At 44.9% G+C, this 139,189-nt stretch overlaps 9 protein-coding genes and 1 pseudogene across 11 annotated transcripts; 5 read left to right on the top strand and 5 right to left on the bottom strand.

The window, feature by feature from the left end:
- Positions 1–5,080: 5,080 nt before the first annotated feature.
- Positions 5,081–14,097, bottom strand: Cd14 (CD14 molecule). The gene is made up of 3 exons (XM_051163988.1): positions 13,973–14,097; positions 12,283–12,352; positions 5,081–6,714 (listed from the first exon to the last, which is right to left on the bottom strand). Exons 1-3 carry the CDS (start codon positions 14,095–14,097, stop codon positions 5,602–5,604), a joined length of 1,308 nt encoding a protein of 435 aa, XP_051019945.1. The 3' UTR covers positions 5,081–5,601.
- An 800-nt stretch (positions 14,098–14,897) lies between these two features.
- On the top strand, positions 14,898–22,483 carry Tmco6 (transmembrane and coiled-coil domains 6). Its single transcript, XM_051163074.1, has 12 exons — positions 14,898–15,055; positions 15,186–15,298; positions 17,540–17,655; positions 17,755–17,938; positions 18,163–18,267; positions 18,427–18,512; positions 18,822–18,938; positions 19,147–19,258; positions 19,354–19,540; positions 21,105–21,199; positions 21,552–21,719; positions 21,977–22,483. The coding sequence occupies exons 1-12, from the start codon at positions 14,971–14,973 to the stop codon at positions 22,088–22,090; spliced, it is 1,482 nt and encodes a 493-aa protein (XP_051019031.1). The 5' UTR covers positions 14,898–14,970; the 3' UTR covers positions 22,091–22,483.
- On the bottom strand, positions 22,348–23,688 carry Ndufa2 (NADH:ubiquinone oxidoreductase subunit A2). Its single transcript, XM_051163073.1, has 3 exons — positions 23,524–23,688; positions 23,293–23,399; positions 22,348–22,561 (listed from the first exon to the last, which is right to left on the bottom strand). Exons 1-3 carry the CDS (start codon positions 23,622–23,624, stop codon positions 22,470–22,472), a joined length of 300 nt encoding a protein of 99 aa, XP_051019030.1. The 5' UTR covers positions 23,625–23,688; the 3' UTR covers positions 22,348–22,469.
- Positions 23,689–23,733: 45 nt separating this feature from the next.
- Ik (IK cytokine) lies at positions 23,734–38,463 on the top strand. The gene is made up of 20 exons (XM_051163071.1): positions 23,734–23,885; positions 24,727–24,793; positions 27,067–27,159; positions 28,009–28,068; positions 28,547–28,714; positions 28,880–28,994; positions 29,257–29,327; positions 29,434–29,480; positions 31,409–31,572; positions 32,380–32,488; positions 33,493–33,532; positions 33,658–33,883; positions 34,125–34,143; positions 35,038–35,116; positions 36,249–36,329; positions 36,515–36,572; positions 37,373–37,461; positions 37,658–37,766; positions 38,109–38,143; positions 38,232–38,463. Exons 1-20 carry the CDS (start codon positions 23,870–23,872, stop codon positions 38,257–38,259), a joined length of 1,674 nt encoding a protein of 557 aa, XP_051019028.1. The 5' UTR covers positions 23,734–23,869; the 3' UTR covers positions 38,260–38,463.
- Positions 38,464–41,272: 2,809 nt separating this feature from the next.
- On the top strand, positions 41,273–45,065 carry Wdr55 (WD repeat domain 55). Its single transcript, XM_051163552.1, has 7 exons — positions 41,273–41,510; positions 43,507–43,607; positions 43,704–43,791; positions 43,885–44,064; positions 44,199–44,298; positions 44,392–44,561; positions 44,632–45,065. Exons 1-7 carry the CDS (start codon positions 41,317–41,319, stop codon positions 44,954–44,956), a joined length of 1,158 nt encoding a protein of 385 aa, XP_051019509.1. The 5' UTR covers positions 41,273–41,316; the 3' UTR covers positions 44,957–45,065.
- A 391-nt stretch (positions 45,066–45,456) lies between these two features.
- Positions 45,457–48,192, bottom strand: Dnd1 (DND microRNA-mediated repression inhibitor 1). 2 transcript variants are annotated; one of them, XM_051163587.1, is made up of 4 exons: positions 47,929–48,192; positions 47,642–47,759; positions 46,821–47,282; positions 45,457–46,089 (listed from the first exon to the last, which is right to left on the bottom strand). In XM_051163587.1, the coding sequence occupies exons 1-4, from the start codon at positions 47,950–47,952 to the stop codon at positions 45,635–45,637; spliced, it is 1,059 nt and encodes a 352-aa protein (XP_051019544.1). In that variant the 5' UTR covers positions 47,953–48,192; the 3' UTR covers positions 45,457–45,634. The 2 variants fall into 2 exon arrangements, with proteins under 2 accessions (XP_051019544.1, XP_051019543.1); XM_051163586.1 differs by lacking the exon at positions 47,929–48,192 and having other exon boundaries at positions 47,642–47,835.
- A 366-nt stretch (positions 48,193–48,558) lies between these two features.
- On the bottom strand, positions 48,559–62,389 carry Hars1 (histidyl-tRNA synthetase 1). Its single transcript, XM_051163106.1, has 13 exons — positions 62,222–62,389; positions 61,913–62,002; positions 58,151–58,270; positions 55,713–55,808; positions 54,579–54,704; positions 53,555–53,662; positions 53,304–53,402; positions 52,992–53,085; positions 52,625–52,752; positions 52,289–52,531; positions 50,360–50,476; positions 49,184–49,330; positions 48,559–48,972 (listed from the first exon to the last, which is right to left on the bottom strand). Exons 1-13 carry the CDS (start codon positions 62,309–62,311, stop codon positions 48,901–48,903), a joined length of 1,530 nt encoding a protein of 509 aa, XP_051019063.1. The 5' UTR covers positions 62,312–62,389; the 3' UTR covers positions 48,559–48,900.
- A 73-nt stretch (positions 62,390–62,462) lies between these two features.
- Positions 62,463–70,946, top strand: LOC127204180 (histidine--tRNA ligase, mitochondrial). Of its 2 annotated transcripts, XM_051163107.1 has the most exons (13): positions 62,463–62,715; positions 64,707–64,781; positions 64,998–65,117; positions 65,231–65,326; positions 66,567–66,692; positions 66,951–67,058; positions 67,218–67,316; positions 67,623–67,716; positions 68,224–68,351; positions 68,439–68,681; positions 69,580–69,696; positions 69,895–70,041; positions 70,716–70,946. In XM_051163107.1, the coding sequence occupies exons 1-13, from the start codon at positions 62,608–62,610 to the stop codon at positions 70,773–70,775; spliced, it is 1,521 nt and encodes a 506-aa protein (XP_051019064.1). In that variant the 5' UTR covers positions 62,463–62,607; the 3' UTR covers positions 70,776–70,946. The 2 variants fall into 2 exon arrangements, with proteins under 2 accessions (XP_051019064.1, XP_051019066.1); XM_051163109.1 differs by lacking the exons at positions 62,463–62,715; positions 64,707–64,781; positions 64,998–65,117; positions 65,231–65,326; positions 66,567–66,692 and adding an exon at positions 66,022–66,513.
- A 3,035-nt stretch (positions 70,947–73,981) lies between these two features.
- Positions 73,982–80,212, top strand: Zmat2 (zinc finger matrin-type 2). Its single transcript, XM_051163283.1, has 6 exons — positions 73,982–74,085; positions 74,425–74,518; positions 75,640–75,763; positions 77,117–77,190; positions 77,617–77,762; positions 78,972–80,212. The coding sequence occupies exons 1-6, from the start codon at positions 74,068–74,070 to the stop codon at positions 79,113–79,115; spliced, it is 600 nt and encodes a 199-aa protein (XP_051019240.1). The 5' UTR covers positions 73,982–74,067; the 3' UTR covers positions 79,116–80,212.
- Positions 80,213–130,866: 50,654 nt separating this feature from the next.
- LOC127204320 (eukaryotic translation initiation factor 5-like) lies at positions 130,867–132,281 on the bottom strand (annotated as a pseudogene).
- Between the last annotated feature and the right edge of the window lie 6,908 nt (positions 132,282–139,189).

Below are 139,189 nucleotides of genomic sequence, written 5' to 3' on the forward strand. Positions count from 1 at the left end.
TCCCAGCACTCAGGAGGCAGAGGCAGGCGGATCGCTGTGAGTTCCAGGCCAGCCTGGTCTACAAAGTGAGTCCAGGATGGCCAAGGCTACACAGAGAAACCCTGTCTCGAAAAACCAAAAAAAAAAAAAAAAAAAAGTGAATTTGTTTCAGAGCAACACTTCTAGAAGTTGAGAAAAAGACCTAGGGTGTGCTTAGCTTCAGATCCAAACAAGCAAAAGAAGAAGCTAGAAGGGAACAGATTTTGGCTCAGAAGATCCTATGACCACATTTCACCCTTCAGCAGAAAAAAAGCCATTCCGCATCAGACATCTGACCACAAAGTACCATGTGGAACCCTCACTTCTCTTAATTCTGTCCTATTCCTTTCTTCACTTCCTTCCGTCTCTCTGAGAGTGCATTGCTCAGCCTTGCTCTATCAGGTCAAATTTCTCAATCTTGGATCTTCTGTGGGATGCCTTGTACTTCTCATTTCAGCCTTATATGACTGAATTTTCTCTCTAGCCTGCTGGGTGCTGTGTAGAAGCACATGTGCGCGTGCCATATATCTTAACACTGGAAGCAGAACACAGAATTAGTCTCCAGCCTCTCTAATCTCCAAAGTCAGATGGGAAAGATTCTTTCAATTTATGTGGAACATCTGTGCTATTTGGTATGGTTTTCCTTATCTATCTTCCTGAAAGCAATACCCAGCCCTAAGCCCATCCTCATTCAATCAATCTTCCAGGAAAGGGTGGAGCGCTTGGTGGTATTCATATAGACAATGGGGTTCATATAGGCACCACTTTGAGGGCATCAGAGCTATGGATAAGGGTGACTCCTAGTCTCATTGAGCTTTGTTTATCATAGCTCCTTGGCCACTTTGTTTCCCCCATTGATGCAGGAGCTAGCTCTCAGTTCAGTGTTGGGGATGATAGGCCATATGACCAGTGTTCAGCCATCTTGTCCAAGTCTGCACTTTTAAGTCTCTGTCTTTCCCAGAGCTTACATTTCACCAGAAACTAGCTGACCCTGTTGTGAATCAGCAGCTAAAGACAGATAGGGATGGAGCGACCCTGTTGTGAGTCAGCAGTTAGACTAAAGCTAGATGAAGACAAAGCAAGATACCCTGTGTGGCAGGACACTATGACCCTGCCTGGAACTCCCTATGTTTTGAGGAAAACCCGCAACTGCGTTGCTATAGCGATATGCTTCCCTGCCTTCTGAATTATAAAAGCTGCTTCCTGACTAATAAAGTTGAGAGTTTGATCAATCAGACTTGCTCTCCTTCTTTGTGTCTTGCATTCTCAACAGGTGACCTCCCTCCCGAGTTTTAGTCAAACCCTGCAGGTCGGGTCAACTGGCACCCAATCAAACACTTAAAAATACCCATGAAAGGCTCACCCAGGAACATCCTTCACCATGCATTGTTTGCGCTTAATTTCTTGACTTTGGATGCCCATGGCAAGTCTGCTGCTGATTGCCTTTGACATCCTGGAACCAATACTGACTATGCCAAAGTCAGGTGAAAAGATCCCCTTACTCACAAATGGAATGGACCAGACCCAGCCCTTATCTGGGGAAGAGGTTCTGTATGCATATATGATACCAAGGAGGGAGCAGCCAGATTGCTGCCAGAGAGGCTGGTCAAACACATCGATACTCAGGAGAGAGAAACCATTATAAGTACCTTGATTCTGGTTGTGCTTTGGCCAACAGTCCCTCGGGACCTTGTAAAAACAAATTCTGCAACCCCAACATTATTAAATTTACCAAAATGTCTTGTTCACTGTATGTTGGGGATGCCCACAGACAGTAGATCAGGACCTCCCTGTCCTCCTCAAAAAGACATCTTGACAAGCCAATCTGGCCCTAGGAGGATCAGGCCAATGCTTCCCACCTCTGGTTAATGCCTGCTCCCTCTGGGGACCAATGCTCACCATACATAGTGGATCCATCTGCCTCCTCTTTTAATTTTAAAAGAGAGAGGAGTTCATAGTGAGGGAAAACTGCACAGAGAAAACTGCAACTGGCTCACATGTTTTACAGTAAAACTCGATGTTGGGGAGCAAGAGAGAGGGCTCAGTGGTTAAGAGCACTGGCTGCTCTTCAGAGATCCTGAGTTCAATTCCCAGCAACTACAGGATGGCTGCTAACCGTCTATAATGAGATCTGATGCCCTCTTCTGTCTGATGCCCTCTTCTGTTTTTACAGGCATATATGCAAATAGAACACTCATATACATAAATAAATAAACCTTAAAAATAGATGCTGGAAGCTGGGCAAGGTGGCGCACGTCTTTAATTCCAGCACTCTGGAGGCAGAAGCAGGCGGATCATTGCAAGTTTGAGGCCAGCCTGGTCTACAAAGAGAGTTCAGGACAGCCAAGGCTACACAGAGAGACCCTGTCTCGAAAACCAGAAAAAAAAAAAAAAAAGATGTCAGAGGGCTCAGAGTGGTGGTGGCACATGCCTTTACGCCCAAGCACACAGGAGGCAGAGGCAGGCAGATTGCTGTGAGTTCGAGGCCAGCCTGGTTTACAAAGAGAGCCCAGGACAGCTAGGGCTATTACACAGAGAAAGCCTGTCTTGAAAAACAAAAACAATATGGGGCTGGAGAGATGGCTCAGAGGTTAAGAGCACTGGCTGTTCTTCTAGAGGTCCTGAGTTCAATTCCCAGCAACCACATGGTGGCTCACAACCATCTATAATAAGATCAGGTGCCCTCTTCTGGCGTGCAGTCACACACGTGCAGGCAGCACACTGTATACATAATAAATACATCTTTAAGAAAAACAAAACATGATCTCATATATTTTAGGTTCACTATGTAACCAAAGATGACCTTGAACTTTTTGTCCTTTCACCTCCATCTCTGAGTGCTGGGATAATAGGGTTTACGTGGCCCTAGTGCAGCACGACATGGAATGGATACTTACATGAATAAATGATCTTTAGCTCCTTCTAACCAGGGGGCTTTGCCTGTCTGCTTCCAGGTTCTGAGCCTTGAAACAGTGGCCATGTTTTGCCTGGGATTAGTTTTCTGAAGAAGTGGTGGTCGTCATGCCATAAGACTCAGATTAAATGTTTCATTTTCTGCAATTCCTTCCAAGATAGAGTTTGGTTCTTCCCTCTCCTTGAATTACAACTTTCTTTTATGTTTGCCGGTCTAACTGGAGTGGGGGTTATACAGAAGCATACATAGTATGTGTTTTTGTATACTGGTGAAGTGTAAGCAAACTATTCAAATGCAAGAAACTGTCTTGAGATGGTAAGGCATGAACTTTTATCCTGTTTGCAAAAATGCAAGTCAGCTTGGAAGGGTCATCCTCACATTTGTAACCAGAACAAGAGCCCACTGGTTTGAAGACATACCATCTCACCTGTTATCAATGCTCAAATCCCCCCCCCAACCCCCCCCGCCCCACTGTTGGGTGAGGGTTTGACCTGGTGAAAGTCAGAGAAGTTTTTTCTTTCTTTTCTTTTTTTTCTTCTGGGGGCAGGGGGGAAAGGGAGGATTCGGCTGTCCTGAACTTACTTTGTAGACCAGGCTGGCTTCGAACTCACAGAGATCCACCTACTTCTGCCTCCCGAGGTCAGAGAATTACATGGACATGGAATTACAAAAGTCAAAGCTTCTGTAGGTCAGGAGGCATCTCTGTCCCTCCTTTCTGGGGTATAGGAGAGAGAGAAACAGTATAAGAAGATGGCTGAGAGGGCGAGAGGGCTGTACATGGTGGTGCACGCCTTTAATCCCAGCATTTGGGAGCAGAGGCAGGAGGATCTCTTTGAGTTCAAGGCCAGTCAGGTGTACAAATCACGTCCAGGATACCTAAGGCTACACCGAGAAATTCTGTCTTGGAAGAAAAAAAGAAAGAAAGAGAAAAGAAAAGAAAGAAGAAAAGAAAGCCGGGCTTGGTGGCGCACGCCTTCAATCTCAGTACTCGGGAGGCAGAGGCAGGCGGATCGCTGTGAGTTCGAGGCCAGCCTGGTCTACAAAGCAAGTCCAGGGCAGCCAAGGCTACACAGAGAAACCCTGTCTCCAAAAACCAAAAAAAAAAAAAAAAAAAAAAAAAAGAAGAAGAAGAAGAAGAAGAAGAAGAAGAAGAAGAAGAAGAAGAAAAGAAAATGACTGGGGTTTTTATCACCTTTGGCTTTTGAAAGTTGGAGATTGAACCACCCTTTCACAGGGGTTACCTAAGACTATCGGAAAACACAGATATTTACCTCAAAATTCATAACAGTAGCAAAATCACAGCTATGAAGTAGCAACAAAAATAATGTCATGGTTGGGTTGGGGTCACAACACGAAGAACCGCGCTAAAGGGTCACAGCATCAGGAAGGTTGAGACAGGCTGGTTCAGAGGATCCATCAGAGTCCATGACCATCATGGTAGGGAAAGTGGCAGCTGGCACAGTATGATAGATGAGGGCACAAGGCAGAGAGCTAGCTGGGAATGGTCTGAGCTTTTGAACCCTCAAAGCCCACCCACCCTGTGATACACCTCCTCTACCAAGGCCACACCTCCTAATTCTTTCCCCAGTTTCACCAGCCTGGGATCAAGTATTTAAAGGTATATGAGCCTGTGGGGGGCCTGTTCTCCTTCAAACGACCACAGTTACCATTCAACTACCCTTGAACCCCAGTGCAGGTATCTGTTCTGGAAGCCTTGTGTGCAGCCATTATCTTCCACAGCTCTAGCCTGAGAACACTTCTCTGCCCCTTCCAGCCCTCAAGTTCTTTTCTTGGGGACAGGTAGGCTTTCTTGGGAATTGGAGAAAGTCTAAGAATGAATTCCTCAACCGGCACTGAGCAGGAAGCGTCACAGATGGACTCAAGGCACATCCCTTTAACCAGAGCACTCAGGAGGCAGCCGCAAGCAGATCTTTGTGAGTTCGAGGTCGGCCAGGCCTACATAGCCAGACTCGGTCTCAACGAACAAACAAAGAAACAGCCCAAACCAACAAGCAGATTGTTATTTTAGAACTCTTTATTTTGGGAGCACCTTTGTGTGCATTACACATATGCGAGCACACGCCTGTGTCGCAGCACGTGCGTGGAGAACAGGTGGACAAGTTTCAGGAGCATGTTTTTTTCCTTCTATGTGAATCCTGAGGATCAAAATCAGGTGTCAAGCTTGGTAGCTTTTACCCATTGAGCCATTTTGACTGTCTTCCTTCACGTCGTTGTTTAAGATTTTAATAAATGAGGCTAGAGAGATGGCACAGCCTGTTAATAGCACTGGCTACTCTTCCAAAGGTCCTGAGTTCAAGTCCCAGCAGCCACATAGCAGTTCACAATGTCTATAATAGGATCCGATGCCCTCTCTCTGGAGTACAGATGTGCATGATGACAGAGGACTCATATACAGAAATAAATACATCTTTGCCGGGATGTGGTGGCCCACGGCTTTAATCCCAGCATTCAGGAGGCAGAGGCAGGTGGATCTCTGTGAGTTCAAGGCCAGCCTGGTCTACAAAGAGAGTTCCAGGACAGCCAGGGATACACAGAGAAACTCTGTCTCAAAAAACAAACAAACAAAAGATTTTAATAAATGTAAGGCAGAGGATTCGTTGGTCAAGAAACCAGGACAATGTAAACGTCCCTTTTCTCTCTCTTAGGCATTAGACAAAGAGGCGAGCTACTCGGAGCACTGCCAGAGTTCCAGAGATACCCACTGCTAGGGATGAGCACGTTTGGGCTGTGGCTATGCCAGAGTTGTACGCCTCCGAGTGGGATTCAGTGTCCAAAAAGGGATTTCCTTTAAACGACAGGTTACCCACCTCGGGCAGCTCATCTGGCCTAGGTTTCCTATCCAGTCTGTTGTAACTGAGATCCAGCACGCTGAGCTTGGCTGGCAACCCCTTAGGTACTTGCTTCAGCTCAGTGAAAGACAGATTAAGCGAGTTTAGCTTCCTAGGCCAGTCACATCTCTGAGCGCCTGCAGTCTCCCTCAGTGAATTGTGACTAAGGTCCAGTTCTTGCAGCTGCATGCTTGCTAAGGTAGCTAGCGCAGAGCACACGCCGCTGGGCGTCTCCATCCCCGCGTTGCGCAGCGCTAAAACTTGGAGTGCCGGAAACTTGTGCGGACAGAGAGCGGAGCTCAGTCCTCTCTCGCCCAGTTCGGGGTTATCAGACAAGTCTAAGGTGACAAGGCCCGGAAAGATGCGTACCTGTTCACAGGAAAAGTTGAGTGTGTGTGCGTGGGCAATATGCAGTACCTTGAGTCCAGGCTTTAGCCACTGTTGCAGTTCTGCGAGCCAGGTATCCCTTGTAGCCCACGACACGTTGCGGAGGCTCAAGGTGTTGAGATCGGGTCCCGAGGATTCCACAAGCGGCGGCAGCGCTGTGCCAGTTACCTCGAGGTTTTCAAGAATCAGTTCCTGGAGGCCGGAATACCCAAGCACACGCAGGACTCCGAATAGAATCGGAGCAGGAACCCGCGCGGCCCGCACGGTAAGCCGCTGCCAGGGCAGAGCCCCGACAACATCAGCGTACTGCCCTAGGCTTGCTTCCGTGTCCACACGCTTCAGAAAGTGTTCCAGGCTACGGCCGCCCCCGTAGAACTCTACGTCCACCGCCCCGGTACACAGGAAAGCGCTGGACCAATCCGGCGCCGGACCCGAGAAGTCGCAGGCGCAGCGGATGCCGTCCTCATCCAGCTCGCAGGGCTCTGGGGTGGCGGGAGAGGCATGCACCAGTGGCAGCAGCAGCAGCAACAAGCAGACCACATGCTCCTGAGGAGACAGCAGGGGTCAGGGAGACTCCAACCAGTCCCTGAGATTCCTCGGGGTGGCCCCAGTTCCATCCCAAGACCATCTGACTCACCATGGTCGGTAGATTCGGAGCGTTTCAACAGCCTAGACCCTCTCAGAAAAAAAGGCTTCAGTTTCTTTGCTGTACAGCCGTTCTCTGGTTTCCAGGTTCCACACGCTTATTTGACCAATTTGGCAGCCCCTGTGAGTTTATGTAATCCTGGGGTGTCACCCTGTCCCCTCCTCTGTGAACTCTAGTCGCTTCCCCACTTCTCTTCCTCCTAACAGCCCTACTCACTTCTAGTAAATATTGCACTGAAGTATTTTGCAGGGAGGGACCAAAGCAGGAAGAATTCTTCATGGCATTGGGGCATTTTGTGCCAGAGGAATGACCTAAGCGCCTCGAGTTTGTCTGGTACATACAGGAAAAGGATGAGCCATACCGATGCCTTAGATCAGTGCTCTGTTGCCAAATCCCGGGGTTTGAGCTCCATTTCCCCGTAGTCTTAGTTACTAGCAAGTTCCCACTATGCAAACCCAAGCCCTTGGTTTTCCTCTTCAAGAGTATTGTGAACTTATCTATTTATCGCGAATTGTGACCTTTAAAAAAAAAAATCTATGGTTCCAGAGGAGAATAAAGCTCAAGACTGAGAATTAGTGTAAGAGCAATCCTCCCATCTCCCCATCTTATTCCCTTGTTTAATAATTTGGTCTCTTCCCACCCTCTCTCCTCCTTCTTGCCCATGTTCTTTCACTCTAGTAGCCCAATCTGGCCAGGAACTCACTGTGGCGTAGCTGGCCTTGAACTCATGATTTTCCTCCTGCCTTTGCCTCCCAAATGCTAGGATGACAGGCAGGAGACACCATGTCCAGCTGTTTAATAATTTTCTTGAAAAAGCTAGCTAGGCTAGCGGGGCACGCCTTTAATCCCAGCGTTTAAGAAGCAGAGGCAGGTGGATCTCTGTGAGTTCAAGGCCAGCCTGGTCCACAAAGAGAGTTGCAGAACAGCCAGGACTATATCGAGAGACCTTGTTTCATAAAGGAAACAAAGCAAAATGTGTTATTTGATAGCGATACACTGACCAAATCACACTGTCATGTACGTTTCTAAAATTGTGAGGCAAGATCTATTTGTTATTGTTGTTGTTGTTGTTGTTATTTTGAGAGGGTTTCACTATATAGCCCAGGCTGCTCTGGAACTCACTATGTAGACCAAGCTAGCCTAGAACTCACAGAGATCCATCTGCCTCCACCTACTGGGATTAAAAGCATGTGTCACTCTGCCCAACTACAGCAAAGTGTTTCCTAAAGCAGTAAGACACCTCAGATATTCTCACTTTTTTCTCATCTTGACCAAGAAATTCAAAGTGCCTTTGAAAATCTGTCTTTGTTAGATGTTGTTTCTTTTTCTGAACCCAGTTAGGACCTTACATGATTCTGGGCATTGACAGAGGTATTTAGGCTGTTAAGACACCAAAGAAAACTAGCCCCAGCTGTTAAGCCTCCAACCCCCATACAGACTCCCTGTGACACAGACTAGGAGGAACATCTTCCTCTTACTGTCCGTCTTGAGGATGCTGCAGCCCTTCTTGGTAGGTAAGTTTTTTAGTAAATGCTTTAGGTGGCTCATCCAAGCATTTGGTGCTTATTTCTTTGGAAACCCACCGACCCCAGTCTCTAAAGTCTGAAGGCATTTCCTTGTGAGGACTCCCTTGCAACTAACTGCTCTTTGTGTGTGTGGGGGGGTAACCCCAGCTTCCAATTTGGCCTAAAAGAAGCATTTTCCATTTACAATTTGCTTTCCTGTTTTCCCTCCCAAGAACAATTCCAGTGAACTTGGAAGTGAGGGCTGGACTATGTTGAATGAGAATTAACTAGTATATCACTTGTAATAATAGAGGAAAAGAAACAAGCGTCCCATGGGTAGAAGACTGCAACCATACAATTATAACAGCCCTCACAGGTTTGTATCCCTTTTCGGGAAAGTCCCATTTGGGAACTCTGTGTGTGTGTGTGTGTGTGTGTGTGTTAGGAGGTGCATGCTCTTATTCATATAGAAGTTGACACTACTGTCTTTATCCATCACTCGAATCCTTATTTATTTACTTTATTTTTGTATTTATTCTCTCATATATTACATCCCGACTGCTGTACCCTCCTTCTCTTTCCAGCTCCTCCTCTCTGCACTCCCCTCCCCCGCCACTTTCTTATTTTAGACAAGGCCTTTCAGAGATCCCCCTGCCTCTGCCTCCTGGGTCCTGGGATTACAGGGACGTGCCACATTTTCACAGACATGTTAATTGATGAATAGCTGTATGCCTGCTCTTTATCCAAACAAGGAAACGTCGGACCATACAGCCCATTGTGTACCCTGTTGAGCGTTCCCTATATTCCGAGTCATGCCCCAGATCCAGGCGAGGTCACTGTGACATCCCTGAGACCTCTGGTAAGTCCAGCTGACTATACACATAATTAAGAGATAGCATGGGTGGTGGCACACGCCTTTGGTCCCAGCACTGGGGAGGCAGAGGCAGGCAGATCTCTGTGAGTTCGAGGCCAGCCTGGTCTATAGAGCAAGTTCCAGGACAGCCAGGGCAACACAAAAACCCTGTCTCTGTCTCAAAAAACCAAAAAAAAAAAAAAAAAGAAAAAGAAAAAAAAAAAAGAAAAGAAAAGAAAAAGAAAAAGAAAAAGAAAGAAAGAAAAGAGCTAGCATGGAATCCTATCGCTGCTGCTGAGGTTGCGAGACCTGGGCTAATTTCTTGAGCTCATGTATCAGGATTCCTTTCTCTCCCTCGTCCTCCCTCCCTCCCTCCCTTCTTCTGTTATAGGATCTTTGACCCCATTGTGATCCCTGGCATTGTGAATTGTGAAAACTTGTCTTTTGTTTGGTGTGGTTGATGCCTAGCGCACACCTTTAATCCAAAAGCTCTCTGTACACAGGATTTAATAAAGTTAACCTTAGGTCAAGAGGTGGAACAAGAAACCAGCTGACAGGGATTAAAGAGTAGGGGGGACTTTGAGTTGAGGGGTTTAAAACTGCATGTAGAAGTAGAAGGGGTCTTTGATGTTCTAGTCCTTGGTGCTTCTTTGGGCTTGGGGTTTTAGCTTGGCTCTTAGCTCTCTAGCTCTTGAGCTCCTCGGCTGCTTGGCCTTTGAATTTTTGAGCTTTGAGCTAGCGAACCTTTGTCCTTGGTTGGTTTGGGGTTTTTGTTGTTGTTGTTTTTTTTTGCCGTTCCTCCTGGGCTGTCAGCTGAGCTAGTGAGCCTTTTTTGGCCTTTTCCACCTAAATGTGAGCTGAGTAGGAAGGTCAGCTGGGTGCTTTCTCTGCCTCTCTGAGCTAGCAGGTTTCACTACAGCATCTGGCTCCTGAGTCTTTATTGGTAAAATGGAATGATCAGGGGTTTTCAATCTCTTTCTCTCTCTCTCTCTCTCTCTCTCTCTCTCTCTCTCTCTCTCTGTGTGTGTGTGTGTGTGTCTGTCTGTCTGTCTCTGTCTCTCTCTCTCTGTGTGTCTGTCTCTGTCTGTCTGTCTGTCTGTCTGTGTCTCTCTGTATACACATGTGTGCATGTGAAGGCCAGAGGTTGATGTCCAGTGTCATCATCATCATCTTCTTCCTTCTTCCTCCTCCACCTTCTTTTTGGTTTTTTTGAGACAGGGTTTTTCTATTTAGCCTTGGCTGTCCTGGACTCACTTAAAAAAAAAAGATTTATTTATTTATTGTGTACACAGTATTCTGCTTGCATGTACACCTGCACATCAGAATAGGGCACCAGATCTTATTATAGATGATTGTGAGCCAACATGTTGTTGCTGGGAATTGAACTCAGGACCTTTGGAAGAGCAGCCAGTGCTCTTAGCCTCTGAGCCATCTCTCCAGCCCCTGGACTCACTTTGTAAACCAGGCTGGCCTCAAACTCAGAGATCCTCCTAAGTGCCGGGATTAAAGGCATGGGCCGCCACACCCAGCCAGTGTCTTTTTCTGTTGCACTCCATTTTATTTGTGTAAATCAAGGTCTCTCACTGAACCTGGATCTCACTATTTTGGCAATGTTGGCTGGCCCTGAGATCTTCCTGTCTCTGCCTCATTCCAAGAGCTGGGGACACCAGAGTTCCACTTGTCTTACTAACTCCAGTGATGAGGCTCCAAACTCAGGTCCTCACATGCTTGCAAAATAGTTATCCTCCGAGCTGTCTCCCTAACCAGACTCCTACTTTAAAAGCCAAGAGGATGGTAGTGCAGGGTGTGGAGCTGGTTCTTGCAGAGTTACTGGTGTTGTCAGACAGATGGATGCAGAAGGCAGTTTGGGCAGTGGTAACTGTCTGGATGGACACATCAGGCAGGACATAGCTTTGTCAGGGACCTCATCTCATCCTCTCCACCAGGAGTTAGATATGGGGTTAAGAGGCTGACTTGGGGCCAGCAAGTGGTAAAGTGCTTGCCACAAAAGCCTAACATCTGAGTTCAATGACCAGAACCTACATACATAAAAGTATAAGGAGAGAACCAACTCCGTGGCCTTGCCCTTGTGCCTTCACACATGTACAGTGGCCTCTCTCCCATCGATTCAGAGGAAAGGGAGGCGCTGCCACTGCTGCAAGCTTGTTGCGAGAGGAAGGGGTCCAGACACTGGCTCAACCAACATAGGATGTTGTTACGTAACAGGTGCTCAATAAATGACTGTCCCAGGGCTGGAAGGATATTGGGTTTGGAGACACGGTAGTAACTGTAATCTGTAGTAACTGATTGTTTTGTGGCAATCACTGCAGACTCCATTGGCTGACTCCAAGGGGTAGAACTAAATTCAGGGGAAGGAAGTTGATGTGAATAACAATTTGTGGAGAGATGCCTATAGCTAAAAGCATTTGCTGTCAACCTGGTGAGTTGGTTCACTGTACCTAGATGGCAGCTCAAAACCACTTACTACTCCAGGTCCGGGGTGTGTGTGGGGGGAACTAGCGCCCTCTTCTGGTTTCTGTGGGCAATAGACTCACAAGTGGTGTATGCACACATGGCCAAAACGTACACATAAAATAAAATAAAATTTATTTTTAAAGATTTATTTTAAGCCAGGCGTGGTGGTGCACACCTTTAATCCTAGCACTTGGGAGGCAGAGGCAGGTGGATCGCTGTTAGTTCAAGGCCAGCCTGATCTACAAAGTGAGTCCAGGACAGCCAGGGCTACACAGAGAAATGCTGTCTCGAAAAACCAAAAAATTAAAAATTTAAAAAAATAAATAAAAATAAAATAAAAGATTTATTTAAAAATTTTTTGATGATTCCTTTTCATTTTTTATGCGCATTGGTGTTTTGCTTGAATGTATGTCTGTGTGAGGGTGTCAAAGCCCCTGGAAATGGAGTTACAGACAGTTGTGAACTGCCATGTTGGTGCTGGGAATTGAACCAGGATCCTCTGGAGGAGCAGCCAGTGCTCTTAACCTCTGAGCCATCTTTCCAGCCCCAAATACATTAAAAACAAAAACAAACCAAAAGTTTGCTGTCTTCATTTGCATTGTTCCTGGACTTGGGATCATAAAAAGGATAGTTACTTGGTGCAACATCCTCAGGAAGAAGAACAAGGAAGATACAGTGACCCCCTCGCCGGCTGTCTTCAGGATGCTGAGGTGAGGTTGAAGTTTACACAGAGGATGTGCATTGGGCGGCTCCCCAGTTAAGTGGTCCTGCCTATCACTCTCTGGGCCCCAATCTCCCCAGGACGTTGTGTGACAAGCCTTCAGCACTGTGTGACATCACTTCTTCTGGAGGACAAAGTCCTCCTCTGGCCAGCACCAGGATTTATTTAGCCCCTCCCCCCTTTTCTTTTTCCTTTTTCTTTTCCCAGCAGAAAATTCTTGCAACTTTCCCCTGGATGGCAAATTCCCCCATCTGCCCAGCGTGAGGAGAGAGAAGCCACGTGTTTGGCTTCAAGCTTTCTCTTTTCCCACCACGAGATTCCTGGGGGGAAATTCCAGTTTCTTAGAGTCTGTTATTTCAATAGTCTGACATTCAAAATAAGAGAAACACAAGTGTGTCTTCCAAGAGCTCCATTCCAGGTTACCTGTAGCACTTTGCCTAAACGGTCACTTCCTAACACGTAGAAGCACCAAAGAAAATCCTCATGTCACCGAATACTCATTCTCTTGGATCGGGGAAAGAAGTGTGAGAGAAAACCATTGACTGGATTAGATTATGACCCAGTGACAGCCATGAAAGGGACAGCATAAAGGAAAAAAACACAAGAAAGCAGGTGACATCACAACAGAATGGGTTTAATCTGAGAAAACCCGCGGAAGAGAAGTCTCTAGATGCGGGAGACCTGGCTTTGCTGACCCGAATTGACAAGGCGTAGGTATAGGGCAGAGCAGAAGGAAAGTAGCACCAGATGCCCTGGATCTCGAGAGTCCCGAGAAGAACCAGAAAGACTCAAAACCGCTGTCAATGCAAGAGGCGTCTTGAGTATTCCAGCTCCAGCTGGACGGTGCAGACATCAAATCAAGAGTATCAGGAAGCGACCCCCGGCCGTTGATCTGGAGACCTTTTATAAGTTCCTTTCTTTCCCAAGGCCCCTCAAGCGGGGGTGGGGAATCCTAGTTCGGCAATCATCTATTGGTTGAGTAACATGAGGGAGTCTAATGTCCAAAAGGTGCCAGGCTACAGAAAAGGGCGTCAAGACCACCCGTGGCTTAATTTTCTTTGTTGTTCACCACTTTGCCCAGGGAAGTGTCTGTTTTCCTATCTCCCGTGGAGGGCAGATCAGTTGCTAGGTAACGGTATCTCTGACGGGGCTCTTCCTGGCAGCTCAAAATTCCTTATCTTTTAAATTTTCCTTTTCCTACCTTTTAAGTCTGTTTCTTCAAAGAACTTCGTGACCCTTAGGCGCCAAGGCGATTTGTGGTTCTGGCAGCCCTTGGTTTTAACAGTGGTTTGTTAGGGAACTGTATTTTGTTAGCCCGGGAGGGAATGCACTCCCCGGTTTGGGTTTGCCTATACCGGGGTTTAGCCAATAAAAAAAAAATCTTTTAGTCCTCTCATTCTCTCGGAAGGCATGGGAATGGGCATGTCTTAGGTTTCTATGCTGTGATAAAACACTATGACCCCAAAGCAACTTGGGGGAGAAAAGAGTTTATTTCATCTTACACTCCCAGGTAACGGCAGTCTATCCCTGAGGGAAGTCAAGACAGGAACTGAAGTAGAGGCCATGGAGGGGTGCTGTTTCCTGGCTCGCTCCTCATGACTTACTCAGGGGGTTGTCTTGTAGCATCCAGGGCCACCATCCCAGGGATGGCACCATCTATAGTGAGTTGGGTCCTTCGGCCTAGAGAAGGCACCACCGACTCTTCCACAGGCCGATCTGTTGTGGGCATTTCCTCTGTGGCTAGGCACTGCCAGAGCTCCTTAGAAAGGGTAGGGTGAGTGGCAAGAATCTAGCAAAAATAAGTTATAAATTACTGTGGTTTCTGGACATTGTCACCATTTAACCAAAATGTAGGGACTTTACAAAACGGTGTGCCTAGGCACACGCCTTTAAACACATCTTTATTAAATAAAAAGATTTATTTTTTATTCAAACCCCCACCCCCTCAGAGTTCTTTATTGTGTAGCTCTGGCTGGCCTAGACCTCGCTGTGTGCCATGGTAACCTCAAACTCACGGAAATACGTCTGCTTTTACTTCCTCAGTATTGGAATTAAAGGCATGTGCCACCACCCTACCCAGCAAGATTTATTTTTATGGTTATGTCTAGTGTGCCTGCATGCGTTTTTGTGCATTATATGCATGCAGGAACTGGAGTTACAAGTACTTAGTTGTGAGCTGCCTAAGGCGAGTGCTGAAAATCGGACCCAGGCCCTCTGGAAGAGTAGTAAATGCTCTTAAAGCCTCAAGCCCTTAATGGAATATTATGCTTCAAGCATTTAGGAAGCGGAAGCCGAGTAACTGGTGAAACGGGCTGTTAGACTGAGCGTGGAGGACACGGAAGTAAGTCGTGTTTGTTGAGCAGATGGTGACACCCAAGGTCCAAGGTCCAGATCTCTCTCTTTTTTTTTTTTTTTAGCCCGAGCGCCTAGACATCAAAGGCCATCCAGGAGCTGGGGAATTGCGTCTTGACCACGCCCTCACACGGAGCCCCGCCCCTCACCCCTGGTGTTGGCCTTTGGCTTCTGTTCAGCGCCTGCGCAGTTCGAGCCTTCCCGGGCGGCGTTGTTGCTCCTGAGCCTTGCGGTTTCCTTTGGCTGCAGGATGTGGAACCGGCGGCAGGGCCGTCTCAGGACGCTGGCGTGCGGGGTGGAGGAGCTGCGGCGCCGCCGGCGGGAGCGGGAGGCAGGTGCGAACGAACGAGGAAGTCCGGGAATGCGAATGTGGCGGTCGGGAGTAGGGAGAGGAGATCCCTGGCTCTGAGCCGAGCGTGTGCCTCCTAGCTTCCCCTCCTTACTGAGCCGTTCCTCTGCCCCCAGCCCTCCGGAAGGCGCGGAGGGAGCAGCAGTTGGTCAGCAAGAGGCTGCTAAGGGAAGATGCTCCGGAAGAAGCTGGAGGCCAGAGTGCGGTTGTGCTTCTTGGGGAAGCCGAGGTGAGGGGGCAGGGCAACCCAAATCTGAATGCCAGCATCTAGCCTGTACAAGTCAGTGCCTCTCTTCCTTACATCAGCCTATCATCAATCAAGTCTTTGCCTTTTGTTTTTATTTCTGGAGTTAGCCGGGCGCGTGGTGGCGCACCGCTTTAATCCCAGCACTCCGGGAGGCAGAGGCAGGTGGATCCTGTGAGTTTTGAGGCCAGCCTGGTCTACAAAGCGAGTCCAGGACAGACAAGGCTACACAGAGAAACCCTGTCTCAAAAAACAAAACAAAACAAAAAACCAGAAAACCCAAAAAAGACAGAAACCAAAATCCTTCCGTTGACTGCAACTGACGTATCAGTGACTCTACCCAACCACAGAGTAAATTCATTCCTGAAACATACAGGCTGCTTTTCTCTTTTACTTTTACAAAGACTTATACTACATCTAAAGTTTGTTTTCTTAGTCTCACAAACTAGCAATTCTCCTGCCTCAGTTCAGGTACTAGAATTACTAGTATGCACCATCATATCCAGCATTTCAACTAGACTTAACTGGACCCCGTCTTGTCATTGTGTGAACTCAGGAGCAGTCTGCAGCCCTTTAGAGAGTTTGCCTAGAATGCTTCAGGCCTTAGATTGAGGCCTCCGATGTGAGTGGATGGGGCCAGGAGGCAGGTGTGGCGTTTTACCCGTAATCCCAGCGCTTAGCCAATTTGGGGTATATAACAAGACCTTGTTAAAAAGAAATAAATAAAAAACCCCAGACACTTGCACAATATCTGGAATAAAGCTGTTTATTCTTTTTGTTGTTTGTTTTGTATGACAGAGTCTCTTGTATCCCAGGCTGTACTCAAACTGCAGCTGAGGGTGACCTTGGACTTTGAGTCTCTTCCACATCCTAAGTGCTGGGTTTATAGTTGGTCATCACCACACTGGTTTATGGGGGTGCTGGGAACCTAACCCAGGAATTTGAGTGAGCTAAGCACACCAACTGCGCTCCATCTCTAGCCCAGACTTACTGAATGAATAAATGAAAGTGTCTGTACACTCAGTAGGCGTTTTTTTAATCTCTTAGTAGTGCCTGTGCTTGCAGAGCAGTTGCTGATAGGCAGTGATGCTTATTCATTGTGCGCTCCCTTTATGCTAGGGCACTGAACATTGAGGCACACAAAGACTGGCAGGGTAGGGTTCAAAGTGCTCAAAAACCAATAAGGGAAACAGATTTCCTACCATTTTTATCAGAGGAGGAAACATGAGGCACAAGAAAAACTCAAGTTTGTTGGAGGAAGCCAGAAGGTGCTAACTTGCCTGAGGGAGGCCATGAAGAGCAGACATCTGAAAGACACGGGAGTCTGGAGTGTATCACAAGCAGAGGCCATCGTTCTGCAGACGCTGGAAGCACTAAGACCTGTTATTGCAGGTGGTGCTGGAGTGGAGTCTGCATGGGAGGAGAGCTGGAGGGAGCGAGGTTTTGCCAGGTGGAGAGGTTTCATAGTCTTGAATCTTTAACATTATTCTGCAAATAGCCCTGTAAGGAGGCAGAGTAGAGATCATTCTTATTTTTGCAGATGATGAAACAGGTTCAGATTCTTTGGAAGTCTGTGGTAGGGCTGGTAGGTGCTAGGATCCCCTGCCTCTCTAACCTGCCGAAAAGATGGTGCTTAGGGGCTGGAGAGATGGCTCAGAGGTTAAGAGCACTGGCAGTTCTTCCAAAGGTCCTGAGTTCAATTCCAAGCAACCACATGGTGGTTCATAACCATTTGTAATGAGATCTGGTACCCTCTGAATACTGTATAAGTAATGAATAAATAAATATTAAAAAAAAAAAAAAGATGGTGCTTAACAGCCATATTAGTTTGTTGTTTTGTTATAGTGTCTCTGTGTAGCTCCAGCTGTCCCAGAACTCACTATGTAAGCCAGGCTGGCCTCAAGTTTGTTTGTTTGTTTGTTTTTTATGCTATAGAAGAATTTATTAAATGGGCATGGAGAGAGGAAATGGGGATGGGTACCCCAGAGAGAGAGAGAGAGAGAAACAGACATATAAACAGAGACAGAGGAAGAGAGTGGAAAGAGCGCGGGCCTCAAGTTTGACAAGAGCTGCTTGCCTTTGCTGAGATTACAGCTTGTGCCACCAGGCCAGGCCATACTGTTACCGCTAACAAATTCTTAGTATGTAGTGATACTGAAGATGTCACAGGTGAAGTCCGAGCTTCGTGGCACTCGTATGTCATCCTTGCCCTGTTCTGGGACTCAGGTGCAGCAGCTCCTTCGGCTAGCCCAGCGGGGAGCAGATGAAGCGGAGAGGGAGAAGGCTCTGGTCAGCCTCCGCAGAGGCTTGCAGCACCTGGAGACACAGCAAACCTTCATCAGGTCAGTGTGGGTGGTGCGGGTGGTTGGCTGGGGCTTTCCAGGGACAGAGTGGAGGGGACAGACCATGGGCTTAGCAGGGTTCTGATGTCATTCTTGTAGGCTGGAGGGGAGCATGCGGACCCTTGTAGGGCTCCTGACCAGCAGCCGGGCCCTGCTGCAGCTGGAGGCGGCTCGGTGCCTACATGAGCTCTCTCATTCTGAGCAGTCTGCAGTTGCGGAGGCCTGCCTGCCAGCTACTTCCTATCTCCTCACCTACCTCTCTGGTCACAGCTCAGACTTCATAGTAAGGCCTGCTCCTTTTAACCTTGCTCTGGGCTTAGACTTCATGTATGCCTTTGGGGCCAGCTTGAGCTGGCAGGTATAGGGAAAAAATTTTTAAAAGTGCCCATATGCATTGTCACTCCTTTCTTGTGAGCTTCAAGGACAAGGGACATGCCATCGTCCTCCTCCTATCCCTGGTTTGGTGTGAGATGAGCCCAGCCCAGTGCTTTTGTTGCCTGCTCTCAGGAGCTGTGCCTGTATACACTGGGGAACCTTATCGTGGAGAGCGAGGCTGTGAGAAAGCAGCTCCTGCCTCAGGGAATCGTCCCAGCCTTGGCTGCCTGCATCCAGGTGAGCGCGTCCTTGGTCTCCCCAGCAAGCCTCCTCTGGCTTCTCTCCACATGCTCCACTGGCTTTGCAAGGTAGCTCCAACCCATGTCGAAGAGTTGAACGTCTTCTGGATCCTTCTGACCCATTTTCCAGTCAGATCCCTACCCTGTCTGTTTCTAGTCCCCCCACGTGGCTGTGCTGGAAGCCCTTGGATATGCCTTGTCCCAGCTGCTGCAAGCTAAGGAAGCTCCAGAAAATATCATTCCGTGAGTAAAATGATGTCTTCAGATGCCCAGCCATGGTTGACTCTCTTGGTAGTGTAGCCCATGGGTGCTTCAAGAGAGGGTTTCTCTTGCAGTCATCCTGGCTGTCCTGGACTAGACCAGGCTAGCCTCTGCCTCCTGAGTGTTGGGATTAAAGGTGTGCGCCATGACACCCAGCTTGATTTCCACATTTTGAACTCCCTGTAACTGGCTAGGGAGAACTTGGGGTTTGGATAGTTTTTCACTCTAAGTGTTTGAGAGGAGCCACTAGTATTTCCATGGTTCCTGCTCACAGTCTGCTTCTGCTGGCAGCTCTATTCTGGACTCCAGTCTTCCCCAGCACATGTTACGACTGATGCAACCAGGCCCGAAGCTGAATCTTGGGGTTGCTATGGAGTTTGCCTGGTGCCTTCACTACATCATTTGCAGGTAACAGGCCAATTGGGAAAATGTCTTTCTTGGAGCTCCCTATGTATGACTTAAATCTTTGGACTGAATTTAGTTTCTGGAATTGGTTTGGTGAGTTTTCATCCCTCTGTGGTGCTTTCTTTTGCTTAGGAAACCCACAGACCTAGGTTGGTTTGTAGCTTAAACGTACGACTGACTTGACAGTGACTGCTTGCTTCCTGTTATCCAGCCAGGTCAACAATGCTGCGCTTCTCAGCCATGGGGCTCTGCCCACCTTGACACTGCTGCTGCTGGACTTGGCTGGGGCTGTCCAGAGAATGGATGATATGGGACTAGAGCTGGTAAGGGGAAAGAGTCTGCGGGGCTTTCCGGACGCTCTGCCCTTCTGTATCTGCGGCCTTGCTCTCCTCACACTACCCTCGACTTGTCTTTGCAGCTTGCATGCCCCGTGCTTCGGTGTCTAAGCAACCTGTTAGCAGAGGTGCCAGTGGAGGCTCTGGGAGAGCAGCTGGTGCTGAGAGCCGAGCGGGTTGTGGCAGCCTTGTTCATCCTTCTCCAGTTCGGTCTTCAGAAACAGCCCACCTTGCTGCCTGAGGGTCTCTGGCTCCTCAACAACCTCACTGGTGTGTATTATGGTCTTTTCTGCCCAGGCCTAGGCTTTTATTGTCATTAAAATATTTATTAAGATTAAAGGAGGGGAGCGGTTTGTTAGGAAACAAAGTACAGATTGGAGGGAAAGGCAGAGAATAGGGGCAGGGGCGGGGGCTGATTCAGATATTAAAGGAGGGGCTCACACCTTTTGTTTACCCTATCAGTGAAGGTCACTTACCTCATAACCATCCTGCAGGGGTCCTTGGTTGAAGACCAACCCACGGTTGTCAGGCAGTCTTCTCCTCCCTTCAGGACAGGATTCAAAGCGATCTCAGGGATCCCTACCTCTTGCTCAGGGTTACCCACCCTACACCTCTTCCTGTCTTTCTTTCTTTCTTTCTTTTTTGGTTTTTCGAGACAAGGTTTCTCTGTGTAGCCTTGGCTGTCCTGGAACTCACTCTGAACACCAGGCTGGTCTCGAACTCACAGCGATCCGCCTGCCTCTGCCTCCCGAGTGCTGGGATTAAAGGCATGCGCCACCACGCCTGGCTCCTCTTCCTGTCTTTCAACCTTAACTTGTTTCTCACCAAAGATACCTAGTAAATAAATTTAAAAAGCTCCATTAAAGCGTCAGTCAGAAAAATTTTCCAGAGCTGGAGAGATGGCTCAGCAGTTAAGAGCACTGACTGTTCTTCCAAAGAACCTGGGTTCAATTCCCAGCACCCACATGGCAGCTCACAACTTGTCTGTAAATCCAAGATCTGACACCCTCACACAGACATACATGCAGGCAAAACACCAATGCATATACAATAAAAATAAATTATAAAAAAAGAAAAGGAAAATCTTCCAGATGAAGTGCACTTCTTGCAGACCCACCTGACCAAGGGCCTCATCTTCTGACCTAGTCATTCCGAAAATTTTGGGGCAGGTGGCCACCCTAGGCTTCAAGTTCCCACAACTAGGAGACTGAAAAATGCAGTAAGAGCTCCCCCATGTGGACACACAGTTTAACTTCCTAGGATGCTGAATACTGAGTGCCATGCATCTACATGCTACAAACACACTTTCTTTCATAGCATCTTTAGCTTCTTGGTAGCCAGACCTCAGAGCTTGAAGTTACTGGAGACAGGAAGTAGAAATAAACTTTTCCAGTTGTCCTGGGAGAAGAATCAAGGGCAGGTATGGGTACCTTGGGAAGAGATCCTGTCCCCTTCAAGCCTTACCAGAGATCTGGGAATGCTGGGTCCTCAAAGCTGTAGCTAAGGAAGACTTTCATATTCTTATCCCCCTAGGGGTTCAATTTGTGGTCAGGAGCCTCATGGAATAGGAGTGTAGGGGAATTGAGACTGAAGGAAGATGCCAAAGTATTCTTGCACATGCTCCAGGGACAAGTTGGAAGCTATCAGAGTGGATACTGTTTCTTGTCCTTGAAGGCCCATCTGCCTCCCATTGGGATAGTAACAGTGCTTGCTTCAGATGGAGCAGAATCTGGACCTCTAAACAGAGGGTAGTTCTCTTCCTGGCCTAGGCTGTAGTGACTGGAGGGTGGCAGTTCAGAACTAACGGTACTCTGTATGACATTTCCCTTCTCAGCAAACAGTCCTGCTTTTTGTACCTCCTTGCTCTCTCTGGATCTGATTGAGCCCCTCTTGCAGCTGTTGCCACTATCAAATGTGGTAAGCATGCTGGTATGTATTGGTATCAAAAACTGTGAACTCATGAACTGCTCGTCAAAGCAAATAGGAAGAGGCATGGGCTGTCTTAAGTACCCTTAACTGAGAGCTGGGAGGTGGCGTGGTTTGGTTTCAGAGCTAGTACAGTCTATGTCTTTAAGCTAGACTATTGCTTACGGCCCTTGGGCAAACCAACAAACTACTGGAAGCTTCAATCACTTCCCTTATAAATGGGTAATATCTCAGAGGCGGTTGTGGGGACTACATAGAAAAGAGCCTGTTAACAGTGGGCGGGCACACAGGCAGTCTGGCTTATACTGCCATAACTCTTGGGTTTTCATCCTTGGGGGTGTGTCTATGTCTGCAGGTGCTTACCGTTCTGTGCAACGTGGTAGAGAAGGGCCCAGCTTACTGCCAGCGGCTATGGCCAGGGCCTTTGCTCTCCTGCTTGCTCAACACACTGGCTCTCTCTGACACTGAAGTAGTAGGCCAGAGCCTGGAACTGCTACAGCTGCTGTTCCTGTACCAGCCAGAGGTGGGTTTGGTTTCCAGTCCCTTGCCCAGAAGCCACTGATTTCACCGTGGCATTTTGGCACTGACAACCGCATTTCACCCACTGCAGCACCCTTCTCTTCTAGTCCCTACCTGTGTTTGTTTCTCTGGGCAAACACCGCCAACGAAGGTCAGAACCTGCATCTTGTTAGGACTGTACTACCTAAGGAAGTGGGCTGGCCCATGGAGCTACAGGATTTGGGTTTTAGGGTCTAATTGTTGGTCCGTTTCTATCCTCAGGCTGCCCAGGCCTTCCTGCAGCTGTCAGGACTGCAGGCCCTAGAAAAGCATCAGGAGGAAACCCAGCTCCAGGACAGGATACACGCTCTCCAGAAGACAGCCATTCATGGATGACGACGTGGCTGCTTGCTGTCACCCCCTGGCCCTATTCATCCTAGCGTCCCCTATTTTGTTTTAGAAGCTGGTGGCTTCTGTGTACCTGAGTGTGTGGTCTTGTACTTGAGATCAGTCTTATTTCATCCTCGTAAGCAAGTTGGTTAATGACATGTGACGCCACAGCTGGTGGTTTTGGATGAGAAATAAAATTATATTTTTATATCAACCTGCTTTTCCTCAGTGTTTGCACGCTAAGAGGGAGAAGGTAATGAGGAGGAGGGCATTCCGAAGCAGCACTGCACAGCGTAGGCTTTATAAGGAACACAGAGCACCTTTCCCACAGTCTTCAGTCCAGCAGGTCCTGCGCTCTTGCTCAGAGTCCTCGGTGGAGTCCCTTTCAGGCTTTGCCACTTAGCACGTTCTCCAGGGCTCTCCTTACCTCATCAGCACTCAGATTGTTCAGAGACACACTCTTCTCTTGGCCAAAAGCTGAGGAAAGGTGATGGAAGTGAATATCCCGCATAATGGGGGCCACAGAATTATAAAGGGTCTCTTTCAAGGTTGTTAGGCTAAGACAGGAGAGGGGCACAGCTCACTGAACATGGTGGCTCATGCGTAAACAGCCAGTTCCAGGCTGGCTGCGGCAACAGAGCGCCTTTTAAAAAAGTGGTTTTGCAGAGCTTAGTATTAGCCTAGTGAATCTATTCAGGAATCCCTTGTCCTGTTGGAATTTTGTATGGGAAGAAAGGTGTCTGAGCGATGCATTAAAGTCACTGGAGGCATTAACTACTAGGCTGGGGGTCTAGCCTTGGCTGACCACTCTTTGGCCAGCAGTAGTCCACTCTGAACTGCAAAAATTCCTAGGTCTTACCCAAAACCCAGCCAGGCCCCCACATACACGTTCTCAGGAATACAAGAATAAAAAGCACCGGGCGTGGTGGTGGACGCCTTTAATCACAGCACCCCGGAGGCAGAGGCAGGTGGATCCATGTGAGTTCAAGGGCAGCCTGCTTTACAAAGCGAGCGAAGGCTACCCTGTTTGGAAAAAACCAATCACTCAAATAAATAAATAAATAAAAGATCACACAACTAAGTAAATGAGGATTTCTTTATCAGCGCCAGTACGAGTTTTGCTCCCCCAGCCCCGTTTCCCCAAGACGTGGGGAGGCCCCATCTTTTCTCTAACCCGTATTCTGCGACCTCCGGCGGCCAGAACTTACCATAGCGGGCCCATAGCTTGGGCTGCACCTCCGAACATTCGCGGATTAGAATAGGCAGGCTGGGGTGCGCCTTCTTCAGCTCCACATAACGCTGCTGGATGAAATCCCTGCAGGGGCGGAGAGACCCGCCGCTTACGCGCTGAAGGACCGACCTCGCCCCCGCCCCCACGAAGGTCAAGGTCATAACTCCAGCTCCCGAAGGCCACTCGCCTCCCCCACGCTACGCCTCACCTCACACCCTGGCTGCCCGGCGAACGCTGGCATAAATGAACGCGAATTTCTCGTAGCCCCAGCTTCGCGCCGATCGCTCGGCTGGCAGCGGCGGCCGCCATCTTCCCGACCAATAGCTGACCCTCTAAATCTCCGCCATAGATTGGATGACGCAGGGAGGGGCGGGATAAATCTTAGCCAATGACATGAGACCTTTGCAGCGGCTGTAGTGACGCGGAGGAAGCCGGAAGGCTCGGGACGCAAAGTAAGGTGGCAAGTTTTCGTGGTGCACTGTGGGAAGAAGGTTGCCGCCGCTGTTTTCTAGAGGCCGTTTCGCGGTTGCGGGCGTTGAGAGACCGCCGCCAAGATGCCAGAACGAGATAGTAAGGCTCGAGTCAACTACTCTTTCTTGCCCGCGCATTTGGAGACACTAGGCGCGTTTTGCGTTTGTGTTTGTCGAATCGAAGCCAGGTGTTGTGTGATGGTTTGGAGCCTGGAACCATTTGGTCCTCCGGAGAGGCCCAGCCGACCGAGCTGCCCCTAAATTTTGTTTGTTAGTCGAGGATCGGCGTTTAGAATTTTTGAGGCAGCCCTACCTCTCTACTCCGTCCTTAATGAACCGTGGCTTGTGCCTCTCTTTGGGGGACTTGGTTTGTTTATTTGACGCGGGAGGGGAGGGGCTCTCTACGCTCTCAGGCAAACCTCAAAGTCCTGAGTAGTTGGGACTGCCGGATGCTGAGCCGTTTCACGTAGCACTTCAGAAGCGATCTTTAGAAATTTTGTTGTTTCTCTACTTCTTTCAGGAAAACCCGTCTTTATAACCCCCGCCCCCAAGTGAGATGGGATCTCGAACCCAGGCGGGTTTTGAACTCATCTTTCTGTCTCCACTGCTCATAGTCTGGGATGACAGGCTTGTGCCGCCACAAACAGCTCTTTTGCCCGTTTCTTTTTGAGATAGTCTGGATGTGTAGCCCACACTAGCCTGGAACTCTCTCAGCGGTCTTGCAGCCTCAATCTCCCCAGTGCTGGGATTGCAGGTTCGGGGCACCACCCTCAGCTTCTGACAATACAGCTTCGTGTAGTCCTCTTATTTCAGCGCTTATTGCATAATCGCTGCCCCTCTTGGCTACTCGGTTGTTCATTTTTATAATCGCCAGGTTTTGCACGGAAGCTCACACATTACACAAGTGACTAATTTAATGTCGGTTTTTTTTTCCCTCCAAGGTGAGCCCTTCTCTAACCCTTTGGCCCCAGATGGCCACGATGTGGATGATCCTCATTCCTTCCACCAGTGAGTATTTCGTCCTTGGACTTTGGAATGAGTTGAGCAACGAGCAAGGGGGGGTGATAGAGACGGTGAAAGAACCCTGCATATTTTGTTGGTAAGAATGGTCAAAAAGTTCATAGAAGACGGTCTATTGAGAGGAAACCGTTAACCTATGCCAACATGCCGAGCTTATCTTACCAACATAATGTAGCTATGCATAATTTTGTAAGTTATATAAAATGATTACTTTGGAGTCAGTTTTTTTAGTAAAGTTGTAGTTATGGACTAAATAGAGGAAGAAGTTTGGACCATTTAGCCCTTTATATCTGTGAACCTTAAGTGAATCAGAAACTCTACCTACGAGTATGAGAAGTGATGGCAGGAGGAGGCTAGTGTTTTCTATTGCTTTGTTACATGTGTAGGAATTTTTCCTGGTGAAAGTTAAGCATTAGAAATGACAGGAAGAGCCGGGTGTGGTGGTGCAAGCCTTTAATCCCAGCACTCGGGAGGCAGAGGCAGGCGGATCGCTGTGAGTTCCAGGCCAGCCTGGTCTACAAAGTGAGTCCAGGACAGCCAAGGCTACACAGAGAAAACCCTGTCTTGAAAAAAAAAAAAAAAAAAAAAAAAAAAAAAAAAAAAAAAAAAAAAAAAAAAAAAAAAGGAAATGACAGGAAGATAGTCTTTTGTAAAATTTCACAAATTTAATCACTTTGGTTTTTTTGTTTGTTTTTTGTTTTTTTGTTTTTTTTTGAGACAGGGTTTCTCTGTGTAATAGCCCCTGGCTGACCTGGACTCATTTAATAGACCAGGCTGGCCTCGCACTCACAGCGATCTGCCTGCCTCTGCTGACCAAATGCTGGGATTAAAGGTGTGGGCCACCATGCCTGGCTAAATTTAATCACTTTTATATTATTACTTTGTGTGGCTGGGTGCACATATAGAGGTCAGAGGACAACCTTGGGGTCAGGTCTCCATCGTCCACTGTATTTTGAGATAGTTTCTTTTGTTCGCTGCTGGGAGCCGGGTTGGTAGCCTGCAAGCTTCTGGTGTTCCTGTGTTCCTGCCTCCCTCTCCTGATAAGGGTTATGCGGGATTATAGACAGTTATATTGCTGTGTCCAGCCTTCTGTGGACTCCGGAGGCCAGAACTCAGGTGGTTAGGCTTGCACGGCAAGACTTTACCCGCTTAGCTCTCTCCCAGCCTCTCTTCTTTGGAGATAGGGCCAGACTGGCATGGAGTTCGTGGCATTCCTCCTCCTTCAACCCTCCCGAGTGCTGAGATTGCAGGCATGGACTATTGTATCTTACTTCTTTTTACATTTTTAATTTTTCTATTTACTTATTTATTTGAGGCAGGCTTTGCTCTGATCATCCTCCTGTCTCAGCCTCTGGAGTGCTGGGATTATAGGCATCTGTTCCCACATTCTAGCCTAACAACCCCTGCCCCCATATTCTCATGTTACCCCCCCCCCCCCGTAATGCTGAGGATTGAACCTAGGGTCTTACACATGGGTTAGGCTCGTGCCCTTTAAGGGCAAGGCTTGCTTCAAATAGCAATTCTCCTGCCTCAGTGCTTTCAGCTTTTGTCACCATATGTACCGCGATAGCCTTCAAATCCCATTTTTGACCAAGCGTGGTCCTTGGTTGTATTATGCCCAATTTCAGTAAAGAACTAAGTTGGCCTCCTCCACCCAGCATGCCTGCCACTGTATGAGCATATCCACATTCCAAAATTTCACTCATATTTGATTCAATAAAACTTCTAAGCCAGGCATGATGGCACACACTTTAAATTTCAGCACTCAGGAGGCAGAGGCAGGTGGAGCTCTGTGAGTTCAATGCCAGCCTGGTCTACAAAGTGAGTCTGGGAAAGCCAAGGCTACACAGAGAAACCCTGTCTCAACAAAACCAAAAAAAGAAAAAAAATTTAACAAAAACAAAAACAAACGTCTGAGCCAGGTGGTGGTAGCACACGCCTTTAATCCCAGCACCTATGAGGCAGAGGCAGGCAGATCTCTTGAGTTGGAGACCAGCCTGGTCTACAGAGTGAGTTCCAGGATGGCCAGGGCTACATAGAGAAACCCTGTCTTTACAAAAAAACAAAAAACAAAACCCAAAAGAACGCCACCCCCCCCAAACATTGTAGTAGTTAACACTAATGTGTTGAAAGTGGCATGTCTGCTTTCATTTACATTTCTCTTGTTTTAGTAAAATTACTTATTTTACAGGCTTCTGTTTCCTATTGGCTACTAATATTAACTGGGTTTTTTTTTTTTTTTTTTTTGCAATTTCTTATAGATCAAAACTTACTAATGAAGACTTCAGGAAACTTCTTATGACCCCAAGAGCTGCGCCTACTTCTGCACCACCTTCGAAGTCACGTCACCATGAGTAAGTCCTTTTCATTCCTCTGTGCCCATTCCTGTGTGACCTTCTCGAAGCCCAGACTTTGTTTAAAGCCTCTGCTTCTGATTATTTTTCTCTATAAAGTTATGACTGGGATGCTCTGGGTTCTTATTGTTCCTTCGTGAGTCATTGCTGGTTCAGATGGACAGATTTCCGGGCCTGTCATTCCTGTAGACTCATACTCTACAACAGGTTTTTTGTTTGTTCGGTTGGTTGGTTTTGGTTTTTCAAGACAGAATTTCTCTGTGTAGCCCTGTCTGTCCTGGACTCGCTTTGTAGACTAGGCTGGCCTCAAACTCAGAGCGATCCGCCTGCTTCTGTCTCCAGAGTGCTGGGATTGAAGGCGTGCGCCACCACTGCCTTTTTTTTTTTTTTTTTTTTTTTTTTTTTGGTGATGTCTAATATTAATGTCATTAGATATTTATGATGCTTTTCAAAACTTGAGAGATACAGATACTGATAACATTATGACTGCCTGATTAACACTGTTTTTTGTGTTGTTTTTCCTTTTTTTTCCCCCCTCTCTTCACTTTTATTTAAGAAAGATCTGATTATGTAATCATGGCTAGCCTGGCGCTCACTATAGAGACAAGGTTAGCTTTACAGAGGTTATCTGAGTGCTGAGCTCAAAGCTGTGTGTCATAACTGGCTGCTTTTCTTTTTTTTTTTTTTTTTTAAGACATTGTCTAGACTTGACTGAAATTTACCATGTGGTCCAGGCTGGCCTTGAACTTAATGATCCTATTATCTCAGCCTCTGATTGTCCTCAGTGCCTTGTGGGTTTTAAGGGCTGAGGCATTGTTTTACTACCACTGCGTTTCTCGTGTCTTGTAGGATGCCAAGAGAATACAACGAGGATGAAGATCCAGCCGCACGGAGGAGGAAAAAGAAAAGGTGAAGGCATGGGGGTAGTGATTGCTCTGGAAGGGGAATTCCGCTGTGGGCAGTGGACTGGGGGAGCTCTGTAGTAACAGATGGGGTTTCCCTACTGTGAACATACATTTATGAAGGGGCAGGTGGTAGTAGTTAAAAAAAAAAAACTGAGTTAGAAGGAACTGAATTTCTGATGTTGATGATGACAATCAAGGGTTCACTGGTGCTGGCCGTGGTGTTGAAGGCCTTTGATCCCAGCACTTGTGGGGCAGAGACAAGCTGATCTCTATGAGTTCGAGGACAGCCTGGTCTAAAAAATGAGTTTCAGGCCAGCTAGGACTATTACACAGAGAAAACCCTATCTTGACTGTCAGTTCTATCAAACCTACATTGTTTTCACCATAGAGAGCGACGTGAAGATATGGGGAAATAGGAACTCTTGTGTTGACCTTGAGATTGGAGCTACTAGGCCTTACATCCTCCTTTTCTTTGGACACAGTTACTATGCCAAGCTTCGCCAACAAGAAATTGAGAGAGAGCGAGAACTTGCGGAGAAATACCGGGACCGTGCCAAGGAACGGAGAGATGGCGTGAACAAAGATTATGAAGAAACTGAACTGATTAGTACCACAGCCAACTATAGGGCTGTGGGCCCCACAGCTGAGGCGTGAGTACTGGGGGATCCTAAGGCCTGTTGTCATCCTGTCAGAGACATATTCACACTACAGATGTCTCTTACAGTTTAACCTACTCTGGAGCGTACCCTTAATACATTTCGGAAGGAATTTGTTGTTCATAAGGAACGTTTCGTTATGGCTTTTTCATTACTCAGGGACAAGTCAGCTGCAGAGAAGAGACGACAGCTGATTCAGGAGTCCAAGTTCTTGGGTGGTGATATGGAACACACCCATTTGGTGAAAGGGTTGGATTTCGCTCTGCTTCAAAAGGTGAGTTCTGTTTAAAGAGGTGGAGAGGGGTGCTAGTGTTGCGTGCTCATGTTTGGGCCTTTGTGAGGTGAAAGGCGCATGATCGTCCAGACCATTAGCTTGGCAGAAGAGCTATAGGTGGCCTGCCTCTAGACGTTAGGCTACTCTTTTCTGTTAGTCTGAATTCCTCGGGGGGGGGGGGGGGTGTCTTCCTGTGTCACCCTGGTGTGGCTAAGGGCCCAGATCCCTCAGTTCCCTCTTTGTACACTCCTGTATTTATTAGGTACGTGCTGAGATTGCCAGCAAAGAGAAAGAGGAAGAGGAACTCATGGAAAAGCCCCAAAAGGAAACCAAGTGAGTGAACAGCAGGGAGGGCGTGGCAGTCAGGACGACGACACCTAAGGTGGAACACATTTTAGTGTCCCCTCCCCAACCTTTTTTTTTCTATTTCTATTTTCAGGAAAGATGAGGATCCTGAAAACAAAATTGAATTTAAAACACGTCTTGGTGAGTAGTTTCTGTAGTAGTGATTGCATTTTAGGTGGATTATAAGGAATTGTTTTGTTTTTTCCAGACAGGGTTTCTCTTTGTAGCCCTGGCTGTCCTGGAACTCTTTTGTAGATAGACCAAGCTTGTCTCAAACTCACAGAGATCTGTCTGTCTCTGCCTCCCAAGTGCTGGGCTTAAATATGCACCACCACCACCATGTGGCATAAATATATTTAAACATTTTTTTATTTTGATTTTATTAATTTATTCAGATTACAACTCAATTGTTATCCCATCACTTGAATCCTCCCATTCCTCCCTCCCTCCCGCTTTCACCCTATTCCCCTCCCCTAGGTCTATGACTGAGGGGGACCTCCTCCCCTACTATATGGTCATAGGCTATCAAGTCTCATCTTGGTAGCCTGCTTAGTCTTTCTTTGAGTGCCATCAGGCCTCCCCACCAAGGGGAGGTGATCAAATATGGGGCACCAGAGTTCATGTCAGAGTCAGTCCCCGCTCTCCACATAGGCATAAATATTTTTATAGGATTCAGAATGGATGGACTTATTTAGTTATTTTCCATGTCATTTATGTCTCCTCAGTTAGACCAGAAGCCTTTTCAGGCCTTTAATATGTATGCATCAAAGAAGGTAGCATGGCTTGGAAGTGATGGGGCATCCTTGTAGTCCTAGAATTCACATGGCTGAGGCGGGAAGACTGCTAGTTAAAAGGCATTGGGTACATAGCAACAAGTCCTGCTTCAAAAAGCTCAAAATAACTGGTAGTTTGGTGGTGCATACTGATAAATCCCAGAATTTGGCAGAATAAGGAAGAGTTGGGCCAGCCTGGATGGCACAGTGATTCTCCCATCTCAAGTAAATAGTGAGTGGATGATAGTAACTAAATAAAACCAGGTAATTTTTAAAAAGGTGAACATAAAATAACAAAAATGTAAAGGTCAGTAGCAGCTGGGTGTGTTGGTGCACGCCTTTAATCCCAGCACTCGAGGGACAGAGGCAGGTGGATCTCTGTGAGGCCAGCCTGGTCTACAGAGAGAGTCCAGCACAGCCAGGGCTCTGTGTAACAGAGAAACCCTGTCTCGAAAAACCAAAAGAGAAAAAGAAAAAGAAAAAAGAAGGCTGGTAGCATGGAGGACTAGAGAGATAATTCAGTTGGTAAAGTGGTTTTTGTTTTTTGTTTTTGTTTTTTTTTTTTTTTCAAGCAAAGGCAGGAGGACCTGAATTGATTCCAGAACCCGTGTATAAAAGCTGGGTATGGAGCCACTCTTGTAATTTCAGTGCTGGCGGTCTGGGGACAAGTGGGTTCCTAGGTCTTGCTTGCTAGCTTGCTTAGCCATCTTTTGAGCCAATAAGATAACTTGTTGGCTTCTACGTTTACACATGTACACGCCAGCCTGGTCTCCAAAATGAGTCCTCTGCCTCTGGAATGCTGAGATTAAAGGCAGGCGCCACTATCACCCTCCCCTCCCTTTTTTTTGAGACATGGTTGCACTATGTAGCTCTGGCTCTTACTCACTATGTAGACAAGGCTGGTCTCGAACTCTGCCTCCTGAATGCTGGGATTAAAGGCTTGTGCTACTATTTCTGGCTTAGCTTTGTATTCCTTTTTGCTCATTGATTTTGTGTGTGTGTGTGTGTGTGTGTGTGTGTGTTTTGAGATGGGACTTGCTCTGTAGACCAGGCTGTTCTGAAACTCACAGGGATCCACCTGCCTCTGCCTCCTGAGTACTGGAATTAAAGCTGTGTCCAGCAGTTTTAGTATTCTTACTCAATAAAAGTGATAATGCTCATCTCACAGGGCAGGGTTGTTTTGAAGATGTGATGTTGCAGAGCACAAATAGCACCTGGCCTGCTGCCCAGCCCAGAGCAGGTGAATAATAAATAACTTCTTACACTGACTGTTTGCTAATCTTTCCCTTTGTGTAGGCCGAAATGTGTACCGCATGCTTTTCAAGAGTAAATCATATGAGCGAAATGAGCTGTTCTTGCCAGGACGGATGGCCTATGTGGTAGACCTGGATGACGAGTATGCAGACACGGACATCCCCACCACTCTTATCCGCAGCAAGGCTGACTGCCCCACCATGGAGGTCAGTGACCAAGTTCTAAGAGCCTGCCATATAAACTTCAAATCTGCCTCCTTGTCCTGCTCCTCATGTACCATTTCCTTATGTTTTGTTTTTTTAAATCTCCTCAGTCTCTGTTGAATACATTCATCTGCACCAGCCATCATCTTGTCTAAACCACGATTTCTTACTGGAGCTATTAAGAGACTTATTATTTTTTCCATTCAAAGTCCAGTGTGTTTTGTTTGGAGACTAGGTTTCTCTGTGTAGCCCTGGCTATCCTGGAACTTGCTCTGTAGACAACACTGGCCTCCAACTCACAGATCCGTCTGCCTCTGCCTCTTGAGTGCTGGGATTAAAGGTGTGTGCCACCACTGCCAGGCATTAATGCAAATTTTTGTTTTACTACCCTGTAAAAGTTTTCTGTGGTTTCTTCTTAGGGTTCAGAGTATAAAGTGTGTGAGCCCCTGCAACATTTGGACTTTGTAGCCTTTTTTCAGCATGTCTCCCTATTTATTCTCTAGCTTTCCTGGCTTTCTTCAATGTTTTGTTTTGTCTCATATTTGTGTATATAAGCACTCTGTTTGCATGTATGACCTCATGACAGAAGAGAGCATCAGATTTCATTCCTGGTGTTTGTGAGCCACCATGTGGTTGCTGGGAATTGAACTCAGGACCTCTGGATGAGCAGCCATGCTCTTAACCACTTGATTATGAGTCATCTACCTAGCTAACAACTGTATATAACTTGTCCTTGAAATTAAGTGAATGGATAATAGATGGTGAGATTTGTGCTAAGAGAGATATTATTCTTGCTTCTTGGGTTTCCAGGCCCAGACGACACTGACTACAAATGACATTGTTATCAGCAAGCTCACCCAGATTTTGTCATACCTGAGGCAGGGTACCCGGAACAAGAAGCTCAAGAAGAAGGATAAAGGTACCTGATGGGAAGGGAAGGGCACCTTACTCTGGCCGGGGCATTTGGTGGTGAAATAAGGTTCTTGAAGCCTCTGTCTTGTAGATGTGGGATGGCTTTTAGATAGCAGAGGAAAATGATGAAGTGGACACTGGGGCAAAACAGCATGTCCAAATTCTGCTTGACCCACTCACTTGGGTTGAAGTATCAAGGAGAGTGGGAAGTTTTTATTCGGTCTAAACAGTAGATGGTTAAAAAGGCACTGAGGCACCTGAAGAGGCTCAGCAGTAAAGAGCATGCAGCCTTGATTCCCAATACTCAGTGTGCTCACAACCATCTGTAAGTCCAGTTCCAGGGCACCCAGCACCATCTTCTTGCCTTCGGCTATACTAGGCACATTTGTGATGCACGGACATACATAAAGGCAAAACACCCATATCCCTACAATTTGTTATTTTGGTTTTTTTGTTTGTTTGTTTGTTTGTTTAGACAGGGTCTTTCTATGAAGCCTTGACTGCCCTGAAATTTGGTATTTTTACCAGGCTGGCCCTGAACCCATAGAGATCTGTCTGCCTCTGTGTCTCAAGTGCTGGGACTAAAGGCATGCACCAACCATGCTTCACTGTTTGTTGTTTTTGTTTGTTTGTTTTTGGTTTTTCTAGACAGTGTCTCTCTGTGTAGCCTTGGCTGTCCTGGATTCGCTTTGTAGACCAGGCTGGCCTGGAACTTACAGCGAGCCACCTGCCTCTGCCTCTCGAGTGCTGTGTTTGCTTTTTAATATATAAAATTTTTAAAAAAATATAAAATGTAGCTGGGCATGGTGGCATATGCCACCCAGCACTCAGAGGCAGAGGCAGGCAGATCCCTGTGAGTTTGAGACCAACCTGGTCTACAAATCCAGTCTAGGACAGCCAAGGCTACATAGAGAAACCCTGTCTCGAAAAACAAAAAACAAAACAAAACAAAACAACCCAAAAAAACCCCAAACAACTTAAAATGTGCTGAGAGTTGCTCTTTACAAACAGGAAAACTGGAAGAAAAGAAACCTCCTGAGGCTGACATGAAGTATGTATTCCAGCCCCATGTATCTGTGAGCAAGATATTTCTGTTTCTTGTCTTTGGCCTTTTTGGAAAATTGGCCAGCATGGGCATGTATGAGTTTAGCAACTAGTGATACCTGTTTTTCTCAGCATTTTTGAAGACATTGGGGATTATGTTCCCTCCACAACCAAGACACCTCGGGACAAAGAACGGGAGAGATACCGGGAGCGGGAACGTGACCGAGAACGGGACAGAGACAGGGAGCGAGACCGGGAGCGAGACCGGGAAAGGGAGAGAGAGCGAGACCGGGAGCGGGAACGAGAAGAGGAAAAGAAAAGGCACAGCTACTTTGAGAAGCCAAAAGTGGATGATGAGGTGAGCTGTGTGCCCTTTATAGCAGGCTGTGAAGACTGTCCCTAGAAATGCCCTTCTAGGCAGGTACAGGACCCTCTCCTCAGTAGCCTTGTGGTCTCATAGTAATAACTGGCCAGCTAACCTATGGTGGGAGCCATCTTGGAAATGGGGAGAAATGGGTTAGGGAATCAATTCAGGCTTGAGGGGAGAGAGTGGAGATTCCTCTTAGTGGTCCTCACTTCAGTTTTTGTTTCCTTTTCAGCCCATGGATGTTGACAAAGGTGGGTTGTATCTACAGCTTCTTGCATTGCTCTCACAGTCCTGCTCTCCTTGCAGAACCCCACTTCTCTAAGCTGATGAAGGTGGCATTTAGGGGACTGCCTGGTTTTGGACCCTCAAGAACCATGTCTTAATTTATGGACTAGGTGGACACATTTGCTCATGTAATTCCTTCAGTTCTGGGGGTTTGAGGTGAGGCTGAGGTTGAGCATACAGTGTTCTAGATATCCTGTTAACCAGAGAAGCTCATTAGTTGGAGTTTGGTTAAAATCTATAGAGAAAAGGAGTCCTTTACCTTAAAAATATGTATTAAGGACTGGAGAGACGGCTCAGAGGTTAAGGGCACTGACTACTCCAGAGGTCCTGAGTTCAATTCCCAGCAACTACATGGTGGCTCACAACCAGCTATAATGTTATCTGATGCCCTCTTCTGGCCTGTAGGTGTACATGGAGGCAAAGCACTGAATACGAGATAATAAATAAATAAATAAATAAATATTTTTAAAAAATGTTTTAATTAGCAAGATGTTGTATTCACCTGTAATCTCAGCATTCTGGAGCTGAGGCAAGATCAGAAGTTCAAGGCCAACCTAAACTCCATAGTTATAGGTCAGCCTGCCTCAAATGCAAACAACAACAAAACCCCAGAACTACCACATTTATTTATTTGAGGTGTGTGTGTTAGGACATACCCATGGAAGTTTAAAATTAACCTTCAGGAGTTGGTCTCTCCTTCCACTATCATGATTCTGGAATTAAACTGAAGTTGTTGGGCTTGGTAGCAAGGGATCTCAGCTGCTAGCTATCTTGTGAATTCCATAAAAACATCTTTAAAGCTGGAATGAGGTTAGTGGGAGGAGTCAATATCATTTAAGGAGAGTTGTCTTTTCTTCCAGGACCTGGATCTGCCAAAGAGTTGATCAAATCCATCAATGAAAAATTTGCTGGGTCTGCTGGTTGGGAAGGCACTGAATCATATCCTTTATTTACGTTTTTGGGGGATTTTAATTATCTTTCCTTATTTATATTGAGACAACATCTCTCTGGATAGCTTAGGCTGGCCTATAACTTGAGATTCTCCTGCCTCTGTCTTTTGAGATTATGACATGCACTCCTGTGCCTGGCTGCTCCTGGGTTATAGAGCCATTTTCTTTTTATCCAATTCCAGTTGTTTTTCAGTTTCCTTTTACTTGTCTTTGCTCTCTTTCTTTTATGCTGTGTTTTAGCTAGGATGGAATCAGGCTTTGTGGGGCTGAAGAGATAGCTCAGTGGTTAAAAACATTGGCTGCCAAGCTGGATGTGGTGGCGCATGCCTTTAATCCCAGCACTTGGCAGGCAGAGGCAGGTGGATCACTGAGAGTTCGAAGCCAGCCTGGTCTACAGAGCTACTCCATGACAGCCAAGGCTAACACAGAGAGACCCTGTCTCGAAAAACCAAACCAACCACCAACCAACCAAACAAACAAAACACTGGCTGTGGGGTTGGAGAGATGGCTCAGTGGTTAAGAGCAATGCCTGCTCTTCCAAAGCAGTCGGCTTCAATTCCCAACACCCACATGGCAGCTCATAACTGTCTGTAATTCTAAGATCTGACACCCTCACACCAATGCACATAAATTAAAAATTAAATACAATATTTAAAACAAAAAACAAAAAACACTGTCTGCTGTTCCAGAGGTCCTGAGCTCAATTCCCAGCAACCACATGGTGGATTACAACCATCTATAATGAGGCCTGATTCCCTCTTCTGGTGTGCATGAAAGCAGAGCACTCATATACATAAATAAATAAATCTTTTTAAAAAGTTAAAAAAAAAAAATCAGACTTTGTATCAACCAAAGAACCAGTTCAGATGTTCAGCTGGCTTCTGAAATGTTCATGTTGAAGCCTCTGGTCCCTCTTGGCTGAATCTTTTCTGTAAGTGATGGATCGCCCACCCTCACCACCCCCAGACAGGGTTTCTCTATGTAGCTGTCCTGGCCTCACTCTGTAGACCAGGCTGGCCTCAAACTCACAGAGATCCACCTTCCCCTGCCTCCTGAGTGCTGGGATTTAAGGCGTGCGCCACCACGACTGGCTCTGGAGACTTTTCTTTAACATAGCATATGTTGAAGAAGCCAGAAGACAAGAAGCAGCTGGGTGATTTCTTTGGCATGTCCAACAGTTATGCAGAATGCTATCCAGCCACGTAAGTGAGATCCTAGTTAAGGGAGATTGGGATGATGGGTGATGAGGTGTAAATTTGACCTGTTGGGGGCGCCCTTTCTACTTGGGTAACTTCTGTTTAGTTCTGAGATGTTTATCAGGTGGGTTTCTAAATAAAATATAGTAATATTGATCTAATGCATCTATTCAACTGCTGTTTCTCTTTAGGATGGATGACATGGCTGTAGATAGTGATGAAGAGGTAGATTATAGCAAAATGGACCAGGTATGAAGTTAAAAGGGTGTTTAAGGATGTCGGGGACCTTTGATCAGTAATTTTTAAATTTTTGTTTAATATTTATTTAGTGTGTGTCATAGCATGAGTGTGGAGGTCAGGGGACATTGCAGGAATCAGTTCTGTCCCGTAGTGATTGGTTTAAAACATGGGTTTTTTGTTGTTGTTTTGTTTTGCTTTTGAAACGGTATCTTGTAGCCAGGTTGGACATGTAGCTGAGGATGACTTTGCCTGATCCTCTTGCCTCCACTCTCTGGTCCTGAGATTATAGGTGACAGGTGTACACTACTATGCCCAAATAAAAGAAATTTTATTTTTCACTGCTAGCAATTGAACCACAGAACCTTTGCATGCTAGGCAAGTGATGTACCACTGAGTGCATCTCAGGCTCAGAGAAACTTGTTTTCTGCTGTCTTAGGGATCAAACTGGGGCCTTCATACATTGCTCTCCTGCTGAGCCACATACCCAAGAACATGGTTTAATCTCGGAGCTTTGTTTAATTTTACCTCTGCCATTTGCTAGTTTGTGACCTTGTCTTGTTCTTTACTTGTTTACAACTGCCTTTGCTTCTACACCAGGAAAATAGAAATCTACTTCTCACTTTAGAATTTTTGTTAGATGAGGGTATATGTTTAGTATTCAGAGTAATGTGTACACAGTATGTACATAGGAAACATTATTAGAGTGAGATTTATTACTGGTGGATTATTATTATCTGGAATTGTGGGTGTATGGTATTTAGAGAAAATTTCCTTTCCACTGATAGCCCTGCCCTGTTGCTCTATTGCAGGGTAACAAGAAGGGCCCCTTAGGCCGCTGGGACTTTGATACTCAGGAGGAATACAGCGAGTATATGAACAACAAGGAGGCTTTGCCCAAGTGAGTAAATACGAGCAGAGAATAAGGATGTGGCATTTGGTGAACTAGGCAAAATGAGCCAGGGCTGGGTTAGAGGTACACTGTAGTCTAGCTGTGATGTTTCCAGGTAGGTACTTTGCCCACAGATCCCTTTAAGAAAACCTTCCTACTGCTATGAAACCTCTAATGCATTTTTACCCACAATGGCCCTTTTCAGGGCTGCATTCCAGTATGGTATCAAGATGTCTGAAGGACGGAAAACCAGACGCTTCAAAGAAACCAATGATAAGGCAGAGCTTGATCGCCAGTGGAAGAAAATAAGTGCGGTTAGTGTGCTCCTTCCTTCCTTTCTCTCTCTCTCCTTTTTTTTAGATGGTTTTGCTGTGTAGCCTTGGCTGTCCTGAACTCTGTAGACCAGGCTAGCTAGCCTCGACTCAGAGGTCCGCCTGCCTCTACCTCCCCAGTGCTGGGATTAAAACAGTACATCACCACTCAGCATAGTGGGCTCTTTCTTAGGTGGGAGGGTTGCAGTTGAGAAGAGAAATTTATTGACAGATCTAGGATGAGGCAGGCGGGCAGCCATGGAAATTGAGAGAGGTCACCTTTGAGCTTTAGGTGGACTTAGATAGCCAGCGGCATGCTTATGAACTACTGCTGTTCTTTCACAGATCATCGAGAAGAGGAAGAAGATGGAAGCTGATGGGTGAGCAGCATTGCTTTTTCTCCTTGGGGCTGGTGAACATTGTTCAGTGTACTGATCTTATGCTGATCTGTTTCTCTTTTGATTTCAGGGTTGAAGTGAAAAGACCAAAGTACTGATCTCTAGTTCCAACCATCATCACATTGGCTGTTCTTAGTTGGTTGGTTGTACAATTCCTTGAAAAGTTGCAAACTGTTTTTGTTTGTGAATGTTTATAAATGTTTATTGTGTAACTCTTTATAGATCTGCCTCCCAAGTGCTAAGATCAATGGCAGTGCAGTGACATTTCCAGCATGTTCCATTAAAATTAGTTAAGCCTCCTGTCTTCTTTTCTGTGTTGGACATTCCTTCTTGAGGGTCCCAGGAGGAAGAAGGCTAGTAGTTCCTGAGGTGTCTGCATGTTAGGTCTCAGCCTGTTAACATATCAAAGCTGACACTGGCCTCCAGGTTCTCCCAGCATACCTCAGGCCCTACCTGTTATAAGGTCCTCCCAGCTGGCATACTCCACCCCTACCCCAGACTTCTTCAGACAATTCTCTGGGGTGGGCTTTCCCGTCCCTCAGTTTCTCTATGTCTGTATAATCTTCCATTTTGGTTGCACACCTGTTTTGGCCTCTTGGTTACTGCTCCAGGTTGCCTTCAGTCCCTCTTCTTCCCTCACATTCCCCCTCCTCACATGGCTCAATTTAGTGTCCCGTTCAGTCTGGATCCTTCCAGATGCCTCTGATGATGCTCTCCCTCATATCTACATTAAGCCACCACAGAATCTAGGAGTAGTCATGTCCTTGACTTCTTTCTTTTTTTTTTTTTTCTTCATTCAATGAAATAGTCTGTTTTTCCTGCACAAATTCTAGGTTTCTAGACAGTCTTTACTAGGCCAGCTTCAAGGGGAGAAGGGAAGAAAGTCACTGATGGGCAAGAGAGGTGTCAAGTTGAATGGTCAAACTTACTGGTCCTGTCTGGCAGGATTCTAGTCCAGAGTAGAGATTCTCTAGGGACTAAAATCCTCCTGATGGCTTGTCAAGGCTGCATAGGACTGAGCTCTTCGTGAAGTTGTATTAATAAACATCATTTGTGGAAACAAAAGCCTTTCATGAATTTAAGCCTTTAGGGGAACATTTGTAGTGTTACATTCAACCCAAGACCCTGGCTAAAGAACTAAAGGGTGTGCTGAGGCAAAAACTGGTATATCTTGTGGCACACACCTTTAATCCCAGCACTGAGGAGGCAGAGCAGGCGGATCTCTGAGTTCAAGGCCAGCCTGGTCTACAAAGTGAGGCCAGGACAGCCAGGACTGTTACACAGAGACCCTGTCTCGAAAAACCAAAATGAATAAATAAATAAAAATAAAGGTTTTGGTGTCCTTCACTCTGAGAAGCTTGTCGAGGCCCCGGGTGGGCCTGCCACAGCACCTTTTTGCCCTTTGCCAGCACTTTGGCTTGATGTACATTAGATATTTATTAGGGTCTCTACTTTCTCTGGCTGAACATTGAGCCTAAGATCTGTGGTCTCACTAGGTCCAAGAGAAGCTAGAATGTCGCTAAGCTTAACTATTGACTTTGATCATTTCCATCTTGATAGGAAAAGGCATTTTTGTTTTGGTGGCATGGCACATTAAACTCAGCTCTGCATACTAGACAAGCACTCTACCACTAAGCTAAAGCCCCAGCTGTGGGCAAGGGCTTTTTGAGTGTTTCCCAAAGTGCTTACGAGGTAAAATATGGGCTGTCTTTGACAGTACCTAGGACAGCTTTAAAAAAAAATGATGCCTTGGTCTTATGGCTGTAGGCCACAGTTCTAATTAGGAAAAAGATCACAGAGACATTCATATGGATACTTAGAGTCAACAAAAGCAAGATCTGAGGGTTGACTGCAAAATTAATATTTCTACAAGTACTCTAACCCTTTAATCCCTCTACAGATAGATTATTTATGCTCTTCGAAACCCTTACCCTCACCTCATACTCACTTTTTATTTTCCTTTTTAGGCAGGTTCTAACTATATTAGGCTGGCCTGCAATTCTCAAAAGAGCCACCTACCCTCCCTTCCCCTCCAAATAAAGGGGTGTGCCACCATGCCCGACTCACTTCACTTTTTAAGTTTTAGGTTTCAGCACATGCCTTAGAAGGCCTAGTTGCACAGGTCCTTTTCAGCCAGCCACAGGGACTGTCCCACCATGCAAAACACTCTGGTTATTGGAACCTCTGATAACAAGAATGCTCAGAACATCAACTGTCATGCTTGTTTTCCTGGTGGCCTAAGGACATGCCCACCACAGGTCAGGGGTTAAACTGTACAGATGTTCACTGTCTCTCTGGAGGCCAAGAAGATGTTGGCGTGGGCAGCAGTTTGGACATGTGTGCAGGCTGCCTCCTTTTACTGACCCCTGTGTTAACTTAGGCATGTGTGGGCTCTTGCCCCTTTTTGTGCAGCATGCCTGCTGCTAGCCTCGGTCTTAGGGTTCACCAAGTCACGAATAACTGGGATCCCTCTATCCTGTCTGTTAGGATAGGACTGAGTGGAGAGAAGAATTTAGGGTGTCCCTAAATACGTGAAGTGGCTTAAGAGGGAGGGCAGACCTTGAAGGCCACACAGTCCAGCTACCCCTAGCACAGGTCACAGTGGGCCAGGTAACATGGGTCTGGGGTTGGGGGAGAAGGGACATGGCGGAGCTGCTAAGGCGGCAGTAGAGCAAACTTCAGGATTGGAGTTTAATCCCTGTAACCTACGTAAAACCGGAAGGAGAGAAGCAACTCCATAATGCTATTCTCTGACACGGAAAAAAACTGGCTGGGGGGGCGGGGGGGGGGGGGGGGGGGTGGGGGGCTTGGGTCCTCTGAAAACACACCCATACTTTCTGCTGTGCTTTTCTTCCTCAGTGATTTTTTTCTCTTAGCCTTTGTCTTTCAAACAAACAAAACAAAACAACAACAAAAACAAACCTTTTATAAAATGCAACTAGGCTACATTTAAAAAATGAAGACGGAGGAGTTAGTGAGTTAGTGAGTCTTAGAGGACGCAGCACGCGGCGCTCGCCCCACCCACACCAGCTGCAGCAGTCCCGCCTCTTCTGACGTCCTCCCCAGTTCACTTCCGATCCCGCCTGCTCTGGGAAGCAACTACTTAGCCCACGCCCCCTGCAAAGTCGGTTCCCCGGCGCGCGTGGATCCATCCTATGGACCGCACGTGTGAGGAGAGTCCCGTAGAGGACTCAAGCAATGAAGAGGACGAGCTTGACTCCACGAAGGCAGCACCCCGGATCCATGATACCCCAGAAGACATCGTGTTGGAAGCGCCAGCCAGTGGCCTGGCGTTCCACCCGACCAGAGACCTGTTGGCAGCTGGGGACGTGGACGGGGACGTGTTTGTGTGAGTAGGTTGTAGGGCAGGGGGTCTTAAAACTCCTCTGGAGTGGGTGCGGATAGGGAGTGTGGCGGGAAGACATTTTATGAGACGCAGGCGGCCCGACTTGTTCAGCAATATTCAGCAAGTGTGCTTATGAGGCCTCAGATTGATTCCACATCCCTCGCTATCTTTTTGTTTTTGTTTTTGGTTTTTTTGAGACAGGGTTTCTCTGTGTAGCCTTGGCCATCCTGGACTCACTTTGTAGACCAGACTGTCCTCGAACTCACAGCGATCCGCCTGCCTCTGCCTCCCGAGTGCTGGGATTAAAGGCGTGAGCCACCACGCCCGGCTCTTTTTTTTTTTTTTTTAAGGCAGGGTATCCTGTTGATCCTGGAGCTCGATGATCCTTGAAGCTGTTAACTAGCTAGCTAGTTTGCCTCCTAAGTGCTGGGATTAGAGTTGGCTACCAGACCTACCCAGCAAGCACGTTAAACACTGAACCATCATTTCCCCAGCCCTCCCCACCTCTATTCTGTTCCAATTTGTCAGGAGAGTGACATTGGTCAGAATATACAGTAATTAACTGTCTTTCTCTAGCTTCTGTGGACACTGCCTGGTTTTCACTTTTCAACTTCTGGGACTGGATTTCTGTCAGTAGTTACTTTCCTTTGAAACAGCATCTCACTGTAGCCCTTTGAGTAGGCTCAAAGGGTCCTCTGGCTTCAGTCTTAGATTCCCCCCCCCCCCTTTGGTTTTTTGAGACAGGGTTTCTTGGTCTGTAGACTAGGCTGACCGCCTCTGCCTCCTGAGTGCTGGGATTAAAGGCGTGGACCACCACCACCCAGCTTGGTCTCAGAATTCTTAAGCCTATAGGCACCAATCAATACACTGAGCTTGCCATCAGCTTATCAAGTTTTTGGGGGGGTGGCCCTCACAGTGGTCCAGACCCAATTTTTCCTCAGGCTCAGGCTTTTGAGAATGGGGAAGAGGATGGGGTGTGATGGTTTGTACTGTAATCACAGCATTCAGAACGATGAGACAAAAGGATGGCAGGTTCCAGGCTAACCTGGACAGTAGTGTTGCACATTTTTAATCCCAGTACTTAGGAGGCCTTGGTTCCAGGACAGCCAGGGCTACACAGAGAAACCCTGTCTCGAAAAGCAACAAAACAAAACAAAAAAAGAATTATTGCCAGGCGTGGTGGCACATGCCTTTAATCCCAGCACTCAGGAAGCAGAGGCAGGCGGATCGCTGTGAGTTCAAGGCCAATCTGGTCTACATAATGAGTCCAGGACAGCCAAGGCTACACAGAGAAACCCTGTCTCGAAAAACCAACCAACCAATCAATCAATCAAACAAAAAAAACAAAAAAACAACAACAAAAAGAAAACAAGTTCCAGGCTAACCTAGGCTATAAAGTGAGATCTTTTCACAACCCAATCCATTCTCCCAAAATAGTCCTATATAGATCTAAATTTGAAGCTAATCTAAAATAATAAATGAGCCAGTTGGTGGTGGCACACACCTTAATTCCAGCGCTTGGGAGGCAGAAGCAGGTGGCTCTGTGAGTTCGAGGCCAGCCTGGTCTACAAAGCAAATTCTAGGACACCCAGGGCTACACAGAGAGCCCCTATTTTGGGGAGGAAAAAAAAAAAAAGCTGGGTGTGATGGTGCACGCCTTTAATCCCAGTAGGTGGATCTCTTGTGAGTTGGAGGCCAACCTGGTCTACAAAGAGAGTGCCAGGACAGCCAGGGCTATTTCACAGAGAAACCCTGTCTTGGAAAAACTAAAAAAAAAAAAAAAAAAAAAGGAAAGAAAAAGAAAAAGAAAAAAAAAAGCAACGTATTTACCCAGCGTGTCGGAGTCTTGGGTTCAGTCTCCAGTACTACAAAGAAAGAAAATGGGTAACCAGAATAGTGTGTCTGCTCTTTGGTCTCAGGAGGTTGGTCTTTGTGGTCCAGGCGTCCATGTGTTTCAGGCGTGGTATGGGGTCATTCACTCTTGCTTCCTTTCCCTCAGCTTTTCCTACTCTTGTCAGGAGGGAGAAACCAAAGAACTCTGGTCCTCAGGACACCACCTCAAGTCCTGCCGAGCTGTCCTCTTCTCAGAGGATGGGCAGAGTGAGTACTGGGGGAAGGCAGCAGCCAGCCAGCCAGCCGTGTGGTAGAGGGGAAGAGGACAGTGAGCAGTTCCATAACCCGCCCCTTTCCCCCTAGAACTTGTTACTGTCTCTAAGGACAAAGCAATCCACATATTAGATGTCGAACAGGGACAGCTGGAAAGACGGATTTCCAAGGCTCACGGGTAAGGGAAACCAACTAGGGATAGGTGCACCTGGTGAGGGGTTAAGGGCTGCAGCCCCTACTCCAACGAATTCACGCTCTCCGTTGTCTCCAGTGCTCCCATTAACAGCCTGCTGCTCGTGGACGAGAATGTCCTCGTGACTGGGGATGACACGGGTGGCATCCGGCTGTGGGACCAGCGTAAGGAGGGCCCTTTAATGGATATGCGGCAGCATGAGGAGTACATCGCTGACATGGCTCTGGACCCAGCCAAAAAGCTGCTGCTCACAGCCAGGTACAACCCTAGACCCGACTCCCTGCTCAGTTCCTCCCTCTGCGCCTGACGGTGACTAGGCACCCACTCTGTAGTATAGTCTTCCTAACATGGAGCTTCCGTCCCATCCCGTCTTGTCTGCTCATTCTCTACAGTGGAGATGGCTGCCTCGGGGTCTTCAACATCAGGAGACGCCGGTTTGAGTTACTCTCAGAGCCTCAGTCGGGCGATCTAACCTCCGTCACCCTCATGAAAGTACAGCTGGGTATGATGGGATGGGGGGTACCTATGCCAGGGGTCTTATGGTGAAGTGGCCCCACAAACATGGTTTGCCCTGTTACCGTGCAGTATGGGAAGAAGGTGGCCTGTGGATCCAGTGAAGGTACCATCTACCTCTTCAACTGGAATGGTTTTGGGGCTACCAGTGACCGCTTTGCCCTGAGAGCGGAGTCCATCGACTGTATGGTTCCAGTCACCGAGAGTCTGCTGTGCACTGGGTCCACAGATGGAATCATCAGGTGAGGCGGCCAGAGAGCATGGGATGTCCGAAACCAAGCTGGCCGGTACCTAACACTCTTCTCTGTCCAGGGCTGTGAACATCCTGCCAAACCGAGTGGTAGGCACCGTGGGCCAGCATGCTGGGGAGCCTGTGGAGGAGCTAGCCCTATCCCATTGTGGCCGCTTTTTGGCCAGTAGTGGCCACGACCAACGCCTCAAGTTTTGGGACATGGCTCAGCTTCGGACTGTGGTTGTGAATGACTACCGGCGACGCAAGAAAAAAGGGGGGCCCCTTCGTGCCCTGAGCAGTAAGGCCTGGAGCACTGATGACTTCTTTGCGGGGTTGAGAGAAGATGGAGAAGATGCCAAGGCGCCAGAGGAGGCGGTGAAGGAGAGCGATGATGACAGTGACTGAAGGCATGAGCACAGGACAAGGAGCGTATTTTCTGGGACAGAATCCCTAAAGAGAAAAAAATTTTTTTGATGCTGTAGATTGAACCTACTACGTTGAACACAATAAGCTTAGTTCTGCTACTGAGTCACACCTCAAGTCCCCAAACAGGGATTTTCAGTACTCTATTCTTGTACCATGTATTCAAAGTCTGGAAGTGGGAAAAGCATTTGCTTACCCAACCATTGTAAAAATAAACTCCACCATGGCAAGACAGCACAGACACGTGTGTATACCAACCAGGCTTTTAATATAAATAAAACTAGTATAGAAAAAACAAACCATATAAGCACAAACCGGTGACAAGTGGGGCCCTTTGGTTCAGCTAGCTTTCCAAATAATAACAAAGATTCATCTCGAAAGCTCTTGTACGGGTATGGTGAATATTTGTCAAGCAGGGAATTGAGTAAGGGTACTAGCTCAGAGGTCAGGGCAGACCCTAGGCTCAGTGGGGGGAGGGCAAGGTTCCTCACAGCTGAAGTAGCACTGAGGTGTGACAGAGTCCTGTCCCAGCAGGGAAACATGTCACCAGGCCCCTGTCCCTCTAGGGTCAAGTTGTGGCTGCCCAGGCCTGCTGGGCTGGGGATTGGTACAGGCTCATCCTACCCATTTAGGGTGCCTGTAGCAAGAACGGGAGGGGGGTCACTGCTTAACCATAGTACCTGCCTCAGCCCCAGGAGACCACAAGCGGGTCCTAGACTCACTCAGTGTCTCCAACAGCTGTGCAGACACAGCATCCTTGGCCACCTCATGCCCATCCTGCCAATCAGAAGCCAGCACAACCCAAATGAGGCCACTGAAAGGCACTGGGTGCCCGGGGATCACAACCTGGTACCAAAAGCGATGCCAGCCAGCGGGCCCTGTTGCTAAACACTTGGTAAGGAACACTGGGCTGCCCAGCTTCATTCGCTGGCACAGCAGCTGCAGAGCAGCCCGAGCCCCTTGGGACCCTAGCTTGTCCCTGGTCTGGGTTAGCTGGCTGCCCTCTGGCTGTAGGAACCGCAGCGAGGGACCTGCAAGCTGTTGGCGGAAGTGGTGTTTCAGGTCTGGCTTGAGCCACTCCACAGCCACCTGTTCTCCACAGAGGCGGGACTGCCCTGCAAGAAAAAGGCGAGAGACAAGGGCAGATCTAATTAAGCATTGGAACCAAGTACTTAGGAGCCACCAGACTGACTTCTTTGACGCGACTTGCCACAGGCCAAATTTAATGCCTCTCCACTTCTGGGTGGTGTGACAGCTTTCCTAGGCTTCATTGTATTTACCTGTAAAGGGGCTGTGATAACACATACCTTGTAATTGTTGGGGGGGGGGGGCGGAGCAGTTGACAGGCTTTATTTACCTACTAGCCATCCCAACAGCCAACCTTTCTCAGTCAAGGAAACCTGACACCCAGATTAGCACTGCTTGATCCCAAGGAAGCAGGCACTGCTACTACCTAGGTAAACAGGCTCAGTTGGACTCTTGTAAAACTCCAAGATTTAATTCTGAGGATTAAAACAGTGGTTGTGGTGGTGCATGTCTTTAACTCCAGCTCTGGAGAAGCAGAGGCAGGTGGATCTCTGTTGAGTTTGACACCAGCCTGCCCTACAAGGCCAGTTCCAGGTCAGCCAGGGCTACACAGAAAAATCCTGTCTGGAAAAACAAAACCAATAGCCTACAACGTATGGGAAGGATTCAGATAAGTGGTGGCTTAAATTTAGGTAAGTAGTGGTTGTAGCACTACTGAGTGGGCAGTAAGTAGTTCAGGACTACTTACTGTCTGACTATGCGATTTGGGGAAATGTTGGTAAGTAACCAGCCGCCCTCCCGCAGCTCTCACCCCTCCTACCTTCTACCAGGGCCTTTTTGGCCATGGCAGCAGCTCGATGCGTGCTGAACTTGAGCAGCGCAATCTGAGAGGGCGCAGAACGGGGGCTAGGTAGCAGCAGTGTCTCTTGCAGGCAGGGAGCCAAAGGTTGCAGGGCTAGCAGTAGCGCACGGCGGTTCAGGCTCGCAGGCAGCCCATCCACCGTCAGCTCGCACTTCTCGGTGCTTCGGCACACCAGGAGCTGGCAAGAAGGCCGCAGCTGGTGGTTGTGCAGCGTAGCAATGGCAGCTTGGGCGCCGCGCCGTGAGCTGTAGCGCGCATAGGCAAAGCCACGGTTTAGGCCACTGAAGGTCATCATCAGTCGGAACTCATAGAGGCGCCCCACGCGCTGGAAGAGTGGGATCAGCTGGTGCTCGTACACATCTTGCGGTAGCCGTCCGATAAACACCTCGGACCCTGAAGGTGGCGGGCTGCCCACCCAGCCTGGAGGGAGAGGATATGGAGGAGTACTGTTGTCCACAGGGATGATTCTATTTCTAAGCTCCAGGAAAAACCTGGGGTGAGGGGGAGTTCATTTGGAAATACTGACACACACACACACACACACATGGCTCTCCGGTCGTTAGCAAAATTAGGCAACTGGACTAAGTTAACTAGACTGGCACTGAGGAGGTGTACCACCCTCCACGAGGAGATTGGAAGGGAAGCCAGACAAATAGCCGCATCCAGTAGAGTATGTCAGGTAGTTTGGGTTTTCTGACTTTGGATGCTTGGGATAGTGCCTTTCCACAGAGAGTGGCCGAGCCTGGAGTACTGCCACAGAGGGTTGGGGCTAACCATACCTGGGGGCGGCCCGCCATACTTCCTTTGCCCGTTGACCTGCACCAGGCGGATGCCAGTCTCCCTTACCCACGCCTCCAGGGCTGCCTTGTTCTCTGGATTCACCCTCTCACACCATTGCTGGGGGAAAAGAGGTAGGTTGGAATGGAGCATCCCTGGCCCGTCCCACTTCGCAAGAGGTGTTGCGGGGTGGGGGGCGGGGGTGGGGGCAGCGTAGGGGGGGGCGACACCGAAACTGCCCCCTTCTGCAGGCAGGGCCCAAGGACTCCTCAGGCTTTCGTTTGCTTACCTCACACTCCCGTTTAGACTGCATAACTCTCTCCCAAGACTGCCAGAACCCTCTTTAGAACTTCCGTGGATTTCTGCCTCTGGAAGATTCCCTGCCCTCCACGCCCCCTCAAACTCTCATTGGCTCTGAGTGTGACCCCGCCTCTCGATGAGGCATGCATTGCCCGTGCGCGAGCCCTTGGAAATCTCGAACTTCTCCAAGGAGCGTGGGTGGGAGGAGCTCCATCCCTCGAGGGGCGGGGGCGGGAGCTGAGTTCTGGGGAGGGTGGACGCTGGACGCAAGAACCTTACTGGGCCAGATGGTGGTGGTGCCTTTAATCCCAGCAATTGGGAGGCTGAAGCAGGTGGATCTCTGTGAGTTCAAGGCCAGCCTGGTCTACAGAGCGAGTTCCAGGACAGCCAAGGCTACACAGAGAAACCCTGTCTCGAAGGGGAAAAAGAAAAGAAAAACAAAAAAAAAAAACCAAAAAAAAAAAACCCAAAAAAAAACCTTACAGGGCATTTTTCACATTTTAGAAGAACCAGTGGGATTGTAAAGGCTTCCTCCCTTTCACACCAGCCACTAAAGTGGGTTCAATGGTTAAGGGCCCGAGGAAGAAAGTAGCACTAGGCATTATGGACACAGACAGGCTTTCGTGTTAGTAGTAAGAGACATTTATTGGACTGCTAATCTGCTGTGTGGCTCTGCAGTGACGCCATCAGGTCCATACAGGAGTTTAGGAGGCAGAGACTTGGTTAATTCCATCTATACTGCTCCTACTTATCCCTGACAAGGAAAAGGGTAGTACCTGGCAATTTTCTTTTTGGCCAGTGATTATCAATAATAAGGTAATAATAAAAACAAAAAAGCCTCTGTTCTGACCGCCCTTCAGTCTTCTGCTGGGTCAGAAACATGCAGGCTGTTTAAATACATATGTAGTTTTGCCTTAGTTCAAACGAGACCAATCCTGTTTCCTCTCCTAGTGCACTGGGCTCAGCAGATGGAGAGGGGCTGAGCTGCTCTTCTTCTGATCTCCTCCACAAGGTCTTCTCTTCTGACATCCACCTGGCCAGGACGCAGGAAGAAGGTATGAGCTCACGGGGACATGTACCCAAATGGACAACCCAGGGAAGATAGTGCCCCTAGGAAGACATGTGCGCGTGGACTGTGGAGATCTTAAATGCCATGAACACAGTTACACCTAAGGCCTCAGGCAGGCCCGGGCCAGCCAGCATCTGCTGCCCTTGTCTTCCGTCCTCCCTGCTGGCTTCCTTACCTCTTCTCTGCTCGTCACCGAGCGCAGCTTGATGACCCCATCCTTGAGCTCCTGCTCTCCAATGATGGCCACCAGTGGGATGCCTGCTTCCTCGCAGTACTGCAGCTGGTTCAGTAACTTTGGGTTCTTCTTGTAGAGCAGCTCAGCCTGCCAATGACCAAGGAGGAAAACAAAGGCTTCTGTTGTCCTCAGGGACAGACTCTCTGGGTGGGGTTGAGGGCACCTTGTTCCCCAGCTCTGAAAAATACTTTTTATTTCTACAAATCATTGAATTTTGTTCAGAATACTTCAAAATGAGCTATAAAGCAGAATCTCAATAACAATGTATATATGCTATTGGTATTGGTAAGAATAAAAAGGCTGGCTGGGCGGCGGTGGCGCATGCCTTTAATCCAGCACTCAGGAGGCAGAGGCAGGTGGATCTCTGTGAGTTCGAGGCCAGCCTGGTCTACAAAGCGAGTTCCAGGACAGCCAAGGCTACACAGAGAGACCCTGTCTTGAAATCTTGAAAAACAACAAAAAACAAACAAACAAACAAAAAGAACAACTGGGAGAATATAATTGACAAAGGCCCCTCATCCCCTCATTCTAGCAATCCTTTCGTTTTGTGTTTTTGTTTTTGAGACAGGTTTCTCTTGTAGTCCTGGCTGCCCTGGACTCACTTTGTAGACCAGGCTGGCCTTGAACTCACAGTGATCCGCCTGTCTCTGCCTCCAAAGTGCTGGGATTAAAGGTGTGTGCCCCCACGCTTGGCCAAGCGATCCTTTTTATGCTCTTCTTTATATGTATTTACCTCCTGACTGCAGTTTCCCCTCCCTCCTCTCTTCCCAGTCCCCATCTTCCCCATCCACTCCTATTTCTCTTCAGAAAAGGGCAGGCCTCCCACGGATATCAACCAGCCCTGGCATGTCAAGTTGCAGTAAGACTAGGCACCTCCTCTTCTATGAAGGCTGGCCATGGCATCCCAGTAGGAGGAAAGGGTCCCAAAGGCAGGCAGTAGCCTGCTCCCACCGTTAGGAGTCCCCAAGAAGGCCAAGCCACACAACTGTAACATATGAGGTATCTTGTTCTTTGCTCCATTCTAAGAGGCAATGGGAAAAGGCACTACGTAAGCTTCGATTAGTTTGTTCCTAGTACTCCCAAATTTGCTGCCACCCTGGGGATCCCCTCCTGTACCTTGATCCCAGCATCCCATAACTCTGAGACAAGCTTCAGTCTCTCCTCCAGCAGCTTCTTCTGTGCAGATGCCACAAGTACCTGTGTCTCTGTGGTCCGTACCTTTTCCTCTGATGCCTAGGGAGAGGCAGGTAGGAGTCAGAGTTTGGCTAAGCAACCAAGGAGCAAGCAGGGAAGGCTGTGGTTAGAATCCTGAGAGACTAGGTCCAACTGTGTGAGCTCGCCTAGGGAAGGGTACCAGCCTTCTGAACTGCCAGCTGGACATACAAATAATTCCTAGAAGGTATAAGAAATGGCCTGACTTTTGTGACTTTTCAGAATAAATGATGGATAGAAAGCTGGGTGGGATACTGTATATATCTATAATTCCAATCCTTGGGAGGTGGAGACGGAAGGAACAGGTGTTTAAGGCTAGCCTTGAATATATGAGTGTGAGGCTAATATGGCTCAAAAACAAAATGAAAAGACAACCAAACAAAAAAGTACAACAAAAACCCAAGAAAACAAATAAGGGGAACTGGAGAGATGGCTCAGCAGTTAAGAGCACTGACTGCTTTTCTAGAGGACCGGAGTGTGGTTTCCAGCACCCACATGGTAGATTATAGCCTTCTGTAATTCCAGTCTCAGGGGATCTGATGCCATCTTCTGGCCTCTGTGGGCACCAGGCACAGATATACATGTAGGCGTAGCACCCAGATTCATAAAATAAAAAAAGAAAACTCCGGAACAAAACACCAAAACGCGACAACAAAAAAGTATAACTATCCCAGGGTGGCAGTACTGTAAAGTTAAAATTCCTTCCCTTCACAAGGTTAGGGGCCACAGTACTGTGAGACCACCTTAAACCACCATTGCTATTTAATCTTCACCTTCTACCCTCCTATCTGTGAGCCTAGGTATGTATGGATGCAGGGACAAAGAAGCACATTGCTACTGCTCCTCAGCTTCTTCTGAAAAAACGATTTTCAAAGCTATACCCTAAGATGCCCACTAGAATAGTGACCTCAAATGGGAGACATGGGTGGTGTCATCCTAGAGAGGAGACAGCAACAGTGGGAACACTGCTACAGCATTCCTGGAATCAAATGCGGTGGGCTGTTTAAGAGTACCAGCAACCAGGTCTTGAGGATCCCGAGGCGTTTCCTTCGTGTTGCTCTAGGTCCAGGGCAGGCAGAGCTGCCACCTGAGCAAGCCCAGATGCTCAGACATGTTTTCCACTGTTAACAGTACAACTTAGGAGTTTTGACTATCTGGATTCACACTGACTCTACTACTTACAAGTTTCATGACCTTGAGCAAATTATCCTGCTCTTGAGCATTTAGCTCCCTTATCGGAAAAACAAAAACAATAAAGCAGCTACTCTCAGTGGATCTGTGTCTAATGCGTGAAATGCACCAAACACTGTGCCTGGCACATGGCAGGCCAATGTTAAGTACTCTGCCCCAAGGAAGAGGTGTATCCTGGATATACCAGCTTAGATTTGTGATAGCTCTGATCCAGTGGAGAAAGAACCAACATTCACAAAATAATCTTAGAAGCCAGGCCTGATGGCTCAACCTAAGCCAGCTAGTCAGAGGCTGAGCCAGGAGATTTCAGGGCCTACTTAGGCTACACACGGAGTTCAAAGTCACCCTGGGCAACTTAGGGAGACCCTGTCTCAAAATAAGTGAAAAAGGGCACAGTGGTAAGAGTGCTTGCTTAGCACGCACAAGGCCCAAGTTCAGTTTCCAGTGCCATAAAACACACATCTGTCAAACACACACACAAAACTGGCCCACAAGGGAGTGAGACTCTGAAGGCCTTCAATCACCTCTTCTGCATTTCTCAGAGATGCTCCCTATCCAAAGCAGCACGGGCTCCTAAGAGAGCAAAGGGAGCCTGGGTGCCATCACCCGTCCTTCTGTGCTCTACCCAACCCCAAGACTTACCTCTAGTCTTTGCTCTACAATGGAGAAGATCCGCTCCACTCCAACACTGAGCCCGACGCATGGCACCTTGCGCCCTTTGGGGTCAAACATGCCCACTAGTCCATCGTAGCGCCCTCCGGCAGCTACACTGCCCACACCCAGCGGCTCTTCCCCAGCCTGGGTCGGCGCTTGCAGCAGCACTGCCTCATAGATAACCCCGGTATAGTAGTCCAGCCCTCGAGCAAGGCTCAGGTCGAAGGAGATCTGTGGAGGCAGAGTCATGGTCAGTACCAGATGGGGATCCTGGACCCCAAGCCACAGAGGACAGCTGCGGCGCCCATCTCCAACCGGACTTACCTTGTCATCAATGCCAAACAGGGTTAGATATTCAAACAACAGCTTTAGGTCTCCCAAGCCCTCCAAGGCCTGTTTGTTTTGGGAGAGTTTAGGATCCTGGAGCAACTGCTCCACCAGAGACACCCCACCTGAGGAAACAAATGTGTAGGCCAGATGGACAAGAAAAAAAAAAATAGTAGGGCTTCCTTTTGTCTGGGCTGCAGGTACTCTTACACTTACACACACACACACACACACACACACACACACACACACACACACACACACCAGTTACATGTACAACACACTTCCTTCACCAACACACGCACATCCATGTTGCATCTTTAGAGCTTAGGGCAGTGACGTGGCTGCTGGGTTCTTTCCTCACCATGCTGCTGGACATAGTCCCCGATGCGATCGGCCACTTCGGGTGCAAGGCCCTTTTCCCCCACCATCTCGTTCTTCACTTCCTCCCAGGATACCTGTGCAGACAGCAGCGGTCAGAGGCCAGACACAGCTTCCCTAGCACAGAGCAAGTGTGGACCCTTCTCGGAGCAATCTGAGAGCAAAGGTGCCCTGCAACCTACATGCCGGGGCCAGTTCTCCCCCAGTAGGCGGAGAGCCAACTGCTTCCTCCTCCTAAACTTTCCATAGCTCAAAACAGAATTGGATTTAGGAAGTCCGGTGTTGGGGTTGTTACCTTGTCTAGTTTGTCCACCGAGGAGCAGATGGTACGGAACTTGCTATCAGGAACACCACAGACGGCAAACATCCCATCTAGGATGCGCCTGTCATTTACCTGTGAGGAGCAAGGTATGGAGAAGAAGGAGTCTGTTAATTTTGCACAACACCTGGAGTTTCTATCACCGGCTACTGACCCCTCTGCACAAGGACTTCTCCCTGGGAGAGGCCAGGCCCCACCTTGCCCTCCCAGTCCCATTCAGCTCTGACCTTGACCAGGAAGTTGCCTATCTGAAGTGAACTCAGGATTTCGCACATGATCTTTAAGCATTCTGCGTCAGGAATCATGGGGTCGAATTGGCCAGCAATGTCAAAATCCTGTAGCGAAAGAGAGAGAGAGAGAGAGAGAGAGAGAGAGAGAGAGAGAGAGAGAGAGAGAGAGACATGTGATGGACTCCTGAAATCTCCGCTGTCTGCATCCAAGCACAGGCCTTCCCCTTCATGTTCCATCTCATCAACTCTCAGGCTCTCACCAGTCCTGCTGTCTTATGCAGCTGTTCTTCATCATCTACTTCTTTTTTTTTTTTTTTTTTTTTTTTTTTGGCTTTTCGAGACAGGGTTTCTCTGTGTAGCCTTGGCTGTCCTGGACTCACTTTGTAGACCAGGCTGGCCTCGAACTCACAGTGATCCGCCTGCCTCTGCCTCCCGAGTGCTGGGATTAAAGGCGTGCGCCACCACGCCCAGCTCATCATCTACTTCTTCATCTTCCTCAGCTTCTACTGTTGTGTGGAAAGTTCCCAGCCTTAGTCAGTGTGTCTCTGTGTCTGCCTGTCTGTCTGTGTGACAACACTAGGTACTGAACCTAGGGCTTCAAGCATGTGAGGAAATCACTTTACCCTTGAGCTACAGCCCAAGCCTTTCCCACCTTAATTTCTTGCTGTTTTTTCCATCTGTCAGAAGTCTAGAAGACTTGATAACAACACACACTGAGCTTCCCCATGCGCTGCTGTGACTGTAATACTGTGCTTAATACGAAGAGCCTGCAGTGAGCTGCAGCTCAGTGGTACAACAACTGCCTACCATCCTAGTGTGTACCAAACACCTCCCCAGCCCAGTCCTACCAAACCAGGCCCCCGAACTCCATGCTTGATAGCTTGTCTCATTCTTCATCTCCACTAAGCCACTATGAAGTCTACATGAAAATATCACAGACCATCTGGTTTGCTCAGGATACCCTAGCCCCTCAGTAGGTCCCTGAGTTACCCACCCCATCCCATGGTTTTCCACCACTCACACACTGATAGAATTCACGGTAACGGCCTCGGGTCATAGCTGGGTTGTCCCGGCGATACACCTTTGCTATGTGGTAGCGTTTAATGTTGGTCAGTTTATTCATTGCCAGATACCTAGCAAAAGGGACCTGAAAGCACAGCGTTAAGGAAAAAGGGCCTCTTGTGGCTGCCAGAAGTTATCATTACCCACAGAAGCTGCGGTCTAGCCCTGCTTGTGTAGATAAAGCCGCTACTTGTAAGAGTAACAGCACTTCTGACGGTCAGGAAGAACTATGTAATCGTAAAAGGCTGAGGAAGCAGGAAAGGATGAAGGCTCTTTCCTCTGGTACTGTCCCCCCTGCACTATGCTGACCGGGGAGAGAAGGGGACTTGGCAGATAAGACACAGCTTCCAGAAAAGGGCCGGAAGTGGAATCCCTAACCCGGACGATTCTCAGATTGGCTGGTGGTTTGAATGAAACTGGGCCCCCTAGGCTTGTGTATTTGCATGCTTAGCCCCCAGTTGATGAACTGCTTGGAAGGATTGGGCGTGTGGCCTTGTTGGAGGTGTGTCTCTGGGAGTGGACTTTGAAGTTTCAAAAGTCCGCCCTGGGCCCAGTGTCTTTCCCTCTGTTTGCTGCTCTTTGTGGAGCAGGATGTAAAGCTCTCACTATTTCTCCAGCACCACACCTGCCTTTGTGCTGCCATGCTCCCCGGTGTGATGGTAATAGCTAACTCTCTAAACTACAAGCAAGCCATCAGTGGAATGTTTTCTGTATAAGAGTTGCCTTGGTCATGATGTCTCTTCACAGCAACAGACACTTGAAGATAAAGGATATATTGGTCAATTTAAAAACAAAAACAAAAATAAAAACAACTCTGTCTGCTAGGAAGGCAGGGGAGAGCTATTAAGCCAGGATACTGTTGTAAAACTGGGAACAGGTCCCTGACAGAAAGTCCCTGACAGAAAGCTGGAGATTTCTAAGGCTATATTCTGCTTGGCCGAAGTCCTTTATCTTGGTTTAGAGAAATAATTCCTTTAATTGCAAACGGCTTCACATTTAATCTTATCGGTGTCTGCTGTCCCTAAACCCAAGTTCAACCCCCCGTCAGTGCCAATTCACCCAAAGTCTTAAGAACCCAAGTTTAGAAAGATACAGTGAGGTCATAGCGAAGGGACAGCAGCTCCCCACCCTGATCCTTCAGGTCATAGATAAGCTTTGAGTCTTCTCCGTACTTTCCAGTCAGCGTTTCCTGGAGAAACCAAGAAGAAATACGATCACAACAATAAATTACATTTTTTTTTTGGACATAGGTTTTCCTATGTATAGCTGGCTGGCCGTGAGCTTTCAGAGATCTGCCTTCCTCTACCTCCTGAATGCTGGGATTAAAGGCTTGGGCCTGGTCATCATCACCTGACCCATCATCATCATCATCATCATCATTGTCGTCATCGTCAACTTATTATAAGGTGCTAGGGACTGTACCTAGGCTTTGTACTTGGTGGGCAATCACTCTGTCACTAAGCTCCCGGCCCTTAAAAGACCATTATAGGGGCTGAAGAAATGGCTCAATGGTTAAGAGCACTGGCTGCTCTTCAGAAGTCCTGAGTTCAAATCCCAGCAACCACAGGATAACTCACAATACTGGGATCTGATGCCCTCTCCTGGCATGCAGGCACACATGCAAATAGTGCACTCATATGCATACATAAATAAACCTTTAAAAAAGAGACCATTATAAACACAAAAACTTGCTGCTCTCACATGACTAATCTCAACTTGTCTATAGTTTTATAGTTCTTCTGCTTTTATCTTAATGCTTAAAAGTTTGATGTGGTTACAATAAAAACGTAGAAACAGGTGCGCCTTTAACCCCAGTACTCAGAAGGCAGAGGCTGGCGGAGCTCTGTGAGTTCGAGGTCTACATAGAGACCCTGGCTCAAAAAGACAAAACAAAGCTAAAAGGGAAGAACAACTCTGTGTTCATAGTCTGCCTATTTTTTCTCTATTTTGTGGCAGCACTAAAATTTTTTTTTTTCCTTCTTTTGATTTTGAGACAGGGTTTCTCTGTGTAGCCCTGGCTGTCCCAAAACTCACTCTGTAGACCAGGCTGGCCTCAGATTCAGAGATCCACCTGCCTCTGCCTCCTGAGGGATCCAAGGTGTGCGCCACCAGGCCCGACTAAAGTCTTACTTTTAAATTACTCTCTTTTCCAATCACTTACTTATATTGCGTGTGTTCACGTGCTATGGCACTTGTAAGGTCAGTGGATGACTTGCGAGAGTCTATGAGAGTTGGCTCCCCCACTCTGTGAGTTTTTAGGGTTACATTCAGGTCATCCGGCTTGGTAGTAAATGTCTTGTTTCTATTTTTAATTAGGATTTTATTTTTATTTTATGTGTACTGGTGTTTCACCTGCAAATATGTCTGTGTGAGGGTGTCAGATCCCCTGAAACTGGAGTTACAGACAATTGTAAGCTGCCATATGAATGCTGGGAATTGAACCCAGGTCCTCTTACTGCTGAGCCATCTTTCCAGCCCTAGCAGTTAAATATCTTTACCCACTGAGCCATCTCAGTCAGTCCTAAGGTATTATTATTTTTAAAAATATATATATACATATATAAAAATATTTATGTGTATGAATGTCTTGTCTGCGTGTTTGTATGTTTATCATGTGCATGCCTGGTGCCTGTGCAGGTCAAAAAGAGTGCTGGGTCCCTAGACCTAGAGTTGAGAGCCACCACATGGATGTTGGGAACTGAACCCAGATCCTTACACAAGCAACAGTGTTCTAACTGCTGGGCCAGCTCTCCAGCCCCACTAAAGTAGTCTGTGCTGCTCTTGCAGAAGACCTAAGCTGAACGGGCAGCAGGCATGTCTGTCAGCTCACAACCTCCTGTAACTCCAGCTCCATGGGCATCCTGTACTCATACCTACCCATTCACACACAGCACACAAACATAAATCTAACCCCGCCCCCAATTAAAAAGTAATAAATACAAAAGATGAATAATTTTCCAGTGAGACTAGCGCTAGGAAGGCAGAAGCGCACGGCCGGTGGTTCAAGGCCAGCCTGGGTTGTAATGAGACTATCTCAGAACAGCAGCATGAAGCTTTGCACTTATCTGTTTGCCAACACCGTCCTATTGGATGTTGGTGCTCTTCTAATTAAAACGCATTCTCAAAATATGTCAACAGGCATATCTGCGCACACAGCTTTCTGGTTTTGAGTAGTTTTCTTGAAGATAACCTTGCAGGAATGCACTCACAGATGCCTTTATAACGTCTGAGGTCTGAACAATGTCAGAAAGCAAAATAGACCGTCTTGGGGTGTTACTGCAGTCCATGCCTTCTAGGTGTCTTCAACTGGTTATAATACATATATCCCTCGGACCGAAATGGCCAAGACTTAAAAATCTCTGGTGTGTGGACTCATAACATTTATATTCTGCTGGTGTCACAACTAAACTCTGTCTGCTCAGTTAACACGTTACAATTCTTACTTGAGTAACCGCAGGCTTCTTTATCATCCTCATCGGTAGTCACAAGCCCGTGGCTCCACTGTGCACTTTCTCCTCACCCATTTCTCACCTTTAACTCGAACACAGGCGTGTCAATCACTTCTGCTCCGTGGCGTTTGAAGCAGTGGACGATGACATCAAATACCTTCTCCCGAACTGCCATCTGCCGGGGACTGTAGTCTCTTGTGCCCTTAGAAGTCAAAATCAAAACTCAGGGATGACATTTAAAACAGACAACAGTAAACTCTAGAACTATCCAAAGTCTAGCTTGGCAACAAGTGACACAAATGAGACTGCAAATGTGGGTTTTCCTACAGGCCACTGGGTGGGAGGACAACTCAGAAGAGCCCCTGTCAACCCCAAGACTCACAGAATGCAGAGCCATTTTCCTCAACACAAGTTTTCTGAAAACTCAGAAATAACAATATTTCCTTGTATAGCAGAGAACACCTCCCTGACAAGCATATTATCAATTCAGAGTGGCTCAACTTGAATTCTAAAGCTTATGTATAATTTTTCAACATAATTTTCTTTCAAATTCTATCCAACAACATTATTTCTGATAAAAAGCTCTCACAAAGCTGGGCGTGGTGGCGCTTGGAAAGCAGAGGCGGGTGGATCACCGAGTTCAAGGCCAGCCTGGTTGGTAACAGTGAGACCCTTTCTCAAGAAGGAAAAGAAGTTCCAGGACAGGTCTGGCAGACAGATTGTATAGCTAAATTATAGGCTGTCAAGAAGTCAAGTCAGGCTAGGTGTGGTGGCACACGCCTTTAATCCCCGCACTCGGGAGGCAGACGCAGATGGATCTCTGTGAGTTTGAGGCCAGCCTGATTTACAAAGTGAATCCAGGACAGCCAAGGCTACACAGAGAAACCCTGTCTCGGAAAAAAAAAAAAAAAAGTTTACCACATTCTGGATTCAGTCATCAACATCACTGACGTGTCATCTAACCTGTTCTCCACTTCGTATTTCTCCACCTTAGTCTGAAGGCCTGATTAGATTCAGATTCCCCTGACAAGAACTCACAGGTGGTGCTGTGTACTTCTTATTGCATCACAGCAGCAGGAACGCAGTATCTGCTTCATCTGCTTTAGTGACAGTAAAACTGATCATTGCATTTAGGTGAGGAGGGACTGGTCTATCAAAAACCCCTAGTAAAATTTCTGCCCGATTCAATACTTTGAGCAACCATTGGTTATTATTTCTTTAATGCCATGTGTGTGGGTGCCCTTGGAGATGGGCTGGGATTACAGGCAGTTGTGGGCTGCTATATGTGGGTGCTGACCTACTGAGAACCCATTCAGCAATTCTAGAAAAACAAGCACCCTTAATACTGAGCCATCTCTCCAGGCCCCATTTCTTTGAGTTTTTTTTTTTTTTTTCCTCCTCCTTTTCTTTTCTTTTTTGAGACAGTTTCTCTGTGTAGCCCTGGCTGTCCTGGACTCACTTTGTAGACCAGGCTGGTCTTGAACTCACAGACATTCGTCTGCCTCTGCCTCCCCAGTGCTGGAATTACAGGTGTGAGCCACCATGCCCGGCTCCTTTCTTTGAGATTTTAAACTTCTCTGGAAACTTTGAAGAATTGTGAAGGATGGGTGTGGTGGCACTTGTCTATAATTCCAGCACTTGTTAGGTGGAAGCCCGAGGATCAGAATTTCAAAGCGACTCTGCTATACAGCAATGCTGAGGCTGTCCAGGACTGGTATTTTTGTTTTTGCTTTGGTTTTTAAAAACTGTGTAGACAGACACAGCTTAATTAATTTGGCTTAAAGAATTAACCTCAACACAGAAGAATTAATGATACTATCTGTCTGTCTCGACCCCACCCCTTGCCTTTTGGAGACAAGGCTTTATACTATCTTACTATGCAGTCCTTGTTGGCCTGGAACTTGTACACCAGACTGTCCTGACTTTACTTCCTAGCACCCACCCAGGCAGCTCACAACTGCCTATAACTCCAGCTGCCCTCCAAGGAGACATACACAAACACACGCGCGCGCGCGCAGTATACAGCTACACAGACATATACACATAAATAAAAATAAAAGAAACCTTTAAAAAAAATCCTCAAAGAATTGAGTCAAAAAAAAAAAAAAAAAAAAAAAAAAAAAAAAGAATTGAGTCCTAACATTGAGGAGGTAGATGCAGATGGATCTCTAAGAGTTCAAGGCCAGCCTGGACTACACAGACTTCCAGGACAGCCAGGGCTACATAGATACCCAGTCTCAAAAAAAAAAAAAAAAAACCCAAAAAACCACACACACACACACACACACACACACACACGTACACGCGCGCGTGCGCGTGTGCACACACAAACCAAGCAAACCAAAATCTCAAAGAAACCCAAATCCTAATTGCTGTTGTAGAAAATAGGGAATATTTAATAATAAGATTGGTTCCTTTTCACTTAAACCCAATGATCTGTTTGTGGCTTTTTGCTTTGTTTTGTTTTTAGAGAAAGGGTTTCTCTGTGTAGCCTTGGCTGTCCTGGACTTGCTTTGTAGACTGAGATCTGCTTGCCTCTGCCTCCCTGAGGGCTGGTATTATGGGCCATGTGACACCACACCCAGCCTTCCTGTTTTTAACATCACTAAAACTCACAAAGGTCTGTCTGTCTTTCCTTCCCCAGTACTAGAATTAAAGATGTGCACCACCACACATGGCTTCTCTCATCTTTGACAATCAACAATACACGTTAATTTCCAGGCACCTGGTCTTAGCTACTGGCAAATAAACTTCATGAATTAACTTATAAAAGTTGTTGCAGAGTACAGGAGAGCTCAGCAGCTAAGAACCCTCGGTGCTCCTTCCAGAGGGACATCAGTTCAATTTCCAGCACCTTGGCTCACAGCTGTTGGTTGCTCCAGCTCTAGGGACCCTGACATTCTCTCCTGGCCTCTGCAAGGTCACATACTCACTTACACACACACACACCGCAACAAGAATTAAAAGCCAGTACAATAACAGAGCTATGTGTGACGTAGGGCCAAGGGAACCCAACGAGGTTGTAGAGCTGTTTATAGAAGTTACAGAACAGTGTCTGAACTGAAGTCCAGAGGCTGAGCTAAGCATCTCTAACTTTGTTTGGTTCTACTTGTGCAGGTCTTCTAGTTTCTAGGAAGAATCAAAGCTCTCTGCTTCAGGGTTTCCATACTTTACTGACAGTCTTTCCCTGGCTATCTCCTACCCACTTGGGTGGTCTATCATTTGCTCAGCCTGGCTTCTCAGATTCCTCAGCTCCCTGTTATGTTTCCCAGAGCATCTCTTTGAGTTTCTTTATTACTTTATACATTGTGTGTGTGTGTGTGTGTTTATGTGAATATGTGGGTGCCTATTGAGGCCAGAGGCATTGGAACCCCCTGGAGCTGCAATTACAGACAGGTGTGAGCCACTTGATGTGGGTGCAGGGAAACTAACTGGGATCCTCTGCATGGTCTTAACTGCTGGGCCATCTCTCCAGCCGTAACTTTCTTCACACTGCCAGTCATATCTTGTAATTGCACATCCCTGCGTGGGATTATTTGTCCTAAGTTTCTGGCTCCGTGGAATGTGAGCATCACAAAGGCAGGCATCCAGTATGCTGCATCCAATACACAATGCCACACACGTAGACTTACTCAATGCATATGTAATGAATGAAAGGAGTAGCAGTTAGCATACCGACTCCCCTGAGCAGCCTCGATTCTGTCACCACTCGGCCATTAGCGAATGACTCAGGTTGAGTTCAATCCAGCCCAGTGCCTACACCAACTACTGCAATATTCCCAATATTGCAACTATTTGCAATATTTCCGATTGTGGATCAGGGCCTCTCACAGGAATAGTTTACCTTGGGGGTTTTGAGCACAAACTTCGGTTTGCCTTCATCTTGGCCCAGCTGTGCCTTCAGTTTTAGGAGTTTCGACACCTCCTCCTCAATCTGTGGAGGGGAAAACGCCGCTGGGTTATCCATCTGTCACTCCTCTCTCTTTGGCCTAGCCTCGCTTATCTCGGGACCCACCCTGGCTACCTACCCCCTTCTTCAGCCCCATTCACTCTACCAGCCCAGTTTCTTTATCCACATCCCTGTCCTCCAGCCAGACCACCCTCTATGTTCCTCTGGTTTTATCGGGCCCCTCTCCTTCCATCTGAGTCGCACCTGCTCAGCGGAGGCTTTCTGCTGCTTCAGGCCCCTCACATGCTCTCCCTGGAGTCGCACCAGTTCCTCCAGAGCAGCGCGATCTGCCATCCTGGCGGCCAACCGGAACTGACTGCTGTCTAAACCTGCCTTGGTGCACTCAGCTTAGGTTCGGATGACTTCCGGCTATCGAGTCACCAGCTTTAGTGCCTAGAGCGTCCCTGGTGAGAGGTTGGGGGAAACACTTCCGGGTGAAGGAGCGTGAGACATTCGGAGTTCAAGCTCCACTCCTCCGGACAAACTCTGACCTCAGGTGTTTCTAGCTCTTCGTAGCCTTCCTGAAATTGGGCGGGCTTGGATCCCAGGCCCTTGGCTCCTGTTCCAGAAAGCCGGCGTCCTGCTGCACGATGCCCCACCTGGGGCCTCTGCACCGTGGGGTCTGGGCTGCGCTGCTCCGCCAGCTCCTGCGACCTCCCCGCGCTGTGTGCATCCGAGCGGTCGGTTGTCACAGCCAGGTGAGCCACCTGAGCCGGCCCCGCCGTTCTAGGTGGAGCCTCCTGGCCTGAGAGCGTTGACTCGCAGTCTATATTGTATTAATACAATTTGGTTTTTAATTTAAAAAAAAAGTTTATTTCCTTTATGTGTATAGGTATTTTGCCTGCGCGATTGCGTGCCCTGCGTACGCGCCTGGTGCCGCCAGAAGCCAGAAGAGGGCGTAGGAGCCCTTGAGCCTGGAGTTGTGGGCGGCGGTGAGCCACATTTATGGGTGCTGGGGATGGGACCCAGATCCTCTCAAAGAAAAATCTCTCCAGCCGTGCATTTGGTTTTTATTGATTAGCCACTTTGTACCCGCATTGAACTAAGTGTTTTGGATGCTTTTATCATTTTATTATTGGAGCACTCTGAGCGATTGAGGCTTTTATCTCCACAGGGTTAAATGACTCCTAGGGATACATTGCAACCCGGTATTATAATGAGATTTTCTCTCAATCGTCTGAAATTCTTGAACATGTGAGAATTTGAGCCAAATCTGTATAGACAGTCTCCCCAAACCATAAATGAGCTGAGTTTATACCCATTAAGAGAATTAACCCTAAAACTGAGCTCAGAGAAACATTTTCAGAGATAGTTGCATTTTGGAATTAGAATAAGGGATGGGGAATTGAGCTCAGACTTCTCTTTGGGGAGAGACTCTGCAAAGTATGGAGTTACCACCATTTGTATTTCTGGAAGGGCATAAAATCTGTGGGTCTTTAGGTCCGATTCTTTTTTTTTTTTTTTTTTTTAAATAGAAGTACACTTATCTAGTAATTAATGTGTGTGAGTGCTGGTGTGCCACGGCACGTATCTGCTCTTTGCTTCACCTTGTGCGGTCTGGGGGTTGAACTGATTCGGTCGCGGTAAGTGGCCAGCACCTGCAGCCACCAGCCATCTCACTATCACTAACGCAGTGACTGTTACTAAGGGAAGCAGACGCCATGTGTCATCATGCTCAACAGGGCTCAGATCTTCAGTTCGTTTTCAGTCACAGCATTTCACTGGTCTGTTCCCACCCCCGTAGTTCAACCAGGAAATTTATTCCTGTCATTTCATAGGTTTTATAGTGTATGTGTGTAAATGAGTCAGAGGACAAATTGTGGGAATTGGTTTTCTCTTCCAAACATGTAAGTGGGTCTCAGGGACCCAATTCAGCTGGCCAGACTTGGTGGATACTCACAGGGCCATCTTGTCGGCCCAGACTTGTTCCTTTTCTTAGGCTGTTTCGGTTTTTATGTTTCATTTACCTTGTCTCCAGGTTTGATAAATTACTGTATGTGTGTATGTAATGTATTTTTGAGTTGGAGGTCTCACTGTGTAGCCTTGGCTATCCTGGAGGCCGTTTATGTAGGCCATGCTGGCCTTAAACTCATAGTGATCTGCCCCCCACCCCCCTGCCCCCCCCCACTGGGATTAAAGGCATGCAGCACCTTTTTTTGCTATTTGACTAAGAACTGAGAACTGGAGTTCTTCTTGTTTATTTGTTTGAGACAAGGTCTCACTCTATAGCTCTGGCCATCCTGTAACTCATTATGTGGGAAAGCTGGCCTTGAACTCGCAGAGATCCTTCTGTTTCTGCCTCCCAAGTGCTGGGGTTACATGTGTGTGCTACCGTGTCCTGCTGAAAACTATAGAGTTTCAATCCCTACTTCTAGAAGCTTAGTGGTGGCAGTTGTGGCCTTCGTGTCTTTGTTATTCGTAGTGCATCAACTTTTTCAGACGTTTAAGTGAAGAAGCTTACGTAGTAAATAGACGGAACGTCATGTATGTTATGGGTATAATTGGAAATTCAACCTGACTTACTGAGGGTGGAAGGAGACCAGGGAAGACAAAATGGGGTCCAGGAAACTTTTTTTTTTTTTCACATGGCGTCAAAGGTCTTTTCAGGGTGGTGGCCCATGGGGTCAAAGATGTCACAGGTCTGGCCAGGGTCCAGAGAAGGCACATCTCATATTCCTTTTTCTGCCAGGTTGCAGAGGCAGTGCTAACATCCCAAGTGAAAACACATCAAGAGAAACCGAATTTTATCATCAAGGTTCCCAAGGTAACACCCTTTGCCCACTCTGTGTCAGAACACGGTGCAGGCAAGCCCACTGTCTTTGCCTCTTCCGTTTAAACCTTTTTTTTTTTTTTAATTTTAATTTTAATTTAATTTTTTAAATGGAGCTCAAATTAGTTTCAAACCTTAGATTATGGACACGACTTACCTTTTAGTATTAAATGGTCTAGATTTTTTATTTTGGCTGCTTTTGTTTTCCAGGGCACCAGGGATTTAAGTCCTCAACAGATGGTCGTGAGGGAGAAAATTCTTGATAAGATTATCAGCTGCTTCAAACGTCATGGGGCACAGGCGTTGGATACGCCAGCATTTGAGCTAACAGTAAGGACCGAAGGGCCCGAGAGCCCCATTGTCAGCTGCCTCCAGGGTCCCACTGGGCTTGTGCTTTGCAGCCAGAGCTCTGAACTGCGGCTCTCTCTGTCGGACCCTTGCAGGAGATGCTCACCGAGAAATATGAAGACAGCTGCGGCCTCATGTATGACTTGAAGGATCAGGGGGGAGAGTTGCTGTCTCTCCGCTATGACCTGACTGTATCCTTCTCAGTGCTGCAGCCTGACCGCTTTCCCCCCACACCCAAAACGCTTTCTCTGGCAGAAGGAGTAGAGGGACTTTGACAGCATCTTTCATGCCAGTTTTTCCCAGAAGGCAATACTGCCAACAGAACCCAACCTGTCATTTAACTTCACCGCGTGTGAGAATCTCTCCAGGAAGTCTGCAGAAACGCAGATTACTGACCCTAGCTCCAGAGATCCTAAAGTCTGTAACTGAAGCGATGGTTATAAGTGTACATGCATAGAAGAGAAAATTAGTTATTATGTGCGTATAGATGGTGTTTATGTGGACATGTGTGTGAAGATCAGAGGACAACTTTGTGGAGTCATTTCTATCCTAACTGCTATATGGATTCGGGGAGAGAACTCAGATTGCCAGATTTGGGGTTTTTTTTTGTTTTTGTTTTTTTGTCTTTTTTTTTTTTTCCCCCTGAGACAGAGTTTCTCTGTAACCTTGGCTGCACTGGACTCACTTTGTAGATCCAGCTGGCTTCGAACTCACAGAGATCTGCCTGCCTCTGCCTCCCTGAGTGCTGGGATTACAAGTGTGCGCACCTGCACCTGGCCTAGGTCGCCAGCCTTGTGCAGCAAGCCCCTTTCCCTGCTCTACCATCTTATACCTACTAAAGAAGCAGTTCTCAACCTCTGCCTCCCGACTCTCCAAGATTCGCATCTCAGATGTGCCATATATCAGATATTTACTTTATGATTTGTAACAGTAGCAAAATTACAGTTATGAAGTAGCAATGAAAATAATTTTATGGTTTGGGGTCACCACAGCATGAGCGACTGTATTAAAGGGTGGCAACCTTAGGATGGTTGAGAACCACTGAACATTTTAAGACAGACTCCTGGGAAGTATGCATGTGGTTTTTGGCCTGTTTCAGAAAGAGGGCTTTAAATTGTAGGCAAATTCAGTTCTGAAGCCCGGCTGCCTTTTAGCTGGGCAGTGGTGTGAATAGGGGGTTATGGACCAGGCCTAAGTTTCTTGGGTCATTCCTGTCTCTTTTTTCTGGTCAACTTTCAGTTTAAGTGACGTGCCTTCTTTAACACCGAGCACTGCTGGGCTTCAGAGCCAGTGGCAAACAAGCCTGGCAAGGCCTTTGTTTTCATCCTGTAATGTGAGGATGGTTCCTAGGAACCCAGCTCTCCCTCCTGTGCGGATGGTGGGTCTAAACATTGCGCCCAGTGTCTTTCTTCCTCAACCTGTTCCTGTAAGGTCCCGTTTGCTCGCTATCTGGCCATGAATAAGTTGAAGAAGATGAAACGATACCAAGTTGGGAAGGTCTGGCGGCGAGAGAGCCCAGCCGTAGTCCAGGGCCGTTACCGGGAGTTCTGCCAGTGTGTAAGTGGCCCAGCTGGGACAGCTTAGTTTAGTAACAGTTAAGTTGGGGATTAGCTAAGCAGTGTAAGGTTGTTTTTCTCCCTTTTTGTTTGTTTTTTGAGACAGGGTCTCTTTATGTGATCCTGCCTGTTCCAGAACTCACTATATAGACCAGGCTGGCCTCAAACTCACTGATAATCCACCCGCCTCTGCCTCCTGAGTACTGGGATTAAAGGTGTGCACCACCATGCATAGCTTTCTTCTTATTTTTTTCTCTAGGATTTTGACATTGCTGGTGAGTTTGACCCTATGATCCCTGATGCAGAATGTTTGAAGATCGTGTGTGAAATCCTAAGTGGATTGCAACTGGGGGACTTTTTCATTAAGGTGAGGCCAGCCTTGTACATAGTAAGGGAGCAGTTTGGATTGGGGCCTGTGGAATCGTCTTTGTATTGCTTTTATGGGTCAAGAGATTTAGAACGGCCATTGCTTTGAGGGAAAGGGCATTGACTGACAGGGCGTAGGCTAATTACATGGAGTTCACAGGTAAATGACCGGCGGCTTGTAGACGGGATGTTTGCCGTCTGCGGTGTCCCTGAGAGCAAGTTCCGTACCATCTGCTCCTCAATGGACAAACTGGACAAGGTAACAAAGAAAACATGTTTTAAATAGGCCCCGTGTGGGAGCCATGTCATGGGGGGGAAGAGTAAGGAGGCCATGGCTGGAAGTGGCTATTCATGAAAAAGAAAAAAGGTTAAAGAGACATTTTTAAGCAAGGTCTGAGTTATGCCATGCAGTGGGGGTTGTGGCTGCATTTCCTGAGTTGTCTCTGGCTGCACTGGATCTACTGTTAGTCCCTTCCGCTGTCCATACCAAAGGAAAATGAGATGTCTTGTTTCAGTTAGCGGCAGATGGACTTGGGGCTGAGCTAATGTTTGGGTCTTAATGCAGATGTCTTGGGAAGATGTGAAACATGAGATGGTGGCAAAGAAAGGCCTAGCTCCTGAGGTGGCTGATCGAGTTGGGGACTTTGTCCAGTGTCATGGTAAGAACCAGGGTTTTCAGAGCCATGACAGAACAGGCCGAGGGGGATGTGTGTTCAGCCTCTGCCTCTGGGTCACCTCCAGAGTCTGGCTGGCCTGGATAAAGTTTCCCTTTTATATATGGTAACTACTTTCTGTCTTCTTGGCAAAGGCAGAAGCAGAGAGGAGCATCTTGGCCGTGAGACCAAGATTGGTCTTTTTAAAGAAGATGAGAAAGACTGGCTATAGCAGATACATTCTGGCTGTGGTGGCCATGGTTTTAATCTCAGAACTCAGGAGACACGGGAAGGTAGATCTTTGTGAGTTCTAGGCCAACCTGGTCTACAAAGTGAGTTCCAGGATGGCCAGGGCAATGTGGAGAGAACCTGTCTAAAACCAAAACCAAAACCAATGAACCAAACAACCAAAAACCCAAAACACCAGCAGCAGCAGCAACAACAAAGCCTAGACAAATTTGAATGAAACATATCTGGGTCAGTAATACGGGTTTTGCCCGCTTTTCTTCCCAGGGGGCTTGTCCCTGGTAGAGGAGATGTTCCAGGATCCCAGACTGTCCCAAAGCCCCCTGGCCCTGCAGGGTCTAGGGGACCTGAAGCTGCTCTTTGAATACCTGACTTTATTTGGAATTGCTGAAAAGGTAGGCGGGGCTGGGATTGGACCTCTTGCTGAGCTCTTCGGCTTCCCAGTGTCTGGTCTGAGACTAACTGCAGCTTTTCCTTTATAGATCTCCTTCGACCTGAGTCTGGCCCGGGGCCTAGACTATTACACAGGGGTGATCTATGAAGCGGTGCTGCCGCCGTCTCCAGCTCAGGCTGCAAAGGAGACGCTGAATGTGGGTAGTGTGGCCGCTGGAGGGCGCTATGACAGGCTGGTAGCCCAGTTTGATCCCAATGGCCATAACGTGCCTTGTGTGGGGTTGAGCATTGGAGTAGAGAGGATCTTCCACCTTGTGGAGCAGAAGATGAAGGTAGGTCCCAGGGAGAGGTGAAGTGGCCTTGAAAACTAATAACTAGTGTGTCTGGAGGTGCATGTGGGCTCCCTCTTCCCCTCCCCTTCTCCCCCTCCCCTTCTCCCCCTTTTTTTCCTTAATGATCTATTTGCTTTTTGGAATTGCTAGTGCAAAGGAAATACTTTTTTTTTTCTTTTTTAAAAAAAGAATTATTCCTTCTTTGTATGTGTATGAATGCTTTGCTTGAATGCATACCTGTGCAGTGGAGGTCAGAAGTAGGGAAATCAGCTATGGGTGGTTGAGAGCTGCCATCTTGGTGCTAAGAGCTAAACTTGGTTCTGAAAGAACAAGTACTCTGAATTGCTGAGCCCCTGCAGCCCTTCCATCTCTCTATTTTCCTCCTCCTCCTCTTCTTCTTTTTTTTTTCCCCCTGGTTTTTCAAGACAGTTTCTTGGTGTAACAGCCCTGGCTGTCCTGGACTTGCTTTGTAGACCAGGCTGGTCTCAAACTCACAGCAATCCACCTGCCTCTGCCTCCTGAGTGCTGGGCCTCCTTCTTTTTCTTCCTCTTCTTCTTCTTTTTAAAAATGTAAGTTCTTTATTTTTAAAAAAATTATTTATTTATTTATTTATTACATATACAATGTTCTGCCTGCACTCCAGAAGAGGGCACCAGATCTCATTATAGATGGTTATGAGCCACTATGTGGTTGCTGGGGATTGAACTCAGGACCTCTGGAAGAGCAGACAATGTTCTTAACCGCTGAGCCCAGCCCAGCCACCTCCTTCTTAAAAGAATATTCTAAAATGGGATTTCTTTCTGAGCTCCGGTGGGCCTTGGCCGCATGAGTGCTGGGATTTCAGTTGCGAGGGCTACCCTTGGCTGTCGTTTTAGCTTCTTCTCTCTGTTTTATCAGCTTTCTGGTGAGAGGATTCGAACCACAGAGACACAAGTGTTTGTGGCCACACCCCAGAAGAACTTTCTTGGCGAGCGCCTGAAGCTAATTGCAGAGCTATGGGATGCTGGGATCAAGGTATTGTGGTGTTGATGTGTGCGTGGACATGATGGCCACGGCTCAGTTTTGCCCTATGCCTACAGTGGTGTTCAGGACATTTTAGCTTACCCTAGAGGGCTAGCTATTTATTTCTGTCTCCCTTGGAAATGTCTGTTCTTGGCCACTTCCATGCTGGCATCGCTTTTCAGTCTCCTGCTCTCTGTTTATCCTTTTCAGGCAGAGATGCTATATAAAAACAACCCTAAGCTGTTAACCCAGCTGCACTACTGTGAGAAAGCAGACATTCCTCTCATGGTCATTATTGGTGAGCAAGAACAGAGTGAAGGCGTCCTCAAGCTCCGGTCAGTGGCCAGCAGAGAAGAAGTGAGTGGGAGCTGGCAGAATGCAGAGGTCTAAATGCTCCACCCCCACCTCTTAAAAGACAGGGTCTAGCCATATAACCAGACTGGCCTGGGACTGTGTCAGGCAGAGTGGCCTTGAACTCATGAGCTTCCTGCTTCAACTTCTCAAGTGCTGTGGTATAACAGGCCTAGCCTGTCACCCTCAGACCCCAGACTCTTTTAAGAGCTGTGTTCTCAGCCAGGCGTGGTGGCTCACACCTTTAATCCCAGCACTCGGGAGGTGGAGGGAGGCGGATCTGTGAGTTTGAGGATATCCTGGTCTTCAAAATTGAGTCCAGGATAGCCAGTACTGTTACACAGAGAGACCCTGTCTTGAAAAACCAAAAAAAAAAAAAGTGTTCTCTGAGGAAATGAATTTAAAAAGATTTCTTTTAAGTTAGTGCGCACACGTGTTTGTGTGTGTGTGTGTGTGTGTGTGTGTGTAAAATGCTCGCGCAGGTGCATACTGTACACATATTCCATCTGTCTGTGTGTATGTCAACTGGCAAGAGTCAGTAGTCAGTTCTTTCTTTCCACCATATGGGTCCCAGGTGTAAATAGTAAGAGTGGATATGCACAGTGAAGACTTTGGAAAAACTGGCTGAGATGCTAGTATCATTTTCTATTTTGTCACACAAGGATTCTTTTATGTTTTAGGTGACCATTAATCGAGAAAATCTTGTGGCTGAAATTCAGAAGCGACTGTCAGAGTGTTGATTGTTGCCTGATTTCCATCGGCCGAGTTCTGGTGGACTTTACAACAGTTGGCCAGCATGGACGTTGTACGAGTGCCTTGTGCCTCTGTCTGCCCTGGATACAGAGTTAGAGAAGGTCCTGAGGACTTGTGGGTTAGAGTTAGCAGCTGCTCTGCTGGAGTGCACATGGCTGTCATGCTGCAAGGCTCCAGCTGCAAGGCAGATCTGAAGGGCCTCTGAAATCTGTCAAGAGATGTTAAGATGGTTGCTATGAGCAAGGCTCTAGAAGACTTGCCTCAGGCTAAGACTCTGAACCGCTGACGACATGAGAAGCTTCCCTTTCAACTCGCTTGGGAACCAGATTCTGGAGAATTTGTCTACATCAGACTATGGGATCTCTGTGGAGTATTAAAAAGACAGCAGGAATAGACAGAGAACAGAGATGATGTCCCAAGGACCCGGCAGCATGTCTTGATTCTTCAGTTAACAGTGGGAAGATGGGGCCATTTAATTCTGAACATTGAACTTAATGGATGATACATTAGCCATTTGGGCTTTTGAGATTTTGGACACCATTACCTTGGCCACAGTAATTTTTCTGGATTACTCCATACCCTGCACTGGAGGTTGTCCTAGAAGTGGTCATAAAGTGTGTTACATTTCAAAAATATACTAGTAGGCTGGAGAGAGAGCTCACTGGTTAAGGGCGCAAAGTGCTTTTGCAGAGAACCTGAGTTCAGTTCTCAGCACCTACAGTGGGGTGATTACAACTACCTGTAACTCCAGTACCAGGGCATCTGAGGCCCTCTGGGCTCCACAGACACCTGCACTTAATGTGCACATATGCACAGACACATACATGATTAAGTGTGCATATATATATATATATTCACACACACACATATATGTGTATATATATATATATATACACATATATGTGTGTGTGTGTATATATATATATATATATTTTTTTTTTTTAGTTTTTCGAGACAGGGTTTCTCTGCTGTCCTCCCAAACTCACAGCAATTGCCTGCCTCTGCCTCCCAAGTGCTGGGATTAAAGGCATGTGCCACCATGCCCGGCTAAGAATAAAATAATTTTTAAAAGTAAGTGTGCTTTGAGTAATTTGTTACCAAAGGATTAATTTTGCATAGACCTTAGGAAATGTTTTAAGTATATACTGGAGAACTCAGTGAGCCACAAGCAACCTTCCTGGGATGATGCCTCTGTATCCAGTGAAGGGAACACCTAGAATTCCTTGTCTTCTTTCTTCTGCCAGCTAGGAGGTGCATGCTGCTAAAAAAAAATCAGCATTAGGTCAGGTGAGACGACCCAGCAGGTGGGGACCGTGACCTGAATTATATCTCTGGGTTCCACATGGTAGAAAAGGAAACAGACCAGCACTTGGGAGGCAGAGGCAGGCGTATCGCTGTGAGTTCGAGGCCAGCCTGGTCTACAAAGTGAGTCCAGGATGGCCAAGGCTACACAGAGAAACCCTGTCTCGAAAAACCAAAAAAAAAGAAAAAAAAAAAAAAAAAAAAAAAAAAAAAAGAAAAGAAAAGGGAAACAGATTCTCTGGGGTTGTCCTCTGGCCTGTACGCACTTGTGGTGACTTGTGAGTCCTAGGCCAACCATGGCTTCATAGTGAAACCCTGAATAAAGATAAATAAAAAAAATAAGCCTTGGGTTTACATGAGACCCTTTCTCAATAAAACAGAAAAATCTTTGCCTCCTGGCACACACCTTTAATCCTAGCAGTGGAGTGGTGGGGTAGAGTCAGGCAAATCTCTTGACTTTGAGGTCAGCTGGACAAAAAAAGATTAAAACACTACAGAACACTGGAAAGAGGATGTTCTGACGAGGTTAGAGGGGAAAGATGCAGGGGAGTTTGGGGAAAGCCTCAAAGAGGGATGTCTTTCTTTATTGGGAACACAGATGGGCAGAGGTTCTGTGACTCTGATAATATATTGAAACTCTATAAAGGAGAGTTTCAGGCCGGGCATGGTGGCGAATGCCTTTAATCCCAGCACTCCAGAGCCAGAGGCAGGTGTATTGTTCTAAGTTCAAGGCTAGCCTGGTCTATAACGTGAGTCCAGGACAGCCAAGGCTGCACAGAGAGGGAGGGAGGGAGGGGGAGAGAGAGAGAGAGAGAGAGAGAGAGAGAGAGAGGGAGGGGGGGGAGGGAGGGAGGAGGAGGGAGAGAGAGGGAGAGAGAGAGAGAGAGAGAGAGAGAGATCGCGAGAGAGAGAGAGAGAGGGAGAGAGAGAGAGAGAGAGAGAGAGAGTGTGTTTCAGGGTTTCAGGCCAGGCCAGCCAGGGCCAAATAGTGAGATCTTGTCTGAAAAGATGCCACACCTATAATCCTAGCGCTTGGAAAGTGGAGTCGCACAGGAGTTTAAAGTCATCCTCTGCGTCATTGTGGCCTGGGTTACAAGAGCCTGACTCAAGCGCTACCCTCGCCCACAATCAGCGTATTTTAAAGACTTGTCAGAGTGCTTAGCGCTTCATTCTGGGGTGCTGGCTGATGGCGGCTTCAAGATTAAATTGTACTGTATAAATGGAACGAGTTTCAATGTTCTCCAGACGTGAAAGTGAGTTTAACCAAAGGGCAGCACTGTTGTTTCAAGGGGCAAAAATCTAAATGTAAAAGTGTTTTCCTTCTGTCCATAATTCAGAGCCACACTCATCGTGCGTGCTTGTGAACGGGACCCCCAGGACAGTAGTGAAATACGGTTTATGAGGCAGAGGGCGTAGCTCAATTAGTAGAGTGCTTGGTGGCATGAACCAAGTCTTGGGTTCGATTTTCAGCGCCACGTGAACGGGGTGCGGTGGAACATGCCCCTAAATCCAGCACTTGGGAAGTGGACGCAGGAGAATCAGAAGTTCAAGACTAGCCTTGACTACATAGCCAGTTAAAAAAGAGTCCAGTCTTGGCTATCTGAGAACTTGTCTTCAACAACAACAAAAAAGTTTATAAATCCTGAAAATTCAGGTAAAGTTAGATCATGAGACACTGTTTCTGAAACTCCAATTCTTTGTAAAATAGAAGAGTTGAGCTATTCTAGGGCTTGTTTTTAAAGCCATTGAGAAAAACGTTGACTGGTGCCCTTACTTCCGTGTTGCTTCACACTCCCTTTGCGCCTGCGCCATCTCCTTGGAGTCGAGGGCGGGGCCAACAGGAGTGCCTTAGAATCGCTCCAGTCCTTAACGCAGTTAGAATGCGAGACTCGAACCTTATTGGAGCGTTATCTTGCCTTATGGCTCCAGGGCGCGTTTTACGGCATTTTACGGCTTTCCATTCACTTCGCTGTGAAGATGGCGTCGGGCAGCGGGGTAGGTGTTTGTGTGAAGAGGTTTGAGGGGGTCTGGGGTGGTTTTTCAGAGCTAAATAGAGACAGGCTGTGAGACTTGACTGACTTCGTGACACCTCTTCGCGATGTGAGGGTCCAGGTTCGAGAACTCCCCCGTAAGGCCTTGGCGCAGGGACAGTGGAACCTCGGAAGTCTCTCGGGTTGGGGTCCCGAGTACACCAGACCCCTGGGTGTTCGTGAGAGACTTCTCTTTCGAAAGGTCCTGGGGCCGCCTCGGTGGCGGTTAGGCGGTTCCTTTAGTTTCTGCAGGGGAGCAGGAACAGCGACGCATCTTGAGCACTTTCTCCCCCCCCCCCCACAGACAAAAAACTTGGACTTTCGCCGAAAGTGGGACAAAGATGAATACGAGAAGCTCGCGGAGAAGAGACTCACAGAAGAGAGAGAAAAGAAGGATGGTGGGTGCTGGCTTCATGAAGGGCTAAGGGGATGGTAGACTGGAGGCGGTGGCTCCAGAAGGAATGCCTCAGCAACGGGATAGATCACTTGCCAGTTAGCGAGCGGGTGAGGGCAAGGAGGCAAAAAGGCTAAAGCGTTGTCCCCTCCTTTTATGCGAGCTGCCCCCAGGTGTGGCCCATACTGAGGATGTGTTTTCCTTATATTAAATGACCCAGTCCAAATAAAACAAACAAACTCCACAAACAAGTGTGCCCAGCTGCTTGGGTCTTAGTTGATTTCCAGATGTGGTCGACTTGACAACCGATCTTAGCCGTCACACTGCATGAAAACATGGAACACAATGCTCCTGAGTGTGAGTGCCCTCTTTTGAAAGGGTAACTTCTAGCAAAACCTCAGAACACCCACCTCAGTTCAGCTGAACAACACATGAGAAACACTGTTGTTTAAATTTGCTGGCTTGAAAGTGCAGCAAAGATCTCGAGAGTTGACATTACCGTGGCGAGTCTGAGAGCAGCGTGTTTCACACAGTGACCAGGCCAATTGTCTGCACAATTCGAGGCTAATTGGAGTCTTTTCTAGCCTCTCTTAGCTGCTACATAAAGTACCTGTTATGTCCCTTCCTTGAGGAATTAAAAAAAAAAAAAATGAGTAGTCATCTGAATTTGGGGGCTCATATGTTTTTTGTGTTTTTTTTTGTTTTTGTTTTTGTTTTTTTAAGATTTATTTATTTATTATACTGTGTTTTGCCTACATTTGTGCCTGCATGCCGGAGGAAGCCACCAGCTCTCATTATAGATGGCTGTGAGCCACCATGTGGTTGCTGGGAATTGAACTCAGGACCTTTGGAGGAGCAGCCAATGCTCTTAACCTCTGAGCCATCTCTCCAGCCCCCAATTTTTTTCCCTTTATGGCTAAGAAACTGTAATACTCACTAGCCATCAGTGGCACGCGCCTTTAATCCCAGCGCTCAGGAGGCAGCGTCAGGCAGATCTCTGTGAGTTCCAGGACAACCAGGGCCGCACAGAGAAACCCTGTCTTGAAAACAAAGCAAAACAAACGAAAAACAAAACAAAAAGGAAGAAACTGAGTGCTGAAGGGATCTTCTCTCTCACTCTTTCAGGAAAGCCGGTGCAGCCAGTCAAGCGGGAGCTTCTGCGGCACAGGGATTACAAGGTGGACTTGGAGTCCAAACTTGGGAAGACAATCGTTATTACCAAGACGACCCCACAGTCTGAGATGGGAGGGTGAGTAGCTTTTTGTCCGTCTGTCATACCAAGACTGCCCTAATAAACCATTTATTTTGGGCTTAGGATGTGTTGAGGAGAAACCTGGGCCTAGGGGTGGAAACCTTAGTGACCATAACTCCATTCTTTTATTTTTCTTTGCCCGCTAAAGTCTGAGGTCAAGTCAGTCCTATTTCTAGGAGGGGTTCTGTGGGGTTCTCCTGTTGCTTCCTTGCTACCTTCAGAAGGGCTGTATATTGTGGTGGATGACATAAAGGCTCTGAGGGTCTTAGAGGTGGAGCTGTTAACTATAGTTACTGTGCGTGAAGACTGCGACCTGTAGAAGAGTTCCACAGAGCTCGTCACCCTTTGGCCACCATCCCTTCAAGTCTGTCAGGTCAGAACATATCAGGAGAATCCTACAGATAGCAGTGAAGTCATTTCTGCAGATTCTTTAGTAAACCCACCGCTGTGATGCCTTTGTTGTGTAAATGAACAAGTTAAATAGTCAGTGTCATAAAGTAATACTAGCTTATAGATTCTGTGGGCGAGGAACTGAGGGCGGGTTACCCTGGAGGTTCTGGATCAGGGTCTCCAGTGAGGTTGCAGTTGTGGAATTGACTAACTTTGCATTCAGTGGGGGCTTAAATACAGTCAGAAGATGCTCTTCCAGGCCCTCTCATGCCTGTGGTTTGGAGACTGAAGTTCAACCTGTGGGCCTGTTTGTAAGGTTGTTCCCAATAAAGCATAAGGAGACTGGTTTCCCCAAAGCAAGTCGTCTTCACAAAGGCAGAAGCCACGCTTTAAGATAATATGATCATGGAAATGGTATACCACCTCTTCTGACACACGATGTTTGTCACACAGAACACTTTGGCACAGATTGGGAGGAGGCTACCGAGGGTAGGAAGACAAGGAAGGTCAGCTTGCTAGGAGGATGGAGAATGTCTTAAAGGACGTGATGAAAAGAAAATGCCCTGAAAACGATGCTGGAAGCCAGGTGAAATAGTTCATGCCTGGAATACCAGTACTTGAGAGGCTGAAGCAGGCGATTGCTGCAAGTTTAAGGCCTTCTTGGGCTACCAGGTGAGAGAGGTCCTCTCACAAAAGGTCACAAAAGGAAGAAAAATTAAAAAGAAAAAAAAAGGCAAGGCCAGGCCTGAGACACACATCTGTAATTTTAACACGGCAGAAAGTTGGGATGAGCTCTGCAAGTCTGAGGCCAGCTTGGTCTACATGAGTTCCAGGCAGTACTGTCTTAATTAACAAAACACACTTCATAGACGGTTACCTCAAAATGCAGGTTTCTTCACTGAAAACAGTAGGATCCTTAAAAACCATATTGACCCATGTGTGTCTCTTCCCATTTGTCAGCTACTACTGCAATGTCTGTGACTGTGTGGTGAAGGATTCCATCAACTTCCTGGATCACATTAATGGAAAGAAACGTAAGGCTTGGAGGTAGTTCAGGACTGGAGCTGGGCTTGGGCTTTAAAGGTGTGGTGGAGGGCAAGGGCTGGGGAGTGGTTTTCTTGGGCTCTCTGTGTGTGTGCTGATGAGTATCGCTGGGCGTGTGACTGCCTGTGCACGAGCACAGAGGCCAGAGGAGGCTGGCTGATTTTGTTAGTAATCTGCCTGGTAAATGCAGTTGAAAGCTACCTGCTCATTATGTGGGACTGCTGCTTCTGAGAGCAGGTGAGGCCAACGGCTTGTCTTTTAGCCATAGTTATTACTATTGTGTAGTTTACTATGAAAAGGTCAAACAAACAACACCCCCTCAAAAAAAAAAAAAAAAAAAAAAAGCCAAGCCCAGGCTTTTGGAAGGACTGAGGATGCTGGGGTGACTGGCTGTCTTCACTGCTAACCTCACCCAGATCAGCGAAACCTGGGCATGTCTATGCGCGTGGAGCGGTCCACTCTGGATCAAGTAAAGAAACGTTTTGAAGTCAACAAGAAGAAGATGGAAGAGAAGCAGAAAGACTATGATTTTGAGGAAAGGATGAAGGAGCTCAGAGAAGAGGTGAGGCTCTCCTAACCCTGCTCCCAGCCTTGCGTTTTCACCTTATGAACTGAAGATGGGCCCCTTCCTCTTCTCACTCCAATCCCCAGTTTTGATCCTTCATTTCTGTGTAGTAGGGAATTCTTATTCGAGACCCATTAGAAATGGCTCAAAACCTGGCCATTTCTCTTTGGCTTTTTAGATCAGATCTCTTGGGGGCAGTTATCCTTTCATTTGGTTTGTTTTTTAGACAGTTTTGTTTTAGATTACTTTTAGGCTCATCACAAAATGAAGAAAGTTCAAAACTTTTCCATTTCCATTTTTCCCCCCAAGACAGGGTTTCTCTATGTAGCCTTGGCTGTCCTAACTCCCTTTGCAGACCAGGCTGGCCAATCTGGCCTTGATCTCACAGTGATCCGCCTGCCTCTGTCTCCTGGGTGCTGGGATTAATTAAAGGCATGTGTCACCTCGCCCAGCTTCCATTGCCATCTTATTCCTATGCATGCACATGTAGCTTCCCCTATACTTTTTATTCCTTTCTAAACTGTCAGAGAGATTAACTAAATACAACTAGTCCCTTGTTGGCCAATGTATCCAATGTATCCAAGTTTTCTTCCACTTATTTGCATGAATTTTGGGCCAGTTAAATAACCTCTGTGAACCTCATTCCCTGTTCTGCAGATCTTAGGGTAACACACAGCACTGAGGACAGATCTTAGCGTATGTTCCACGTCCTGGATGTTGTGTGGTTACAACAACAGATGACCTAGGGTTTATGATTAAGAACTCTAGAGACGGGCCGGGCATGGTGGCGCACGCCTTTAATCCCAGCACTTGGGAGGCAGAGGCAGATGGATCACTGTGAGTTCGAGGCCAGCCTGGTCTACAAAATGAGTCTAGGACAGCCAAAGCTATCACAGAAACCTTGTCTCGAAAAACCAAACCAAACCAAAACAAAACAAAACAAAAAAAACCCAAGAACTCCAGAGACTTACCGACTCTTCTTATCCCTTAAAGTCTTTTCTTACAACCTTTCCCCAACTGCCATCCTGGGAATCAGTTTCAGGGCCTCGCTCATGCTGGACAAGTGCTTGATGACTGACGTTCAGTCTTTACTGTGGCTTTTATTCATGCTTAAAGATGGGGACGCATCCTGAAGCTTACATATCTCATTCAACAACACCGGCTCTAGAGACAACTGATTCTAACTTTCATCCCCTTACCCTACAGGAGGAAAAGGCTAAAGCATACAAGAAAGAGAAACAGAAGGAGAAGAAAAGGAGGGCCGAGGAGGACTTGACATTTGAGGAGGATGATGAGATGGCAGCTGTGATGGGTTTCTCTGGCTTTGGTTCCACCAAGAAGAGTTACTGAAGCACTAGAGCTCTTTGGCCTGACTTTGACCTATGCTGGACTTAACTTTGAGTGTGTGTTGAGGTGGGGGTGGGGGTGTCATTTCTTTTTTGAGTACTGGAGAAAGTCTTTCAGAGTGTTAATGGGCAGGGCGAGAGGGTGGGTGTTTGTGGTTTCCCTCTACATTTCGAGAGGGCACAGGATGTAGAGGTGATGCTGTGGCGTTATTCCTTCAGCCTCAGTATATTACCAGAGTCACAGAGCCTCTGCCCATCTGTGTCCCCAATAAAGAAAGACCTCCCGCTTAGAGGCTGCTTTCCCCAAATCCCCCTGCATCTTCCCTCTTCATCTACCCAACCTCTTGTCTGAACATCCTCCTCTTTCCTATGTTTGTATTGTTTTAACCTTTACTCTTGTTCAGCTTGCAACAGAAGGGTTATCTGGGTCTCCAGTGTGCAGGTGCTGGCATGTCCTTGGCCAGCTCTTCCATCTCACCCAGCGGTTCTCTACCCACTTGTGCATGCATGTGATTTCTGCCTGGGCCAATGTGTGTGTGGGTATGTGTGCATGATATGTCACAAAGAGGGGACCTGAGCTAGAATCTCAGAGCAGTGCTGCCCTGAGGCCTAATGTTCTCAGTTTCCTTGGTGCATGTAACAGGAAATTAAATGGGATGAGTGTTTGGTGTGGCTTGTGTCTGCTGAGTTTCTAACCTTGTTTCTTCTCTTTCACTTCATTGAGGATTTCTGTTTTTGTCTTCCTTGGGAACAGGTTCTTGGAAGAATCTGTTTGATGCAAAAAAGAAAACAGCAAAACAAAACAGCCCTAAAACCAAACAAGCTCACTCTGGGAGACCACAGTTCTCATGCACTGTTCAACATACACAATAAATGACAGTGACTAGGCCTGTTTCACATTCGCTGGGAACATTTCCATCTTGTTTCCTGTTCCCATGCGTTCCTACACCAAGGGTTTCCACACAGAGCCTTTCTCTTTCATGTGAACCCCCTTCCTGCCTTACAGGTTTCCTTAGTGTGAGTTTTTTCCCTTTGCGGATAGGATCTGTGCCCTTGGGAGTCCGAACAAAAAACATTTAGCGCCCTGTAGCTTTAGCACCCTTTGATGTTCCCGGAAGAGCTCAGGGTTAAATGAGCTCTGCAGTTGGATGGGCACTGGGTTGCTCTGTCTTGGCACTGTTGATGGTGAGCTAGGTAAGTTTTGGATTGGGCTTCACTTGGTTGGCCCTGAACCCAGAAACCTGCCTGCCTCAGCTTCTGCAGTGCTGGGATTAAAGGTGTGTGCCTCCATGCCTGGCCAGGCCTGTGCTAAGGGGTTGTTCTGTGCACTGTCGCATGTTGAGCAGTGTCCCTGGCCTCCACCCAGTAGGTGTCAGGAGCACTCCCATCCATTTGTGACAACTAAAAATGTCTTTGTCCCCTCCGGAATGGGTAAATAGCTCTGCCTTTGAAAAGGACTAGGAAACACTTCCCCACTGTGGTGTAATGTGAACCACACAACATAAACTAGTTAAAAACAAACCCCTCCCAAACATTGAGAACTGCATCACATACCGTGCCTTGACTAAGGAATTCAAGGGCTAGACGGGAATGAGACGAGGTCATGTAAACAGGTGAAACTCCCTTTGCTGGCTCTATACTCTGAATAAAGGGTCCATTTGACAAGACTGCCACAGTGACGTTTCTTCTCTGACCCATGTAGTTCCTTACTTTATGTAGCATCTGGAACAATGGATTCTACAAAGCACTGTACCCCACGCTTTGGGTTTGTGTGTAGCATTTCCTTGTTGATAAGTGTGCTTCTTGCTTAATGAATTCTCATATGGGATTTGGCCAGTGCTGCATAAATATGTCCATCTATATGTTGGCTCAATGCCTGGCTTGGAAGTTGAAGTACAGTGTTGAACATGTTGATACACACCAGAAGCCGGGTGTGGTGGCGCAGGCCTTTAATCCCAGCACTCAGGAGACAGAGGCAGGAGGGTTGCCAAAAGATCACAACCCATCTGGTCTGTGTAGCAAGAACTTAGTATGAAGGAAACCTCACAGAGTTGCAGGCTAACTGTAGGTACGTTCATGTGTGCTTTCCTCAGCAGGACTGCTTACGCTACGAGTCCTAGAGAGGTTACCACCCTTGCTGAGAGCAATCAAGGCAGATAGGACAAGGTTTCAGTGAGAGGAGATTGTAACAGCGTTCACACCTGGGAAGTCACCCATTCAACTCAGTATTTTCTCTCTAGTATAGTGAGATCATCTCTGCCATTTCTGTTGTAATCACGTGTTCCAGGTTCTGCGAGCCTGGGGACTAGTAAGTGGTGACCTGGCTAGGTTCTATGGGTGTGGTGCTAGGTGGTGGCTTGGAAGGTGGAGACAGTGGGATGGGGAATTTAGAAAACAATCCCAGATAGCTCAGGAATCTCTGGAAGAGAAGTTTGTAATCCAGGGAAGCTTTGTGCTTTAGTTGAATGTACCTGTCCATTTATTTACTCATTGAGTGCTCAGAAGATAAACTTCGTTTTGTTTGAGACAAAATCTTATGATCTGCCCCTCCCCTCAGTCTCCAATGTATTTTGGGATTACAGGCATGCACAACTATGCCTGTTAATTAGCGTAAAAATTAATTAGCACCTTCTAGAGCAAAGTGTCGAGATCCACAGGTAGGGAATTTACCCTCTGATCAATCGCTCCTTAAAATACCCAGGAGACAAGAGTGGTGATGCATGTATTAAATCCCATGACTTGGGAGGCAGAGGCAACAAATCTCTGAATCTGAGGCCAGTCTAGTCTACATAGTTCCAGGCCAGCCAAGCAAGGCTACATAGTGAGACCCTGTCTCAAATGGAATGAAAAGTGGCCCTGGCTTCTCACAGAAGGCCTAGGGCGGCCTTAGACTCACTTTTGTGTCCAAGAATGGCCCTGAATCCCGTTCTTCCATCTCCACGTCCTCTAAGGGTTGGCATAATAGACATTTTCTACCCTGTTGGCTGTAAGGACCTATCTTTAAAAACCCTTGTGGCCCTGGGAATATAGCTCCGTTGGTAAAGTGCTTTGCCTAGCGTGTACAAAATTCTAGGTTCGGTCCCTGGCAACTCCCACAAGCGGATGTGTTGGGCACACTGTCATCTTGGCGGGTCAGAAACTCAAGGTCATGCTCAGCTATATAGCAAGTTCCAGGCCCGGGTTATATGAGACCCTGTCTATGGACCCAAATGATTCTGGTAGTGTGCATAGCCTTCTTGAGGCTTGGATTTGATTCCAGCCCTAGAAAGGCAGAAACAGGTGTGGTTGGGGAGGTTAAGGCTAGAGGATTTTAGTTTTGAGAGCCAACCTGGGTTATAGAATGAGACCTTGTCTCCAAAACAAGTCATACACAGATGGCGTTCTTCTGTATACATCAATACACATAAAGGAATGTTTAAAACCAGTGCATTTCCGGCAACCGTTACAATGGAGGTGAGTTAGGATTACACCACAGGAAAGCTCTCCAAGACTTAGTTTTGTTTTTGTTTGAGACAGGGTCTCATGTAGCCAATCTCTGCCTTTCACCTTCCAAATACAGTATCCAAGACAGCAACCTAAATAAAAAGAATACCCGATAAACATTCATAGCAAAACATCAAAAGTCCTATATTGTGTGTAAGTGAGTCCACCCTGAAATACGGTGGCTGACCGGAGAGACAGGAATGTTAAGGCAACTTAGTTGACTTCAGTATATAAATGGCATAAGAGTTGACCAGGTATTTGGAATTATATAGTGACAGGACATTAGCAAAATACATACGGGAGTGCCACTTTAAGGTGTGAAGTTAAAAACAAAACCAAACACACACACAGATGCACAGTCCCAAAGTATGTTTGAAATAAGAGTTAACATTTTGCTAAAGTTTCCACTTCCTTGGGTGGATGAGACCGTGACTGAAAAGCTTAAGATAACTCAGTGACGAGGATGGTTGTTGGGTGAGCGAGGAGCTGGCGTGGGTTAGTGGTGAGGGTGACTGCTGCCCGATAGGAAAGGACGGAGGTTATACCCGGACTACACTAGGAAAGCGCTCCGCATTCGGGGAGCACAGAAGTCTGCGCAGGCGCTGTGGGTACCGGAAGTGGCCGAAACGGAATCCGATTGGTCAATATCATATACAGCTTTCTAGTATCTGGATGACGTACGTTTCTTTCACAGTCATGTAAATATATCCAGGAAGCAACGTTCGGACTGGCTTTAGCTCAGCGGTTACTTCGGCAACATTTCTGCACATCTGGCCGCTTGCAAATACCGTAAGTGGCTGGTTCGAGACCCGCGGGCGCTCTCTAGTCCTTTTGCTGCTGCGGAACTTTGGCTACTTTTCCACGTTAAAAACAAAACAAAACAAAACAAAACACCAGAATTTCTTGAATAAATACTGAGATCGTTGAGTCCAGAAAATAATGGGGCGAGGGCGACGGATTTAACAACAGTACTTAACTTTTAAAATTAGAGTATTTAGTAGTATTTTTGTTTCAATAGGGTTTTGGGTAGTTTGTTTTGTTTGTTTTTCGGCACAGGGCTTCTTTGTAGACCAGGCTGGCCTCCAACTCAGAGATCCGTCTGCCCCTGCCTCCGGAGTGCTGGGATTAAAGGTGCGCACCACACCACCAAGCTTTTATCTTTTATGTCATTTTCCCCCTTGAAATGTGGAGGGGTTTTTTATTTAATTAAAAAAAATTAAAAATAATTTATTTTTACTTTTTATTGATGTCTATGTGATTGTGTGAAATGTATATCACATGTGGACCGTCTTGGGGTGCTGGGAACGGCACTCAGTTTTTCAATTTAATTGATTTTCTAAAATGCTCCTCCGAGTTGACCATTACAGATGAGTTTGAGTAAGACCTTTCCAGTGTGCAGGCACAAGTTTTATTTCCAGAAATTTTTCTGATCTCCCCCCATCCCCAGACATGGTTTTCCTGTGTAGCCTTGACTGGCCTGGACTCACTTTGTAGGCCAGGGTGGCCTTGAACACCCAGAGATCCACTGTGATCTCTGCCTCTGTCTCCTGAGTGCTGGGATTAAAGGCGTGCGGCAGGCTTTTGTTCCTCTTCTTTAATGATACGTTTTCTCCAACGTCTTGTGATTTCAGCCAACTCCATTCTTGTCCTTTTAGTTTTTTGTCAACTTCTGAGTTATATTTCTGGTTAAATAGTCTCTCCCCCTGCCCCCCTCTTGTTTTTTCGTACACTTCATTAAGTGATATTTAAGGTTATTTAATTTAGATTGGAATATTCTACTCAAGTTTTCCTATTTTATGTTTTTTTTTTTAAAGAAGGCGACTGATATAAATTCTTAATTTTCTTCATGTATGCAATGCCTGCTATTTTCTGTGCATTTTGAATGTTTTGTTTTCTTGTTTTAGCAGTTGCCAAAGAAGGTAATCAGATTTCTGAGTTAAGAGGTGCCCTCTAGTGTCCCTAGAGCAGAATACACCTATTTGATAGGACAGAGGTCGGATTCTGGACTGATTCTGGACTGGGAGACTTCTCCGTGTGCTTTCTTCCTTCTCACAAAATCAAGCCCTCACGGTACACACCTCTTCACAGTACCTCTTTCCTAAGGAAGGGATCGCTTCCCAGACTGCCATTTCTCGTTTCAAGCCCTTTCAGGACAACCTTTCAGCTTTCTCCGTTCCTTTCATTCGCAGGTCTCAGCCCCACGGTCAGAATTTCTCCGCGGCAGTTTTTCTGATGGTGTTCTCACCTGCCTTGCATCATTGATGGCCCCTGATGCATTCTAGCCTATCGTGTGCTGTTTTGGTCTCTTTTCTGTAGCGTGGCTCTGTAACTGTGTTTGCTGGTTTGGAAGGATATTTACCGGCATGTTTGTAAAACTAGGTGCAAATCGTCTCTGCCTTTAACTTATGCCATTGCCGTAGGTGGGTACTTGTTTGTGAGTGCTTGCAGGTGCCTCCAGTCGTCAGAGTTACAGGCAGCAGCTGCCTAAACTGTGTGGAGTGCTTGCTCTTAACCGTGGAGCCATTCCCCAGCCCCAACGTGCATGGTTTTATTTGCTCGCTTGAGCGCATGGTTTTATTTGCTCGCTTGAGCGCATGGTTTTAGAATGTGGCTGAAATGTGAAAGATTCAAATTCAGAAGGCTGAAGTAATTCTCTGGACACTGGGGAGCCAGCACCTTTTTTTTTTTTTTTTTTTCATTTCATTTATTTTTTCATTAATAATTAATTAATTAACTTTATATCCTGATTGGAATCTCCCTTTGCTCCTCTCCTCCCAGTCCCTCCCTCTCACTTCCCTTCTCCCCACGCCCCCTCCCTTTTTCCACAGAGACCACGGGAGACCTCCCATGGATATCGACTGGCCTTGGCATATTAAGTTGTAGTGGGACTGGGCACATCTTCTTCTCCTGAGGTTAGACAAGGCCTCTCAGTTAGGGAATAGAGATTCCAAGGCAGGCAACAAAGTCAGAGTCAGCCCCTAACAGCTCCTGTTGCCAGGGTTCCCACATGAGGACCAAGCTGTAACATCCCCTACATTTGTGCAGAGGGCCCAGGTCCATCCCATGTGTGCTCTCCAGTTGGTGGTCCCGTCTCTCTGAGGTTAGTTGACTCTCTGGGTCTTCTAATCCTCCCTTCCCCTCTCCCATAAGATTCCCCGAGCTCTACCCAATGTTTGGCTGTGGGTCTCTGTGTCTGTTTTCATCAGCTGCTAGGTGAAGCCTCTCAGATGACAGTTATGCTAGCTTCCTGTCTGAAAGTATAGCAGAATATTATTAGGAGTGTCAGGGGTTGGCTCGCTCTCATGGCATGCAAGTCAAGTTGGTCCAGTCATTAATTAGCCATTACCTCACTTTCGGCAAAATAGACAAAGTCTGTTGGGCAGGCAGACTTATCTTGGCAGAAACCCACCATCCCTGGGCTGAGCATGAATGAGCCACTGAATGAGGGATACAGGGTGGAATTCACTGGAAACGGGTGCTCATTCATCTGTGGGCTGTCATTGTATGATTGGAAGCCAGGAATGCCAGCTTACTGGAAGTAAGATAGGAGGATTTCTAACATCAGCCCACAACCGCGGGTAGACATGTGCTTGGGAATTAGCAGTTATAATGGCACACATGAGTAAGAACAGAGTGTATGGCCTTGTCTCAGGCCCTTCAAGGGACACTTGTTGGGTTGGAGTCACAAGGGCCTTGAGATTTCCTCCAGGTAACTGGGGTTGTCTGCTGAGGTTGCTTCTGCCATCTCTGACTCCTCTGTGGTCTTCCTCCTCATGGTCTGGCATCTGGAACCATGGGCTGGTGGTCACCATTCTCTCCTTCACTCAGGGATAGATTCTGAAGAGCCGTCTGGAGCCATTCCATCATTTCCCTTGGAGAAGATGTATGGTTTTATGGCCCCACCAGGACCCCAAACTGGCTTGTCTGTTCCTTCTGGAAAAACACATGCAAACCCTCGTCCCATGGTTAGGAGGGGGACAGGACCCTCCCATGCATTGTCCATAGGATCCCACCAGTAGACTAATGGTAAAGGGGTGATCCTGGGAAGCATTGCACCCCAGTGTTTATAGGCAGGATACAGACTTTAATGCTTACACCTCCCTTCCGTCCCACCTGCCCTAGATAGGAAGGAAAAGAGGTTTATGGGAACAGGAGAAGTAGACCTTTTTAGACTTAGTTCCTTGGAACAATTCCACTTTTTGTCCTCAGCACTCCAGCAGACCTGTTAAACAGCAAACCAGCAATTCAGCAAAGGTGACTGCAACCACAGTAGTGGGATTTGGGAGCAGCGGCTGGAACCTGGAGCCTCAAAAGTGTTCTCTGGAGCAGTTCTCTCTAGGAGCATCTCGAAGTGGAGGGATGAACAGCCAAACAATAGAAAATGATGTAGAGACCAAAAAGCCAAAAAGCCAAAAAAAAAAAAAAAAAAAAAAGTCAAGCCCTGCTTTTGGGGCTCATATATGTATATCCTCTCAGAGTCCACACTAGGATGTTTTTATTTTATTTATTTTTTATTTTATTTTATTTTATTTTTTCACACTAGGATGTTTATCAGTTGGCAAAGACCACGCCCCCACAAGAGGCAGTTCCACTTCTAGTGGACAAACATCACCTGTTGTCTCACAAGTCTGTTTGTAGTGGAAAAACACCACACACCCTTAAGTCTGTTTTACATCCCACACTTGGGATAAAAACATCCACTACATATAAACAAGAGGCTGGGCTTTTTGGTGTTGGCATGGCCTTCCTCTGATGATGTTCCAGAAGAAGCTCTCCTTCTCCAAGCTGTCTCAAAAACCCTTGAACTGATTGTCCCTCCCTTCTACTTCTTGTGTGTCTCTTTGGCCATCCTCTTGACTTTCTCTTACTCTCTATGGTTTTTTTTTTCTCCCTATGTTCACTCCATGTCAACTGGTTGCTTGCTCTGACTCTTGACCTATGGTTGATTTTATTTAATCCTGTCTCAGATTAAAGGTGAGTGCTAGGGCTGAGCTGCACTGTCATAGACATGAGGATAAGTCATAGAGGCTTTGCTTGAAAAAGTTTCAGAGACCTTTGACCATCCAGCATGATCTCTAGACATCCAGAGCAGCTGTTGAGGCTTTGCTTGACAAAGTTCCAAAGATCTCCAGCTGATCACTACTGCTCCTAAATATTATGTATGGTCCAGGTGTAATGTTGTTTAGAAACCTGCTATTTCTCCTAAAATTGTTTTTCCTCTTTATTTCTCAGCCCTAAGGAAAATAATACAGAGAAAAAATTTTCCCACAGAGAATGTTGAAAGAAGGCATCTGGCCAAAGGCTTGAGACAATGATAAAGTTTTTGCTCTGACTGTGAGCACCCACGCAGAAACTGCATGAAAGAAAGTTAAGACCTGGACATAATAGTACCTGGCTAGACACTGTTACCTGTAGAAATGTTCCCTTAGAATCTGCTTTGAGAGCAATAGAAGGTGGTCTTGGAACATCATGCTTTACAGATATTTTACAATAGAGGACCCCTTGGCAGTTAGCCTAGGCACTGGTTTGGGACTTGGAAGTAGGTCAAAGTTTTTCTTTAGAGAACATTTAGCTCAAGCTATGTTGCTATGACCATCTTGTAAACACATTGGCTTTAGCCCTGGGAAATTTATGATAAAACTTTCCCATATATTGCTTCAAAAATAACAATCAGGTCATACTTACCATTGCTTGAAAATTGATTGATTTTTGTTGGTTACAGAACTTTTGTATTTTCTTGTTACGCTGTTGATTTTTGATTGCCCAAGTGATTGTAAAGATGAAAAAAAAAATCATGATGTAATCTGTAATGAAAAAAAAATTGAAATTTATTTCAACAAAATGCTGTGGTTTGCCCACGGAGAGGAGGACAAGCAAGTAACAGACATGAACAAGTATGCTAGAGTGAGATGGGCAACAGCAAGAGAGATAGAGAGATGGGGAACAAGCAAGAAGAAAATTAGAAAGATGGGCAGCAGCAAGCAAGGAGCTAGAAAGATGGGCAACAGCAAGAAGAGAGTTAGAAAGATGGGCAACAGCAGGAAAGTAGTTAGATAGAACAGCAAGCTAGCAAGTGAGCAAAGAGGAAGGAGTCAGACAGACAGTAAGCGAGACAGAGACAGAGATAGATAGAGCCAGAAGAAAGTTTTCCTGGGCTTTAAAACCTTCAGCTTGTACCGCATATGCCTGAGTCTCTTTTTCCTCCATTCCTCAACCTCTCCTCAACAACTGGTTCCTCTAACTAGTTGTTCAACCAATGGTTGGCTTCTGCTAAGAGGCTGTTCACTGCCTGCTCAATTCTCCTTACTACGGATCCACCTCTCTTTTCTTCTTTTTGCCGTTCCTGGAGCTGGTCTTGGGGAGTGGCACTGCACAACAACTAGAAATGGGGTTTTCCAGTAAACAACACAATCTTGGGGTTCAGTTTGTGACCAAATATCCTGCAACACAGCTTTGATTTTAATTATTCCCTGATGTCTGCTCCTCTTGGTTGCTTTTTTTTCTCTTTGTTCTGGAGCTTTCAAGTGTGGTGTTAAGTTGGTAGTATGGGATTGATCCAATTTCTTTGTGAAGGCACTTAGTTATATGAACTTTCCTCTTAGCACTGCTTTCATTGTGTCCCATAAGTTTGAGTATGTTGTGCATTCATTTTCACTGACTTCTAGAATGTCTTTAATTTCTTTATTTCTTCCTTGACCCAGTGGTCATTGAGTAGAGAGTTGTTTAGTTTCCATGAGTGTGTAGGCTTTCTGTTGTTGTTGAAGTTCAGCTTAAATTCATGGTGGTCTGATAAGATAGGAGGGTTATTTTAAGTTTCTTGTACCTGTTGAGACTTGCTTTGTGACTGAGTATATGGTCATTTTGGAGACAGTTCCATGAGATGCTGAGAAGAGGGTATCGTCTTTTGTGTTTGGTGAAAAGTTCTGTAGATATCTGTTAGGTCCATTTGATCTATGACTTCTGTTAGTTTCATTATTTCTCTGCTTAGTTTCTGTCTCAAACTGTCTCCTGGTGAGAGGGGGATGTTGAAGTCCCCCACTATTAATGTGTGGGGTTTGATGTGTAATTTAAGCTTTAATTATATTTCTTTTACCAATATATCATTTTTTTTTCTATCATATCTTCTACACTTGAGATTCTCTCTTTCGTCTCTTGTATTCTGTTGTGATGCTGGCATCTGTAGTTTCTGTTCTCTTACCTAGGTTTTTCTTCTCCAGGATTCCCTCTGTTTGTGTTTTCTTTATTGCTTCTATTTCCATTTTCAGGACTTGAACAGTTTTAGTCATTTCCTTTACCTGTTTGATTGTATTTTCTTGTATTTCTTTAAGGGATTTATTAATTTCATCTTTAAATGGCCTCTATCATCCTCATAAGATTGGTTTTAAGATCATTTTCTTATACTTCAGGTTTGTTAGCATGTCCAGGGCTTTCCGTAGTAGAGAGCTGGATTCTGGTGGTGCCACAGTGCCTAGGCTCTTGTTGATTGCGTTCTTACCTATGGAGAGCCCCCGCGGACTGCACCCTAAGATGGCGCCTGGCACACCGCCAGAGCTGCCTCTGTAGAGAACAAACAAGTCCTTATTTGGACATAGCCCATTGCCTGCGGTAGTTCCGCCTTCATGGACCAATGAGGATGCGAGACGTAGTGTGAGTTGATTGGATGACAGTATGCTTTATTAGTGGGTGGCGGGGGTGATTCAGAGGGAGTTGCTTACACGAAGAGCTTGAGTAAACTGCTTAGAGAAGAACTGGTGGTTGCGTCTTCCTTGCTGGCCGAGTGAGACGCGACAAGCGGTGGCCTGTACGGGGACTTCGCTGTCCACTCCCCCACCGTGAAGTTCAGAACTCCAAGTGGTCAAGGATCGCCGGCGGGTAAGTTCCCGGTAAGTGGAACTTACGACCCCTGGATAAGGGGAAGGTCTCCGGAAGGGAGCTAGTTTTAAGGTCTCTGGAAGGGAGCTAATTTGAAGGCCTCCGGGAGGGAGCTAGTTCTAAGGTCTCCGGAAGGGAGCTAATACTCGAGGTTTCTCGCGGGGAGGAAAAGTGAAAGTATGGGTGCGTCGCCTTCTCATCCGGTTTTCGCTGCCCTCCGAGAATTGTTAAAATCAAAGGGACTAAAGATTAAAAGTAAAACTTTAGAAACCTTCCTGACTGAATGTGACACAGTGGCCCCATGGTTCGCGGTGTCTGGCCATCTTTCCCTCTCGGGCTGGGATAAGCTAGGTAAGGATTTGGATTTTGCCTGGGACCAAGGAGACTTGAAAGCTGGGGTGAGACCGCAGTGGAAGTTGATCCATAGCTGCTTGTCAGATACTAGGTGCTGTCAGGCAGTAGAAGCTGGAAATCAAGCTCTTGAACAATTGAAGGAAGAAAGATCTCAAAAATCAGATAAGGAAAGCAAGCTTAGTGAAGAATCTAGCTCAGAGGATGATATTGAGGAACTAGCACACAAGATGGAGGGAACTGGACTATATCCGGATTTGTCTCCATATGGAAGGGAGATGTCAGAAAAAGGGGAAGTTAAAAGAAGGGGAGTGGTGAAGGCTGAGACGGAAGTTACCATGCCCCCTCCCTACAGTGTGCCTAATCTGGAACCAGAGCCAACTAACGTTGGCCGGTCTTTGTGCCTGCAGGTTTGGAAGGAAATCAGGGCAAGTGCCTTGGGGTTTCCAGTGTTTCAAGATGCTCAGGGAAATCCCCTGATTTCAAGATAGTAAAATCCCTTGCAGAGGCTGTACGTGCCTATGGTGTCTCGGCATCCTTTACGGTGTCGATGATAGAGAGCTTAAGTAGACACTACATGACACCCACCGATTGGAGTAGCCTTGTTAAGGCATGCCTCACTCCTGGTCAGTATCTTGATTGGAAGGCTTTTTTGATAGAGTTTGCCATGGAACAGGCTGCAGCTAATGCTGCTGGAGGCAATCTAGCCTGAAACAGGGACATGCTCTTGGGACAAGGTCGATTTGCTAACCAGCAAACAGGATATCCCTTACAAGTGTATGACCAACTAAACCAGATGGCCATTAGGTCATGGAAGGCCTTGCCTAATAGAGGGGAAGTTGCTGGAAACCTGACTAAGATCATCCAAGGTCCCACAGAGCCATTCTCTGATTTTGTTGCACGTATGGTCGAGGCAGCAGGAAGACTTTTTGGAGACCCAGATACCGCCATGCCGCTTGTTAAACAGCTCGTATATGAGCAATGCACAAAGGAGTGCCGTACCGCAATCACTCCTCTCAAAAGCAGAGGAATAGAGGCACATGGATGAAGGTTTGCCGAGAGCTTGGTGGGCCACTGACCAATGCTGGGCTGGCTGCTGCGGTTGTGCAACTTTCAAGAGGTAGGAGGACTACTCCCCCTGGTGCTTGTTTTAAATGTGGCAGGCAGGGACATCTTAAGACAGAGTGCCCTGACAGAAGAAATGTGCAAGGAGGGGGAAGGACCGCTCAGCCTCGACAACCTAGCTTATGTCCTAAGTGCAAAAAGGGGAATCATTGGGCAAATGAGTGTAGATCAGTGAAAGACATTAACGGTCAGCCTCTGACACCTGGCTATGGTGGAGCTCGTCCAAAAAACAGGCAGTAGGGCCCACGTCCCCAGGGCCCGCAAATATATGGGGCCATGGACAATGGGGAGCGGAGGGACTGGGAGGAGGGGAGATGGCCATCTCTCCGCCATCCCAAGAACCGCGGGGAGCCACTTCAGGCTCCGCAGGATTGGACCTCCGCTCCACCTCCAGACTCGTACTAACTCCCCAAATGGGTGTGCAACTAATAGAGACTGACTTTCGGGGGATTTTGCAGTCCCAGACTGTGGGACTCCTGATTGGGAGGTCTTCTTCCACCCTCCGAGGGTTGATAGCGCATCCAGGTATCATTGACCCCGATTACCACGGCATAGTTAAAGTCATGGTCTCCTCACCTCGTGGCATTATAGCTATATCACCAGGGGACGGTATAGCCCAATTAGTGATTCTTCCCAGTTTGCATAATAACTTTCCAGCTTATTAGATAATGGAGCCGATCGCAGCATCATTGCCAGTAAGGATTGGCCTGCTGCATGGCCCGTTCAGACCTCTTCACAAACTTTGCAAGGATTGGGATATGCAAAGGCCCCAAATATAAGCTCTAGAACATTGAGATGGCAAGACCAAGAAGGTCATGCCAGAGAAATTCAACCATATGTTCTTGAACTGCCTGTTACCTTGTGGGGAACGGATTTGCTCCAAGACCTAAACCTGAGGCTGACTAATGAATATTCTAAAGAATCCAGGGAAATGATGAGTCACATGGGTTACCATCCCAGTTTTGGCCTAGGAAAACATCTCCAGGGATGGCGTTCCCCCATAGAACCGAAACAAAAGCAAGGAAGGAAATCCCATTACATGGAAGACTGAGGAGCCTGTATGGGTTCCTCAGTGGCCACTTTCCTCTGAGAAAATACTGGCAGCCACGACCCTTGTAAAGGAGCAACTCGATCTAGGACATATTCAGCCCTCTGTATCGCCCTGGAACACCTCCATCTTTGTTATCAAAAAGAAATCTGGAAAATGGAGGCTGCTGCATGATTTAAGACCAATCAATGCAGAGCAAATAATGGGACCGATTTGAGGCCTCCCGTTGCTTTCCACCCTGCCTCAGACTTGACCTATAATTGTTATTAACATAAAAGATTGCTTTTTTTCCATTCCCTTGGACAAAAAGAATTGGGAACGTTTTGCTTTTACAGTCCCCTCATGCAATCATGAAAAGCCAGATCAAAGATATGAATGGGTAGTGTTATCTCAGGGTATGGCGAATAGCCCTACAATGTGTCAACTCTACGTGGGGCAAGCCATTGAACCATTAAGAAGAAAGTATCCTAAATTACGATGTATCCATTATATGGATGACATTCTGCTAGCACACCATGGTGACACTCTTTTACATGCAGCTTTCCTTGAATTAGACCAACTGCTACGGCACAGGGGACTGTCTATAGCCCCTGAGAAGGTGCAACAAGACACTATTGTGAATTACTTAGGAGCAAGAATCCTGCCACAGCAAGTTTACCCCCAAAGAGTGCAATTACGTGTTGATGTCTTATGCACCTTGAATGATTTCCAAAAAATTTTAGGCAACATTAATTGGGTTAGACCTTATTTAAAGGTCCCAAATTTTGTCCCAAGGCCCTTGTTTAAGATCTTAGTGGGGGAGAGTGATTTAAATTCCCCTCGTCAATTAGACGAGGAAGCCTGAAAAGCCTTAAACATATTTAACCAAGAATTGCAAAAGGCCCATCTGAACCGGGTGAAAGAAGGAGTCCCTGTTGACATGTGTATTTTGCAGACATCAGAGCAGCCCACGGGAATCCTATGGCAAGGAGGGCCCTTGCTATGGATCCACCCGAAATGCTCTCCTGCCAAGACGATAGATCACTATCCCACAGCTATCGCAAGATTGGCTCTAGATGGGTTGAAACAAAGTTTGCAAGCTTTCGGTATGCTTCCCGAAAAAATTATCGTCCCCTATGACAGTCACCAAATTCAGGTCTTGTGTGCAACGGTTGATGAATGGGCCATTTTGAAGGCTAGCTTTGATGGGCATTTGGACAATCATTACCCAAAACACCCTTTAATGACCTTCTACAAGGCACATCCCATAGTTTTTCCAAAGGTGACTCGATCCCGGCCAGTTGATGGAGCCATTAACATTTTTTTTTTTTTTTGGTTTTTTCGAGACAGGGTTTCTCTGTGTAGCCTTGGCCATCCTGGACTCACTTTGTAGACCAGGCTGGCCTCGAACTCACAGCGATCCGCCTGCCTCTGCCTCCCGAGTGCTGGGATTAAAGGCGTGCGCCACCACGCCCGGCTGCCATTAACATTTTTACGGATGGCTCAAAAACAGGTTGCGGAGCCTTTTTAGTTGAAGGCCAAAACCCAGGACTTATACAATTTCAGCCCACATCACCTCAGCAGGTTGTGCCACAAATAGTAGCAGAAGTATTTAAAAGGTATCCCGCATCTTTCAATCTGATCTCTGATTCTCAATATGTTGTTAATATAGTCAAAACCTTGGAACTAGCAGGGACTTTGAATCATAAGAGTCCCATTTTTGACATACTTAAAGAACTACAGATGATAATCCTGAATAGGCACACGCCCTTTTTTGTGCAGCATATTAGAGCCCACACAGGTCTCCCTGGACCACTGTCCACTGGTAATGATATAGTTGATAACTGTACCCGCATGCAATTTGCCTTTATGGCCTCCAATGTAGAATTAGCTAAAGACTTTCATTCCAAATTTCATGTCAATGCTAAAACCCTACAAGCTAGGTTCCAAATAACTCGCGCGGATGCTCGAGAAACAGTGCTTCACTGCCCACAATGTGTTGTTCATCACCACCCTCCAATTTATGGAGTAAATCCTCGTGGTCTACGACCTCTACAATTCTGGCAAATGGACGTGACTCATATTTCAGAATTTGGAAAACTTAAATATGTACATGTGTCCGTGGACACCTGTTCAGGTATAATTTTTGCTTCTCCCTTAGCAGGGGAAAGGGCTTCTCATGTAATGACCCATTGCCTTGAAGCTTGGGCAGCATGGGGAAAACCACAACACTAAAGACAGACAATGGCCCTGCTTACACAGCAGCGTCTTTTGTTTCCTTTTGTACACAAATGGAAGTCCTCCTCAAGCATGGACTGCCATATAACCCTCAAGGACAAGGAATCATTGAACGTACTCACAGAACCCTAAAAGAATGTTTATTAAAACAAAAAGGGGGAATTGGCTATGGCCGCACCCCAAAAGAAAGAATAGCCTTAGCTCTTTTTACTTTAAAATTTTAAAATCTGGATATAGATGGGCGTTCTGCCGCTGATCGTCACTCTTCCCCTGTGCCCTGTGAAAAGGGTCTAGTGAGATGGAAAAATACTTTGACTGGTGAATGGCATGGTCCCGATCCGGTCTTGGCATGGGCAAGAGGATCTGTTTGTGTTTTCCCCAGAACAGCTACTGACCCAGTGTGGGTTCCTGAGCGCCTTGTTCGTAAGTGTCATCATGATGGTCCTCCGAGGGATCCTGTTAATGAGCCTCCTTCACATACTGATCCGTGCCCAAGAAGTTCGCTGAGGGATACTGTCGGTGTTCCCTCGACCGATGCCGGTTCGCCATAATGCCTCTCTAGCCATCTTCTAGGTAACTGGTCAGTCAACTTCGATGGACTGCTGAGGGAACTTCGATTGTCAATTACTACAATCAATTCTACCCGTGTTGACCTGGCTTTCACAGATGGACTCTCCACTTGGCTGGCGACCGCTGTTAATCACCTGAAGGAATGGGCGGGCATTGGGGCTATGAGCATTATATTCCTGGGTGTGAGTGGTGTATGCCTGTGGTGTATTTGTCGTTTAAGAACATCTCAACATCGCACTCAGGTCTTGATGGCTCAGGCATTTGCAGCAGTTGAGGCAGGACAGTCGCCTCAGATCTGGCTGTCTGTTATGAAGAATTGACACAATGGTTTCCGTCGCGCTCAGGGTGCGAGGCTAAGCACTGCACAGGAGGTACATTGTATGCAGTTAATGGCCTTCTGGGGAGCAAGTCTGATTGCATGTGGGTTGGTATCCCAGACTCCACCTCCGGGAAAAAGGTACCGGGCTAGGTCTGGCACCCAGCAAGCGAAGGGTTTGCTTGAGGGCAGTGTGAACAAGTGTCCATGGAAACGTATGGAGCTAGGTCTGGCACTCGGCGAGTGAAGGGCTTGCTTGAGGGCAGTGTGAACAAATGCTCATACATACCAGAGGTCAGACCTCTACTCTCACCTGTTGCGTTGAAGTCCTGATGTGTCATGTTTCTAAAACAAAAAAGGGGGAACTGTGGAGAGCCCCCACGGACCGCACCCTAAAGTGGCGCCTGGCACACCGCCAGAGCTGCCTCTGTAGAGAACAAACAAGTCCTTATTTGGACATAGCCCATTGCCTGTGGTAGTTCCGCCTTCATGGACCAATGAGGATGCGAGACGTAGTGTGAGTTGATTGGATGACAATATGCTTTATTAGTGGGTGGCGGGGGTGATTCGGAGGGAGTTGCTTATACGAAGAGCTTGAGTAAACTGCTTGGAGAAGAACTTGGTGGTCGCGTCTTTCTTGCTGGCTGAGTGAGGCGTGACACTTACCCTGGCCTTTAGCCATCTGGTTGTCCCTGGTGTTGGCAGGCATCTGGGAATGCAGGCAGAATTGTGGGCCAGAAAATGGAGTATAGGGCAGTGGGTGCAGTATATATCTATTGGGAGTGCTTTAGAGGGACTGTCAGGCAGACTGTTGGTGGGGAGATGTCTCACCTGATAGTTTCTGTGCCAAAAGGCCTCTGGCAATGCAAGCAGAGTTGTGGGCCAAGAAATGGAGTACATGGGACAGGGACAAGATCATCACTGCTGGATTTGCCTAGGGGAATCTGGAATGAAGGGAATTGGGGAAACAGGGTCTCACCTGATAGTCCCTGATGGCTGTAGGTCACTGAGAATGCAGGCAGAGCTGTGGGCCAGGAAATAGAGTGTACAGTGGATAGGGTGAAGCTTATTTCTACTGGGTTTCTCTCTCTCTCTCTCTCTCTCTCTCTCTCTCTCTCTCTCTCTCTCTCACACACACACACACTCTGTAGGCAGGGAGTTCAGTGGGGGATGGTTCTTACCTGGTAGCCCCTAATTGCAAGGGCCTCTGGTAGTACCTGATGTCAGCAGGCCACAGGGGATGCAGGCAGAACTGTGTACCAGGAAATGGAGTGTACAGGGCCCTCTTTTCTTTATTTTTAAAATGAAGTCCAGGTTGGTTGATTTTGAACATCTGATTTTCTTGCCTCAGGAATGCTGGCATTACAGATACTTACCACCATGTCTACTTCCTTTCTGGTAAAATTTTGGTTTCTGGCCTAGAGAGATGGTTTGTGGATAAAGGCACTTGCTGCTCTTGCAGAGGTCCTGCTCTCTGACCCAGCACCCACAGGGTACCTCACAACCACCTGTAACTCCAATTCCAGAGGATCTAACCCTATGTTCTGGCTTATGTAGGCACCAGACCAGGCACTTATGTGGTACACACATGCATACATGCAGGCAAAATGCTTATATTTCTGTCTTAGTCAGGGATTCACTGCTGTGAAGAGACACTGTTACCACAGTGACTCTTATAAAGGAAAACACTAAAAAAATTTTTCTTTTTGGTTTTTCGTGACAGAGTTTCTTGTGTATCCCTGGTTGTCCTGGAACTCTCTTTGTAGACCAGGCTGGCCTAGAATTCACAGATATCCACCTGCCTCTGCCTCCCAAGTGCTGGGATTAAAGATGTGTGCCACCATGCCTGGCTAAAGGAAAACATTTAATTGGGGCTAGTTTACAGTTCAAAGGCTTAATCTTTTATCATTGTTATAAGATTCAATTCAATTCTAAGTGAAATATTTATTGATTAGCTGCTAGCTGGATGAACAGTCTCTGAGCCAAATTTGAGATTGCCATGGAAGAGGGGAATTTTAAAGGGGAAAATCATATGAAGACCTTCAATGTTTATGCAAGCAAGTAAAAATTGTTCTGTTATGCCAAGTTAAGTGGTTAAGGCAACTCAAAGGGATCTTTGAACACCTGCATAAGCAAGTCACAGAAGCCAAAAAGCAATTAGTCATATCATAACAAGCACATAAACACACTATCACAACCAACATCAAAATACAAGGAACTAACAGTCACTGGCCATTAATATCTCTCAGCATCAATGGCCTCAACTCTCCAATAAAGAGACACAAACTAATAGAATGGATTTGTAAACAGGACCCAACATTCTGTTACACACAAGAAACACACCTCAGCCACAAAGATAGACATTATCTGAGAGTAAAGGGGTTAGAAGAAGGTCTTTCAAGAAAATGGGCACAAGAAGCAAGCTTGAGTAGCCATTCTACTATCTAATAAAATAGACTTTAAACCAGAATTAATCAGAAAAGATGAGGAAGGACACTTCATACTCATCAAAGAAAAACTCAACCATGATGACATCACAATTCTAAACATCTATTCCCCAAACTAGGGCACACACATTTGTAAAAAAGACATTAATAAAGCTTAAATCACACATCGATCCCCACAGATTAATAGTGGGAGACTTCAACACCCCCTTTCACCAAAGGATAGGTCAATGAAACAGAAGTTAAGCCAAGAAATAATGACACTAATACATGTCATGAATCAAATAGACATAACAGATATCTAAATGAACTTTTTACCCAAACACAAAAGATTATACCTTTTTCTCAGCACCTCACAGAAACTTCTCCAAAATTGACCTTGTATCCTATCAGCTTTAGACCATGGACTAAAGCTGGACTTCAACAACAACAGAAATAACACAAAGCCTATGCACACACAGAAACTGAACAACCCTCTACTCAATGATAACTAGGTCAGAAAAGAAATGAAGAAATTAGGGACTTTGTAAAATTCAACATACCCAAATTTGTGGGACACAATAAAGTGCTAAGCAGTGCTAAGAGGAGAGTTCATAGCACTAAGTACCTTCATAAAGAGATTCAAAACATCTCATACAAGCAACTTAATGGCACATCTGGAAGCCCTAGGGAAAAAAAGAAGCAGACACACCCAAGAGGAGTAGACAGCTGGAAATCATCAAACTCACGGCAGAAATCAATAAGTTAGAAACAAAGAGAACAATTCAAAGAACCAACAAAACCAAGAGCTGGTTCTTTGAGAAAATAAACAAGATAGACAACACCTTAGCCAAACTAACTAAAAGGCAGAAAAATACTATCCAAATCAACAAAATCAGAAGTAAAAAAAAAAAGGAGACATAAACTGAGTGTGGTGGTGCACACCTTTAATTCCAGTACTTGGGAGGCAGAGGCAGGCAGATCGCTGTGAGTTCAAGGCCAGCTTGGTCTACAAAGTGAGTCTAGGACAGCCAAGGTAACATAGAGAAATGCTTTCTCAAAAAACCAAAAACCAAAACCAAACAAACAAAACCCCCAAACAAACCAACCAATCAACAAACAAAAGACAAAAAAAAAAAAAACCCAAACCACCACCACCAACAAAACAAGGAGACATAACAACAGACACTGAGGAAATCCAAGGAATCATTAGGTCTTACTTCAAAAGCCTATATGCCACCAAAATTGAAAATATAAATGAAACGGATACTTCTGGATAGATTCCACTTGTCAAAGTTGAAGCAAGATCAAATAAACAAATTAAATAATTCTATATATCCTGCAGAAATATAAGCAGTCATCAAAAGTCTCCATAGAAAAAAAGCCCAGGGCCAGATGGTTTCAGTGCAGAATTCTACTAGACCTTGAAAGGAGAGCTAATGCCAGTGCTCTTCAAACTAGTCCACAAAATAGAAATGGAAGGAATATTACCAACTCATTCTATGAGGCCACAGTCACCTTGATACCTAAACCACACAAAGACCCAACAAAGAACAATTTTGCTTATAAACATTGATGCAAAAATACTCAATAAAATATTCACAAACTGAATCAAAGCACTAATCAAAGATATCATTCACCATGACCAAGGAGGCTTCATCCCAGTCATGCAGGGATGGTTCAATATATGGAAATCCACCAGTGTAATCCACCATATAAACAAACTGAAAGAAAAAAGCCACATGATCATATCCTTAGATGCTGAAAAAGCATTTGACAAAATCCATTATCCATTCATGTTTAAAGCCTTGGAGAGATCAGGAATACAAGGCACATACCTAAATATAATAAAGTCTCTATATAAGAAGTCAATAGCCAACATCAAACTAAATGGAGAGGAACTCAAAGAAATTCCACTAAAATCAGGAGCTAGACAAGGTTGCCCACTCTCTCCATATCTCTTCTATATAGCACTTAAAGTTCTAGCTAGAGCAATAAGACGACCAAAGGCGATCAAGGGGGTCCACATAGGAAATGAGGAAGACAAAGTATTAATATTTACAGATGATATGATAGTGTACATAAGTGACTCCCAAAATTCTACCGGAGAACTCCTACAGCTTGTAAACACCTTCATCAAAGTGGCCAGATCAATTCACAAGATACAAGATTAATTCACAAAATTCAGTAGCCCTTTTATGTATAAGTGACAACTAGACTGAGAAAGAAATTAGGGAAAATACACCCTTCATAATACCCACAAATAATATGAAGTATCTTGGTGTAACTCGAACCAAAAAATTGAAATACTTGTATGAATAAAACTTCAAGTCTCTGGAGAAAGAAAGTGAAGAAGATATCAGAAGATGGAAAGATCTGCCATGCTCATGGATTGGAAAGATCAACATAGTAAAAATGGCCATCTCACCAAAAGCAATCTACAGATTCAATGCAATCCCTATCAAAATACCTACACAACTCTTTACAGACCTAGGAATATCAATTCTCAACTTCATATGGAAAAAGAAAAAGCCCAGAATAGCTAAAAAAATTCCTGTACACTAAAAGATCTACCAGAGGAATCTCCATCCCTGATTTCAAGCTGTTGCTATAGAGCAACAGTAATAAAAATGGCATGGTACCGGCAAAGAAATAGGGTGGTTAATCAATGGAATTGAATCAAAGACCCAGAAATAAACCCACATACCTATGGACACTTGATTTTTGACAAAAGCTGAATCCATACAATGGAAAAAAGATAGCATCTTCAACAAATAGTGCTGTCTAACTGGATGGCCACATGTAGAAAAATGCAAATAAAGTCAAAATGAATTAAAGACCTCAACATAAAACCAGACACACTAAGTCTGTTAGAAGAAAAAGTGGGAAGAGATTTGAACTTATTGGTACAGGAGACACCAATAGCTCAGGCTCTAAGATCAACAATTAATAAATGGGACATAATGAAACTGAAAAGTTTTTGTAAGGCAAAAGACACTGTCAACAGAACAAAACAACAGTTTACAGATTGGGAAAAGATCTTTACCAACCAATAAAGGGTGAATATTTGAAATATATAAAGAACTCAGAAAATTAAACACCACCAAACCAAATAGCCCAATTAAAAATGGGGTACAGTGGGCTGGAGAGATGGCTCAGAGGTTAAGAGCACTGACTGCTCTTCCAGAGGTCCTAAGTTCAATTCCCAGCAACCACATGGTGGCTCATAATCATCTATAATGTGATCTAGTCCCCTCTTCTGGCCTGCAGGTGTATGTGCAGCCAGAGCACTGTATGCATAATAATATAAATACATCTTTTAAAAAATGGGGTACAGAGTTAAACAGGGAATTCTCAATAGAAGAATATTGAATGACTGAGAAACATTTAAAGAAAGGCTCAGCATCCTTAGTCATCAGAGAAATGCAAATCAAAACTATTCTAAGATTCCATTTTGTACCCATCAGATTGGCTAAGATAAAAAACTCAAGTGACAGCACATGCTGGCGAGGATGTGGAGAAAAGGGAACACTCCTCCATCGCTGATGGGAGTGTAAACTTGTACAACCAATTTAGAAATCAATCTGGTGTCTTTTCAGAAAATTGGGAACAGGGCTACTTCAAGACCCAGCTATTCCACTCCTTGGAATATACCTGAAAGATGCTCCACCACACAACAAGGACATTTGCATGCAGCAAACCTAGACCCCAATTCAGATCTAGTCAATGGACAGCGCATTCTCCACAGCTGTGTGGAGAGTGGGGAACTACCTCTGACAGGAACTCTGATTCTCCCTATTTGACCCCTTGCACTTGGTGGGAAGGCCTGGTGACACTCAGAGGAAGGGGAAGCAGGCTATGCCAATGAGACCTGTTAGGCTGTGATCATATGGTGGGGGAAGAGGTTCCCTTCTCTTACAGGTCTAGGGGACGGGACTAAGGTGAAAGAGGGAGGGAGGGAGGGGAAATGGGAAGATACAAATGAAAGAATAACAATCGGGATGTGATCTGAATAAATTATTCAAAAATAAAAATAAAAAATGGAAAAAAAAAACCCCTCTGGATTACACCATCCATGGCTGGCCTCCTTTATTATTCACTCTTGCTGCGGACCCTCTATTTATTTCTGAATATAACAAACTAACTTTGGGATCGCTCCTTGCAGTATAAGGACAAGATGTAGAGGCTTTGCTTGACTAAGTTCCAGAGACCTCCAACTGTCCCATATGATCTTTAGATATCCAGAACAGCTGTTGACACTTTGCTTGACAAAGTTCCAAAAACCTCTGGCTGATCATCAGTGCCCTTAAAAATTATGTATGATCCAGATGTAATTTTACCTAAAAACTATTTTGAAATCCACCTTTTTTATTAAAACTGTCTTTCTTTCTACTTCTCACTTTGACTATGAGCCCTAATGCAATTTACACTTGGAAACCTTTTTCAACAGAGAATGTTGAAAAGAGGCATCTGGCCAAAGGCATGAGACATGAGAGAGTCTTGGCTATGACTTTTGTGTGCAGTTGGGCAGAAACTGCTTGAAAGAAAGTTAGGACCTTGATGCAACAGTACATGGCTAGTTACAGTTAGTGGTAGAAAAGTTTCTTTAGAATTTGCTTTGAAAGTAATAGAAGGTGGGCTTGGAATGTCATGCTTTACAAATATTTTACAATAGAGGACCTCTTGGCAGTTAGCCTAGGCTTGGATAGCACACCTGTTGGTTTGGGACGGGAAGAAAGTCAAATCTTTTCTGTGTTGAGAACATTTAGTTTCAAGCTATGTTGCTATGATAATCATGTAAACACAATGGCTTTAGCCCAGGAAATTTATGCTTAAACTTTCCCAAGTATTGATTAAGAAATAATCAGGTCATGCTGACCATTGCCTGGATATTGATTGAGTTTTTCTCTATGATTTATTGTAGGTTATACGGAAGTGTATACGTTTCTTTGTTAGATTGTTTTCTTGCTCTGTTGATTTATTTTGTTTTTTTTTTTTTGGAGACAGAGTTTCTCTGTGTAGCCTTGACTGTCCTAGACTCATTTTGTAGACCAGGCTGGCCTCGAAGTCACAGTGATCTGCCTGCCTCTGCCTTCCAAGTGCTGGGATTAAAGGTATGTGCCGCCACACCTGGCTGCTCTGTTGATATTTTTTTAAAAAGGTTTATTTATTTATTATTTATACAGTATTCTGGCTGTGTGTGTGCCTACATGGCAGAAGAGGGCACCAGATTTCATTACATGGGTATGAGCTACCATGTGGTTGCTGGGAATTGAACTCAGGACCTCTGGAAGAGCAGCCAGTGCTCTTAACCTCTGAGCCATCTCTCCAGCCTGCTCTGTTGATTTTTAAATGCTGTATCGATTGTAAAAGATGAGAAAAATCATGATGTAATCTGTAATGAAAATATTGAACTTCACTTTAAAAAGCAGAAGAAAAATAAAAGTCTCCTGGTCTACAAGACCTTTTAGTTTTTGGACCACAGTGTACTGCTGGGTTTCAGTAATTCTTTTCTCCTCTGTTCCTAAATCTCTCAACAACCAGTTCCTTTAGCTGGTTACTCACCAACAGCTGGTTTCCCTTAATAGGTTGTTCACGGCCTGTTCAATTCTCCCTACCACAGAACCACTGAGACCTTCTCTTCTCTCTGCTTCACTGGTTCCCAGAGCTGGTCTGCGGGACGTTAGTCCCTCTATATCAGCTCCTCATGCACAAAGGACTCCATTCTCTTCCATCATCTCAAATCCTGTTATTCCAAACGTCTCTCATTGAAAACACATCACTCACATTTCTTACCTGTCCTCCCCTCAACCCATCCACACTTATCCCTTTGCCCCAATATTCCTCATGCCCTCTTCACTTCTGTACCAATATTCCTCATGCCCTCTTCACTTCTGTACCAATATTCCTCAGGCCCTCTTCACTTCTGTACCAATATTCCTCATGCCCTCTTCACTTCTGTACCAATATTCTTGAAGACATCGTTTCCTATCCCTTTCATATACAAAAGGGTACTCTGGCTACTTCTGATTACACTTTTTATAGGGATGACAGTTTCTTCCTGTCAGATGGCCACCATGTTGCCAGATATGCAGTGGTCTCAGACAATGCTATTGTTTTTTTTTTTTCTGAGACAGGGTTTCTCTGTGTAGCCTTGGCTGTCCTGGACTCGCTTTGTAGACCAGGCTGGCCTTGAACTTATAGAGATCCACCTGCCTCTGCCTCTTGAGTGCTGGGATTAAAGGCGTGTGCCACCACACCCAACAATGATGCTATTGTTGAGGTTGCTTTTTTTTTTTTTTACCCCAACACACTACCAATCAACAGGCAGAAATGGTAGACATCACCAAAGTCTTCCATATAGCCAAAACACAGAATTAGCAACATATCCAGACTCCAAATATGCTTTTTATATCCTGCCAACACACTTGCCTATCTGGAAGGAAGAAGGATTTCTAAACACAAAAGGCAGCTCAATTGCTAACTCATCATAAATCTCTAACCCCCTCAAAGCTTTTATTTTACTCTCTCACATTGGCTTGGTTCATTATGAGGAATATCAGACTGAGTCCTCCATTGTCAGTGCTGACATGGTGCTCTCTATGACTCACCCACCTTCCTTCCAAGCTACCCCATTGCATGACCTGTAGGCATAAGACATAAGGTTATTGTATAATTCAAATGTTGATTTATGTATCCCTCATGTCTGGTTGCAATCCTTGTTCTGAGACAGTGAGATAGGTCTGCTTCTGGCAGTACCCCATTCTACTTCAGAGAGCATCAAAGGATTCATATATGGCAAGCGATCCTCTGGGTAAGAAAATGTTCTTGCATCAATTACAAACAGAATACTGTCCAAAACTGGACAAACTGGGTGCAGAAGAGTTGAGTGCCAGGCTTTGCAAAAACAAGGTAGGCAAATCTTTTATAATTCCTGCTTTATAGAAAGATCTGTCAAATATTCTGGGCCAGAAGGCTGAAGATGATGCTTCATTGTTATAGAGAAATTTTGGGGGGGACTTTCCAGTCAGCCTAATATCTCTGTCATTTCTCTAGTTTTGGAAGCTGTTTGCCTGCACTTAGGTAATATTTATTTTTCTTAAGTCTTTGACAGGGTTGAAGTCTAGATAGTTATAGCCTCACAGTTAAACTTAAATTGTTTAGAATTATAGAAATTGATAGGTAGTAAAATACTTTATCCATGGCTGCCCAGTATACAAATGTAAATCTTACCTAATAATTTCCATACTTTTTTTTTTTTTTTTGGTTTTTCGAGGCAGGGTTTCTCTGTGTAGCCTTGGCCATCCTGGACTCACTTTGTAGACTGGCTGGCCTCGAACTCACAGCGATCCGCCTGCCTCTGCCTCCTGAGTGCTGGGATTAAAGGCATGCGCCACCACGCCCGGCTAATTTCCATACTATTTTATTACATATAATTTGTTATTATAAGATAACGAGCCTTTTATTAGACTAGAAGGGGTAAATGTAGGCATAAGGTTATTGTATAATTCAAATGTTGATTGCTACACCCTTCATATCTGTTTGCAATCTGTTCTGAGAATCTTCTGCCTCAATGTTGTGTAAACATTGCTCCTCAATTGTCCCTTGATATGCCAATAAAGCAGCTTACAGCCAATCACTGAGCAGGGGAGAGAATAGGGCTGGACTTCCTGTCAGCCTGGAAAGGAGAAGCTAGAGGAGGAATAGGGGATTCAGCCATTGGAGAGGTCTAGGAGAGACGAGGAGAGAGAGAGCTCAGCAGAGAAAGCTACAAAGTGCAGGTGTCTCTGGGATGTATGCTGGGAGGAGGCCACATTGGCTTGGATGGTTGGGAATAGATTAATGGCTGTTCATTTCTTGTGCTGTAGAGCTTGTTAAAATAATATAACAGAGTCTCAATTATTTGTGTGATAGCTGGGTTAAGAGAGAAACCGAGAAACAAACAGTTATATAAAAATAACTTTAACAATGACCCAGATTACAACATACCTAGCCTTCCTTCAACACAGGGCATCATTCACTACTTAAATCACATATTTTACTCTAATACCAAATTCCTTCAATCTTTTCTTTAAACCCACCTGGCTCTCATCCTGGTAAATAATACCTTTCTATGTAACCTAATACAAAACCTGCGATGTACGTCAGTGTACTAATCCCACCTCCACTATTTAACCCTCCACCCTTCCCACTCATCAGACCTGAGGACTGCTTCCTGGCAGTGATTATCAGATTGACTTCACCCAAACATTGACTTTAAAACACTTTAAGTGTATTTTAGTCTGCATCAATACATTCTCTGGTTGTGTTAAGGTCTATTCAACAACAAAAAGGGGCACCAACTGTCATTGTCCTTCTGTTGTCTAACATAGTCTCTTGTTTCAAACTGCCTATCTTCCTTCAGTCAGAGACCAGCTCAGAACTCACCTCCAAAGCTACCCAGAGACTGGTTCAGACTCTACAAATATCCTTGCATTTTTATATCCCATACTATCTACAGACCTCTGATAAGGCAGGATGTACCAACAGAACTCTAAAGGAAATACTATTCAAACTTACCTAGAACCTCATCTCTATTGGATTAAAATTCTCCCTCCAGTTCTTCTCCACCTTGGTTCTATGCCTTACAAACCCTTCAATTTTAGTTGATGCTTGAAAGACCTATTTTTTTTTTAAAACCAGGGCTATGTTCCACACTTTTCCTTTTCCCTAATAATCCATTGGCCCCCTCTCTTCTAGGGAGTCTGATTATTCATTTGAAGATCCCAACCACCACCTTTCCATGCCACTCACAAATCTTTCAACTTACAGCTGGAAAATCAGGTTTTCCTCAGATCCCACAACCAAACAACTTTATCTCTTCAACCCAAGTGGCAAGGGACCTACACCACAATTCTTAAGACTCAGACTGGTTAGATTCTGGGATATTCCACATTGGGCCCACCCATATCATCTCAAATGATTTTTATCATCCTCCTCCTTCTTCAATTCTTTAAGCTCTCCTAGCCTCATCTTACCCTCTGGCTCCTAGTTCCTTAAAATTAACTGTTTCCCACTGTCCTCTATCTTTGAACAAGATGAATCTTCACCTTCTACTTTCACTCCTGCTTCTCCTATACCCACATAACTTCCAGAATGTCTGGCAATTCCAAGTCAAGGAAACCCTCACAACCCCAAAAGACTCTAACCAGGTTATTGGTAAGGCTTCCTTTCCTTGTGGCTGGATGCAGTGCTCCTATTACAATACCTATTTAGTCCTGTTCTACTTCAGCCAATGACCCTTCACCTGCTTCACCTTTTCTCAGTTTCTCCCAAAGTTCTGTGCTCTTCTCAAATATGGGGGATATCCTGATGGGGTTTGCAAACCCCTTGGGATAGTACTTGTAACATCCAGTGAGTAGATGGCACTGGACCGTCACTGGGACCAAGACTCCTCCAAACCATTAAGGTCAATAGCCTTCAAATGTGCATCAAAGATCTATGGGAAGATAGATGGGCCACTGGGGTCCAGGGTGCATTTTACAATGGAAGGTGCAGTATACCCTTTAAATCTTGGACACCTGTGGCCACAATTAATGCTCACAGCCAACTGGTTCCTCTAACCACACTGGCTGTCCAGGTATCCTCCAACAACAAGTGCTCTGAACAAATCCAAACACAATTACAAGTCTCAACTAAACTCAATCCACCCCAGCCACCTCCTCTTCATTACCCACTCTTATGGCCAAACCCTCACTTGGGTTGAGGTCCTTTAACAAACTCTTTTCCTTTTCAACTTCATTGATCCTTCCTTTAATGTATCCTGCTGCTTTCCTTGTGCCTCTACTCAATGCCCACACCCACCAGCTGCAGTTTCCCCTAGCTAGTGATGCCTCAGTTACCAATCTCCCATCACTCAATACCAACTGCTGGCTCCCAGCTATCCAACCTCTGCTTTGGGAACCAGAGATGTACTCCCTCAACCCCTCCATATTAACCCCAAAGATTTATTACCAACCATCCCTTTCATTATTTGTTGAAAACGTCCCCAACCACCCATGTTCCCCAAATGCCTAATTACAGAGCCCACCTGGCCACCTCGGGGAAGAATATTCTGGTATTTTTGGAAGCCTCTCAAATTATATTCTCCTCAGCACAACTAGACCCTGTTTCCTGATGGAAGTCTTCCTTCATTTAACCTTGCATAGCCAATCTGAAATGTTCTGGCTCCTCTCAAGAATTCATTTCTCTACAGCTGCTTTCTTGTGAGAATGAGTCTGGCCACTGTCTAACCTAGAACAGCTATGGCTGGTGGTACTCTGTCCCCACTGTTTGGCTGAAGCCTCTGGCATGCCCTCGCCCTTACATGGTCCAGTAAATTCTATTCTCCTCTCTCTCCAACAGAAAATGTCACCAAAATCTTTGTCCTACTTTCCTGACTTTCCTTACTGCTGTCCCAACCCCTCTCACCTGAAGTCACCAGACACCCAAGCCCCTGCCCTAGATGACCAAACCCGGGCACAAGTCCAGTGTGTGGCAGACACGTCATTGTCCATTACCTACAATCTATAAAAAAAAGTCTCAGCCATAGTCTGTGCAACTTTTCTGGCCTTATCACCTGAAGCTGGCAAACTGGCCCAGGAACTCCTTCCAAAATAAACCTGCTTTTTAAAACCTTTAATTTGGCTTGAATTGGCTTATTTTGTCAGCAGAGAAAATTTGATCTTTTAGCCTAATGGGCCAAGCTGCTATTGACCATGTGGGGACTGGGGACTACTCCTTTCCCCTTATTTTTCGTTCTGCCTGACACAATCAACTTTTGATTCAATGAATAATCCTTTCCTAGAAGCCTGTGAGGCACTGGTGCCTATTCTGGGTCCAAGACCCCTAGAGTCCCCTGCCAGGATGCAATCATACCAAGAAAGCCTGCCTGTTCTGGAACAAAGACCAGTCTTTGTTCTGGGGAGACTTTAGATACACAGATGCCTGGTCTGAGGTTATCTTCCAAAACTTTTCAATCCCAAGCTATTGGGTGGGACATCACCCCCATAGTTTTGGGTGTCTGACAAAAGCTGGGAAGATAGCTACTGCTGGGTCTAAAATCAATCCTAAGATGTCTCTGGGATGCATGCTGTGAAATTTGGGTTTTTTTCAAAACTTGCATCCGATGCCTGGTTCTTCTTTGCTCTGCCCTAGTTCAGTGCACTCTAGATAACCAATCTAAATGGTCACCAGGAGCCACTCTAGACTTTAACATTCTCCATGATCGTGAGAATTTCTGCCACCAGATGGGCAAGTGGACTGAGCTCCCTTACAATCAGGTTTCTTCTAACCGATTTAGTGTCTCTGGTTTTATGTTGAGGTCTTTAATCCACTTGGACTTGAGTTTTGTGCATGGTGACAAATATGGGTCTAATTGCATTTTTCACACGTGGACATCCAGTTAGGCCAGCACCACTTGTTGAAGACACTATCCTTTTCCCATTGAATAGATTTGGTTTCTTTGTCAAAAATCAAGTGACCATATGTGTGTGGATTCATATCTGGGTCTTCGATTTGATTCCACTGATCAACCAGCCTGTTGCTGTGCCAGTACCATGCTGTTTTAATTACTGTTGCTCTATAGTACAGATTGAGATCAGGTATGGAGATTCCTCCAGAGGATTTTTTTTTTAAAAGATTTATTTATTATTATGTATATAGTGTTGTCTGCTTGTACACCCGCAGGCCAGAAGAGGGCATCAGGTTACATTATAGATGGTTGTGAGCCACCATGTGGTTGCTGGGAATTGAACTCAGGACCTTTGGAAGAGCAGGTGGTGCTCTTAACCACTGAGCCATCTCTCCAGCCCATCCAGAGGATCTTTTATTGTACAAGATTGTTTTAGCTATTCTGGGATTTTTGTTTTTCCATATGAAGCTGAGAATTGAACTTTCAATGTCTTTAAAAAATTGTGCAGGTATTTTGATAGGGGTTGTATTGAATCTGTAAATTGCTTTTGGTAAGATGGCCATTTTTACTATGTTAATTCTCCCAATCCATGAACAAGGGAGATCCTTCCATCTTCTGATGTCATCTTGAATCTCTTTCTTCAGAGATTTGAATTTTTTTTCAAACAAGTATTTCACCTGCTTGGTTAGAGTTACTCCTAGATATTTTATATTGCTTGAGGGTATCATGAAGGATGTAGTTTTCCTAATTTCTTCCTTTGTACAGATACCCTTTGTATATAGGAAGGCTACTGACTTTTTTGAGTTAATTTTGTATCCATCCAATTTGCTGAAGAAGAAAAAGTGGGGAAGAGCCTAGAACACATTGGCACGGGAGACAACTTCCTGAACAGAACACCAACAGCCCAGGCCTTAATGTCAAAGACCAATTGTCCTGTCAAGCTTCTGTATACTTCATTGACTTTTAGGGAACATAGAGAAACACAAAGCAGCCAGAATGCTTCAATGTCCTAGGGAGTGCCTTGATTTCTCAGGAATTGAAAGACGTACTGTGTCCCAGAAGCCATGGATTTTAACTTCAAAAACCTATAACACATGTTTTTCAAGGCACCTAGACCGTGCCAATGCCATGATTCTCTGCAGTTTATTTTTAATTTCAGAGTATACAAGTCAGTCTTTAAAGCTCATATAGAGTAGCAAAATTCTCAGAGATATTCCTACGGACCATAGTTTAGAAGTTCAATTAGAAACAGAAAAATAATGACCAAAATTATCTTTGCCAGATTTTTCAAGAACTCTGAGTGTTAAATGGTTAATATTTTATCATGTAAGGCCTGAACATCAGTAGTCAAATTGTTATGTAACTATCTTTGCCTAAGAAACAATATAATCACAGACAGGGGCATACAAGTCCTAAGATTTATTGACCTAAACTAGAATATTCTTTCCCAGTTAACAAAGTGAGGCATAGGATGATCAGGCATATAAGCCTAATATGCTTCAGTGGCAGTTTTTATTTATTTATCTATTTATGAAGATCATATAAAGATAAAAGCATTTTATAAGTATCTGATAAATTTATAAAATTTCCTATAGTTTTATATATTTAATTCTTATTTGTTTGTTTTTGATTTTTGTTTTTTGAGGCAGGGTTTCTCTGTGTTAGCCTTGGCTGTCCTGGACTTGCTTTGTAGACGAGGCTGGCCTCGAACTCACTGCGACCCACCTGCCTCTGCCTCCCGAGTGTTGGGATTAAATGTGTGTGCCACCATGCCTGGCTATATTTAATTATCAAAAATTGTCCTTACAGTATCATAAATAAAGTATTTCTTTTTAAAGAGTGAAGTCATAGAGCATAATCATAATCTTTAGAAGGCAAAATTAAAATTTAACAGTGCAAACAGTTTTAATGTCTCTAAAATCAATACCAAGTGCATTATTTTGGTCTTATAAAGTTTGGCTCCCACCAAGAAAATGTCCTGTAAATGAACCTATGGAGGTGCAGCTTTAATACTTCATTAATCAAGCATAGCCTCGAACCTTGTCTCAGAATAGTGATATTAAACAACCTAGGGCATGTATACATTTGGTGTCCCAACTATGAAGCAGACTTTATTAACTGTTTGCACCCACACATTTAGACATCTTTTTCTTTTTGCCAAGGCTTTAGCATTAAATTCTGAAATATTTTGACTTCTACAGAGTTAAAATAGAAGAAAAACTGTGCCAATACCAATTGCTTAAGTATTGGTATACAAGAAAAACAGAACACCAAAGGGTTTTCTTAATTATGCATTTTAAATATCAATACCTGCCTTTCATTTGTACAGTTATAAACTTGCTTTTAGGAAGAGAGGGGAGAAGCCAACCCCACCACCTGTCGTTGCTGGCTTATTTCTGCAGTGGTATCAATAGTGGTTTTTATAAGGAACCATGTACCTTCAGTCTACATAGTTAGGATAAGACACCATAATCAAGATGGGGGAGAAGAGATGAGGAAGGGAAAGTGGACAGATATTAATACTCAAAACTGTATTTGATCAAAGTGACATCGTCAGAAATTATATAAAATATTATCCCAATTCAAAAGTACCTTTGGAGGCTGGTTTTTGTAAGTTGGCTCATGCCATTTATCATTGTCCAGAAGGTAACTTTTTGTTATAGATATTACAGATTTTTATCCATATCTGGTAATTTATAAGCCTATAGTTAATAGCCAGTACAGACAGAACATAGTAAGTTTATATATTTAAAATCAGTCAGAAGCAAACATGTAGTGACCATGTATGTTTATGTATTTAATGCAGACAAAAATGTTTTAATTTCCTCTAGTTGTAATTTCAAGGAAGGAGCATCTTGGATCTTGTCGAATCCAATTTGTAGCAGGACTAACCATCAGCTTCCCTACTGGAAAAGATGAGGAGTGGTTGGTGCCCTATTTAAGAGCAGTTTGTATAGATCAGGTGACTCTGGGCTTGCTGTCATCTTGATCCAGGCAGAAGGTGGGGGGTTTCCTTAGCAGTGTTAGACTCCTAGCTGCAGGAATCAATTATAGCCAGCAGATGAAGTTTGGCTTTTTCCTCAGAATATGAAACACAGAGATATTTCCCTCAGGGGAAAAGTAAATTTGAGTGCTCATTTTTGTTAGCAAATCTGCCCAACAGTGGGTAAGGATATTCAGGTGTAACTGGGAAGGAGGGAGTGAGCCACAGTCTATTTTTTAAAAACTCTATTGACCATTTAGTTTGTCCAAGCATATGGTTTGGTAGCACCCTGAACTTTCCATACTTTTAATGTTATCCTAGGCTTGGGAGGGGACTTAGAGCCCTGACTGCCGCAGTCCGACAGCTTTATGATAGCCTTGGATTCCTAGTGATGTTTTTGTGTTTTTGGGGGGCACTCACCTTTCCACCGACCCATCTCTTTGCAGTATGCACATTGATCATTTTGAAGTTTCAGGTGGTGTTGAGTTTTGCAGTTTCTGTGTTGCAGTCAGGACTCTTGCCAGCTTCCTGATCTGTCTGTCCTCCTGGCTTTCTCTATTTCCCGTGAGTCTCTCTACTGCTGGGTGGATTCTCTCAGAGTACAGTTATTGTAAAAGTTAAACTGTGTACAATTTTTTTTTAGCTTAAACAGAAAGGGGGAAGATGTAGATTTGAATAGGAGAGATGTCCTGACTAAGGAGAGGTGATATAGTTCATCAGACTTGGCCATTCACTCCAAACTAACTTATAAAGACTAACACGTGCCTTTCATTTGATCAGGCATGAAAAAAAAAATAAGATTACAACAATAATTTACCAAAGATAGACTTGCCTTATTGGCATGAGGTGAGAAATGTGTTTTCTTTTCTTTCTTTTGTTGAGACAGAATTTCTCTGTAGCCTTGTCTGTTCTGGACTCACTTTGTAGACCATGCTGGCCTGAAATTCACAGAGATTCTTCTTCATCTGCTGGTATTACAGGAATGCACCATGGTGACAAGCAAAAAAAAAAAAAAAAAAAAAAAAAAAGTGTTTTCCTAAACCACACACCTTAATTCCATGTTAGAATGTTAGACTGTAGATTGCCATGAGGCCCAAGCCACCTTGACATCTCTGCTTCTGAGTTTTCTTCTTAAACAAAATCTTTGTTGTTTGGCATTAAAAACAGTTATTAAATTTAAAACGTATTAAGTAAATTCAAAGGGTTACTACAGTTCAAACTTGTTTTCTAAATCTCTAAGTGTTTGGTTTGGAGCTCCAGTGGCAGCACAACCCTCAGACATCCACAACGTCTCAGGTGACACTTCAGACCACTGACATCTGTATGGCCTTTGGTGGTAACCTGGGCCATAGGCCACAGCTACAGCAGGACCACAGACCCAGACATGGCCCTCAGTGGCAGCCTGGGCCAGGACATCACTGTCACCATGCCCTCAGGTGGCAGCACAGGCCACTAAGATCAGTTTGGCCCCAGATGTCAGTACCATCCTTGGACACCAACACAGTCTCAGGCAGAATCCCAGACCTTTCAGATGGCTTTTGGTGACAACATGGGCCATAGACCAAGGCTTCAGTAAGGCTACTGACCCAGACATGGTCCTTGGTGGCAGCTTGGGCCTGGATATCTCCGTGAACCCAGGTGGTTTCACAGGCTTTTCATATCTGCTTGATCCTTACTGCAGTCACATCTCCGGTTCCACTTCTCTTCACAGTGCACAAATCTTTCAACTTTGCTTTTTCTCCCTTATCAACTGCCTCTAGATTCTCTCTGAATGGGTTGCTCGTCCATCTTTCTGCCAAATTATTAATTAGATGTTTACCTTTTATTCTGTCAGAGTCGATGCCTTTGATTATTTTTCATAAGATTCTGGGGGTACCTCTAGGGGGTCTGCCTTCTCTAGCGAAGGCTCAATGACCACTGGTGTGGACAATGGCATATGGGCCTTAGGCTCTTTCTCAAGCCTTTCGGTACCAAGCACAAGTTCTGTCCCATCTATCTTCAGGAAGGTTCTCATCCTTTAATTCATTTTCTTAATTGCTATTAGTCTCTGCGTTTTGGCAATTTATTTGCCAAAATAATAAAGGAATTTGACTTCTCTTTTTCTGAAGCACCAATTTAGGTTGCTGATAGAAAAAGCCTGATTTTCCAGATTTTCAGATGTCTGATCTGCTTTTCTTACTATTCCCTTGTGTACCCAGTCCCTCACGTAATTCTGAATGAACTGATTCTGCTGTTGGGTCTTAAGGTCAGAAGCCTGTGGCTTCATAGGAGTTAGTTCTTGCCACAGAATTTTATCCTCGGGGTTCTGGTTCCTTTCTTCCAGTGACTGTCTCTCCATTATCAGGTCTTAGGGCCTAATGGTCTAAGCTTTCATGGACAGAAGTCATGTAGTCAGAAATTCACACTTCTCTTTTGGGGAGAGTCTGGGGATGCCCAGAAGCTACCTTAGTTTCATCTTCTTTAAGGATTGTCACAGACATGAACACAAGTCACAGAGGCTTTGCTTGACAAAGTTCCAAAGATCTCCAGCTGATCACCACCGCCCTTAAATATTATGTATGGTCCAGGTGTAATTTTGCCTGAAAACTACTTTGAAATCTACCTTTTCTCCTAAAACTGTCTTTCTCTTTGTTTCTCACTTTGACTATGAGCCCTAATGAAATTTACACCAGAAAACCTTTTCCCACAGAGAATGTTGAAAGAAAGTATCTTGCCAAGGCCTTGAGATGATGAGAGAGTCTTGGCTGTGACTATTGTGAGCAGCCAGGCACAAATGGCTTGCGAAGAAAGTTAGGACTGACATAATAGGACCTGGTTAGGTATTGTTAGCTGTAGAAAAATAAAACTTCTTTCTTTAGAATCTACTTTGAAAGTAATAGAAGGTGGATTTGAAAAGTCATGCTTTTCAGATATTTTACAATAGAGGACCCCTTGACAGTTAGCCTAGGCTTGGATAGCACAGCTGTTGGTTTAGGACTGGAAGAAAGCCAAGTTTTTTCTGTGTTAAGGATATTTAATTTCAATCTACGTTGTATGACAATCATGTAAACATAATAGCTTTAGCCAGGGAAATTTATGATTAGAATTTCCTGAGTATTGCTTAAGAAATAATAATCAGGTCATGCTGACCATTGCTTAGATAGTAATTGATTTATGCTGTATGCTTTATTGTAGGTTATACAGAAGTGTATGTATTTCTTTGTTAGATTGTGTTTTTGCTCTGTTAGTTTTTAAGTGCTCCATTAATTGTAAAATATGAGAAAATCATGAAGTAATCTGTAATAAAAAATGATTTTCACTTTAAATAAAGCGTTGGGGTTGGCCTAAAAAGCAAAAAGAAGCAGAAAGAACGAAAAAGGTTCTCCTGGGTTAGAAGACCTTTCAGTTTGCACTGCAATTTTTTTTTGTTTTTTGAGACAGGGTCTCTCTGTCTTAGCCTTGGCTGTCCTGGCCTCGAACTCACAGCAATGCACTGCAATTTTTGATTGGGCTTAATATTACTTTTCTCTTCTATTCCTCAAACTCTCCTCAACAATTAGTTCCCTCTGACTAATTGTTCAAGCAACAGTTGGTTTTCCTTAGCCAACTGCCTGTTCAAGTCTTCCTACTGCAGAACCATCAAGACTTTCTCTTCTCTGATCTTGAAGCTGGTCTGTGATAATTTGGTGCCCAACATGGGGCAGCCAGGAGAGTAATAATCATCATTTATTATTATTCTTGGCATTCTGAGCTAGGCTCCCACTCGTAGAGTACTTCAGCTTGTCTGACAAAAGGGCTGTCAGACTGGGAGTGGCTAATCATGGGTCAAACTGAATCTAAGAAATGGAGCATGTGTATTCAGATTCTTAAGAAGACTTTAAAAACAAAGGGTATTGCGGTTCATTCTGATCCTATGGGCCAGCCCATTGCTCTCCAAATCAGGTACATTAAGCCAGGAAGAATGGCAGAAGGTAGGGAAAGAATTAAAAAGATAAATAGCCAACCATGTGGATGAGCTCATGCTGGAATTTGCACTTACACTCTTGGTAGTAATTACACAGGGATTAAGAGAAAAGGAATTAACATTGCCAGACCCTGGCAGCTTTTAGCTCTCAAGAAAGCAACTGGCTAGGGTCTTGAGGTTCTGATAAATCTTCTGGCTCTTCTATGGAAGAAGACTTATTTGAAATCCTATTTGCAGAATTAGACTTACATAAGAAAGAAACTCAGAAAAAGAAACTGTAGGACTGCAGCTTTCAGAGAAAAGAAAGTTTAAATTGCCTTATAAACATCTTGGCTTAGTTTCAGAATCTAGTAGGCAGCCAGCCTACTAGATTAAAATAGATGTAAGTGATTTATCGTCAGATGACACAGAGAATTTCTCAGATTCCATTTCTCAGACTAGCTCTGATGCCAGCTCTGAATTAACTATTGAAATAATTAAGGAAGGATGACCTCTAGGTAGAGCAGGAGCTCCAGAGGTGCAAGGCTGGCAAGTCTCTGCAGCACAGGATTAGCAAATCCTTGACATGCAAGCCTAGTAAGAGGGTTCTAGCCCTGGGTGCACAACAGGATGCAAAGGCGTGTGGTGCCTCCATTCAGTTTTACCCAGTAATGTATGATGGAGTGAATGACACACTGTCTCGGGAACCATTGCCTTACACCTCCTAAAGTAATTGAAAGAATCAGTTACACGCTATGGTGCAGCTACTCCTTACACTGTTTCAGTGACAAAAAAAATGTGGCAACTTATTTTCTTATTTCTCTGGATTGGCAATTTTTAGCCAAGGCATGTTTGTCTTGAGGGCAATATTTAATGTGGAAGGCGGACTACGAGGCAGGAAGAGAGCTTGCTTGCTCTGCATGCTAGATCAGAAAGAACAGACAGAAAATGATGCTTTGGACTATTTTTACTGGAACAGGTCATTTTTTCCTCCTCCTCCCAAGAGCAGATAAAAATACCTCAGGAGATTTTGACAATAGTTGGTAGTATTTCAATTGCTGCTTGGCATCGTCTCTCTAATGAGGACAGGAAAAATATTACTCTTACAACCTTCAAACAGAGGGGAGATGAATCCTATTCAAAATATGTTTCATGGTTGACTGACACCATTTCCAAGATTATTCCCTCAGAGGAGGCAGCAGGAATGATTTTGAAACAATTAGCTTATGAGAATGCCAATGCCATTTGCTGTGGCTTGCTGAAATATGTGCACTGTAATGGAGAGATTATTGATTATGTTAGAGCCTCTTCTGATTCCTCTCCTTCAATGGCCCACTCAGGGTATGGCTCCTGCAGCCACTTTTCAGGGTGACCCTAGGGACCAGCACCCCCTGGGGTTGGTGCAGCCTTCAGGGAAGATAAGAGATTATTTCCCTTGTGGTCAGCATGGTGACCAATGTTGCCAGTGCCCACAGAGAACTAGCAGTGCTGTGGGAGGGAGTGGATTTAATGGACAGACAGCCACCTGTCATGCGAAGGTTTGCCCACTATGTGACAGAGGCTTTCATTAGTAAAGGTATTGCTGTTCTAAATTTCACAAGAATGACACAGTTCTGCCTTTATGCCTCTGTTTATCGCCCCTTCTGACGCTTCCTCACAGCAAGGAAACAGAGTTGGGGGCTTTCCCCAGGGCCCCTCAAATTATGGGGAATACACAAAACCCCTTCCCGAGTTCTCAGGCATACCAACCATCAGCACCCTCTATGGGGCAATTCTGGGTACTGCAGGACTGGACTTGGGTTCTTCCTCTACAATCTTACTGACTTCAGAATCTTAATCCATGTGAATGTTTGATTTTAGCCATTCTGATGGGTGTAAGATGGAATCTCAGAGTTGTTTTGATTTGCATTTCTCTGATGACTAGAGATGTTGAGCAGTTCTTTAAGTGTTTCTCAGCCATTTGATATTCCTCTGTTGAGAATTCTCTGTTTAATTCTGAGCCCCATTTCTCAATTGGGTTATTTGGTTTGGTGGCGTTTAATTTCTTGAGTTCTTTATAAAGTTTGGATATTAGACTTTTGTCAGATGCAGGGTTGGTGAAGATTAATTCCCAGTCTGTAGGCTGTCGCTTTGTTCTTTTGACAGTGTCTCCTGCCTTACAGAAACTTCTCAGCCTCATGAGGTCCCATTTATTAATTGTTGTCCTTAAGGCCTGGGCTGTTGGTGTTCTGTTCAGGAAGTTGTCTCCTGTGCCAATGTGTTCCAGGCTCTTCCCCACTTTTTCTTAGAAAAATGGGAATAGGGCTTCCTCAAGACCCAGCTATTCCACTCCTTGGAATATACCCAGAAGATGCTCCAGCACACAACAAGAAAATTTGCTCAACCATGTTCATAGCAGCCTTATTCATAATAGCCAGAACATGGAAACAGCCTAAGTGTCCATCAGTAGAAGAATGGATAAAGAAACTGTGGTACATATACACTATGGAATACTACTCAGCTATTAAAAACAAGGAATTCCCGAAATTTGTGGACAAATGGATTGAACTAGAAATGATCATAATGAGTGAGCTAACCCTGAAGCAGAGAGACTCAAATGGTATATACTCACTTATAACTGGACACTAGCCCAAGGGGCAGGTCCCATGAAAATCTGCACCTACCAGGAAAGTGGGATAGAGGTGAGAATATCCTATTGAGACTCTAGGTGAGAAAAAATATAGGGTATAGGGAAGTAGGTGGATCCAGAGGGTCCTAGAAATCTACAAGAGGAACATTATGATGGGTGGATCTGAGCCCAGGGGTTCTGCTTGATCAAAGGCACCAACCAAGGACAAAACGTGCAGCCATCATCAAACTCCTACCCAGATCTAACCAAGGGACAGAACATTCTCCACAGTTAAGTGGAGACTGGGGACTGACTTTCACAGGATCTCTGGTGCCTCATATTTGGCCATGTCCCTTTGATGGGGAGGCCCAATGGCACTCGGAGGAAGGATAGCGGACTACCAAGAAGGGACTTGATACCCTAGCACCATATTCAGGGGAAGGAGGTCCCCCTTGGTCACAGTCATAGGGAAGAGGGATTGGGGTGAAAGTGGGAGGAAGGGAGGAATGGGAGGATGTATGGGATGGGATAGAAAATGAGATGTAATATGAATTATTTTTCAATTAAAAAAAAAAGAATCTTAATCCAGTGTTGTGGGAACAGGATTTTTTGTTTTGTTTTGTTTTGTTTTGTTTTTTTTTTAGTTTTTGTTTTTGTTTCTCTTGTGGCTCAGCTACCATTCTTTATTTATTTAATTAATTTATTCAGATTACATCCTAATTGTTATCTCATCCCTTATATCCTCCTATTCCTCCTACTTTCACCCTATTCCCCTCCCCTATATCTGTGACTGAGAGGGACTTCCTCCCCTGTTATATCATCACAGCCTCTCAAGTCTCATATTGGTAGCCTGCTTATCCTTTCTCTGAGTGCCACCAGACTTCCTCACCAAGTGGAAGTGGTCCAACATGGGGCACCAGAGTTCATGACAGAATCAGTCCGCACTCTCTATTCAACTGTGGAGAATGTCCTGTTCCTTGGCTAGATCTGAGTAGGGGTTCGATATTTATGGAATGTATTGTGCTTGGTTGGTACAGTAGTTTGAGAAGAACCCCTGGGCCCAGATCTGCCCATCATGATGTTCTTCTTGTAGTTTTCTAGGACCCTCTGGATCCTTCATTTCCCCATTCTCCCATTCTCCTCTCACCTAGTTATTCCATTTTACACCCACCAGAATGACTAAGATAAAAACCTGAAGTGACAGCACATGCTGGCGAGGATGTGGAGAAAGGGGAACACTCCTTTATTGCTGGTGGGAATGCAAACTTGTACAACCACTTTGGAAATCTATCTGGCACTATGTCAGAAATCTGGGAATAGGGCTTCCTCAAGACCCAGCTATTCCACTCCTTGGAATATACCCAGAAGATGCTCCACCACACAACAGGACATGTGCTCAACCATGTTCATAGCTGCCTTATTCCTAATAGCCAGAACCTGGAAATAGCCTAAGCGTCCTTCAGTCGAAGAATGGATAAAGAAACCTTGGTACATTTACACTATGGAATACTACTCAGCTATAAAAAACAAGGAAATACCAAAATTTGGGGACAAATGGATGGAACTATAAATGATTGTCCTGAGTGAGTTAATCCAGAAGCAGAAAGACTCACTTATAATTGGATACTAACCCAAGAGGGTTCATGCCCCATGAAAGTCTTCACTTACCAGGAGATTGGGATAGATGTGAGGACATCTTATTGGGAGTCTAGGTGAGGGAACAGAAATTTACGGCCCTCTTCCACCAGGGACAATGGGCTTGATTTTGGGATGTAGCTATACTTCCCTGCAAGGAATTAATGTGACTCCTGGAGTTATAGACTCTGATTATACTGGGGATGTCAAATTATGCTTCAGCCACCTACAAAAACTCTTCAAATTCATTTTGGACAATGAATCCCTCAATTGTTGGTGATGTCTATTTGCAATATGGGAAATGTTAGAAACTCAGGCTGAAAAAAACAACTCAGGCTGCTAGACAAAATTGTTGTTTTGGCTCTAGTGATTATGTGTTCTGGATTGAAGAAATTAAGAAAACTCGCCCTATGAAGGAAATTTTAATAGAGGGGGAAAAAAAAGATTACAGGCTTATTAGATACTGGGGCAGATGCTTTGTGCATATCAGGCAAAAACTGGCCTGCTTCATGGCCTACTATTCAGACTTCTTCCACTCTGTATGGGGTTGGAGTAGCATCTAATGCTACAAAAAGCTCACTAATCCTACATTGGATTGAGAGAAATGAATCAGGTACTTTTCAACCTTGTTATTCTTGTGCTCCCACTTACCCTCCGGGAAGGAGATATTCTTTGTCAAAGGGGAGCTTTTCTGATAACACCAGCTGGATCTATATTTCAGCAAGTGTTGAAGATGGGCTTTGATCCTCATAAAGGACTGGGTAAACATAATGAAAGCATGTTCAAAATTATCTAGCCTGTCCTCAGGCTGGAGAGGCTAGGATTGGGGCATCCTTTTGCCTAGTGGCCTTTGGATTAACTGCTGAGCCTATTGTTTGCCTTTTAAAACAGGATAGAAAAAGATTTGCTTTTAGCCTCCTTTCTATTAATTTATCAGTGGAAGGTTTTGCTTCAAGTCATGAAAACAGCCCTACACTGTGTCAGAAAGCTTAGTTATCTATATGGCAAAACCAACCATTGTATGGATGATATCTTTTTGGCTCATCCTAATCATGGTTATTTAATGCAAATTTTGCTGGAAAAGACCCTGGCTCTTGAAGGCTATGGACTTAAAATTGCTCCTGAAAAAATTCAACTACAACCTCCTTTCAATTATCTGTGTAGAATTATCCAGACACAATCTGATTCCTCAGCATCTGAATTTGAATTTTTCTTTTTAAAAAAATTTTTTATTATTAATTTATTCTTGTTACATCTCAATGGTTATCCCATCCCTTGTGTCCTCCCATTCTTCCCTCCCTCCCCTTTTCCCCTTATTCCCCTCCCCTATGACTGTTCCTGAGGGGGATTACCTCCCCCTGTATATGCTCATAGGGTATCAAGTCTCTTCTCGGTAACCTGCTGTCCTTCCTCTGAGTGCCACCAGGTCTCCCCCTCCAGGGGACATGGTCAAATGTGAGGCACCAGAGTACGTGAGAAAGTCATATCCCACTCTCCACTCAAGTGTGGAGACTGTTCTGACCATTGGCTAGATCTGGGTAAGGGTTTAAAGTTTACCACATATAAAAACTTTAAATGACTTTCAAAAGGTATTTGGAGAAATAAAGTGGGTAAGACACTTAAAAAATTAACTACTGAAGACTTAAAACCATTATTTAATGTTTTGACAGGGCCTTCAGATCCAAGTTCCCCTTGTCAATTAACACCAAAGGGAAAAGCTGCTTTGTAACTTGTATATCAGGAATTAAATAAACATCAGTTACAGAGATTTCCCCCTGTTTCTCCCTGTGAACTTCTGGTCCTGCCTATGAGCTTTATGCCTACTGGGTCATTTGGTAGGAAGGGCCTCTGGAATGCATTCATTTATCAGCTGCTCCATAAAAGACTTTAACGTCTTTTAAAAAATTAATTAATTACTTTTAAAAATAGTTATTTATTATGCATTCAGTGTTCTGCCTGCATGTATGCCTGAATGCCAGAAGTGGGCACCGGTTCTCATTATAGATGGTTGTGAGCCTCCATGTGGTTGCTGGGAATTGAACTCAGAACCTTTGGAAGAACAGATACTGCTCTTAACCTCTGAGCCATCTCTCCAGTCCAGATTTTAACTTCTTACTGTACCTTGGTTGCTATGGTAATTATGAAAGGGAGGAAACAAAGTAGAGAAATGCTAGGGGTAGACTTTACTTTTATGTCGGTACCCTATAATAACGAACAGTTTGACTGCCTTTTAAATATGACAGAAGATTGGTAGTTTGCGTTTCTTAGTTATACAGGACAAATGAAGTTTCATCTTCCTCACCATCCTTTGGTGCAGCTTCTCAAATTTCAGTCTGTCACCTTTCCTAGATTTTTTTTTCAGCAACAGCCGATCTTGGATGCTATCACTATCTTTACTCCTGGCTCAGAATTAGGAATCGCAGTAGAAGTTACAGAGGCTCAAACAGTTAAAAAAACCAACAGACTTCTTTTATGTCAGATCAGAAGGATGAGATTGCTGCCACTATTGTGGCTTTGTAATGTGTTCATCTTGCCCTTTAAATGTTCACTCTGATTCTCAGTATGTTTTTCTACAAAGTGTTAAGCAATGTCAGGCCTGGCCAGTTCATCATCCAGCCCAGCAGTTAGGTTAAACCCTGGAGGTTTGAGGGCTGGAGATTTGTGACAAATGGATATTGCACATGTCCCTTCTTTTGGAAAAAAAACTTTTTTTGTACATGTTTGTATAGATACAGATTTGCATGTATTGATGGCCACTGCCTGTACAGGAGAAGCCTTAAAGTATGTTATACAACATTTGTTCTATTGTTTTTCTTATCTAGGAATGCCTAAACATTTTTTAAAAAGATAAGGCTCCATCTTATTCCAGTAAATTCCAGCAGTATGTTTTTGCTCTATCTTTAATATTAAACATACCACAGGAGTTTCTTATAATCCTTAATAATAAGCCATAATGGAGCAAGCACATCAGACTCTTAAAAAACAAGATTTATTTATCCATTACATATACAGTGTTCTGCCTGCATGTATGTCTGCACACCAGAAGAGGGCATCAGATACCATTACAGATGGTTGTGAGCAACTATAGTTGCTGGGAATTGAACTTAGGACCTCCAGAAGAGCAGCCAGTGCTCTTAACCTCTGAGCCATCTCTTCAGTGCCCCTCACCCCTTTCAAAGTTTTTTCGAGACAGGGCTTCTCTATGTAGCCTTGGCTGTCCTGAACTTGCTTTGGGGACCAGGCTGGCCTTGAACTCATAGTGATCCACCTGCCTCTGCCCACTGAGTGCTGGGGTTAAAGGCGTGCACTATCATGGTCAGCTTCACATCAGCCTCTTAAAGCCAAAATAATTAAGTGGAAAATGGTGATTTGTGTTATTATTCCACAGCTCATGTTCTGGCACATACCATGTTTTAAATTATTTGAGCAAGGGAGGAGATGGATTTACTGCCATGGAAGGGCATTGGGGATGACAGACTGAAAATAAACCTAGTGTTGTGTGGAAAGATTGTTAACTTCACAATGGGAAGGACCAGATGTCTTACAAATGAGTGGGTGAGGATATGCCTGTATTTTCCCAACAGATGCCGAAGCGCCAGTCTAGATCCCAACCACCTCATCAGACCATTCATAGGACTTAGCGCTTCCATTGAAAAAGAGAAGAAAGACCCAGAGTAGAAAGATGCCACCTCACTCCACAGCTAACATGGTTACAGCTTCCTCATTAACATGGTCTGCAGATCATGCATTGGCTGTGCCATTTGCTCAGTTAAAGTAGGAGGAGCATAAATATACTCCAGTTGCATCAGCCACACGTGATAATCCTACTTGTACATGGGGTCAGATCAAGGCATTGGCTAATGGAGCCCAGGGCCTGGTTTCTACTAATAACCTCTCTGCATCCATGCAAAATTTGTTTGTTGGCGTGCCTGCTATTTTGGCAGTAGAGGTGTGTTTTTCTTGCTTTCCTATGGCCAATGCTCAGAATTTTGGAAATTCTTTGCCTTATTGGGCTTATATACCTGAACCTTCCATACTTCATGTGGCTACATGGGATACTTATGCAATTAAAGTCACCTCTGACAATGTGGACCTGCTGGGTGGAGAGAGTAACAACCATTTAACTCAGTGGTCAGAAAAATAATTTTACTTTTGAGGGCTTTGCTCCCTCATGGCCCATTTGTTTTATAGTTGGAAAAGTGACTCAAGATTGTTTTCTGCAGGAAAAAAAAAACATACTTTAGCATCTGGTTCTCTTTCTCCCTCTTATTATACCCAAGACATGTATGGTTCCTTAAATTACATTTGCCTCAGGTTTATAATAATACTCATTTTCAATGGGCTGCAAAACCTTTGTCTAGGACATTATCTTATTGTTCTGAGCCTATTAGTGTAGATAACGTTTGGAATTTAGTGTCTGAGGAAGGATGCCCAAAATGATTTTCATGTGGTTATCTACCCAATTCTGTGGTATATACTCCCTTTAATCATTCTTATTTTCAGCTCTGGCATTGGTCAGTGTCAAGCCCACATCTTGACCAAAAGCATGAATTGAGAAAAGAGGATTACTCTGTTAAAATGGTTGTTTCCAGTTGAAAAAATTGGGAGCTTGGTACTCTCCAGGATGGCTTAACAAGCCTGGAATTGAGGCACCTTATAGAGCTACTTTATCTTTAAAGTGAGCAAGATTTGGGGCACCTCTTATTTTAGGAATGTCAGCACTTCTAGCCACCATCTCCAGCTTTGCTGTTGCCACCACGTCACTTATTAGGGGAGTCCATACAGCCCGTTATGTAGATCAGCTATCTAAGAGTGTCTCCCTGGCATTATCTTATGAAGAAAATACTGATAGTGGACCTGAGACCACTGAGTTAAAACAAAAAAGCAGGAGATGTCACAGGCATAAGACAAGTTGCAGGGGCTTTGCTTGACAAAGTTCCAAAGATCTCTGTCTGATCACCACTGCCCTTAAATATTATGAATGGTCCAGGTGTAGTTTTGCCTGAAAACTATGAAATCTGTCTTTTCTCCTAAAACTGTCTTTCTCTCTATTTCTCATTTTGACTATGAGCCCTAATGAAATTTACACTGGAAAACCTTTTTTTCCACGGAAAACGTTGAAAGAAGGCATCTGGCCAATGCCTTGAGACAATGAGAGAGTTTTGACTGTGACCACTGTGAGCAGCCAGGCAGAAACTGCTTTAAAATAAAGTTAGGACTTTGACATAACAGTACCTGGTTAGATATTGTTAGCTGTAGAAAGTAAATCTTGGGACTGGAGAGATGGCTCAGTGGTTAAGAGCATCACCTGTTCCTCCAAAGGCCCTGAGTTCAATTCCCAGCAACCACATGGTGGTTCACAACCATCCATAATATGATCTACTGCTCTCTTCTGGTGTGTGGGTGTACATGCAGAAAGAACACTGTATACATAATAAATAAATAAATATTTAAAAAAAGAACTTAAAAAAAAAAGAAAGCAAATCTTGTTTCTGCTTTGAAAGTAATTGAAAGTAGGCTTGGAACACCATGCTTTACAGATATTTTATAATAAAGGACCCCTTGGCAGTTAGCCTAGGCTTGGATAGCACACCTGTTGGTTTGGGACTGGAAGAAAGTCAAGTTTTTTCTGTATTAAGGACATTTGGTTTCAAGCTATGTTGCTATGGTGATCAACTAAACACAATGGCCTTAGCCCAGAGAAAGTTATGATTACATTTTCTGGAGCATTGTTTAAGAAATGATAATCAAGGGTTGGAGAGATGGCTCAGTGGTTAAGAGCATTGCCTGCTCTTCCAAAGGACCCGGGTTCAATTCCCAACACCCACATGGCAGCTCACAACTGCTTGTAACTCCAAGATCTGACACTTTCACACCAATGCACATAGATTAAAACTAAATAAAATATTTTTAAAAATTAAAAAAAATGATAATCAGGTCATGCTGACCATTGTTTGGAAATCGATTGCTTTTTGCCATATGCTTTATTGTAGGCTATACAGAAGTATATGTATTTCTTTGTTAGATTGTTTTCTTGCTCTGCTGATTTTTAAATGCTCTATTGATTGTAAATATGTGAAAGTCATGATGTAATCTGTAGTGGAAAAACTGAACTTAACTTTAAATAATGCACTGGGGTTGGCCCACGGGAGACATCTGAAGAAAAATAAAGTTCTCCTGGGCTAGAAGACCTTTCAGTTTGCACTATAATTTATGCCTTGGCCTCAATATTTCTTTTATACTCCATCCCTCAATCTTTCCTCAACAATTAGTTCCCTATAACTAATTGTTCACCAACAGTTGGTCCTTTAACCAACTGTTCCCTGCACACTCAGTTCTCTCTACTGAAGAAACACTAAGATTTTCTCTTCTCTCTTCCTGAAGCTGGCCTATGGGAAATGGGCAAATGCTTTAATTTCTGAAAAGCCTGACTCTATAATTACACATTTATTAGATGTTATATAAAATTAATACTGAAAATGTGCCAGTATTCTTATCTAAGAAAATGAAACTTTTTTTGGATATTACACCATAAAGCATATTACAGTTACACAACACAATCTTACAGAGAAATCTGTTACAGAAAGATCTAATAACACTTCAGAAGAGATGCTTAATAAGTGGAAAGGGGGGGGGGCTGGAGAGATGGCTCAGAGGGTAAGAGCACTGCCTGCTCTTCCAATGGTCCTGAGTTCAATTCCCAGCAACCACATGGTGGCTCACAACCATCTATAATGAGATCTGGTGCCCTCTTCTGGCCTGCAGGTGTACATGCAAGCAAAACACTGTATACTTAATAAATAAAAATAAGTCTTTAAAAAAAAAAATAAGTGGAAAGGGGTAACACTCCCCCCAGAGATTAAATAATACTTTATTAACTTTAAACTTTTAAAATTCTAATGATCAAATAATAACAGGTGTGGAGAAATATTGACTTGTGGAAAGACTCTGGAATTAGACCAGACTATATATTATTAGGATGTTTTCACTTTAGAATAGAAGGGCAGGAAGTGTGTTGCATTGGTGGAGAGGTTTTCACTTTGTTTTCACAGAAGAAGAAAAGATGTGGTTTCCATAAAAGAATAATAAAGATCAGATTTACCAGGGAGACCCCTGAAAAACTTGACTGCAGACGTGAAGAGAGAAACCCAGAAAAAAAATACAATCGCTGATCCCTCTAAGTTAAAAAGCTCCAAGACTGGCTGAGACACGAATGTCTATGTGTAATCAATAAATCAGGTTGGCTACAGAGTCTTTATGATTTATTACTACATATCATCCTTTCATATGGCATGGATGGAGATTTTTCTTACAGTTTGGTTGCACATTCAAGCAGACTTATAAATTTGGAGACTAGACAGTTATAGCCTCACAATTAAGCTTAAGTTGTTTAGGATTTAAGAAAATGCTTTAAGGTCTGAAAAGATGTTTTTAAGTTGATAAACACAAATTAGGATAGAAAATATGTAGCTACAGAACTTTAAACTCACCAAGTTAGGATATAAAATGGAATACCTCCTCCAAGGTTGCCAAATACAAATGGACTGGACATTGTGAATGTAATTCTTTTTTTTTTTTTAATTTAAACATTGTTTTAATCAAGTAACACAGCTGTTGGAAACAGGAAACTTTAAGATTCCTCAATAGAGCAATGAAGGATCACTCCTATCAGGTTAACCTCCATGAATAAACTCAGATTGTGTGAATTTGAATCCTACTGGTTTGGCACCGGAATGAACAGTGGCTGAAGCCCAAGCCTCTCCTCAGTGTTGAACACTTGAACAGCAACAGCTCTACGACGAAAATCTTGCCAGCCTGAGGCCGAAGTGCTGATCCACTTGAGAACCTCAGAAAATGGTGAAATATGCAACAAAGAACTGGAAACCCAGAGACAAGGGACTTTTCAAGTACCACTTCTTTGGTGCGACATAGCACATTCCCTTGCTACCATCCCAGGCATATGGCTTCTGTTCTGCCCTCACCAGACTCATAGCAAGGCTTTAATTTTTCCCAATGTTTGTGTGATTTGAATGCAAAAAGTTTTTCCTGCATACTTTTTAAAAAAAGATTTATTATTTATTTATTATCATGTATACAGTGCTCTGCCTGCATGTACACCCGCCAGCCAGAAGAGGGCATCAGCTCACATTATATAGATGGTTGTGAGCCACCATGTGGTTGCTGGGAATTGAACTCAGGACCTTTGGAGGAGCAGTCAGTGCCCTTAACCTCTGAGCCATCTCTCCAGCCGCCTTCCTGTATATTTGTATTAGAGTCTTATAATCTGTGAGATGGATGACACTAAGTATAAGATCAAAATGACGTACGTATGAGCTCGTACACAACACAATACTAACCATGTGGGCCCTTAACTCCCAGAATGCACTTTTGTGCAAGGAAGTATGTGCTGTTTTAAATGTTGAAAGACAAATACTCAAATACAGTCAGGAACCCAGATGGAGCTTACACCAGCTGGTGGGTGAAGAATTCACTTGTTTGAGGTCCAAGGCTCTGAACGGGCTGGTTAGACCTTAGCTAACGGCACCCATCCAGTGGCCATCACCAGACCTCTCAGGTACCCAGCTATATTCAATGTGAAGTAAAAAAATATCCCAAGTCTTACACCAAAATGCAGGCTCTGACTCAGAATGAGTTTAACTTTCTCTTTAAATAAGACAATTGGAGAAGGGGATCAAGCTTGAAACACAGTAACACTTATTTTGGCAAGATAGCAACCAAAATCTGAAGTACAAGCTGTTATATCCAAAGTAAAGTGCATTAAAGAATGAACCATAATACTGGGGAGAGGGGGAGCACATCAAACACAAGATACAGTATGTCTAAACATCTTGAAATTATAATTTAAGAGTAATGGCTGAAAAATTATGCTGTATTAGCTAGAAATTAAGGGCACATTTTTTCTTGTTTCTCCCAAATAGAATCAGAGTTTATGATTTAATCACACCTCAAATCTTTTCTCTCAATACAAAGCAACCACTAAATACACACAAAATACTTATTTGTTAATAATTTCCCTGGCTCATCCAACATGCAATACATGTGACTCTAAAGACTACAATTTGGGGTGAGTGGACACAAACTGAAAAAAACACAACTCCAAGTTTCAAAACTTGTTCTTTTTTTTTTTTAAGATTTATTTATTTTTATTTATTGCATATGAGTGCTTTATCTGCAGAGGAGGGTATCAGATTACATTATAGATGGTTGTGAGCCACCATGTGGTTGCTGGGAATTGAACTCAGGACCTCTGGAAGAGCAGGCGGGGCTCTTAACCACTGAGCCATCTCTCCAGCCCCAAAACTTGTTCTTAAAACCAGAGGACACACAGGTCACTTTTACTTCTCATAAGGATGTCACACTGTCATTTAATTATCAATCTTCCTTAGAATGACAAGACTTATCAGTTGTCAATCCTAACTGACTAGGACTGGAGATACAACTTTTAAAATAGTTCATTTCTTAATGGCTGAGTAAGGTCGATTACAATTGTTTGCATTCTGCAACTTTCAGCACATAACAATCTATCAGGATCAAGGACCTTAAGTTAAATGTTGTAACATCCTAAAAGTAGCCAGTTGCTTCAGTATAAGCTATTTAGAGCCCAATGTCTGAAGAATGACCAAAATCAAATCTTTATTTTTTTTCTAACTGTATAAATGTGTTCCAAATGTGTACACCACTAGTTTTTCCAAAATAAACATGCTATAAATAAGCAACCTACAACTTCTCACTGTTAAGTATAGACTCCCTAGATGCCTCATTGGCCTTAATTATAGACCACTCACAGTAATAATTTTAGTAACAAGTGTAGCATAATGTTAAGCCATTTTGGCTCTTGCACATACATGTTGCACTTCTGGCTGATAATGGAGAATATTTTGCAGCATTACACTGTTAAGCTAAGTTACATCCATCCTTATAAATGGCATCAATATCAATGTCATCCATCCTTGTTGTCAGACTTCACAGTTTCAACTTTTGGTACACTGGCAGTCTTCGAATATACCACCTCAATATTTTCATCTTCATCTTCTTCCTTACCACTAGAAGATTCTTCCTCTGTTTCCTTCAACCATTTAATAAATGGTTCTGCTTTGACAAGAATCTCTTTGGCAAGTTCTTTTGAGACATATTTCTTAGAGGCCTCTGGTCTCTTCTTCTAAATGGTCTGCATCATGCATCTCCTTCAAGATGTGTGGAATCTTGGAGATCAGCTGGGCTTGATGCATTGCTACCACACATTCCAAACCGTGAAGAAGGTACCGCTGAGCCTTTTTGTTGTCATGACAAACCCTTAGGAAATGGCGCCTGTATTTCTTGATTTGCTCTCATCTTCTCATCAAAGACAACTTCAGTCAAAACAAGAGGCCCCATGGCTTTTACACCCTGTCTTTCCACCTCAGGCACAATTTCTCTACCAGATGAATCAATAACGCCTTCTTCTTTCTTTTTCTTAACAAAATCAAACAGGATGTTGACCCGCTCTTCTATAGCTCTCTCCAAATCATCGCTGAGTGTGAGACCTTTTGTGTGGTCACTGATTTCATCCATTCTGCGCCTCTGAGCTTCCTCAGTTGTATTGCCCCCCCCAGTCATCATCATCGCCTTCATCCACAGCGTGTGGAGGAGGACTAATTTCATTTGGTGGTGGAGGTGGTGGTGTCTCATTGCTGAATACGGAATCATTTTCATTGTCCTTGCCCTTTCTATTTTCCTTTTCTTTTTCTTTCTTTTCTGTACCACTGTCACTATTCTCAGGTGGGTTTTGGAGAATGAACGTACGGAGTTTATGGTGTGTGTCAAGCATGCCTTCATACCCACAGGCTTTACAAGAATTACCTATTGTTTGCTTCTTTGGATTGACATGCAGATCTGTTTCAGGATTCTCACACTCAGGACAGGGAACACATTTTTTAATGAGCCCATCCAATATGTCTTGCAGCTTATTTACCTCATGAGATCCATTGACAATGTAATGGTCATTCTTAACATCAAACTGGGTTTGTGCTCCCAGCTCACAACCAAAATATTTGGTGGAATACATTGGAGGCCGATTAAGCGCCATGTTGATTATAACTGTTTTGATTCCATTTCCTTTGCCCTCAACCTTAGCAATCAAATGGGACATCTTGGTCTGACATGCTGCAGTTGATGTTGACAGACATTTTGACTTATTAGTGACTTTATCAATAAGGTGAACAGATCTTTGATCGCAACTTTTTGGTGTCTTCTATCTGGAGAAGAAGGGATGACATAAATGACCACAAGAGTTCTCGGTCTCTGACATGAAAAAATTTTCGCCACTGAGACTGTAAGCATCTTGCTTGTATGCTGTTTCCACAACACAGGTGCCAATGGCTGCGCAACAACTCGTTTTCGTCAAGTAAAGATATAAACCCAATGCCACTCGCTGGGGACTCGGAGGAAGAGGCGCTGGAAACCAGGTCGGAGCAGTGGGGCGGGTGGCTGGGCATGTGTCGCTGCTGAGCAGCGGAAGGGGCTGTCCCAGCAACGTTAGTGTCCACACCAGCAGTGCGGAGCCTGGTGACCTCTGGAATGTTCTCGCTCTGACTGAACAATGCCGCAGCCGCACTCAAGCTACCCTCGGCCCGGATCCCGCCCCCTCGTGAATGTAATTCTTAGCTGATAGTTTTTTTTTTTAACTTTTATTTTTTATTTATTTATTTTTATTAATTTATTCTTGTTACATCTCAATGTTTATCCCATCCCTTGTATCCTCCCATTCCTCTCCCCCCCCATTTTCCCATTATTCCCCTCCCCTATGACTGTTCCTGAGGGGGATTACCTCCCCCTGTATATTCTCGTAGGGTATCAAGTCTCTTCTTGGCAACCTGCTGTCCTTCCTCTGAGTGCCACCAGGTCTCCCCCTCCAGGGGACATGGTCAAATGTGAGGCACCAGAGTATGTGAGAAAGTCATATCACACTCTCCACTCAGCTGTGGAGAATATTCTGACCATTGGCTAGATCTGGGAAGGGGTTTAAAGTTTACCTGCTGTATTGTCCTTGGCTGGTGCCTTAGTTTGAGCGGGACCCTTGGGCCCAAATCTGTCTATCATATTGTTCTACTTGTAGGTTTCTATGACCCTCTGTATCCTTTTATTTTGCTATTCTCCCATGTGTCTCTCATTTAGAGTCCCAATAGGATGCCCTCCCCTCTGTCCCAGTTTCCTGGTAAGTGAAGGCTTTCGTGGGACATGCCCCTTGGGCTAGTATGCAGATATAAGTGAGTATATACCATTTGATTCTTTCTGCTTCTGGGTTAACTCACTCATTATGATCATTTCTAGCTCAATCCATTTATCCACAGATTTCGGGAATTCCTTGTTTTTAATAACTGAGTAATATTCCATAGTGTATATATACCTCAGTTTCTTTATCCATTCTTCTACTGAGGGACACTTAGGCTGTTTCCATGTTCTGGCTATTATGAATAAGGCTGCTATGAACATGGTTGAGCAAATGTTCTTGTTGTGTGCTGGAGCATCTTCTGGGTATATTCCAAGGAGTGGAATAGCTGGGTCTTGAGAAAGCCCTATTTCCATTTTTCTGAGATAGCACCAGATAGATTTCCAAAGTGGCTGTACTAGTTTGCATTCCCACCAGCAATGAAGGAGTGTTCCTCTCTCCCCACATCCTCGCCAGCATGTGGTGTCACTTGAATTTTTGATCTTAGCCATTCTGATGGGTGTAAGATGGAATCTCAGAGTTGTTTTGATTTGCATTTCCCTGATGACTAAGGAGGTTGAGCATTTTTAAAGTGTTTCTCAGCCATTTGATACTCCTCTGTTGAGAATTCTCTGTTTAGTTCCAAGCCCCATTTCTCAATTGGGTTATTCGGTTTGGTGGTGTTTAATTTCTTGAGTTCTTTATATATTTTGGATATTAGACCTTTGTCAGATGTAGGGTTGGTGAAGACTTTTTCCCAGTCTGTAGGCTGTCGCTTTGTTCTCTTGACAGTGTCTCCTGCCTTACAGAAGCTTCTCAGCCTCATGAGGTCCCGTTTATTAATGGTTGACATTAATGCCTGGGCCGTTGGTGTTCTGTTCAGGAAGTTGTCTCCTGTGCCAATATGTTCCAGGCTCTTCCCCACTTTTTCCTCTAAGTGACTTAGTGTCTCTGGTTTTATGTTGAGGTCTTTAATCCGCTTAGACTTGAGTTTTGTGCAAGGTGACAAATATGGGTCCAGTTTCATTTTTTTATACATAGACCTCCAGTTAGACCAGCACCATTTGTTGAAGATGTTATCCTTTTTCCATTGAATGGATTTGGCTTTGTCAAAAATCAAGTAACCATATGTGTGTGGATTCATATCTGGGTCTTCGATTCAATTCCACTGATCAACCAGCCTGTTGCTGTGCCAGTACCATGCTGTTTTAATTACTATTGCTTTATAGTACAGTTTGAGATCAGGTATGGAGATTCCTCCGGAGCACCTTTTATTATACAAGATTGTTTTAGCTATTCTGGGTTTTTTGTTTTTCCATATGAAGTTCAGAATTGAACTTTCAATGTCTTTAAAAAATTGTGTAAGTATTTTGATAGGGATTGCATTGAATCTGTAGATTACTTTTGGTAGGATGGCCATTTTTACTATGTTAATTCTCCTGATCCATGAGCAAGGAAGATCATTCCATCTTCTCAGGTCATCTTCAATCTCTTTCTTCAGAGTTTTGAAATTTTTTTTCCAACAAGTTCTTCACTTGCTTAGTTAGGGTAACTCCTAGATATTTTATATTGCTTGTGGCTAATGTGAAGGGTGTGGTTTTCCTAATTTCTTCCTCTGCAAGCTTGTCATTTGTGTATAGGAAGGCTACAGATTTTTTTGAGTTAATTTTTTATTCAGCCAATTTGCTGAAGGTGTTTATCAGCTTTAGGAGTTCTCTGGTGGAATTTTGAGGGTCACTTATGTACACTATCATATCATCTGCAAATAGGGATAATTTGACTTCCTCCTTTCCCATTTGGATACCCTTTTAGCTGATAGTTTTAATCATTGTTCTTATTGTGTATAGTTTATTAACATAATAGAAAGAGCTTTTATTGGACTATGTTGGAGTGATATTTTGTGCAGTGTTAAGTTGTTTTTGTATATTCAAATGCTGATTTCTGCACCAGCAGAGAGCAGAATACAGATTGCATTTTGGTATTGTTAAGCATAATCTTTCTCAGTGTTTTGTAAACATTGCTATTCATCACCATTTGTTTAGTTGAATATAGAGCTGAATGGCCTTTGGCAAAGCAGGAGGGAATATGTAGAACTCTGGAGAGATAACTCAGAGAAAAAATGAGGTACAAAAAGATTTGCCTACAAGACACGGAAGAATTTGGACATATAAAACTGAAGAGAGGTAAAGAACCATGTGGCATACGCCTGGCTGGTGGGCAGCTCTTGCACACCCTGGGGCATAGAACTAGCTTAAGACTGCAAAATCACCAGTGTCTGTTCTATCACTGAGCAGATCCCACATTTAGGATCACAAGCAGATGATATCAGGTCACCCAGAAAATCCACAGAGAGAGCTTCTCGGTTTCTAATCAGCTACTGCATGCCCATGCAATCCCACATGCCTGCCTGGCTGGCAGCTCTTGAACTCTGTAGGGCACAGAGCTAGCTAGGGACTGGAAAATCAGCAGCATCTGTGGGTTCTAACACCTAGCAGGCACCACAGTCAGAAACATTAGTGGATCTGACCTCAGCTCATCTAGCAAATGCACAGAAAGTTCTGAGGTCCAAGCAGGCACTGTGCATACACTCCAACCAGAGACATCACAATGGGAAGAGGTGAGCAGAAGAAGACAAGCAACAATCCCCAGGACCATTTGATACCACCAGAAACCAGCAGTCCAACCACCACAACAAGCCCTGGAGACACTATCTCAGCTGACACACAAGAGAGGGAATTCAAATTTGAGCTTATGAAAATGATAGAGGCCTTAAAGTAGGAAAATTAATCCCTCAAACTAGAACTGGAATACAAAAAGAAAGAACTGAACAAATCACTTGAAGAAACTACAATCAAACAGGAGAAAGAAATGAATAAAAGGTTTCAAGACCTAAAAATGGAGATACAAGCTATGAAGAAACCACAATCTGAGCTATTCCAGGAAATGGAAACCCAAGAGAAGAGGACAGGATCTACAGACACAAGCATAACCAACAGAATTCAAGAAATGGAACAAAGAATAACAGATATAGAAGATATGACTGAAGAAATGGATACAGCAGTCAAAGAAAATGTTAAATCTAAAATATCCAAGACACAAAATATCCAAGAAATCTGGGACTCTATGAAAAGACCAAACCTAAGAATCATAAGGATAGAAGAAAAAGAAGACTCCCAACTGAAGGCCCAGAAAATATTTTCAACAAATCATGGAAGAAAACTTCCCTAACCTAAAAGAAAGAAATGTCCATAAATATACACGAAACCTAGAGAACTCCAAATAGAATGGACCAGAAAGGAAAATCCTCCTGCCACATAATAATCAAAATACTAAACGTACAGAACAAAGAAAGAATATTAAAAGCTGCAAGTGAAAAAGTCCAAGTCACATATAAAGGCAAGCCTACCAGAATTATACCTGACTTCTCAATAGAGACTATGAAAGCCAGAAGGGCCTGGGTGAAAGTCATGCAGACACTAAGATACCAGAGATGCCAACCCAGACTACTATACCCAGCAAAGCTTTCAATCACCATAGATGGAGAAAACAAGATATTCCATGACAAAACCAAGTTCAAACAGTACCTAGCCACAAATCCAGCTCTACAGAAGATACTAGAAGGAAAATTCCAAGCCAAGGAGGATAATTTTACACAGGAAACAAATAACTCCACATCCACAAAAACAAAAGAAAGGAAGCTCATGCACACACACATTCCTCTACTACCAACATCAAAATAATAGGAATCATTAACCACTGGATATTAATATAACTCAACATCAATGGTCTCAACTCCCTTATGAAGAGACACAGGCTAACAGATGGGTGTGAAAACAGGACCCATCAATCTGCTGCATACAAGAAACACATTTCAGCAATAAAGGTAAACATTACATTAGAGTAAATGGCTGGAGAAAGGTATTCCAAGCAAATGGACTAAACAAACAAGCTGGAAAAGCCATTCTAGTATCTAATAAAATAGACTTTCATCCAAAACTAATCAAAGGAGATGGGGAAGGACACTTCATAGTCATCAAAGGAAAAATACACCAAGATGATGTCTCAATTCTGAACATCTATGCCCCAAATACAAGAACACCCCATTCATAAAAGAAATATTACTAAAGCTTAAATAGCACATTGAACCCCACACTTTAATAGTGGGAGACTTCAATACCTCACTCTCACCAATAGATCATTGCAGTGGAAACTAAATGGAGAAACAATGAAACTAGTAGATGTTATGAACCAAATGTGAAAGAATTCACCTTTTTCTCAGCACCTCATGGAACCTTCACCCAAAGTGACCATATGCTTGGTCACAAAGCAAACTTCAACAGATACAAAAGTTTGAAATAATTCCTTGCATCCTATCAGACCACCATGGATTAAAGCTGGATCTCAATAACAACAAAAACAACAGAATGCCTACAAACACATGGAAACTGAACAGCTCCCTAATCAATGATATCTGGGTAAGGAATGAAATAAAAAATAAATAAAAGTGTTCTAGAATTCAATGAATGTGAAGACACAACATACCCAAACTTATGGGACACAATGAAAGTGGTGTTAAGAGGAAAATTCATAGCATTAAGTGCCTTTATAAAGAAATTGGAGATATCCCATATTACCAACTTAACAACACACCTGAAAGTTCTAGAACAAAAAGAAGTGGACTTACTAAAGTGTAGTAGACAGCTGGAAATCATCAAACTCAAGGATGAAATCAATAAAATTGAAACAAAGAGAACAATTCAAAGAATCAACAGATCCAAGAGATGTTTTTTTGTTTGTTTGTTTTGAAAATCAACAAAATAGAGAATCCCTTAGCCAAACTAACTAAAAGGCAAGGGAGAGCAATCAAATCAACAAAATCAGAAATGAAAAGGGAGACGTAACAACAGACAGTGAGGAAATCCAAAAAATCATTAGGTTGTATGTAGTGGATGTAAGTATGTTTTGTTTTGATCGCAAATGTGGGATGGGGGAATACATTTGGGAGAGAACAGGTAATGTTATCTCACTTTGTGGAGGGGCTTGGTTTTTGCCAGATGAAAAACATCCCAGCACAAAAATATATCCACAACAGGAGGAGCTTTTTGGGTCTTGGTATTGTTTGGCTGTTCATTGCTCCACTTTGAGATGCTCCTAGAGAGAACCACTCCAGTGAGGGCTTCAAGGCTCCAGGCTCAAGCTGCTGTTTCAGGTTCCAGCAACAACTTTGGTTGAATTGCTGGTCTGCTGAAATCCTGCTGACTATGCCAGGGGAATTGCTGCCAGGAACTGAATTCAACAAGGTCTACGTCTCCTGTTTCCATAAACCTCCTTTCTCTCCTATCTAGGGTAGGTGGGCTGGAAGGGAGGTATAAGCATTTAAAGAACCACAAATAAAGTAGGTTTGGAAAAGGTGAAGCCTACAGGTGATGCCCAATGTGCTTTGGGTATAATGGGTAACTTCTAATGTTGTGGAGGAAGATACAGGTTTTGAAGATATAGCAATGCTGTTTCAGGGTGTCAGCAAAATCTCAGGTGCTGTTGCAAAGTTCTTTCCTGTTTTATACCCAGAGGGATTTTTTTTTGTTTTTTTCTTGATCTTTACTGTATAACACTTTTTTTAAAGATGGAAGAAAGAAGGATAAGATATGAAAATTGGAAGGGTCAGTAAATTCTATCGTTCTGGAAAGGATTGCAGAGTTGGCTGTACAACTAGAGAATTTGTGGATAGAGGATGAAGCATTTGGAAAACAAAAAAGTGACGTTGGTAAAGGGAAAACACCTGGTAACTGAGAGCAAGTGTTTCCCACAATTGCCTCCCCCGCCTGCTCCACACGCCAGGTGGTCAGAGCACCAACATGAGGAAGGGGGCAGAGAAAAATGGGAAGC

This window comes from Acomys russatus, chromosome 20 (assembly GCF_903995435.1).
Source record: "Acomys russatus chromosome 20, mAcoRus1.1, whole genome shotgun sequence".
NCBI classification, from domain to species: domain Eukaryota; kingdom Metazoa; phylum Chordata; class Mammalia; order Rodentia; family Muridae; genus Acomys; species Acomys russatus.

Coding starts and splice junctions, on each gene's coding strand:
- LOC127204180 (XM_051163107.1), top strand. CDS start 62,608: ATGCCCCACCTGGGGCCTCTGCACCGTGGGGTCTGGGCTGCGCTGCTC. Junction 67,317..67,622: donor CAATGGACAAACTGGACAAG/GTAACAAAGAAA, acceptor GTCTTAATGCAG/ATGTCTTGGGAAGATGTGAA. Junction 69,697..69,894: donor TATGGGATGCTGGGATCAAG/GTATTGTGGTGT, acceptor TATCCTTTTCAG/GCAGAGATGCTATATAAAAA.
- Wdr55 (XM_051163552.1), top strand. CDS start 41,317: ATGGACCGCACGTGTGAGGAGAGTCCCGTAGAGGACTCAAGCAATGAA. Junction 44,065..44,198: donor AAGCTGCTGCTCACAGCCAG/GTACAACCCTAG, acceptor CATTCTCTACAG/TGGAGATGGCTGCCTCGGGG. Junction 44,299..44,391: donor CCTCCGTCACCCTCATGAAA/GTACAGCTGGGT, acceptor GTTACCGTGCAG/TATGGGAAGAAGGTGGCCTG.
- Tmco6 (XM_051163074.1), top strand. CDS start 14,971: ATGTGGAACCGGCGGCAGGGCCGTCTCAGGACGCTGGCGTGCGGGGTG. Junction 17,939..18,162: donor GTCACAGCTCAGACTTCATA/GTAAGGCCTGCT, acceptor GCCTGCTCTCAG/GAGCTGTGCCTGTATACACT. Junction 18,513..18,821: donor GCTCCAGAAAATATCATTCC/GTGAGTAAAATG, acceptor TTCTGCTGGCAG/CTCTATTCTGGACTCCAGTC.
- Ndufa2 (XM_051163073.1), bottom strand. CDS start 23,624: ATGGCGGCCGCCGCTGCCAGCCGAGCGATCGGCGCGAAGCTGGGGCTA. Junction 23,400..23,523: donor CCGGGCAGCCAGGGTGTGAG/GTGAGGCGTAGC, acceptor CCGCCCCTGCAG/GGATTTCATCCAGCAGCGTT. Junction 22,562..23,292: donor CAAGCTATGGGCCCGCTATG/GTAAGTTCTGGC, acceptor ACCTTTCCTCAG/CTTTTGGCCAAGAGAAGAGT.
- Ik (XM_051163071.1), top strand. Junction 28,715..28,879: donor GTGGGCCCCACAGCTGAGGC/GTGAGTACTGGG, acceptor TTCATTACTCAG/GGACAAGTCAGCTGCAGAGA. Junction 36,330..36,514: donor GCAGAATGCTATCCAGCCAC/GTAAGTGAGATC, acceptor GTTTCTCTTTAG/GATGGATGACATGGCTGTAG.
- Hars1 (XM_051163106.1), bottom strand. CDS start 62,311: ATGGCAGATCGCGCTGCTCTGGAGGAACTGGTGCGACTCCAGGGAGAG. Junction 53,663..54,578: donor ACCGTGAATTCTATCAGTGT/GTGAGTGGTGGA, acceptor CTTTCGCTACAG/GATTTTGACATTGCTGGCCA. Junction 48,973..49,183: donor CGGTGACGAGCAGAGAAGAG/GTAAGGAAGCCA, acceptor CGTCCTGGCCAG/GTGGATGTCAGAAGAGAAGA.
- Zmat2 (XM_051163283.1), top strand. Junction 77,191..77,616: donor TCACATTAATGGAAAGAAAC/GTAAGGCTTGGA, acceptor AACCTCACCCAG/ATCAGCGAAACCTGGGCATG. Junction 77,763..78,971: donor TGAAGGAGCTCAGAGAAGAG/GTGAGGCTCTCC, acceptor CTTACCCTACAG/GAGGAAAAGGCTAAAGCATA.
- Cd14 (XM_051163988.1), bottom strand. CDS start 14,097: ATGCCCACAACAGATCGGCCTGTGGAAGAGTCGGTGGTGCCTTCTCTA. Junction 12,353..13,972: donor GCTACAAGACAACCCCCTGA/GTAAGTCATGAG, acceptor ACCTCACCTCAG/CATCCTGAAGACAGCCGGCG. Junction 6,715..12,282: donor TCCTGAGGATGTTGCACCAA/GTAACTATCCTT, acceptor CTGTCTCCTCAG/GAGCATGTGGTCTGCTTGTT.
- Dnd1 (XM_051163586.1), bottom strand. CDS start 47,792: ATGCTCCATTCCAACCTACCTCTTTTCCCCCAGCAATGGTGTGAGAGG. Junction 47,283..47,641: donor GTATGGCGGGCCGCCCCCAG/GTATGGTTAGCC, acceptor CTCTCCCTCCAG/GCTGGGTGGGCAGCCCGCCA. Junction 46,090..46,820: donor CAAAAAGGCCCTGGTAGAAG/GTAGGAGGGGTG, acceptor TTTTTCTTGCAG/GGCAGTCCCGCCTCTGTGGA.